Raw genomic sequence first — 104599 nt, forward strand, 5'->3', positions numbered from 1 at the left:
GCTGAGAGGAAGTCCAGTCAATCCTGATCTTTTTCCCCATACAGGTGTGCAGTGCCATACCACTGTTCCCACATATGGGCACAAGGGTTCTGTGTTCAGCCAAGCAAAAATCCCTGCACATGGGCTGTGAAGTGACAAAACACCTGCTTTATAGCCACACATTCCACCTATACCACTAAAAAACCCCTCAGAAGTCACAGTTTAAAGGGCTGTCTATAATTTTTGTTGGCAGCCTGAAGTTCTTACCTGACGTAGTTGCAACAAGTCCAGTTGTTTTGCACGCAGCAATGCTCTAATGTTCTTCCCAGCTGGTGGGATGCCACGATGCTTTCCTGGCAGGGATTGCTGCAGAAGACCACTCAGCAAATTGTTGTGGTTTTATTTCATATCCCCTACACATTCATCTTAGCCCTTCCAGGTTAATTAGTGTTGAGAAAAACTGCAAATAGTAGGGCCTGCAAGAGTTCTAAGGTGAACACATAACCACCTTAAACACAAGTATTTAATGCATGCACACAATGCCTGAACGCCCCAGTCACTGCAAAGGTTTTTCCCGTGGTCGTTATTAAATAAATGATTTAATATTAAGAATCTCCGAGTCTGCTGGGCGTTGCACTCTGCTCGGGGCACATGATTTTACACATGGATTCAGTGGAAGGCTTTGCGGGCTGAGAGAGGCCGGCGGGGCGGGTACAGGTGCGGGAGCTCAGCGGGCGCGGGAGGCCGGTGCACGCCCCGAGCGGCCGCCGGCGGCGGGCGCCAAACGGAGCCCGCACCGTGCCCCGCGGCACTACCGGCAGCACCACCCGCCGCCGTTCGGCTCGGGGCGGCTCCCGCACGGCCCCGCGCCTGCGCCCCGCCCGCGCCGCTGCCGGAGCCGGAGCCGGAGCCGGAGCCGCCGCCGCAGCCGGAACCGGAGCCGCGCAGGGCGGGCGGGGCAGGGCAGGGGCGGCTCCGGGCCGGGAGGCGGTGGCTCCGCGCGGCTCAGGCGGCCGAGCCGCGCGTGCCCAGCCCGGCGGGCGCAGCGCAGGCGCCCGGGGCCGCCGGCGGTGGCGGCCATGGAGCGGAAAGGTGAGCGCGGCGCGGCCTCCATCGCCCCGCGGGGCCCCCGCAGGGCCCGCCGCCCTTCACGCCTCTCTCTCCTTCTCTCCCTCAGTGCTGGCGCTGCAGGCCCGGAAGAAGCGGACCAAAGCCAAGAAGGACAAGGCCCAGAGGAAGTGAGTGCGGCCGCGGCTCCCTTGGGGCGGCATCTCCCGCCGGCACCGCCGCCTCTTTGTTCCCCCGGGCCTCCCCGCGGGGAAGGGGCTGCCGGGCCCGGCGGTGCGGAGGGCGCTCGGGGCAGAGGAACGTGCGAGCCCCCGGGGCCGGGCGGGTTTTTAACCGGAGTTAACCGAGCGCACGTTTCGGGAGCGGAGCCGGCGCGGCGCGTGGCCCGGGGCGGCCGTTTTGCCGCCCAGCTCTGGCGGCTGCTCTCGCCGGCTCCTCTCCTTGGCTGGACGGGGAACGGGAGGCTCTGCCTTGCCTGCTTCTCCCCGAAACCCGGCCGTGGAGTTGCGGTGGTGCTCAGGGACGGAGCTGCGGGTGGTGGGCTGCCCTTGCCGGCTCCGCTTGGCCGCGGGCTGTACCTCGGACGGAGTTGCCAGCGTCCCCTCTCTGCAGTCCCCGGGGCACTTCAGCAACTGCCGCCTTCAGGAGCCAACTTCTCTCCACTCTCTCCCCCCTCTTGATTCTCTTTCCCCCTGAGATTTCTTTTTTCTTGCCGAAAGAATGCCGTGGTGTGTTGTTTACTTCGTTCTCTAACTTTGATGCTGTCGTGTGGCTTCTCTCTTACCGCAGGAATGTCACGAGTCTTTATGTGTGGGGAACTTTTGGAGGCTGATGTAGGAATTAGAAGAACTCGAGTAAATACTAAACAATGGCTTTTAGCAGGCTGCACTTACGCTGTGTTCAGTGCTGCTCATGGATTCCTTTCTACAGAAAGGTGATGTCAGTCCTAGAGCGGCTTCTGTATACTCCATAAAATGCTGCTTATGTCTGTAAAATCTCTGGTGACTCAGGATGATTTTACTTGAAGGTGCCTAGGACCAAACGTAGTGAGGCTGAGGCTTTGGGAGTGAGAGTTGGAGTGTTTTTTCTTTAGGCCTAGAGTAATGATTTCTCAGACACATCACAGGGATTTAAAATATTTTTTTCTTGTTGCCTTCAGCCAAGAGTCAGTGGTTTTGAGATGGAGCTTTTGAAGAGTGAGGAGCCTTAACCAAAGTATTTGAGAGACATGCATTATGGTTCCATGCTATTCTGTACGTGTTCCTGGTATTCCTTGAAGGTGGCATTAGGACAAATTTTGAAATGCTCTCCTCCTTCTCTAATTTCTGTATGAATAATCCGTTGTCTAATTCTATACATGTTACTTTTTTTTTTTTTCTCTAGCTGCAGACCAGCAATACTGCCTCTGCCAACAGAGTTCACAGTGCAGCTGGGAAGGTTAATTTCTGTATAGATTTTGAGGTTGCTGAATGATAACTTTCAGAGCTGGCATGTTACGGGTTTTTAATGAATCTTTTTTTAACCACATATTCAGGACAGGTTAAATGCACTGCTGGTTAGCTCTTGATTTTGCCACTAACCTTGTTTTGAGTGCAGAGCCATGTTATTTGTCAAATGCTGTGTTTATATTCTTACACTTCATGCTTCAACTCTTTTCTCTGCTACCATAAGTTTATTTGATTGTATCTCAGAAATGAAAGAAATTTGCATGTGCTTTATGCTGTGCAATTAAATGAACTCAGTGTCAGCCTCTAACTTTAGGTACAGTTCCACAACATTTATTCTATTTAAATACAAAGCTGCTCTAGTTAAATCTTCTAAAATAGGCTTAACTGGGTTGTTTCATGACTTTCCATAAAATCTATACTTGAAACCACATGCAATGTGCTTTTAATATCTAATGTTCCATGATAGTTTCGATTACACATTCAGTTTTTTCTGTAATACATTTTTTCTTCATATTTGCAGTAAATAGCATGAAATAACGATTCTAAAAGGTTGAGTTTAGTATTTAGAATTATTATATAAAATTGCAGAGAATGTTCTGAAGGGAGTAAAAACAGTTCAAAATATCCTTCATTTTACAAATGAACTACAGCTGCTTTAAGTTTACCTATAAACTTAATATAATTAAAAACAGAACAAAAAAACCTCTTGGAAAGGTTAAAAGAAACTGGAAAGTTACTTATTTTTTCATCATCCAGTAGTTAATATTGCTGTTTGCTTGGTTTAGACGAAACCAGTCTAAACTGATGCTTTACAGAAACACCTTGTAAATACTAATTCTGATTCTGTGTATAAGCTTTTTTTTATAGGAAATGAATATATATTTTTATAGGAACCTGAACCACGTTCTTAATTCTCTGCAAATTCAGGATTATCCTATTTCTTTCACTCCTTCCTGTCTTAAAAGTTTCATTTTATATCAGTGGAGTGGAGCATGCATTTATCCTAACACTGCTGTACAAAGAGAGCAGGCAGAGTTTCTTGGAACTCTGAAGGTGACACCTGTAATTTCCATTGCCCTCGTATTTTTTCATTCAAATACAGAAGTGATTATCAAACCATGACAGGACACAACTGAAATTTGCTGGTTTCCATAGAAATCCCTTGGTTTGTGATAGTGGGACTAGCAGACAGTTCTACAAACAGCTTGTTAAGTGCTTGTGTGGGGGAGTGGGGATGGGAAGAAAGAAACTTGATTGCCTGTTATTTGTGTTTTATTACCTTTCTTATGGGAAAGCCAGTACTTATCTTCAAACTGAGCTCCCACAGATCTGCTCATCAAAAATATGTCTTGGTGCCTCTGAGTACTGGTATTTAAAAGCTAATGTTTGACCATCTTCAGTCTTCTTTTAAGTTCTTGACAATTGTATTACTGTAGCTCTGGGATGGGTGCTCTCTAGCAGCAAGGATTGTGGATCTGCCTTGCTGCCAGAAAAGAGCAGTTATTTACTTAGAAAAATAGGGATGCAACAGTGAATGAGTTGCAGTAATCACAAAATAACATGGATTGTACACTCATAGGCCCCCCACCATCAATGATTTATAATTCTCCCCAAAACAGTTGGAATTTCTTGGGCAGAAAGGCTGCATCCAAGCAGGAAAACACTTTGATCATTTCAGAGCTGGATTCATGCTGGAAGTTGTGTGTAGTCAGTTTCCATATTCATTGAGCATGAGGTTTGCCAGCAGATCTGCGTGTGAGTGTTCATTCTCACTAGATGTGCCTTAACATGAAATTACAGGCACACTAAGAAATAGTAATGAGCTGCAGCCTGCAAGCATTCTTCCTTAAAGAGACATTGTCTCCATGCACAATGTGGAAATGGGAGAGGGATTTTAAATCCTGGCTTTTCACCATGCCATATGGAGCTTCTTCTCAAATGAAAACCCGGAATCCTTAAGTGAGATCTTGCTGGATTGGGTGTGGAGCCCAGCAAACCACTGGCTGGATGGTTGAGGTGGAAAGAAGTCGTGGGGTGTGTTTGCAGTGCCTTTATCTGGTGCCTGCAGTGGGAGCTGGGTTTGTCATTCCTCCTGCGTCCACTGAACTGAGTTTTGCTTGGGGGCGTTTCATGGGTGCAATTTGAGCTCACCAATAAGGGGTGACACTGCTTATAAAGCCTGTGTTGTAGGCTACTTAAAATTAGGGAAGCATTTCCCTTCAGTTTCCTGCAGATGGGCGTCATCTTTGCAAATTTCAAGGGAGAGGCAGACATAGAGAGGAGTAAGGAGAGTATCTTTTCCTCTTGGTATGTATTTAAGGATGATGGGTGTGACTAAAGTGATTCGGTTTAAATGTACCTTGACTTCCTTGCTTGAGGGTGCAAGGAGTCTGCCTTTGTATCTCTTCAAGGCAAGCAATTAGGTAGTATGGACAGTATTTCTGCTGTTTCAGGGACAAGGAGGAATCTTTTCTGTCCAAAACCGAGTTTTGAAGTCACTCTTAATGCTCTTGAATAGGAAAACCAAAGACCTTCTTTCAAGTGGGTTTTGGTTTTTTAATGTAAGTTGTTGGAGCAGAGAGAACACATTGAGAGTTTGATGGTGAAGCTGAGTGTGGAGACTTGGCTGTGTGACTGGTAATTTATAGAGGGTACCCTTCCTTCTCTGCAAATCTGTAAGAACCCACATTGTGTGGCTGAGATTTCTTAATCATTATTTGCCTTCCTTTTTGTGTGTGGACCAGATAAGTGATTCCACTGAAAACTGGCAAGAAAATTCCACAGTGTTTTTCCACATTGCTTTAACACCTTCTGTAAGGAGCAAGTGAGTGACTCAAATCTTAGCTCCTGCAAATAACTCTTCACCATCCCTGCTGTGCATTGCAGGGGTTGGGTGATATCTTCAGTGAACATGGAGCAAAATTTTGTCTACAGTGGAAAATTTTGAATGTTTTTAATTCCTTTTCTAATATGCACAGGTTTGGCTGAACTAATGCTGAACTATTACAAGCATATTCAGCCTTCTGTGAGCTTTGGTGAAAATATTTTAGGTAAAAATATTGTAGACATACAAGTGGATGAAGACAATTCTTTAAACCTCTTGCTTTAAAAATGCAGGGGCAGCATCATTGTGTCTTTCACTAATGAAGTCCTCCTAGGAGAGAAATCTCTAAATTGTTACTTGCTATGTCACATTGTGGCTTGTTTCCCCTATCACTTACATAAACCAGCAGGATAAACAGGCACAGGAAATGACTGGGAATTGTGCATTGTTGGATGATGTTAAGTACCCGCTGCTGTGAAAAATACTCAGTCCAACTTTTTGAAGAAGATTTGACTCCTCCTGCTTGTTTTCTCATTTTAAGCATAAAGGATAAGTTTTTCTTGTAACTCTGGAAGGGGAGGTGTGGAATTACATCAGAAAATTTATTTTTCCTTTGAACACTCTTTCCCTGCTGAGTGATTGTGCTGGAATTCCTCTATCAAAAGGGTTGCTCTGTCGACAATTACCATGATCCTTGTCTTCATCCCAGCTTTGAATCCACCGGGCTATTGAATAGGCAAATAAAACCGGCTGGTTCAGGAAGATGAAACAAAGTATCTGCCTGAATTTCTAATTTCATTAGAGGGAAGAAGAGACACGTAGACATCAAGAGGAGGGGATGAATCTTTATGCTCACCCCCCTGACATGACTGAATTTGCAGGAAGATCAGCTGAGAGCAAGCCCCAGCCTTGCTGCACGGCCCTTCACCTGCAATGCAGTGCTGGGCAGCTGCAGCTGGGTGCTGGAGGCAAATCCCTCTTCTCCTTCACTCTTGCACAAAGCTTTGCTGCATTTGAGGAGAGCCAGCCCCTCTGCCTGCTGCTGATGTCCCCCTCCTTCCCCAGCACTGTGGTGTCTGACTTTTGATGGCTTTTTCGAAAACTATTGGGCTGTCTTCAGGAATACCTTTATCCATGGGAGGCCGTGCTTCTTGCAGGTAGGTTCCCCTCTCTAATTTTGCCTTGAGAATTTGCAGCTCTTCAGGGAACAAGGACTTTGGGGAGGGTCTCTCTCGATGTGGATTCACACGAATTCCATAGAAGACTTAGCATTTTGCCTTAGCTTTTCTGTTCCACGTTGTTTTTCTTAAGTAAAATATTGCTATGTAGTTGTAGAGAGACCCTGCAGATCCAGTTCAATCTGATGATTAATTAGCACAATGAGAGAGCAAAAGGAAAAGGTGATCACGGTGTTCTTCTGTAGATCAGAGGTGGCTGTAAAAGAAAAAAGGTACCCTAGAACACTTGGTTTTTAATGTGTAAACAATCATTTAGTATAGGATTTTTATATACTTTATCTGCATTTTGCAATTTTGACAACAGCTCTTTCAGCTGTTATCTCTAAATACTGGGCATGGATTTTTCTGCCGTCTTTAACAGCCTTTTGTGCCTCTTTGAGTACTGTCTTTGTGAGCAAAGCAGACAGATGAGGCTTGTGCTTTAGTATATAATTTTTTGTTATGTATTAATACATGTTCTGCACTGATTGATTCTCTCTTAATCTCTATCTTGGGCTGACATGGTCGTTTCAGGGGAAGAACAGGGTGGTGTGTAATAACATCAAACAAATTTTCACAGGAAGGCAGAAGAATGAGGTGTATTTTGGAGGTGATTTAATAAAGGAAATAGCACTGTAGAAATGTGTGTGACCTGAATTCGGCTTTCTTACATTAGTTGGTATCATAGACTCTAATGTATAGAAGTGAAATGCTTTTGGAGCCCCATGAAAGACTCGGCTGCAGACTCCAGGGTGTGTCGTGTGTGAGACTGCCAGCAGCAGGATTAGTCAGCCCCTTAGGAGGGGCACAGAAAGCTGCCAGGAGAATGGGCTTTAGTGCTTCCAGTAACTTCTTCCTCGATGCATGGAATTGCTGTTATTGAGAAGCACTGGGACTGCAGAATGGTGTGATGTGTCTGTCTGCATCACTGCTACTTCAGGGCAATTTTCTTTTGAGTCTTTTTTAATCCCTTACATCCTGTGCAGTTAAAAAAGTGAAAATCCCGAAGCAGCACTGGGGAGAATTACTCTTTTCTACTCACGCTATGTGTGAGGTTCCTAGCTTAGAAATCTTTCTGTCCAGCTCCTGTTCTCTTTACCCTGTCTATAGGATTTGTTGTCTGTGAGCATCTAATCTCCCCTTCAACCATTCTGTCTGTGACCATTTCTTGCCTTTGCTGCTTGCTCTTAATTTGGGGATAATGTGTGACTTTATTTGTATCTCAGTTGTCCCCAGAGAAATGCAGCGATTTTAAAGAAGCTTTTTGACCTCTAAGACTTTCTGCACCCCCTTCTGCAGGTTTCCTTCTTCCTACCCCTGGCTTATAATTCAGTGACTAAAAAGTCTAAATACGAAATATCTCAGGGCTGGATCAAGCTGCAGGGTTCTTAATAGAAGTCTGATTAGCTTGGCAGTCTTTGGTTTATGGTTTGAGACCACTAAGCTGTTCCTGAATTTAAAAAAAACAGCAGGACTTACTGACAGCAGACTGAAAGTAAATGTCTGGTGGTGGGTTGTGCCTGGAAATGACCTTTGTAGGTCCTCCTTGTTTAAATGAACTTGAGTTGTGGCTTCTAAGTGATTGTGAATTTAGTCATCATCAGGTTGGAACACAAGATTTCTCCCTTTTTATGATGTTTAACATGGCTGTAGTTTGAATGTGCTAGCAGTGTGTTTAATGTGTGAAGTCTTGGCATGTGTAATAGGTCAGTGCTGAACATTCATTCTATTGTACAACTGTTCCAAATGAAAATATTAAATTTTTCTTGTGGATTAAGATGAGTTAGTACAGCCCTGATATGATGTGCAGGAGTCCAGCTCAGGACTAAGTTGTGAAAACTGCATCTGAGGGCCTGCCTGTATTGCTGGCATAGCCACTGGGTGGGCAGTTCTTCCTTCTTGCAGCAAAATGAGCTGAATTTGAAAGAGAGTGCTGAAGGCACTGCTGTTATCTGCTGCTTCCCTGCAACAATAGTTTCAATACAAGAAACTTCCGCTAATTCAGTGCTGGGAACTCTCTGTGAAGAATGTTATCTGAGCTTGTGTGTCACTGCTCTAATGAGGTTTGCTGCCCACTTCTTTGGACAACTCCAGCTTTTTTTAATATCTCCTGCTTCTGAGGAAAGGAAACTTAATGTTGATATCTTGCAGTACTTTGCCCTTAAATGCTGCCAAAGCAAGTGGTCTGTAGGCATTGTTTTCATTACAAATGTTTGCTTTGTACAGGGGTATCTTGAATCTTTGTAGGCATTTCATTGTTCCCTGTAATGCTTTGTAAAGTAAATAAATTACCTGATTTTGGTATTAGCCTTTCATGAGCTGTTTGGCTGTGATCAGTGTGATGCCATGAAAGAGCTGAGGTATGGGAGATGTTTGATTTGGGGAGCACAGGCTGTGTGTTAGAGCGTGGAGGTGGCCTTTGCTGACATGGCCTTCACAAGCAAGAACTCAGAGTAGCACATTTCATGGAAAGTTAAACATAAAATGAACATAATATTTATGATTGTGGGAGTGAAAAACCTCCACCACCTTAGTGCCTGATTCCAATCCCTCTGCAATCACAAGCTCTCAGGAGGGTTTACTGAACATCTGCTCTGCGTCCTCCCACTCTCCCTAGTTCAGACAACTGTAATAAACTTTGGATCTCGAGTGAAGAGATGAGCTAAAAATGCAGCCTGCCCCTTGAGAACAGGAGAAATAAATGTCAAGATAAGGGGCTCTAGAGTTCTAAAGTGTTAGAAGCAGAAGGACTGTTAAATATTCATTTGACCTTGAATATCAAAGGAACAAAGGGCCACAAGTTCTAAAACACTGGTTAACTTTTTTTTTCCCAAAAGAGAGTAAAAACTAATTGATGTTAGTCTTTAAAATAAAATTAATCAATATTTAAATTTTCAAGTTTTACCTAGGATAAAAAAATATAAATTTGCTTTAGAGAAAGGCAGAGAAGGGGTTCAGAGGCTAATGTTTTGGTGGGATCACTAAGCTTTTGAATCTGTCTTCTTTGGACTTTGCTTGGTTCCACTATGAAAGTGGATCTAGGGCATTAAGGTGCTTTTCTCACTAGTATGCAAAAAATTATTTCTATTTTTAGGTTGGGAATAAAAGCACTGCTGTGTGTTCTGTGTGTGAGAGATGTGCAGGGTGATCTCTGGGTGTGACAGGCAGGGTGAGCAGTGTGATCTCTGTGTGTGTGACATGTGTGACATGCAGTGTGATCTCTTTCAGACCTGACACCCAGCACCGGAGCCTTGCTGCTCAATCCGAGAGTGATCTTCCAGAGCAAGAGGAGGAAATCCTGGGATCAGATGATGATGAGCAAGAGGATCCAAATGATTACTGTAAAGGTGAGCACTTGCCTGTTGAAGATACTTGATTTTCAGTGCAATCTAGGAATCCCCTCCATTTCCCATTTGCTGTAGAGAATGAAAATAGACTCCCTCGTACATTACAAGTACTTTGAAACTGCATGATGATAATAACATTTTTCAAGCCAACAGGAAATGGAGAATGTGGTCTCCAAGTTTCCCTCTGTTATCAGTCAGGATTTGAGTTGCAGAACTGTTTTAATGCATAATTTTAAAACTGTGAACTTTTTCTCTCTGCCAGGGGGCTTTCAATATTGATAAAAGCAAGTAGGCATTTAATTCTTTTTTTTACTTCATTGTAAAAGAGACACTTTCAAATCCTTTTCATATTCTTCAGTTTTCTTTTGAAGATCAGATCATTATCTTGATATCCATTCTTCAGAATAATTTGTTTCTGCAAATAGCCTTCCCCTGTTTCTCTGAGCAGAAACAAAATACAGAGCAAATGAAAACACCAAATCACAGCTTCTTCTCTTTGTTCTGTTTTCTGCCAGTTCCATCTTTGGCTTTTCATGTTTTTGCTTCTGTGAGGGAATCCCCCTGTATAGTCAGTAGCTTGAGAGATATGAAGGGTGCAGAGGAAACTTTCCTCTTTTGAGTGGCAGAGTGCCTTCCAGTCCGTAAAATTGCAAGGAGAGCTGTTTAGATCTTGGCTGCAGTTCCAAGTTCCAGTTCTAGATCTTGGTTACCTCTTTCACATTCTAGGATCAGAGCATACAAAAGCAATGCTGATATTTAGCTGCAAGATTCTGTTCCCATCACAACCTGTGTTTTCCAAAGGTGGCCAGCCAGCAGACTGCAGGTGTTTTCACTGGGGAAACATTTTGTGGTGCTGCAGTGATTGTGATGCTTGTTCCTCACACCTGCTCTCTGGTTCCTGTGTTTTTCCAGGGGGTTACCACCTTGTGAAAATAGGAGATCTCTTCAATGGACGCTACCACGTGATTAGGAAGCTTGGATGGGGTCACTTCTCCACCGTGTGGCTGGCTTGGGACATCCAGTAAGTGCTCCTGTTCTAGCTGCTGTTCCTGCCAGGCAGGCACAAACCTGAGCAGAGAACATCCTTTTATTTTTAGATAAAAACACAAGGCATAAGCTGTCCACATCCTAGAACAGGAGTTTCTTCTGATATTGTGCTTGCAAGTGTGTGGGAGGGACTTAACAGGACAAACCATATCTGTGGGAAGACTTGTGTTCAGTCTCTGACCTATTTTCCATATTTTGAGAAATGACTAACACGAATCTTTTGTTAAAAAACGACTCAAAGGCAGTCTTTGAGTGTTTAAACCTTATTTTTCCATGATGTGTGAAATAAACTATCTTGCATGCAAAAGAATTGGGATAATCCTGGAAAATAAGTTCTTTGTATGAGCATTAACAGTTCCCAATTTACTTGCCATGTGTGCACAGAGGGAGGAAATTTGTGGCAATGAAGGTGGTGAAGAGTGCAGAGCACTACACAGAAACAGCACTGGATGAAATCAAATTGCTGAAGTCGGTGAGTGCCTGCATTGGGCTCAATTTTATTTTACTCTTTTTTTTTTTTTCCATTTTGGGGAGTTTTCATTTGTCACATGCTTGATATTTCCAGATCATCAAGAATTTGTGTAGGAACCAAACAGTGCAGTGGATCTGACATCACAATCACCTCTTTCTCTGCAGGTCCGCAACAGTGATCCAAATGATCCAAGCAAAGAGAGAGTTGTTCAGTTGTTAGATGACTTCAAGATTTCAGGAGTGAATGGTTCCCGTATCCTTTTGTGGAATAAAAGCCAAGAATTGAAAAGATGGGAGTTTCTTGGGCAGCTGCCCTGCTTTGGCAAGCAAAGCCCAGGCATCCCTTTCCCTGCCCAAGGAAACCTGTAGGAAGATCTGCCTCCAAACTGCCTGCTGAGCTCACATCCAGAGTGATGATTCAGTCTGGTGTCATTTGTGTCAGCACTGCCTGGTTGTGCTTTTAATGTTCTGCCACCAATTTGTGAATCAGGACTGAGTGGCTGTGTCAGAGGTACCTCTGAGGTAGGAGAGCCCATCTACCTCAACCCCTCAATTTTGCAAGCAGCCTGTTAAGAACCTGTTATTTCAGTACAGCTTGTTAAAATCAGTAGCTGAAAATAGCAGATGAGCCATCTATAACTTGAAAATAAGCTTGGTTATCTAGTTATGGAAACATCTTACTTTGTAATTTATCAGCATTGTTAGGATGTTTGCAGTGTATTGCTTTGACAGTGGCCTGTAGTTCTGGGAACAGCCCTCTCACAGGCAGTGATTTGTAGCAAGTGGTAATAATGGATGCTCAAAGTTTGAAAGCTGGATTTTTATGCATTGTTTTCACTTTGAGATAAGTTACATTTTATTTCAGTGAGAATTGCTGGACTGCTTGAGAGAATTGAGCTGCAGATTATGAAAAGTAGACCCATCATGCATTTTCTCTAACTTTTTTCTGAGTAAATGTTGATTTGAGCTTATATTTCTTCCACTCTTGTGAAATGTATGCCAGTGTGGATGAAAAGCAGCCTGATAAACTCATAGAAGTTTGGCTTTATTGTACTGAATATGTCACTGGAGTGACTGTAGCTGTTGAGATCTTAGAGCTCAAAAGCAGATCATAAAAATATAGTTGAAATCCAGGCTTGTCAAAAGTTTGTTTTGCTGGTAAAGAGGCAAAGGAGGGCAAAGAAAGTGACTTTATTGGTCTGAAGATTACTTATGAAATGGAGATTTTATTATCTTTTCAGGTAATGCTGGTACAGAGAGATCTGGCATCAAGTTTTGCCGGGGGCAGAAGTGTAGGCTATTCCAAAACATACAGTAAATAATAATGTACATTAAATAACTGCTGTTCCAAAACATACAGTAAATAATAATGTACAACTGGCTCCCACTCAAAGGAGGAGGTTGCTACTGCTGCAGTGGGACCTTTGTGCAGCTCCTTCCCTCTGTATTTTATTTTATGTTAGGTAATGGCACTGTTGTGTTGCATAGAATGGTGCTGTTGAGGAAGGCAGATTTCCCAGCTCTGTCAGAAGGATGAGGGTTCTTTAACACAAGGTGCCCAACTGGTTTGGATTTCTTTTCATCCTCAGTCCTGGGAATTTGGGGCTCCTTAGGTCTGGATGTCCGGGTTTTTCCTTGATTCAGTTCCAGATATCTGTATGGTGTTTGAAGTTCTAGGGCATCATCTCCTGAAGTGGATCATCAAGTCAAATTATCAGGGTCTTCCTCTCCCTTGTGTCAAAAAAATCATCAAACAGGTAAGTTCCAGTTCTGAGTGCACTCTTCCTCTTGACCCAGTTAAAAATCTTTCACTGCTCTTTCTCAAATCCAAGGAAACAAAACTTAAAAATCCGTGGTATCTCCTTCATGCAACAAAACATTCTTGGGTTAGTACTTTTCTCTACTGCAAGCCTTTTCTGCTGCAGCTAGTTGTTTTCTGACACTTAAACTGTGATGGTTTCTGCTTTTAACCTCTTCTCACCTCAGTCATTCCTCATAAGTGAAGTATTTTTTAAGCTGTCACAGTAACATGCATGGTGCTTAATGATGGGAAGAGCAGGAGAAACTGGTTCTCCTACTGGGTGGTAGCCTAAGAAGAAACACCTTTCTACATGGGAGGTGCAGGGGAGGAGGAAAGTGTGATTTTATTGTAGAGTATTCAAATTAGTTTTTCACCTGTGGTAAGTTAAGCTATGAGGGTAAATAGAGTATCTTTAAATGGTAGCTGAAATCTGTATGCAAATCTGTCATTGTGGAACTGGGTTGTAACCACTGAGCACCCCAGCTCTAACCTGGAGCGTTCTCAAACACACAAACCCTTTCATTGGCCATCCCAGGCACTTTTGCATTTTCACTTTGCTCCCAATTAGATTGTCTAATGGCTGACTTCCTTCTCCCTTGCCTGCAGGTTCTTCAGGGTCTGGATTACTTGCATACAAAATGTAGAATCATCCACACAGATATAAAGCCTGAGAACATCCTGCTGTGTGTGAATGACCAGTACATTCGCAGGCTGGCTGCAGAGGCAACAGAGTGGCAGAGATCTGGGGCTCCCCCACCATCTGGCTCTGCAGGTGATTTTTATTTTCTTTTTTTTTTTTCCCTGAAAATTGATGCTGTTTCTCCCACATACCCCCAAATCATCACTAAGGAAAACTTCCTGAGTATGGTAGAACAATAATGCAAATAACCTTTGAAAACCTGAGTGTAAATTGGGGAATTAGTCATAAATTGTAACTCAGTTTGTGTCAGAAAACAAGAGGGAGGATAAATGCTCACTGGAGCCTGCTTTTAACAACAGCTATTAGAGAATTCTGTAAGCTGGCACTGGTAAAGTCAGTCTTGTGTAGCACAATGTTGATGCACTCAATATGGAACTGGTGTAAAAATGTGGCAAAATTCTCACATTTCTTTCAAAAGTTTATTACCTTTCATTGCATGATGCTGGAAATGCATTTGATGAGAGTTTCAACAAGATGAGTTACCTGATGTCAGTTTGCAGAAGTCTGGAAAACTGCAACAAAACCAGCTGCCTTGACATGCAAACATCCTTAAAGGTCTGAGGGCAAATTCTCTTGTGTTCCTCCTCAGAATATCCATCTGCAGCTGAGTGTACTTTTCAAAAATCATTGCAGTGTGTATTGGAAGGCTCTGTCAGTCATAATCTTACAGCACCAACATTGAGCTGAACTAATCACAGCATATCTTAGCTGAAGGAAGCTCCCTGAAGTTTGGTATTTTAATGCTTTGATTTGCATTTTCATTTGGGTAGGATGCATAATACATGCAGTAAATGAAGCTACGTGGCAGGAAGCCTTTGATATCAGTCAAGCAAGTCTCCTGTCTGAAACTTGAATTATGCATTTGCTCATTTGATGTTTTTATCATTTTTTATTGTTGTGTTTTTGTAGAGAAATGAGCCTTCAAAATCACATTTGCTGATACCATTAAAATGTTATCAGACCACATAGGAAAAATGTACCTTAACATCAGGATGCAGTTGCAGTTTTTGAGTATAGCCAGACTGATTTACTGATCTTCCTTTCCCTTTCAGTGAGCACTGCACCACAGCCTAAACCAGTAAGTGTAACAGCTTTCACCTGTAAGTATGCATCTACTGATAGTGTCTCCTGCACTGTTTGATAATCCAGCATTGAGAGAGAGCAGTCTCATATCAGAAGGAAAAACTGTGATTTGTGTTTGGCATAGGCATCAGGTTCAATGCTGTCTTGGACTTGTAAATGGTACTAGTTCATTTATCACCAGAACAAGGAATTCTTGTGGTGATCTCAAGGTCTGTTGGGAAAGTGACTGTTCTGTAGAGTCTGAGATCTCCCTCCCTTGGAGAATAATGTAGGTTTTTCAGGTCAGGGCAAAAATGCACTGGTAAGAGCCATAGACAAGTAGTTCAAAACCCAGAATAGCTGCTTTTTATCTGGGAGAGGAGCTGTCTCCAGCATTTTCATCATAGACTGTTTCCTCAGCTCTAAGATAAATTAAACCTTGGTGCATTTTAAATTTATTGAAGTATAAAATGTTAAGTCCAATTTCTCTGGTTGCTTCTGCGTAGGCTGACAAAATGTCAAAGAATAAGAAAAAGAAGTTGAAAAAGAAGCAGAAAAGACAGGCTGAGTTGTTGGAGAAACGAATGCAGGAGATAGAGGAAATGGAGAAGGAAGCAAACCCTGAGCAGACACAGCCTGAAGAGGAGGAAGAAGCTCAGACCCCTGTGGAAATGCTCATCAAAGTCAGTCCATCAGAGGAAAGTATCAACAAAAAGCCAGGTATGGACCTAAAGCATTGCCAAGATGGCATGGACAGCGTTGTCTCGTGGGTGTGAGGAGGGGGGGTACCTTTAGCAGAGGTGGCTGTTGTCATTTCCCCTGTTTGCTTTGGGGAAATCTCCTGTGACCATCTGAGTGAATGGCAGTGCTCAGTTACACTTACAGTACTGCCTCCCTCTCAGGGCACCCTCGAACATCTTCCAGCTTTTTATTAAGTTCTATTCTGCTACATTCTCATTTTCCCCTCTTGCAGCAGAAACCCTTGGACAGGAAGGATCTAATCTCATGGAAAGCAACGTGGAAAAAGCTGCACCAGAGATCAACTGCAACGGAGTGATCCCCATGACAGACTTGACAGACTCTGGGAACGAGGGCTCCGTGCGCCTCGAGGACGACCTGCACAACGCCAATGACTGTGACAACCCCCCTGACACACAGCAGAATGAGGACTTGCACAGCTCTAATTACACTCAGCACAACAATGACTCAGAGGTCACTGGCCAAGAAGCAGTGTTGGACTTGTATGTGCCCTTGGTCCCAGAGGATTCCATGGTGTGCCAGCCCGTCCCCAGCCAGGAGCAGGTGTTGAACGAGCAGGGGATCAACAATTTTCAGGAAAGCATCAGGACAGAGATCCCTTCAGAGGATGAGAATGAGGCTAACAGCCCGACAGACAACAAAGGTATAAGAGGAGCCTTGTCAGAAAGGGCTCCTTGCTGTGGGAGATTTCTTTACAACACTTCATCATATGAACAGAAATGTGCATTTTGTAGGCTGAAGGGATCAGAACCAACTGTTTGAGAGTTTTCCTGCCAGGAGTAATTAACCTGGCAATCATACTCCAAGTTTTTGCTGTTTGTAGGTGCTGGTTGTAGTTGTGCCTCAGTTTTGACTTTTGAGTGCATAAATATTCCTACTTTTTAAAACCACCTATGCCTTTGGTTTTCAGTGGAGGAACATTTCCTCCCTTAAGTCAGGTGCTGCTTATATGATTTTCATGAAGCTTACAGATTGTCCCTTGCTGTTAAATTAAGGGATAGGTATGATCAGTGTCTTCTGACAATTTGGCTCTTAATATGGAGCAAAGGTAACTTCTCTCCATTACTCAAGATGGGTAAATGTTTTCCCATTTAAAAACAAAGCTTATACAGTGTTGGGAAAGAAACCAAACTTTTAAAATGCTTTTATTTAAATATGATTTTCTTCAGAGTGGAAAAAATGTGTCTTCTAAGCTTGGGAGAAAATAAGGCATGAAATAGTGTACAGCAATTTAAACATGTTCCAGGTGTGTTTGTGTTAAAAATATGAATTGGTAAAACTGTCTATTTTTGCATCTTTGTGTCCTTGCCAGGTGATATATATTTGCTTGGAGAAGGAGGGTAAAACTACCATTTGTACTTACTAAAAAAAAAATTCTAGCATTTTCTTGCCCACAGTGCCACTAGGGGAGTTATATGGATGAAAAGTAACAAGAGAAATTTGGTTTTTGAAACTTGAACTGCACTTTGCAGGGTGCCTCTGCTAGATTACTGACATCTTTTGCTTCTCACAGCCCTCTCCCAAATTTACAGCTTCAAACTCTCCCAAATTTTTGGTTCAGAGGTACAGCTGGATGTCATTTAGTGACTTAATGCTTTTGTTCTCCTTTGTGTCATTCAATTTTCCCAGTACTTCCTTTAGCTCTTGTGATTGTGTTGCAGCAGTGAGTGACGGGTATGTCAGAAAGATGCTGTAACTTGGGGACTCTTCCTTCAAAGATTTAGGAAGGCTTAAGGGGGGTTGTGAAGTTTGTTTTGTTTCTGGCAATGCCTTTATTTCAACAAGGTTTGGTTTTGGGTTTTTTTTTTTTTTTTTTAATATAGACAGGCTGTGCAAAAAATGCTGGGAAATAGTCACTGTTGCATATGCTCATTTATCCTTCTGCTTGATGACACCAGTGTTAATGATGTTGTTGATAGTGCAGAGTGATGCTCGTTTTTATACCCAAGCATCAGGGAGGGAACAGTTCTGATCCATCAGGAAAATTTCCTGGCTGGGGAGAGGTTGATGGGATTTGGGTGACAGATGGTGACACTGCCTATGAAGCTTTAATCAGCTGTTGTACACATTGCCTCTAGGAAAATCAGCTGCTGGGAATTTCCTTCTTAATCCTCTTGAGCCCAAGAATGCAGATAAGCTCAAAGTGAAGATAGCTGACCTAGGAAATGCCTGCTGGGTGGTAAGTTTGGTCTTTTCACATTGACTTTTTAAAGCTGCAGATTCAGTCAGTTTGCCAAGATGGAAAATAATCTGTAAAACGCATCCTTAGACCTGGCTGTGAAAGCAGTGACAGTTTGAAACTATGACAGGGAAGAAAGAGGGGAAGCAGAGACACAAAGAAAGAAATGGTTCTGTAAACACAAGATTTCAGGCCATGCTTTGGGTGCCTCACTGGCATTTGGTTACTTCTTACAGGTCTGTGAGCTGTGTGACACACAGAGTGTAGAAATCTGCTGTGTGACATTGCTGAAGGAGTTTCTCAGTCTCCAGGAGAGCCTCCAAAGTTGCAAACAATTGCTCTGATGTGCTGGTTGTGTAGCCTGTCAGACCATTGCAGTGCCTTCACAAGCACATGAAAGAGACTCACACAATAAAACTCCCAAGTTTTATTCTTTGATGGTTGTGCTTGCTGCTTTCAAATGTTTGACATTTCAAATAGAAGAAATATCTCTTTTTACTTGGCTTCTAAAATGGCAAATTACTTCAGATCTGTTGGGAGAGATGAGTCTCAGCTCAATCAGGCTGGCAGTGCCTGGCAAGGTGCTTTCTCACCTTGGTGTTGCTTATCTGCTCTAAGGCAGCAGGACCATGGCCTGTCTGCCAGGACTGGCTAGGAGATGCTGCAGACTCTTCCTTTATTCTGCTTTTGTGGCTTGCTTTCCTCTGAATTGCTGGACTGTTTCACTTGGAGGAGGAATATCTCATGTACAGCATTTAAACAGCACTTAGAGAATATAAGGAAACAGTTCATGAGGATGCAAAATGCAGCTGGAATGTAATGGTAATGAGCTGTGATCTACTCTAACCTTCCAGGTTGTTGATTCTTCTCTTCTAAGCAGTCTTGAGCTGTTAATAAAACATTTCTTCTCTTTAGCACAAGCATTTCACTGAAGACATCCAGACAAGGCAGTACAGGTCCCTGGAGGTGCTGATAGGGTCAGGGTACAACACCCCTGCAGACATCTGGAGCACAGCCTGCATGGTGAGTTCTGCCAGCTGGGGATGTTTCTGCCCTCTGAGCTGCTGAGGGACTGGCAAAAACCCCTTACAAGTGTTCAGTCAGCTTCCAGATTTGTTGAGTAATAGGTTTCCACACCAGAGCTGGTTTGTAAGTTTATCTTTTTTTCTCCACATGTGGCTTTCCTTTTGAAAGTTTTGTTGTCCAGCATCAGCAGATTTCAAATATGATTGTAGCTTGCCATCATGCTTTCTGGAAAAACAGGACAACCAGGCAATTCTGAACACAATGTCTTTTTATATACAAAAAAACCCTTTCTGCTGCATCTAGCACTGTTTCACAGTGCCTTCAGTAGCATTTCTAATTTTAATCATCCTCTGCAGGTTTGGAATCGATGTTTACTCTGAGTAATGCTGAGATGAGGAAGAAGCTGTTCCTTTAACAGCTGCCAAATGTTGAATATGACAATGAAAAAAATCAGTCAAGCCAGTTACTGCATGTGCCTCTTCAGTGTCTCCACTCTGTCTCTTCTACAAATCAAAGCTTGGGTTTTATAATTTAAGCTTGGAAAAATAGACATTTTTGCTGTCTTGGAAAACAAGCTGGGATTTTGATGAATGTGGTGAAAGAAAATGCAGAATGATTTCTCTGCAGAGCATGTGGCCAGAATTACACAGTGTGCCTGAGTCCATTGTTTGGCACCAGCAGTTCTTAAAGAAAATTGGGAATTAAAGAAGGTCAGGGGTAGTACAAGTTCAGTTGTACTGAAGGTCAGTTCTGAGTACAAGTGAACACATAAGGGGTGAATGTTACAGAATTTAGGAGTGGTGAGCTGAAATGAGTGCAGATGTTTTTCTCATTTCAAATGTGTTTTCATCTCTGCAGACAGATGTTCAGAGATTAACTGTTTGAAAAACATGGGAAGACTGGGGAGAGGGAAGAATCCCAGAAAACCCCAAGCAAAACAAAACAAAACAACCAACCCCAGAAACTGTAGTTTGGACATGGTGGTATTTTTGCAAAACTCTGAAGAGGAAAGGCTTAGCATGTGAAATACCTTAACTTTGTGGTTAACTGGCAGCCCTGCACCCAAAATTCATCCCAGGTGTGCCTATGATGCTTTCAGTGCAGTTTTTAAAGCATTGCAAAGTCACTGCAGACTTGAGGCTGTAATGGAATATTTAGGATTATAGCTGTTTACTGTAGTTTTGCAGATTGTTCTTGCCCACAGCTTTGCTTCTGGCCCACAGAGATTTGCAGAGTCAACCTGCAGCACACCTTAGAGTGTTTTGAAGTGATTTAATGTGCTCATTTCTGTTTGTTTAGGCCTTTGAGTTGGCAACAGGGGACTATCTGTTCGAGCCTCACTCTGGGGAAGATTACTCACGAGATGAAGGTTTGTTTGTCTCAGGTTTTCCTTTTTAAAGCAGGACTTGAAATCCAATGGTTGCCTCTTCAAAATGAGCCTTGTCTTACAAATCAGTAATGCAAAAGCTCCTTGCAAAAAGATTATTTACCCAAATCAGCTCAAGCCTTTGCAGTAAAACACTGTGCAATGAAGTCCATGCTCTTGTTCTGGTGTTTTGCATTCCTCTTGCTGCTGGATTCTCTACCTTGTGTTTCAAACTGATTGTGCCTCAAATTGCCCATATTTGTTTTCCCCTTGCTCCTTGTCTTTGTTGTTGCTTAGTGTAACCTGGTTTCAGGTGGGTCTCCAAAGTAATTTTTAAGGGATAGTTCTTTATATCCCAGAGCATGAAACTAGCATAGAGAGTTTTTATGTGGATGAATCTCATTGTCTTTTTTGTTTTTTCATTTTTCACATGCAGATCATATTGCATTGATCATAGAACTTCTGGGGAAAATACCTCGCAAGCTCATTTTGGCAGGAAAATATTCCAAGGAGTTTTTCACCAAAAAAGGTAAAAGGAAACAAAGCAAATATCACTTTATCCCCTCATCCCTTGCCCAAATACACAGGAGTGTCTTGCTGGAAATGCCTGTTAGAAATTGCCAGCAAAGATGGCATCTTTAAGTCTTTCCTTTGTTTTATGAAATGCTTTATCAGTAAAACTGCAGCTAAGTGTAAGGCACCTTAAATAGTGCCTGGCATCATGAGCCATTGTTGCTCAGAGCACAGAACATTATCATGAAGTTCTGAGTACCCCAGAAATGCACTGGAGTCAAAAAATTAGGTTTTGACCTAGTTTAATAACTCTGTTTATAAAAACAAGCCCTTCTTTATTAGCAGTGTGTTGCTTTCTCAAACAGTGCTCCATGCACTGCAGGTATCCCAGAGTCAGTGGCACAGTTTATCTGTCATGTCAAGCAGCATAATTGTTGATTTAATGAAGTTAATATTTGCTGATAGGGGGTCTGAAATAGCAGGAGGTGAAAAAGAGCCCTTTGAGGAAGTACATTTCTACAACAGGCTTCTAAAGCAGATAGAAAAGGGGGTTTAACATAATTGACTTCCCCCTTCAGCATGCCCTAGCAGTGTGTATTCCCTTAGGACAGTCTCTGAGCTCACTCTGTCATGTTTAGCTGTTTAGCCAATTTTACTGAGCTGCTCTGTTCCTTTATCTTACACTTAAACCATTTGTCTTGGGTTTTCAGGTGATCTGAAGCACATCACCAAACTGAAGCCCTGGGGCCTTTTTGAAGTGTTGGTGGAAAAATACGAGTGGGCCCAAGATGAGGCAGCTGGATTCACAGACTTCTTACTCCCTATGCTGGAGCTGATCCCAGAGAAACGAGCTACAGCAGCAGAATGTCTCAGGCACCCCTGGCTTAACTCCTAGAAGCTTCCAAGCAATGCCACAACGTTAAACTCTGGTTTACAGCATAGCCTACACACCCAGCTGCCCTTTCCCAGATCCATTTTTCTCCTTGTTCACTTTCAGTGTGGAGTTCTTCCTTCAAGGCTTCCAAGATTTTAGATAAATCTAACCTGTTCTGCTGAGTTTGTTTGTGTGACTTAATGGGGACTCTCCTCAGCCAGTGGGCATCATCTGTGTTTCTGCCTTGATTGGGCTTCACCAAAGACTAATTGACTAGAATAAGAGATTTTTCCTCAGTCTCCTCACTGTAAAGCACCATGTGTGACAGATGTGAGCTCACCCGTGCTTGGATATCTCCCTTAGCTAAATTCCAACTCTCCTTTCTTCCCGTGAAGATCTCACTGACTCAGGAGTCAATTTTCCCACTGTTGATCCAGTAGCTACTGATGGGGTGAGAAGTAACAGTTGGCATCAAGGTGCTGCCAGATCCTTGGCAGAGCAAAGACCTTGAAATCCTCCATCACTCTCTACTGTATTCTTTGCTTTCCAGTCAGAAATGTTTATTTAGTTCTAGCTGCTTTTGGAAGAGCTTTTTAAACCTAGGTTTTAGTAGGCTTTATTTCTTCCTCCAAAGTGCTCTGTCCATTTACTTTTTCTCCTTCCCCATGCCCTTGATAGTCAGAATAGTTTCTGGATTTGGTGATGTTTTCTACTTCAACACCTGTGACTAAAAGGTGACAGCAAAATCAGCAGAAGCTGGACCTGACTCAACGCACAACCCTCAGCAGACAGATGGGTGCACCCTCAGCCTGCAGAGAGAGCCTTATTGCAGGCACCTCTTAACTCTTAATTATAGTGAGCCATACATTTTGGGGGGTTTTTATCCCTTACTGGCACTTTTTTTGCCTTGCTCGAGGTGGTATTCATGAGAGATTGGCTTTCACTGATGCAGTCTGCTCTGACTTTTCATTTTTGATCATTCACTTTTTTTTCCAAGGGAAGGGTTGCAGTGCCTGTATCACAGCCATGCTGCAGCCCTGCACTTTGAAAATCAACACTTGAAATTCCAGTGTAAAGATTTCTTTTAATTTGCTTCAGGTGCAGGCCTTCAGAAATAATAACTTCCCAGGATGGGACTGCCTTTTATTTTCTGGGCCATTAGCACAAGAAGAGAGCTAGCAGAAGTGGAAGAGAAGTGACTTTTCCACGTAGATACTGGATTAGAAGCTGTTTCTAGAGTTACCCCGAGTAAGAAATGTTCTATGGGGTTTCTGTGTAATTCTCAGAGGGGGTTTGGATATAATGGGTTAAATGAATTAATTTTAATTAAAAGTTAAATGACTGTGGCATTTGATAGTTCTGTGATGGCTTCTTCTAGACTTGCCCATCCTGTTACAGATTCAGTGCATCCCACTCTTCTCTGAGCAAGATTTGGCAGCATTGAGACTTCAGAGTCACTTCCTTACTCTGGACCAAACAGGCCTTTGGATTTGTGGTGGCTTGCAGAGGACAGAAGTTGCTGGAGACCATGCAGATGCTCTCCAAGACCAGTTCCAGTGCCAAGCTGCCACTGTTATGTGTCACTTCTGTGTGTGTGTTTGGGAATTGTGGTTCATAGGATCATTCACTCACAAACCAGGTCATTTAATCCACTTGAACAGAGTTTCTCCAGTTCAGAGCCTGATTTGGCTTATTTATGCAAATCATGCTGCATGTTCCTTTAGTGGTTAGATCAGGTTCTCTATGCATATAATAAAAAAAAGGCAGGTAACAAACCAAAAAGTGTTTTAAACTGCTGAGTTAACCTTTTCTTTTGTTGTGTTTGGTTTTTTTTTTTCCTTTTATCTGGCATTTTGCAGTTGTGGGTCACTTCTGTATCTGTTATAGGAAGACTGCAGACAGTGCTGGGTTCCAGCTGAGTGAAGATAACATTGGCAGGGCAAATGATCCCTGTGGTCCTGAAAGCTCACCCAGTGCTGCCTGCTTGAGACTGGCTGATGAAGGAACATTTCCCACAAGGGGTCTGCACTCCTTGACTGTTGACAGCCCCTGCCCATCCTTCCTTCCCTTCCCTCTGCCAGCCCTGACTGGAGGAGGGGTTTTTTTACCATGATAGTCAAGGCTAGAGCCAGTTTGTGAGTGGAAGCCCTGCAGAAGCAGCTGTCATGATTCAGTCTTGTACTGTCTGTTCACTTGGGGTCTGTTCATTTCCAAACTGCTGTGACATGCTCACGCTAAAGGATTTGTACTTGCTGTGTCAGTCTAAAACCTGAAGGAAAATACATTTTTATTCTTTCTACTTGGGTGCTTTGTCTTTTTTTTTTTTTTTCTCCTTTGTGAAAGCCCTGCAATAAACAGATTATTTAATAACTGAGCCCTAGTCTTCATACATTCCCCTTGTAATTCTGTTCTGAGTCAGGGGCTCAGGGATGGAATTTGCTTCACTAGTGAACACTCAGTTTTGATTTCCAGAATGAGATAGGTAAAGATTTTGTTGCTGGTGTTGTGATCCATTTTAAAAAGGGGAGAAGAGTAAAAAATAGGACAACTCTGCAGGAATTTTTCCATTCTAAAATACATTTTTCTTCAAGTCTGTCATCTTTCTGCTTATCTAGCCAAAAGTCTCAATAAAACCTTCCCACTTTTTTAGAGGGAAGCATAAAACTGGAAGGTATTTGTTAGAACTGAACTGAATTGAATGCTGCAGGAACCAGCAATTTACAGCAAGTAGAGATGAAAATAATAATGCAGGGTGATTTGGGGCTCTGACCAGGTAATAGCTGCTTTGTCTTCTGCAGAAATGGGCTGTGCCAAGGGCTGCCGTGGCTGGGTGTTGGATGGATGGGAAATGATGGTTTAATCAGATTAATTGGGAGGTGCAGGGAGCTGATGCTGACTGGCACCATCTGCTGTGCTCTGCAGGTGCTGGCCCAGCCCAGCACGGTGGCTTTTGGTTTTGCTGTCTGGTTTTTTTTTGGTTTTTTTTCCCAGGAAAGTGCCCTTTTCCAGAGGTGGTGTTTGATGATTGTTGCTCAGAGCAGGAAACTGATTCAAGGCTCAGCTTGGAATTGGCCTGTCATGGTATTTTTCCAGTAAAAGGGCAACCTGGAATATGGCAGAGGGTTTCCTCTGCCCTCAGGAGAAAAGCACAAAACCCAAAACACTGATATTTTGGTGGTGGTTTTTTTTTCTTTTTAATTCATAAGTAATTTCCTTGAAAGAAGGTGTACAAACCCCCCAAAAAGCAGCAAATTGCCATCCTTGCCCTCTTGTCCCTCCTGCTGATGGACTCAGGAAAAGCTCTTATGTCCATTTTGGGCTCTTTCCACCAAATAAGCTCCACAAGAGCTGTGAGCCAAGAGCAGCCCCATGGGTGAAGAAAACAGCTGTAGAAAATCCACAGAATTTGGTAAGTTTAAGCTTCCTAGAAGAGTTGCTTCAAAGAAAAGGGCTGATGGAAGAAGAGCTCTGGATGTCCCTGGGAACAGAAAGAGTAAGGCAGCTGTTGGGAAACGTAGTTTGACTTCAAATTTTATGCTTCTTTTATTTTGCACTTGGCAAAGGTTTGTGCTTTACCAGCTTTGGGAGGCAAAGCCAAGACAATTTCTTTAACCACAAATAAAATCAATGTGGCCACAGCACCAAAATCAGCTGTCAGTGCTTTGGTAATCAGAACACACCAGAGACATTGTGGATGCTGGGAATATTAAAAATCTGTGTGGGTTATCACTTACATGGTGATCAGCTCTGTCAGTCATTTCCCTCTTCTGCAAAACAAAAAGAGAATTGCAGAGTTAGTGTGTAAAAGTGAAAGGATGAGTGTGTTTTGTTTTCAAAAAGGAAGATGTTTAAAACAAGATGAGAAGAAAGCCCCAGAGGTCTGGGAAATGTAATCTGGGTGATTTTGGGCTCGGAAATGTAATCTGGGTGAGTTTGGGCTCCTGCCTTGTTCTCCATCAGCTTTCTGCCTGCTGCTGGCTCTCTCCCCCTGCAGAGCAGTGTGTGACTGTGGCAGGGATGGAGCCACCCACCATCCACCCAAGCAGCAGCAATGACCTCGATGCCTTAAGGTTTAGCTTTCATATTTTCCAAATTCTGCTCTGCATTGGTATTTAACCCTGAACTTCATATAAAGCATTAGCAGGTTCTCCTCACAGCTCAGTCCCACACAAATCCTTTTCCAGCCCCAGAACCAAGGACTCCGCTGCAGCTGCAGCCCAAAAAGTGCAAACAGCAGGGGATGGAGGAGAGCAACCTGGGAGGGTGGGACTGCATCCCCTGGGGCTGGAACTGGACAATGAACCCCAACGTGGAAATGCACCAAAACTTATCAAAGTGTGAGAACTCCTGACTCTGAGTCCATCTGGGGTGGAGCCATGGCCAAGCTTTGCACTGCCCAAGGTGCATCCTTTGAAGACCTTTTATTAAATCTGCTTTATTCCTTTAACTCTGTGAACGGCTGTGCAGGAGCCTTCAGGAGCAATCCCACCACACCCACCTTTATTCTCCACTTTGAAATCCGAGGGGAGGAGGTTGTCCTGCCTGTTGCCCAGCACGAAGGCCAGGAAGGAGAGGATGAGGGCGTCCAGGATGCCGATGATGCACAGGATGTAAGCCCAGCGCACGGTGCAGGCGCCCAGGGTGTATTTGTCAGTTTTGTCCCCGCACATTCTCCTCACCTCGCTCGAGTCCCAGCCATCAGGGTAGATCAGGCAGCCAATCATCAGCCCTGTAGCTGCAGGGACAGGGGGACACTGAGCTCCTGAGCTGATGATGATGCCCAAGATTTTTAGCTTTTTATGTTTTACGGAAATTTGTAGCTTTGTAGATTGCTGTAGCTTCTAGTATTTTTCTAATCTTTCTTCTCTACCTTTAGGAATAGGAAGCTAACCTTAAAAGCACATTCCTAAATATTGTTTAGTCTTATTCCAAGAAGAGAGCTAACTTTAAACCTTCTCTTTTCCAACCAGAATCTGGACCAGACACAATAAAAATGGGGCAGAAGAAACCCCTGGACTGCTTCCAGAGGGTCAGAGTCCCAGGAATTATTACCTAACCAAGGAACCTTTTGACTGGACAGTGGTGATAAGTGCACTAATCTCCTAACCTTATGAAAATTGTAGAATTACTGTACCACATGTACTTTTCACCATGTTATTCACCTGAAAGCTTTCAGCTAAAGGTTTGTTTTTATACTCACCCCAGTTGGAAAGATGCATTCTATTTTCCAGGCACCAATACTGAAGTGGAGAGAGCAGCTGGAGGAGCAAACATCCTGCTGCAAACACATCAGGGGCTACAGAGCTGTCCCTTAAAGGCTGCTCATCCCCGTGGGCTGTGCTGTGCTGCACAGGCAGGGAGGAGCAGGATCTGCTGTGCTGCCTCCCCACGAGCCAAGGACGTGCAGCACCAACATCTCCTGTCCCAGCGTTGCCCAGGCAACGTCCCTGCTCCCTCTGCACAGATCCCTGGCCCTGGCACTCCTAGGAAATATCAAAACAAATCTGGAATGGCTTCAGTCTGTGTGGGTGGAAACCCTGGCCTAGCACCTTGCAGCTGATTCCAGCTCAGGGTTTGCTAAGGTGGAGCTGCTGTCAGCAGCAGCCTTGTGGGCAGATTAATTCTGCTTGTTCAGCTGCGGTGGTTCCAGCAGCAGCTCCTGCTGTGCCTGCTCAGAGCTCACACACAGCCTTGGGAGCTGCTCCAGCCTGGTCATGGGGTCCCCAGCACCTCAGCTCACCTCTGCCATGGCAGCTGCACCATCCCCGCTGCCAGCAGGTCACTGAAGGGCAGCTCACGCCCCAAAATCTCAGAAGTGCCTTTTTCCCCTGCTCAGAGAAATTTTATTTACTGGACAAGAACAATGCCCAGGCTTGGGGTGAGTTCATATGCAAGGTTTTGGGACATGATTAACAGAGGCCCTTCACATGCTCCATTCCTATGCTGTAAGTAACTGCTGCAGATGTGACTCCTGTGAGAGGAGTGAGAGGAGTCCCTGACTCCTCTCAGACAAGAAACCAGCCTGTGGCAGACAAGCAGGTGTTTGTCCCTGCCCCTCATGGACATCTGCAGCCTCCTGAAATGCACCTTGTCCCACACCTGCGCTCCTCCTCTTCCACCAGCTGCTCAGAAACCAGAACCCCCTTCTGGGGCTGTGGCCTTGTCCTTTGCCAATGTTTGCTTTTCCCTTGGCTTGGGGACAAGCCAGCAGCAAGGTGAGCAGGCAGCTTCCTTGGGCTGCAGGGAGGATTTCCCTTCATGGAAAAGCAGTTGGGTACCTGCATACAGAATAAATCTTGCCTGTAACTAAGAGAGAAATGGGGAAAGTGGGAAAGAAATAATTTCTGTGAAAGTGTGCCCTGGTTCAGAGCAAAGGCCAGGAAATCGATCCTCTCTTAGCCAGCCTACTCTGTAAAATAATTCCTAAAATGCAGCAGTACCTGTCCATCTGGCAGAACTGCCTGTGACAATTTTCTCTTCCCCCATTCAGAACAGCAACAACAAAAAATGGAAAAACCCCAACTCCCACAGCAAAGCCTGTCTCTGCTCCTGCTCCCCAGGAGGCTGAGCTGCCCCAAGCTTCTTATCTAAATCTTTGCTTGAGCTTGATTCTTGAGCTGGGAACTGAAGGAACCGCGCTGCCCCCTCCCACGGGGGCCATCGGGGCTGTGCTCCCGGCTCGCATCAATCATTCAGGAGCAGCACAGGCTCGGGTTCCAGCAGGAGTTGGGTTACCAGGTGTCTCAAGTGCCTCGGGGAGAGATGGGGAAGGCTTGAGAACCGCGGGGATGAGCAGCAAAGGGAGAAAATGCGAGCGGTGGTGCCGAATCAGCCAGCCAGTCCCCTCCTCGTGCTGCATCCTCCCCGTGCGTTAATCCCTGAGCTCGGGGAGTCACTGCAAGGGGCCAGCGAGCTGTGACAGCTGTCACCGCTGTCCGCCCGCTCCGCTCCGCAGCATCCCAGACCCCGGAGAGCGCTCTGTGCCCTGGGGGGGTTTGGTGCTCTGGAACTGATCCTCTGAAGCCTCCCTGCGGCTGAGCAGGAGCAGTGGCGCTGGGAGAAGCTGCCCCAGGCGAGTTTTGGCAGCCACAAGGTTTGGCAGCGGCTCCCCGGGAAGCATCACCCGGCATGCGGCGAGTCCGCTGCGCCTCAGCTGCTCTGGAAGGAGTTTTTTACTAAAAACTCCCCACCGGTAACCAGTAAGGGGGAGCAAATGGCATGGAGGTGACACTGGGGTCTCTTAACCGGCCAAACCCCCATCCCCGGCAGAGTGGAGGGCAGAAAGGGAAAAGGGGCGGCCCGTGGCGGCCCCCCCGCTCCCCGCGCATCCCCCCAGCCCCGCTCACCCGCTGCCAGCTGCATCCAGGCACAGACTTTGTACACGGTGGCTGCGTTGCAGAAGAAGAAGAGGCTGAAGCAGAGGATGGTGCCGATGATGAGGAAGGTGGAGATGCCTACGAAGAACATGGCAGTTTTGAAGGCACTGGAGGGGATGGTGCCGAAGTCCAGCGGGCTGCCCTTGCAGATGAGCTCACCGGTGAGCGCGTTGCCGATGCAGTAGGAGAAGAGGCCGAAGTAGCCGGCCTGCGGCGTGTCGATGCTGTCGCCGATCCAGTAGGGCTGGATGAAGGTCACCACCATCAGGATGGAGAAGCAGAGCGTGAAGAGAGCCCAGAGCACCCCCATGGCCCGCGCATTCCGCACATAGTTGGTGTGGTAGATCCGGGCCGCCTCCTGCGCCGGCAGCAGCTTGGACATGGCGGGGGAGCGGCCCCGGCCCCGCTCCGGCCCCGCTCCGGCCCCGGGGCTCCCGCTCCCGGCCCCGGCCCCGCTCCGGCCCCGCCCGGCGGCAGCGGGGGCGGCGGGAGGCTCCGGCGGCGGCGGGACCGCCCCGGGGGGCGGCGGCGAGACCTCCTCCCACCCGCACCGAGCCGGGGGGGACTCGGGAGGAGCCGGAGCGACCCCGCTCCCGCAGCCGGAGGGGGCGGGCGGTGCCTTTCGGGACGCGCTCCCGGGATGCTCCCTCCCGAGGATGTGCCGTGCGTGCGGGGGATGCTCCCTCGGGATGCGCCCTTCGCCTCCTCCGTGTGCCCTGAGATGCACCCTGGGGTAACCCAGATATCCCCAGTGTGCACCCCACCGTCTGTCCTGGGGTGCACCCTGTGCCCCTGGGCTGTGCCCTGCAATGCCCGCAGGGGTGTCCTCTGCCCCCCTGTGCCCCTGGGCTGTGCCCTGCAATGCCCTCAGGGGTGCCCTCTGTCCCCCTGTGCCCCTGAGCTGTGCCCTGCAATGCCCACAGGGGTGCCCTCTGTCCCCCGTGTGCCCCTGTGCCGTGCCCTGCAATGCCCGCAGGGGTGCCCTCTGTCCCCCTGTGCCCCTGGGCTGTGCCCTGCAATGCCCACAGGGGTGTCCTCTGCCCCCCTGTGCCCCCAGTAAGGCCCTGGGCTGTGCCCTGCACCCTACATCCTGAGTGACCACACAAGTCCAGCTCCTGTCATGGGCACTGCAGCCAGTGCCAGCCCCAGCATCACCCCTGTGGCTGTCCCAGTCCAGGGCTTTGTGGCCATTAATCATGCCCAAGAGCAGCCAAGCCACTGTGGGCATGAAAACCTGTGCTGTTCTCAGGGTTGTTTTCCTTCCATCAGCCCCACTCCCCCCCCAAGCACTGAAACAGAGCAAATATTTGGCAGGGCAGGCCCAAGTGGTGGCCCTTGGGCTGGGGACCTTGGTGGGCTCTGGATCCTTGCAGGGGGCTGTGCTTTCCTGCACGACACGAACCTCCTCCAGCAGGTTCCTTGGGGCCTGTGGCTCCATGTGAGAGGTGGAGGATCTGGTGGCTTTCCCAGAGCTCCTGCTGTGGCAACCAGCCCTCGCTTTGCCCAGGAGCCACCAGCAGCACCCAGCAAGGAGGGCACCCCAGAGAGCTCCAGCTCCAGGGATCCTGCTGCCAGCAGGGAGCAGAGGAGGAAGAAGCAGCACAGGAGTGAAGCTGTCCATTAGGGCCCCTAGGCTGTGTGTTCCCTGCTAGCACCAGGCAGGCAAGGAGACTCCAAGAGGCTCCTGAGGGTGCTGATTAGGTGAGGGTTAATTGGGGGTCCCAGCCCCAGGAGCAGTCGGGTTTCTGGGGGAGAAGGGGGGAAAGGGAAGGGAGGGGGAGGGAGGGAGAGCCTGGGGGGAAAGGGGACAAGAGAGAGCATCTGGTCTGCCTCCCACAGCTTAACAGGGAGATTCAAAGTGGGCGTGGAACAAGACTTGGGTCAATGGGATTACAGATCCATGATAGTGCAGGTGAGGGTCACAGGCTTAGAATAAACCCCACATTTTGGGGGGGGGGGAGGAGGGAGACAGAGCAAGCCACTGAACTAAAATGTAACACCACACAGAAGGGCCATTGTTTTGTGTTCCCTTTGGCCAAAGGAGCTACTAGAGGGCAGGTTGTCATGGCCAGTGGGGACAGTCACCTGGGAACAGGACTTGGGAGCCCTGGCTGCCCAGACATCGCTGGGCCCTTGCCCTGGGCAGTGCAGCAGTGTCCCAATGCCACGAGTTGAGGTGTGATAGGAGCAGCCACATCAGCAGATAGAGATTGTGGCTGGCTATAAAACACCTGCTGGCCCTGTGGCAGGCCCACATCAAGCCCACCATGGCCAAAGTGCTGCCTGCCTGCCTGCTCCTGGCCCTGCTGCTCCTGGCCCCAGCCCTGCTGGCACAGGAGGAGCGAGGGCTCGTCATCAACTTGGTAAGGGGAGACCAGCCCTGTGCTTGGCAGGAGGGTCCCACTGCTGCAAGGGACACACACGGAGGGTTGGAGGTGTCTGTGGGGTTTTCTGGCGTTGTGAGGGAGCTTGGAGCCTGGGAAATCAGCTCTGTAAAGGGATAGGGAACACAGAAAGGGGATCAGACAAGCTCTCAGCTGCTTGAGCCAGCCAGGACCACCAGCCTGGATGGTTCAAAGGGGCTGGGGAGGGAAAATGCTTTCCCTGTGGTGTCTCAGCCCTCCTGTGAGTCCACTGGGTGATATTTTGGGCCAGACTGAGGAAATGCTGCAGAGTGGGAGGTTGGGGCATGGGGATAGCAGTGCTGAGCCTCAGCACCCCCCCAAACCCCGTGGGCTCACAGCTAGGGTGAGAATAAAGGGGAGCAGAGAGGGGCCTGCTGCTCAGGCCCTGCCTTGTGCTGCAGGACACCGGGGAGCTGTGCCTGCAGAGTGCCCAGTGCAAGAGCGGCTGCTGCCACCGGGTCGACGGCCTCAGCCTGGCCCGCTGCGCCCCGAAGGCAGCCGAGTCCCAGGAGTGCTCCCCAAAGGTAGGTGCTGCCCTGCTCCCGGGGCTGGGCGGGCGTGGGGCACATCCCCCACGCTGCACTGAGCCCTCCTTCCCTGCAGAGCATCTATGGGGTCTACTACAAGTGTCCCTGCGAGAGCGGCCTGACCTGTGACGCCGATAAAAGCATCGTGGGCTCCATCACCAACAGCAACTTCGGCGTCTGCAAGGACCGCCGCGAGTCCCGCAGGCGGTGAAGACCCTGTGCCCCTCCATGCTGTCCCTGCCACCCTGCCTTTCCCCCTCTCCTGGGCCTAGCTGTGGGAGAATTTGAATAAAGACCAGCTTCTGCCGAGTTGCAAGGTGGCATTTTCACTCAAGCCAGCTCCCTGTCACAGGGACAGCAGGGCCAGACAGTCCCTGAAGAAGCCACCTGGACACGATGGCTTTACCTGTGTGTGTGTGCAATCATCCAACAATCTGGGCTAGGCCAGCAGCAAGCTGTGGGCTGAGCTCTGCCCGAGGTGAGTTTTAAAGAGGGGAGGCAGAGAAGGGGAAGGTGCAGCAGCCCCAGGATCTGAGGGAGCTGCTTGGGTTGTGCTGGCCTGGGTTTATTTCCTGCTGTGGCACAGATGTACCACAGCAGGCTGAGGAAGAGGAGGCACCTGTCTGGCAGAGCTGGAGATGAGGGGATCATCAGAGAGGGTGTTCTTGGCTTCTCCAGCGCAAACTTCACCCCGTGTTTTTCTGCCCCTGGGGATCACAAGAACCAGGCACCCACAGTGCCACTCCCCACTGCCCCGAGGGCTCTGCACCAGATGGGGAGGCCACAAAGGCTGGGGGCAACCCCTGGCAGCTGAGGAGGTGCTGCAGGAAAGTTTATTTCCAGGACAAGGGTGACTGGCAGCTTGAGGATCTGCACCTGCAGAAACACCAGGGACACATCTGGGAGGGTGGCACAGCGTGGGGGAGTCCCCATTGTTGAAGGGGACATGAGGGGCAATATGGGGACCTGCTGGCCCCTGCCAGTCTGGCTCAGAGGGGCTGCAAGAGGAGAAAATTCTGAGCTGGATTTTAAACTTGCGGCGGGTGGTTAAAATCTGGAGGGTCTTGTTCTCTTTGTCGTGGTGGTCCTGGCAGGAGGCCACCAGATCACTGGGGCAGGGTGAGGTGTGGGACAAGGGATAGCTGGGGACAGGGATGGGGACAGCAGCCCCTGTCCTGCAGCAGCCAGCCAGCCCCAGGGGACCCGGCACACGGGGTGTCTCCCTGGATCCCCATCTCTGCGGGGTCCCCAAGCAGTGGAAACACCTCGGAGGGGCTGGGACACCCCCGGGGAGCCCTGCCCGCCCCGGCCGGGCTCTGCGCTCCCGGCAGGGGCAGGATGTGAGCGAGCAACGCCCGGCACCGGCAGAGGGCAGCGGCACCGTGCCCACGGCCCGGCAGGGACCCCGGCCCGGCAGGGACCCCCAGCCCAGGGCAGGGCAGCCTTGGGGGTCCCTGGAATGTCCCCCCAGCTCTGCCACCCCTCGAGCGCTGCGCTGGGCGGGAAGGGGGGGCGGTGATGTTTGGGGCAGGGCTGAACTCTGGGGAGCTGGACGGGGGTTTTGTGGTGTCCCCGTTTTTGTGGTGTCCCCACGCTGGCAGAAGGACGATGGGGGCACCAGAGAGGTGCGAAGAGGGGGGTTGTGCTGAGGTGGGGTTCGCATAAATCCCCTTCCTCCCGCCCCATCTCAGCCCTATATTTACTGGTGAAGCCGCAGCTTTGTTTTGGCAGCTCTCGGCTGGTAAATATTGGCTAGAACCGAAAAGCAGACGCCTGACTCACGGCGTCTTAACAAACACAGGAAGGGGCCCCTGGCGCGTGTGGGGTGCTGGCAGCTCGGGGGACAGGGGGACCCCGGCAGGGTGGGGACAGCCTCAGGGCAAAGCCCGGGCTGAGCGGGGCATCCTTGAGCAGGAGGGCTCTGCTGCAGCCAGGGTCCCTGTGGGGGACCTGGGGGGGAAGGAGGGGTACGAGCTTTGGGGTGCCCCTTCCTCCTCCCCTGCCCTGCACAGGGTAAAAAGCAGCGGGGAACATGAGACTGAAGGGAGCGAGGGCAGCCCGAGAGCCTCCCCCCGCAGCAGGATTGCCCCCACATTGTCCAAGCCCATCCCCTCCGGCTCACCCCAGGGGTGCCCCACTTCCCAGGGAGGTGTGTGGCACATCCCCCCGCCCCGCTGCCCCCTCACCCGCCCTGCCCGCTGTTACCGAGGGTACAGGATGTTCTCACCCAGCCCAGCTCCCCAACCTCTCCCCGCCTCTCCCCCCCTTCCGCCAGCCCTCGGCCTTCACCTCTCCTCCTCTGCACTGCTTTAACCCTTTTTTTTCACCCCCAGACATCGCCTTTTCCTCTTCTTCTTTTTCTCCTTCTTGATTTCTTTTTAATTTCTGTGCAGATGCATTGAAACTCCCTCTCTGCCCGTTCCGGGGGATCCCTGCACCCCCAGCTCGCTGCAGCTGCAGTGGGGTGCCCACCCAATTCCCAGCTTTGCAGACCCCCCCAGAAAAGTCCCCCCCACTGCCGGCTTTGCGAAACACTCCAAGGAAAACGTGTGCGTGTGTGTCTGTGGGTGTTTGCTCCTGCACCCTCCCCCTGGGGCACCGAGGCTGCCAGTCCCTGCCCCAGGAGGGGGAAATGTGGTTTTTTTGGGGGGCTGAGCAGCCCCTGCCCCCCCCCCCGGTGGAAGGGACAGGCAGCAGCCCTGCAGCTCCAGCTTAGGACCGTGATTTCAGCGGGGGAACACCCCCGACACAGCCTAATTAATTCCATGTCCCCACGCACAGTTTGGGGACAGTTTGCTGCTCCAGTTTGCTGCAGCCTGGGGTGAGGATGGGCCTGATCCTGCAGCAGGGTCAGAGGCACTCCTGGGCTTTGGGTTGGGGGGCCCAGGGGGGGCTTTGGGGCAGTTCAGGGCAGTTTGTGCCTGAGGGGCTGCCCAGAGCCGTCTGGAGTGCACAGAGGTGTTTGGGGGTGCACGGAGGCACCCGGGGCTCCCTGGCTGCTCTTGGCTCTGGGTTTGTCCCCCCCATGAGCCTTTACCCCTGGTGGTGCCCAGGACATGGCTGGGGGTGGCTGGGCCAGCCCGAGCCCCTCTCAGGGTGTCCCTTGACCACAGCAGGATCCAGAGGGATGAAACACATCCCTGCAGGGTGTGGGACACCCCAGGCAGCACCGGGGATTTGGGGAATCCCAAATCCTCTGGGAGATGCCCCAGTGTGCCCCCACCACCCTCTGCTGGCCTGGCACACCTCAAGCTGTGCCTGCAGCAGCCAAACCTCTGTGGCAGCTCCAGTCGTGGGGCACAGTGGGGTGCAGACCCCAGCTGCAGACCCCAGGGATGCGGGGGCCTGATCCTGTGACTTAGGGTTTTCCTAAATCTGGGCCAGGTTTTCACTGTCCCAGGGAGATGGCTTTGGGATGGTGCTGGCGAGAAGCCATCCTTCAAGCTCTCTCTGGAAGAAAAGCAACCTTTCTAGCAAAAAGAAAAAAAAAAAAATTCATGGAAAGCTCTGGTTTGCCTCCCCTTGCCAAAACCAATTGTTGATGATTTTTCACGGCTGCTTTGGCTTTGCCTTTGCCTGTGACAGAGGGAACAATGTCAGACATGCTCCTGTTTTCCCACTCTGATTTTTTTCCCCTGAAGCTGGAAGAGGGGAAGGATTAGACTGAAGGACAGGGACCTATCCCAGGCAAATATCAGCCCCAGGGGCTCCCAAACCTGGCACGAGGACCTCAGCCTTTCCTCCACCCTCAGGGTTGGCCTTGGGGCTGCAAGTGGGGTCTCTTGAAGATGTCCCCCCAGAGCTGCTGAGGGCTGAGGACTGCCCAGCTCAGGGCACTAGTGGAGGCTGCAAGTGGGACATGGGGATGCAGAAATGGCCCTGGGAGGACATCCAGGCACCCACACACCTCTAGAACCCCCCTGATGCTGTTCACCAGGGCACGAGTGGAAAAAATCCTCATCCTGAATGATTTGTGCTGCTGGAAGCAGAGCACTGCAGGGAGGTGGGGAGGGCAAGGAGGGGATTTTGGGCTGCACCAGTCCGGGGAGATCTCGAGGCTGGGTGCCCTGCAACAGCCAGCTTGGGGGAAGTGCTCCCTGCAGCTGGGTTCCCCTCAGTGGGTATTTTTAGCCTTAAATTCCCTGAAGTGCTGGTGAGCTGGGCTGGGGGAGCAGACCGAGGTTGAGGAGGGGAGGATTTTGGGGAGGGGAGCACCTCCGTGACATTGCTGGGGATTCACTCTTGGGGGGTGCTAAAGGGTGTTGGGGGGATGCTGGGGGGATGCAGGGGGTGAGGGGGGATATTGGCAGGGATGTCGGGGTGGACATGGGGGGAACAGGGAGGGGATACTGGAGGGGGATATTGAAAGGGATGATTTGGGGGGGGGGGGGGTCCTGGGAGGTGCTGAGGGAATTTTGGGGGGGATGCCAGGGGGTTCCTGGGGGTTCCTGGGGGTTGCCGGGCGGTGGTGCTGGGGGCCACCCCGGACCCCCCCAGGCTGGAGCCCCGAGCGGGCCGGGCCCAGCCGCCCGGCGGGCCCCGGGTGGCCCTGGCCGGGTGCCCCCCCGCCGGCCCGGCGCTGAGTCAGGCTGTTCCCGGCGCTCCCGGTACATCGCGTCCCCACGCCGGGCGCCTGGCACGGCGCCCGCCCGGTGCGGCTCCCGGCAGGGGCACGGCCCGCTCCGGCCCCGCCGGCTCCTCCGGCCTCCCGGGCTGCGGCTCCCGGCACGGAGAGCCTGAGACCGGCCCCGAAGCCCCGGGAGCTGCCGGCGGAGCTCCGGGGGGCGCCGGCCCCGGTCCGCTCTGTGCCCAGCCCTGCCGCCTGTGCCCCCAGCCCGCGGCTCTCCGGGCGCCCCGCAAGCGCTGGGGCACCTGCGGGCGATCTCCGGGGGTTCTTGGGTCTCGGATCCGTCTGGCAGGAGCATCTCCATGGCGGGGCACAGCCGAGGGTCCCGGGGGGGATCCATCCCCCCGTCAGCCCTGCCCCAGCCCCGGGCAGAGGCGCCAGCTCGCACCCCCGCCCGGCAGCCCCAGGCACCCCCAGGCATCCGCCCTCCCCGGCGGAGGCTGGTACAGTTCGTTACGTCCAGACCGGAATGTACTTTGTGTTAGAAGTGGCCACAAGCCAGGAAGGCAAAGCCGGACTTTATTTATCCTCCCTGCTCCGGCCCCGCTGCTGCATCCTGCCCTTACTCGTGTGGGGCTGGATCTCCGGCAGGGCTGGGGGAGCCCTGGGCTCTGTCCGCCTCTCTGCTGCTCATTGCCAGCCGGGGAAGGCAGCGATTTTCCCCTTTTCCTCAGAAGGGAAATAATCTGGGAAAATATTTGCGTCCTTTCGTCGGGTAAAAGCTGTCCCGGTGTCTGGAAGGAAGCGCCGTGAGGAAGATGGGAGCTCAGGGATGGATCTAGGATCAGGGGAGCCTCTGAGGGAGGTGCCCCTGTCTGCTGGCTTGGGGGCTTTTTGCAACAAGGGCCAGGATTTGGGCCACAATCTGGTAATTTATGGATTAGGAATAAATGCACCTGGAAAGAACCACTGCAGGGCAGGGCAGGATCAGGCCCGTGACAGAGCAGGGACTTCCCTGGGGGTCCCCACGTGTGAGGGGGATGTGTTGGCCCCTCGGCTGTTAAAAAGCCGTGGTGGGAGCCGTGAGTCCAGGCAGAGAGGGGGAGCCTCGGGAGGGATCAGAGGGGTTGCCCCTGTGTCTGGGGGCTGGCCGATCATTCCGCACCCGGGGGAGCATCCCCCCCTCCGGCCTTCCCGCAGGGACATCGGAGGGGAATGTCCTATCTCACACAGAAAGCGGCTTCCCAGCTGCTCTGCATCCCCGGCCTCCGCAGTCCTCATGCCAAGCAGGTGGTCCTGCCCTGCTGCCCCATCCCCCCTTGTCCCCACGTCCCCGTGTCCGTCCATTCCTGGAGCTCGGCTGCACCCACAGCCCGTGGCAAGGACACGGTGTTCCGCTGTTCCCTGCCGCCTGTTGTGCAAGCCCTGGCTGCACCTCCCATAAACACCCAGCTCCCCACCGCCACGGCTCCTGCCCCGCTGCCCCCCGGTGCCCGCGGCAAACGGGGCACCCGAGGGGTGCACACACCGCGGGTGAGGGGAGGTGAAGCCACGGCACCCAAAAAAGCTGCTTTGATCCCCAAAATGGGCAATGGTGGGCTGGGTTCTGGGGGTAGGGTGGGTTTGATCCCCCTGCCCCGGGACCAGCGGTTTGTGCTGCTACACGCGAAAGGAAATGGAGAGAAAAGAGAAAAGCCACATCCTCCACTCTCGAGAGACTCACTGATGTGGCTCTTCACAAGGTGGAGGGACTCCTCTCCTCCCCACGCTCTCCAGGCAGATTAACGCCGGTTATTTTTAGCAGAAGACAAGGATGAATAAAAATATCCCCTGCTTTATTTTAATTATTTTTTTTCTCTCTCACCTCGCACGAGCAGCTCGGGAGCCAGCAGGGCAGGTGCCTTGGCTTTGCTCCCTGCTTCCAGACTTTCCCCAAGACTCCCTGTCCTTTCGGAGCTGGGCTCGGGGCTGGGGCAGGACATGTGTGGCCAGCTGGAGGGCGAGGGGGAACAAGCAGTACCCCTGGCAGGCGTCACAAAGCCACACGGGATTATTTATGGAACAGATTTCCTCCAGGTTGTGTTACAGGGGTGGGGGTGAACGGGGCAGACCCCAGCACCGGGCGAGTGGAGGGTTTAGGACATCTCCCCACCCAGGAAAGCAGAGTGAGCTGAGGGGTCTGGCCCTGGCAGAGCAGTGATTTGGAAGATGTCTTTTATTTTCTAAAAAGCCAACTCTGATCTTTATTCCCATGCATTTTTCTGGGGGTGCTTTCTATGCAAACAAACCAATTTATCATTTTTGTAGAACAAGGACCGACCAGGCTGACCCCCCTCGTTGCTGCCATTGGTCCTGTGAGGTTTTTCAGGGTTTTGGTGTTATCTCAGGGGCCTGATGGAATTATGCTGTGGGTTTTCCTGGTATTGCAAACCCACAGTATCTCAATTTTGTTTTTTAAATGAATATGTAAAGCTCTTGGAAATTTAAAGCCGGGAGGGAAATGTTTGAAACCAGATGCAAGATTCACCCGGGTTATTTTAGAGGGGGATAAATTAAATGTCATTAAAACAATTTTTTTTTTTTCTTTTCTAAAGTGGGCTTTAATTTTCACTCTATTTCTGATGAGTGACACCAATGTCTAAATTACAGCTGGGGCAATGAAACTCAGCATATAGAGCAGACCTGTGAGAAAGCACCCACCAATGCAGCGCTGCCTTCAGCCTGGCCCTGAAGGTTTTATTGGATCAGCCTGTGGGAACGAGGGCGCAGGTTGGGAGCTGTGGGCACTCAGTACAACACAAACCTGCTAAAAAAAATGACCACTTTATAAAAACACTCAGAGATGTCCCAATTTAAATCTGCCCCCAAATTTTGTTGCCCCCATTGGCTCAGGCGCTGCAGCAATGAGCAGGGATGAGATGTTTAATCACAAAAGCCCTGATTTCTAATCTCGGGGCGGGGGGGGTATTCTTGAGGCAGCTCTTGACAAAAATCTTAATTCTTTTATCCCGAACTGGAACATTTCTCCGTGTTCCAGCAGCCGCTCTGTCCGCCAAACCCGCAGCTCTGTCCCCAGCTATGAGGCAATTTTCACTCTCCAGCGCGGTGCTTCCTGTACCTCCCGGAGGAGCTGCGAGGGACTGGGCTGCCCCTGGGCAGCTGGGGGGAACGAAGGCACCTCCGGGGCACCTCGGGGACACCTGCGGGACTGGGCTGTCCTTGCGGGGTTGGGACAGCCCGGGGGCGAGGAGCGCTGCGCTGCATGGAGCTGAGCCCCGGGGCATGGCAGGGGGTCAAGCAGCCCGGGGCCCTTCCCGGGGCGGGCTGTCCCTGTCGCTGTCCCTGTCGCTGTCGCTGTCGCTGTCCCTGTCGCTGTCGCTGTCGCTGTCCCTGTCCCTGTCCCTGTCGCTGTCCCTGTCCCTGTCGCTGTCCCTGTCGCTGTCCCTGCCCCTGTCGCTGTCCCTGTCCCTGTCCCTGTCCCTGTCCCTGTCCCTGTCGCTGTCGCTGTCCCTGTCCCTGTCCCTGTCCCTGTCCCTGTCCCTCTCCCTGTCCCCGTCCCCGCTCCCGCCGGTGCCACCCGGGGGAACGCGCGGGCACAACGCTCTGATTTGCATACCGCCTCCGCCGCAGCCAATGGCAAGGTGGGACTTGGAGACGGGCAGGCAGTACAGCCAATGAGACGCGAGCAGGGCGGGGCGCGGGGCGCGGGGCGGGGCGGCCCGGCCGGGCGGGCGCGCGGGGCTGTCGGAGCCGGGCGGCGGCGACAGCGGCGACAGCGGCGACAGCCCCGGCGACAGCCCCGGCGACAGCCCCGGCGACAGGTGGGACCCGCGGGCCGGGGAGCCCCGCGAGCGGCTCTGCGCTGCCGCCACACCCCGCGTGGGGCTGCGGGACTGCCCGGGATCGGGCGGTGCGTGAGCGAGCGGCAGCGCGGGGCTGGGGACCCCGCTGGGGACACGCGGGGGACAGCGGCCACCCGAGTGGGGAAGGGGCGCTGGGGATGGGGATGGGGATGGGGATGGGGATGGTGGCGTCCGCGGGGGTTGGTGCCCCGTGGAGCTCCCGAGGTGCCGGCAGGAGTTCCCGTGGGGATGCTCCGGTACATCCCGGGCTGCCGCCGCCGCCGCCGCTGCCCGGGCGGATTCCGCTTCTCCCGGCCCCAGGCGGGGCTCCCGGAGCGCTTCTTCTGTCAGCCCCGAGCGGAGAGACCCCGCGGGGTGTGTGCATCACTGCGCACAGCCCTTGGCAGCAGGTAGAAGTGGCTGCACGAGGTAAATGTGATTTTTTCAAAAAGTTTCTGCGATTTTTCCCCTCCTCTCCGGGCATAAAAACTCTTGCAGAACTTCTGTTTTTAAAAGGCACGTTCGAGTGAGCTTGCTCTTCCCAGGAAACTGAGTTTTACACAATGGGCTGTAGGAACTCGTAGGAGATGTGTCTGACATCGGTGTGTCCCCAGGCTGCAGCTTCCAGCCGAGCCTCCAAAGCTGCACCGAATTTCTGCCCCCACCGGTGCAAATAAAAGTACCCTTAAAAACAAAAGTACCCTTTAAAAAAACAAAAAAGCCAGGAGCTGATACTTTGTGTTTTTAAAGACAGAGTTTAAACAGTGTCTCACCCTAAGGAGCTGTTAAACTTCAGGTGGGTTTGGGGACATCACTGGGATATCAAAGCCAGCCTGGGAACCGGCATTAAAAGTTAAAAAAAAGTTGAAAGCACAAATTGCTGCTTCCTTTAAAACATGAGCAAGCTGCCTCCCTCCTGCCTCCTCCCCTGTCTTGAAGGGCTGGAGAGAAGAAAATCATTAAATACGTCTGGCAGAGCCTGTATCTGGCTTTTTAATTTTTTTTTTAAATAAATGCAAATAACCTCATCTTCCCAAGGCTGTGTTTGCCCAGCACACACTTCAGTCATGATGAGGTCCTTTCCCAGCACTGTTAGAGCACCTTCCTTCCTGCTAGGATGAACCAAAAAATAAGGACAATTCCTGAGTAAAAAGCATCCCTCAGGAACATCACTGCTGTGTAGTTATGTATGTTTTAATTAATTACCTGCTTGCAGAAGGAGAAAGTTTGCTGGAAGGTTTGAGATGCTTGGCACCAAGACCTCCTCGGGCTGGCTGCAGCTCCCAGACTAGCTCAGGGGAAAAATATTTTGTAAATAGTTTAAAAAATAGTTTGTCCTCAGATACTTCTCATTTTATACTATTTTATATCAATTTTATTTTATAGTCTCTCTCGGTTACATGAATTTATATAAAGTTGTTGCAGCCCCTTGAGGGAGCTGTGAAGCTCCTCCTGATCCTGTGCACATTACAGGGAAATAGATATTACTTAGTGAGGATTTTTTTATTATTTTAGTGCTCTGTGCTTGTGGGTGTATAGAAGTGGCCACGAGTGCTCCAACGTACAAGTTGTTCATGTAACTTGTTTTTCATGGAGCTGACAGGCTTTTTCCATAACTAGTAATTGTGATTAGTAAGGATTTCTGATTTTGCAAGAGAGTGCATTGGAAAATAAGGAAAATAATAGGAAAGTGACTGTCAGAAAAGAAGAGTCAGGACTGTGGGGGACTGCAGTTAAATCATCCTCTACCTGCAGTGTCCCATCTTTGTAAATAGCAGTATTCCTCCTAGATGGAAAAATACTCTCATTGCAAGTACTTTTTGATTTACATTGAATTTAACCGCTGACTAAAACGAGCCTGGCAAAGAGCATCGTTCCTGGGATGTGCCACAGTCCCAAAAAGGAGCCCAGGTGGGATGCAGCCTCCCTCCCCAGCCCAGGGGATGCCCTCCAGTGTGTGTGTCAGAGCCTGTCCTCACCCCTGTGCTGCCAGGGGCTGCAGCATTGTCCCCAAACCCCTGGTCTGCCCCTCGCAGCGTCTCCAGCCGTGGCAGTGCCACCCCAGTCCCCTCCTGCAGTTTGTCCTCTTGTGATGCTTCTCCAAGAAATCCTCCCTTGGCACCAGAGCAGGCTGCTTGCGCTGGGAATTGCTGTTTGCCCAAAATAATTTGGCATTTATAGGCCCCTGGTGCAGATGGTCTTGGGTGCTGGGTTATTTCTGGGTGCCAGAGCTGCTGCTGGCAGGGCTGGATGCTGAGCTGGGGATTCCCCCCTGGGGATGCTCCAGGTGCTGCTGAGCCCTCATTTCTGGGGATAAATCATCAAACCCAGCGTTCCCCCTGCCAGGGGTCACCTGGCTGCAAATTCCTTGGAGAAAACCCCAAATCCGAGCAGTGAGATGTTTTTAGAAACAAACAACAAAAAATTATATAAATCCAAGTTTAATTGCCACATCTATACTGGAGGAAAGGCTAAATTAAAACAGAATTGGCAAACAAGGAGTTTCTTGTTTATTTCTGTTTTGTGTTTATTTTAGTCCCCCCCAAACTGTCACTTGAAATTCAATTTGCTCAGCACTGGTGTAGCTGCTGCCAGGAGGCTGCTCTGAGTCGCCTGTGGAGGGCTTGGACTTCACTTGGTGTGCTGTATGGGGAGGGAAACTTCCCATTTAACAGCCAGAGGTGGAATGTTTAATTCCAAAAGCCCAGCTGGTCTGTCGTCCCTGCTTGTTTTGACCAGAGGAGAAAACACAACTGCAAGGACCTCGCTCATTTTTGGTGGCAGAAAACCCAGTGAGAGGGTGCCAAGGAGTGGGTAGTGGGATGTCAAGTACTTTCTCACATTTTACAGATGGTTTATATAACCTGCTTGGCTATATTATTATTTTCTTTCCCTGTCCAGTTACATAATCCCAATTTATGAAGGAGGAGGTTGCATTCCCCACTGTTTCATGTCTATATATTACAGCCTCTGAGCTTGTTGGGGTGCTTGGCCTCCCTGCCAGGCATCTCCCAGGAAGCTCAGGTGTGGAACAGCTCTTGACACCCTCATTATTACTATATTTCCTGGATTATGTTGTTTTAGCCCCTCAGGAGAGGATAGGTGCAGGCTGCTGCCTCTCCCTGCTGATGCAGAGCAGAGACTGTGGGCATTCCTGGTTTTTCCAGTGTTTTGAGGGTCTGTTCCTGTGGCAGAGGCTTGCTGTGATTTTTCTGGTGGAAGCAGCTGAAATCCTTGCTAGGGGCAGGTGGGAAAGGAGCTGCAGAGCATCTCTGTGCAGAATCCTCAGCCTCAGGCTGCCCCTGGCACCTTCTCCCCTGGGGACAGCAGCCACCCATCCCTGTCTGTGGATTTTGTTTTCCCTGGTGTGAGTTTATCCTTCAAAATAAGGGAGGAGAAAAGAAAATGCTGCCTTTTTTCTTAATTCCCTTTGAGATGGAAGTGGAGGGTGTTGTGTCTGTGGGTACCCACTCTGGAGGAGATGGACCACAGGCTGCTCACAAGAGAGCTCAGAGCAGCTTTATCCCTCTGATTTTATTTATTTTTTTTTATTTTGAAGTGACCTGGGAAAGCCAAGCAAGCATTTCCTTGCTAGAAAACCAGCAGAAGGGCCAGATTCTTTTTAATGGGTTTATATTGTGAACTGGGGGGATAAAACCACTCCTCTCTGAAAGTCTTTTGTGTGTTGCTGGCATGGGCCTGTTCACCTCACCCCAGGGGATGCAGAGACACTGAACCCATCTTGCTTTTGCCTGAGATATTTATTCTGGCAAGGTTAGTGACCCATCCTGCTCACTTGTTCCTCTCACTGCAGCTGAGGAACAGCCTCTTATCCCACTTTTTTTTTTTTTAATCAATTAGTTATGACTTGAACCTTAAATAAAACCATTTCAGAAGCTTAAAAGCATTAGCTAGGCAGAATGATGCAGTCAATGTGATGGGAGCATCCACTGCTCTATTTAGGTGAGCTGCACTCAGTTTTCTTTTTCACTTTGTTATCCTCTTAATTGTTTTAAAACCTTCCCCTGATGGTGCTTTTCTGCTCATAGGCAGATACCTGGTGGTCCTTGGGAGGTGTCTGGGACTGCATCCCTCTCTGAAGTGTCCCTCAGGGTGCTGGGCAATCCAAGCAGCTCTGTTTGCATTTTGGTTTTTTGCTGGAACAGGAGCTGCTGTGCCTGGCCTGCCGGGGTGTTGGCTGCTTGCACAACGTGCAGGCTAGGAAGTAAATTGATCCATGGGAGCTCTTAGCTGGTGAACAATAGTTTCAATTTTATGGCTTCCCTGTTTATTTTGAAGGAGGTGGAGAAAGTCAGGTGGCCAGGATTTAAAAAAACGAAAAAAAATTAATTAACTGTGTGAGACATGGCACTCAATGTCTAGGTGTGTTGGGATGCAGCTGAGGATTATGTGGAGCTGCTTGTCCACCTTAGGAAGGTCATATTTTGTTAGAAATCCCAATTTTAACTCATTACCATCACCTTCCTTGGTCTCTGCTCAGCAGGCTGGCCCTGAGGTGTCTTAAAGCATCCAGGAGAAATCACTGCTCTGCTCTTCCCTCTGCTGCTGCACAGGCACAGCTTGCTCAGCAAGAAGGGATTTTATTAGAAAAAACCAGTTTGTGATGGAAGGGGAAGCAGTCCACTGTGGGACAGTGGAGAGAGTCAGCTGCTGCACTAATTGGGTTATTCTTCATGATCAGTCTGTGCTGGGGCTGGGGGATGCATGTGCAGCCCTGTGGGGTTGGGGTTTTCCAAGGGGCTGGGATCTGGGATCTGGGGTGATGATCACCAGGATCCAGGGCCCCACATCCCCCTGCTGTGCGTTCAGATTTGTTTTTTTCAAGCCTGACCTTTGCATTTTCAAGAAACTCCCTCCTGTGTTGCAATCTGAAGCTTTTAGGGCTGTTGTGGTGCTGTGGAAGTGAAAGTGCTTTGTGCTAAGCGGGTCTTAAAAAACAAACCCCAGAGCAGCCAACTCTTATTTTTTCGTCCTGTTAATTTTCATCCCAGTGAAACAGTTGGACAGGATATAGCCTTGGTTTGTTTTTTGTAAAGCTGATGGTAAGATGCTGTTTTGTGGAAACAGCAAGTCAAAACAGGTTTTGGCCATAGTCTTCATCACCCATTTCTGATCATGGTGGAGCAAGATCTGTGGCTCAAAACTGCTCTGTTCCCCCTTCTTCTTCTGAAATCTTATTTTAGAATTAAAAAAGCCTGTGTGGTTTTTTCATCCTTTTTTCTTTTTTCCCCCCTCTCTTCTTACCAGGTATTTCCCCGCTGTGTCTCGGGACCTGGACTCTCCCTGCACCTTCAAACCTTCTCCAAGGATTGCATGGTGGCAAGGTGAGACGCCTCAAAACCCTGCCCAGCCTTGCTGCTCCCCATCCCTTTCCCCTCCTGGGAGCCTCTGGGAGGGATCTGCAACATGAAGTTTCCATTTGGAGCTGGCAAATTCCCGGTATGCCGATTTCTAGGAAAACGGGGCTGGGGATCCTGTGGTTGGTGAAACCCTAGCATGTGTGATACCTGTCTGTCCTCAGCCCAGGGTCAAACATCTGCATCCCATTCTCCCCTCTGAATTTTCACCTATTCCTCAGTGTTGGGAGACAGCAAGACCTGTGTGGAGAGGGAATTGTTAAATTAAAAGGCTTGTTTTTATTTATTTCTGTGCTTCTGCGACCCATCCATGTTTGTATCCCAGGGAAATGAGCAGTGTGGATGTTCAGAGGAGAGAGGATGGTTTGTCCTGGCTTCATTTACAGACTTGCAACATTAATCCTGTGGGTAGTAGCAGCAATGGGAAAGCAGGATCTGCTTGGGGTGTCAGAAACACCCGGGGGCTTTTGCACAGAGTAATTAATTAATGCCCTCCCTGTATCCAGAGTGTACAAACAAGAAGATTCAGGCTCTGACACCAGCAGCAAGCTTGCTGTGCTCGGTGACATCCCTGCCTGCTCTCTATTTAAACCTCAGGGAGTAGCAGATTTTTTTTTTTTTGCCCTACAACTGTTTGTTTCAAATTAATTGGGATTTTGGCCCCTGGCCAGCCTCCTCCTGTCGCTCCAAATGGGAGATAAGTGGGAGCAGTGCACTCTTTTCTCTAACCTACTTGGAGCCGTCTGTGCTGGCCGGGGGAGCCGGGAGCTCTTTCCTAACGTGGGCCACATCTCCAGGGCTGGCTCCTGCGGCTCCTTCCCTCCCAGGGCTGCTGACGCAGAGCTCTCCCCTCCCGCCCGCCTTGGCCAGCTTCCCTGGATGACTCCTCTAATTGCTTACGTAGAAAAATAATGAGAAGGATGCGTGGGGTGTATTTTTAGATGTCTCTTGGTGGGATTTAGCGAGCGGCAAGCCGGAGCCAGCACCTCCCTGTCCGTCTCCTGCATCCCAGCCCTGGCTGCTGGGTGGAGCTGGGGAGGTTCTGTCCCCTCAAGGTGGTGATGCTTGGGCAAGCTTTGCTGCTCCTCGGGCTTCTCCTGGTCCTTATGGGTGGGTGATGGATGATGTGTCCCTGGTGCTGCACAGGATCTGTGCTGGGAGGTCCTGAGCTGATGCCGTGCCCGTGCTGGGATGGGCATCACCTCCTCCTCACTCCTCTCTGAGAGGAAGGCTGTGGTGGCTTGGAGACCATCCCAGCACCCAAATCATTGAATCATGGAAAGGTTTGCATTGGAAGGAAACTTTAAAGGCCATCTAGTCCAGCCAGGTTGCTCAGGGCTCTGTCCAAACTCACCCAAATGTTCCCAGGAATTGGACATCCATTACCCTTTTGGGTAACCGGTGCTTCACCACCCACATCATCAAACATTTCTTCCAAAGTAGCCCATGGCACGTTTTCCTATCAATACCTGTGAGGTAATGGCTCTCACCACGTGTTGCTTTGCTTTTTAATGCTTTTTTTAAAAGATGTTCCCATCTGAAACCCCAGCAGCGCAGAGCAAAGGGAGCAGGATCCCATTAAATATCACCCAAAAGACTGTGATAATTGAGCTTTGCAACAAGTAGTTCCCTTATTTTTCTCTTTGCTTCTTCCATTTCAGGGCTCTTTGTGTCTCAGTGGCTTCCTGTGCTGGGGGGGCCAGGCTCCAGTCCTTCCCTTTCCACCCGGGTGCGAGGAAAGCAATTCTTCTTGCAGCACGACTTATCTCTCCTTGGAGCTGAAAACATCCTTTCTTTGCTCTTTTTGAATCCCCCAAATGAATGATTTCTCCTGCTGGTTAACATCAGCTTCCACGCTGAAGACTGTGGGAAAGTTTCACAATTACAGTGGCTTTAATAGATCTGGTTTATGTCTTAAAAATCCCATCGCTTTCTAATTCTCCGTCACATGTTTCCTTGATGATGTGTCGCCCAGCAGTGCAGCTACCAAAATAGCCCCATGGTCTGAAGGAAATCATCAGGAAATATGTTTTTGAAACTGTAGGCAATTCTTTTTTTCACCAGGAACCATTGGAAAAAGTCTGTGTTCAATGGAAAACGTGGCTTTTCTGGCACCTTGGCTGCTTATGTGGTGACATTTGGGAGCACAGAGTCCTCCAGCAGTTTGCCCAAAAACCCCTCAGCTCCTCAGATTGTTGCTATGAATTTTCTCTTTATCCACCCAAATAGCTGGGATTTTTTTTGGTGTTGGGTTTGCTTTAATTTTGGGGGAAAATGCTTGCTTGTGCACTGTGTTCCCATGCAGGGTGACAAACCCTTTCCTTTCCACGGCCTCCCGTGGTCCTGCCAGGCTGACAGGGTGTGTGCTGTGTCCCCCCAGGTCCAGGGAGACCATGACCACTGATGAGGCCACCAAGAGTGAAGGGGAGGTGCAGGCAGCAGCTCTGGCTGAGCGTGGGGAGGACATCACACCATCCAAGGACCGAGGGGTTCTGAAGGTGAGGGGGATCTGCCAAGAGTGTCCTGCCTTCCTGCACTCTGGGGTGCACAGTCACCTCCCTGGGCTGCATCCCAGCCCCCAGGGTCACAGCTCCAGGGCTGTAGGATTGATTCTTTCATTTCCAAGGCAAAGAGGATGAGCATTGCTTGGAGTAAAGGAGAATGCCGTGGTGGTTGAGGCTGGTGGGCCCAGGCTGCTCCATGAATTTCACTGCTATTGTGTTCCTAATCAGATTATTAGCTGTAAATCCACAAAGCATTTCTGTGTGTGACTCACAAACATTAGAAAGAGCACATTACTGAGGTCATCCAGTCTGCTCCACAGCCCCTTTTTCATATTCAGGGCCATTTCTGGATAGTTCTGCTCCTCAGCACTTACACTTCTCCACTTGAATAGGACCTTTCCTCCAAGAATAGCATCCTCCCCTGCTCCATCCTCAGCTCGAGAACTGCTTGTTCCCGGCTGCAGCCTTCAGAAAAAAGTGTTGACAAGGAGTGAGTAGTGAACTGACACACCCCTGTGAGTAAAATGTGTACGGACAGCGAGCGAGTGGAGCTGCCCTCGCCGCGGCTTTGGAGCCCTGGTGTTTATCCTCCCAGCGTGGACTGGTCTCTGCTCCCAGCCCAGGCCAGCTCCACTGCTGTGGCTCCACTTTGAGATTTGTTTTTCGGAGCTGATGATGGGCAAATTTAGGGGCAGACTGAATAGCTCCTTCCTGTTACTCAGGGCAGCACTGGGGTGTACGTGCATATGTATAAATGTATTTATGTAAATGCCAGTGCGTGCTTATCTCCCTCCCCTTCCACATTCATCCATGGCCCCAGCTCACGTTTGGTTTCTCTCTCTCAGATCATTAAGAGACCTGGGAGTGGGGGTGAGTGTCCCATGATTGGAGACAAGGTTTATGTGCACTACAAAGGCAAACTGGCCAACGGGAAGAAGTTTGACTCCAGCCGCGATCGGAACGAGCCCTTCATCTTCAGCCTGGGCAAGGGTGAGCTGGCCCAGGGGTCCATCCTGGGATAGTGGAGGGTGGGATCCCCCTGGAGTCACCCCTGATCCTGCTGCAGGAGGGCTGGACAGCGTCAGCCCTGCCTTAAGGCACTGGTGAATGTGGGGTTGTTTTGGGTGCCTTCTTGCTGCGCCAGCTTTGTTCCTGGGCTGCTGCTTTCTCCCTCCTGCCTGACACCTGCCTTTCTCCTAGGTCAGGTAATCAAGGCATGGGACATTGGGGTGGCCACCATGAAGAAGGGAGAGATCTGCTACTTGCTCTGCAAACCCGAGTACGCCTACGGCTCTGCTGGCAGTGCCCCCAAAATCCCCTCCAATGCCACCCTCTTTTTTGAGGCAAGTAATGCTGGTGAGCTGGTGTGTGGATGAGCAAGCTTGTTCCTTTCTGCCTTGCCTGCCATCTCAGAAATAAAAATTTTTTAATTATTATTAATAATAATGAAAAGACAAAGCCCAAACAACAAAAAAATCCACAACAACAACAAAAAAACCATCCCAACTTGGATTCCTGAAACGTGTCCCTCTGCTCCAGGAACTGCTGCCAGGGCTTTCTCAGAAATGTGTGTCTGAGCTGGAAGGCTGGGACTGAAACTCCAGTTTAGCAGAGTCCTGGTGCTGGGGCGGGGAGTGGGCAGATTCCTGGTTTCTACATGCACATGGGAAGGAGAAAGCAGCTGGGGAATGCCTCCAGGTGCTAAAAAACCATTCGTGCTGAGGGCTGGTAGGAAAGTTAAGTTTTGGGCACAGAGGGCTCCCTGGGCAGGGCTCACTGGGACATGGAAGGAGGGGGGAGTCTGTCCTAAATTAAGGCTCAGGCCCTCCAAGTCAAGTGTGGACTAAGCTGAGGGTCAGAGCTGGTCCCGCCAGAGGATGAAGGGGAAGCTCCTGCCCACACTGGGGGACTTTGAAAGCATCTTGCAGCAGCAGCTGTGTTGTACCCTGACAGGTTCAATAAACTTATTTTTGCTGTTGCTTTGTGTTATGCTTCAGGTACTGGATGTGTCCCAGTTTCTAATAAATCCTGTGTATTTTGCTGTGGTCTGGATCTGGGTTTTATGGGCAACTTCTCGTCAGCTGAAAGGAGAATGATCTGGCTTGCTTCTGCAGCCAGGGGATGAACTGCTGCTCTCTGTTGTTTTTCTCTTCTCCCTTCCCCTTCCCTACTCTCTGCCCACTCTTCCTTTATTATTTTTTAGGTCGAGCTGCTTGACTTCAAAGGCGAGGACTTGTTTGAGGATGGAGGAATAATCCGGAGGATCAAGAGGAAGGGGGAAGGTTACTCCAACCCCAACGAAGGCGCTACCGTGGAGAGTGAGTGCTGGTCCCTGGTGGGACGAGCAGGGCTCAGTCCTGAGCTGATCCCTGTCCTGAGCTGATCCCTGGCAGTGCTGCTGGCAGGGCACAGGCTGAAGGTGGCTGTGCATGCTGGTGGGATGCAGTGATGCCCATCCAGGGGCCAGGTGGGCTGGAGAGCAGCTGGGGATGCTCCTCTGAGCTCTTGCTAAGTGCTTTGGAGGCTCAGCAGTTTCTTTGGCCTCCTCATTCCAATGCTGGTGGTATTTTTGGGGGGGTCTCATCACATTTCTTACAGAATGGGGCTCTTTCCTTCCCTTATGGCCACAGGGCTGCTGATGGCAGGGGACTGAGGCTGAGGTGGTCTCAGCTGGCACGGGAGGATGAGGAGCTCACAGCCCACTGGGCTCTGCCTCTTCTGGTCCCATTTCTGGAGCAGACATTTCATGGGGCTGGGCAGGGGAGGGCAGAGGGGTTTGGGGTTTTTGTCTTTCTAAGATATGCTCAGACACACACACAGGGCTCGCTCCATATGGGACAGGTTTACTTTCATTTCTTAATTCCAGAGCTCCTGTTCACAACGATCCTAAAGTCCCTTTATCAACTGAGAAATTGAATCTGAGTTCTGAGAGTTTACCAAGCTTAATTGACTGGTTCTTCTAACAGGACTTTCTTTTAGGGAAAAATGAGATTTTGAATCAAATTCCACTGTCTGGGCAGTGGTCACTGTGCTGGGGGTGGCACAGCAGTCCACCCTGGGGCAGGGCTGTGATGGTTTACCTCAGCTGTGTAGTTTGGGGGGTGCTGGAATTAGGCTGGAATAAATCACTCTTCCAGGAACAAGTACCTCCGGGTTTTTAGAGGCTTTAAGTTTTACAGACCCTAAATCCCAGCTCTGGTCCCTAAAACCTGTGCTGCAGTTGAAATCTGGCATTCCAGCTTTTGTTACATCCTTTCCCCCCACCCCCCTCCTCCTTCTCCGTTTTTAATCTGAGTACAAATTGCTGTCAGCACATCAAGTTCGTGTGCCAGCCGCACTCAGTACACTCTGTTCTCAGCTCTTCAAAAACAAAATCGCTGCAGGCACTGAGAGAACAATAAGTCAGAGCTGCAACCGGAGTGATGTTCCTTCAGTGACTTTTTTTTCTCTGTAATCCAAGAGCGGCTGAACCAGCTGATCCACTCCTGGAAACCCGAGCTGAGATTTTCCCCTCTGTGCTCGGTGTATTTTCTGTGCAATTAAAACGGAGCAGAACTCTCCTTGGAAGGAAGGATCACAACATCCCCTTGTGCATCCTGTTTCAAAGTGGATCCTCCCATCACCAGCACATCCCACAGGGGATGTGGGGGAGCTGCAGTGCTGTTTTTGGGGTCGGGGATTAGGGATCTGTGCTGGCCAGGAACGTGCAGGGAGATGCACAGGGCTGTGGGGTGGCTGGCTTACCTGTATTTTAGGCAGGATTTTCCACATTTTCTGTGCCTAAAAAGCCAGCCAGCTTGGTTTTTGAGTAGTGCAAAAGCAGAGGTTGTCACTGGTGGAGCTGGATTTGCTTTTTGTCCTCATCCCAAGCTGGGTGGGCTCACAGCAGCCTGACTGCTGTGGTCACTGTGCACCAGTGATGGATGCAGGATGTGTCCCAGGGAGTTGGCAAGCACCTGAGCATCCTCTGCTTGAGTCCCAGCATGGCTTTGGTGGCAAGAGAGGATTGACAAGGCAGAGCCTGGCATCCTGCCCCATCCTTGGGTTCTCTTATGCCAGCTGGACCCGCCCTTGCAGTGGGGGCTGCCAGGTCTGGCTTGGTCTGTGCCTCTCATCCTAAGGGACTTCTGAGGGTCCCAGGGCAGGGGATGGACACGAATTTCCTTCAGCCCAGGCTGCAGCTCTCCTGTGCAGAGCCCAGACCCTCATGGGTGTTTCTGGGACCCCGCTTGTCCTGCCCCTCACCTGCCACCACAGCAGGATGCTCAGTGCCCTGCAGCATCTCAGGTTGTGTTCCCCTCAAACAAAGGTAAAGCTCATGTCTTTGCAGGCTGCAAAACCTTTAAGAACAGTTGGGAATTTTTCCACTTACAAAGCTTTTTTTGTTGTTGTTGTTTGTTTTAGCTTTTTTTTTTTCCCCAACAATACGTAGGAGTTCCTTGTGAAATTGCTTTTACTTGATGCCTGCCTCCTTGTGTGTGTATGCCTTTTACCCTGCAAGCAGAATGCAAAGGTTGTAAAAGCGTCCCCAAAGCCTGGAACGTCTTCAGGTTTGAATAAATAAAGAATAATCTTGCTGTGGAAAGCCAGCCAGGAGAGCCAGGTGCTGAATGTGCCAGGTACCCAGTGTCCGCTCTGCCTGCGCTTCTGCCAGCCTCTGGGGCTGGAACAGCACGGCTCCTGGTTGAAGATTAAAAATAAAAAAGTTTATCTTGTACTTTGAGTTCTCAGAGTCAGGAGAACGTGGCCTTGTTTTGGAGGCAGGAGTCAAGGCAGTATAGCACAGTATAGAAGATTTGTAATCACCGTGATAAACTCTGCCTGGCGCCGTGCCAGGAGCAATATCCAGTTCCAGTAAGACTTGACTCGTGCACTTGAGTACGAGGGGAACATATTAGTCACGATGTTTTTCTGTTGTTTGGTCCCTGCTTAGACAAGATATGCCTGCCTTGCTTTTCAGCAAAGTTCCCAAGCCCTCCCCATCCCTCTTCTCCAGGCTGCCCCCAGCCCTGGGTATTCCCTCTTCCAGGCTCTGCTGAGTTTTGGGAGAGATGCTTTATAAAATGCTTTCTAAGACACTTTGGAGCCCACCTTTGGGTGATTCTGGGTGCCATCCTGGCCCTCTTTCCCCTCTGCAGTTCACCTGGAGGGATTCTGTGGCGGCCGCAGGTTCGACTGCAAGGACGTGAAATTCGTCGTGGGCGAAGGGGAGGACCACGACATCCCCATTGGCATTGACAAGGCCCTGGAGAAGATGCAGAGGGGAGAGCACTGCATCCTCTACCTCAGCCCACGGTGAGGAGCATCTCCACAGCGATGCTGAGCGGGTCTCAGCTTCCAGCCCATGTGGGAGAGGGTGATCCTGAAAATAGAATTCCCTGGGAGAGTCTCAGAGGACACCAGCAGGAGCAGCAGGGGTGACCAGTGGCATGTAAACAGGAATATGGAGATGCTTTAAAAAAAAACAGGTTGAAGGGCTTTAGCCAAGTCCAGTGTCTGAGATGGAAATGTCTCCCTGGAAATGACCAGGCTGTGTAAAAAGATGGCTTTGATGCAGCCAGGAGGGATGATTCCCAATATATGCACTGACTGCATATCCACAGGGACCTTTGCTCGTGGAGAGTAACATCACCCTGTCCCCAAAATGTTAGAAAGCCTTGGGTGGCAATCTGGGTGTGCCTTTATGGGTGAGCTCTGCTGAAAACAAGGTTTTCCCCCTTCTCTGAGAGCCTCCCCCTGCCCTGCAGGTACGGCTTTGGCGAGGCTGGGAAGCCAAAATTCGGCATCCAGGGGAACGCGGAGCTGGTCTACGAGGTGACCCTGAAGAGCTTTGAGAAGGTGAGGGCAGAGGTGCTCCTGTCCCTCCCTGGGCTGCAGGAATGTCAGGGCCTGTGTAGCCTCCAGCCTTTGTCCCTGGCGTGGCTGCAGCCCAACCCCTGCAGAAGTGGACACGTCACCGAGGAGCTTCGTGTTCTCAATTTGTTCTTCTCTGTTGGTTTGTTTTATTCTTGTGGCTGAGGTCCAAGGCTGGGTGTCTTATTTGTTCCTAACCTTGTCCTTTTGTACTTTCTTTTTATTTTAATATTATTTTTTCGTCTTCTTTTTTTTTCCCGTCTTCTTTTTCTTTTTTTTCCTCCTCCTTTTTTCTCCTTTTTTTCCTCCCTTTTTCTCTTCTTTTCTCCTCTTTTCTCCTCATTTTTCCTTTTTTCTATTTTTTTTCTTTTTCTAATTTTTCTGCTTTTTCTCTCCTTTTTTTCTCCATTTTTTTCTCTTTTCCTTTTAGTTTTTTTTTCCCCATTTTTTCCTCTTTTTTTTTTCCCCCCCCTGGACTGCACAGATAAAAGCTGGCCCATGCTGCCAGCCCTTGGCTGTGCCCGTGAGGAGGCTGGGGATGGGGTGCAGGAGAAGCCCATGGGATTTGCACATCCCTGGATGGGTCCCCTGCCTGTGCCATCACTCTGGCCAAAGCAGGGGCAGGACCTGTCCCCAGGCTCTGTGGTACAGCCCTGCTGAGCCCTGAGTGTCACCACGCTGGCCCAGAGAGTGGCACGGTCCTGCCGGGGCAGGGGAGGCTGCTCTGCTCCACTGGGAGTGCTCCAAGTGTTCCTTTGCAGGCCAAGGAGTCGTGGGAGATGGACACCAAGGAGAAGCTGGAGCAGGCGGCCGTGGTCAAGGAGAAGGGCACGATGTACTTCAAGGTTTGTGAGCTTGGGGGTGGCAGAGGGGAGCTGGGGCTGAATTTGGCAGCCATCAGTGTCAGAGAAGCCAGACAGGGCTGGGGAAGGTGAGTCCTGCCCTCACTCTGCCTTTTTCTCACTCCTTGATGCTCCCTGAGGTATCTCATCCCTTTCCAGCATTGCCTTGGCTCTGTGTGCTCCCTGCACAGCAGGGCAGCAGATCAAACCCTTCCCAGGCCAACGCTGAGGGGCTTTGCATTCCCTTTCCCAGCTGGGGCATCCCAGCTCCCCACTGTTCTGGCTCAGCTTTCCCCAAACCTGCTGCTTCTGTAGGAGTTGGGATCCTCCTCCTTCCCTGTATTTATGGAACACCCCACATGGCACTTGTCACCTGCTCACGGGACACTCCAGGGGCACACTGAGCCTCTGTTTTTGCTCCTTTCAGGAAGGCAAGTACCTGCAGGCAGTGATCCAGTATGGGAAGATTGTGTCCTGGCTGGAGATGGAGTATGGCTTGTCTGAAAAGGAGTCTAAAGCCTCTGACTCCTTCCTGCTGGCTGCCTTCCTCAACCTGGCCATGTGCTACCTGAAGCTGCGGGAGTACGCCAAGGCTGTCGAGTGCTGTGACAAGGTAGGGGTGCCCTGGTGCCATCCCTGGCTCACCAGAAACTGATGCCTTTATAGGCTACCTAAACACAGAGGCCAGACAAAATTAAGGGAATAAAAAGCATTTATATTTATTGAAGGGCCTTGAGGGACATTTAGGGGCTACACCCAAAAAAATGGACAATGGGTCACGAGTTTACACTCGGCCATTTTCATATTGGGGGTTGATCTTCCACTTACAGCTTCAGGTAATGAAGTAATTTACCCCAAGTTTTCTCCCCCACAACTCCCTTTTGTTTCCATCTCTTGGGGCCTGAGGCAGTGAGGTGTCCTTGATTCCAGGCCTGGAGAGGAATTGTTGTGTCTGACCAAAATGGGAGAACAGCAGTTGACACTGTGCATGGAGTTTAGAGTTATACACTAAAGAATTACAGGATTACAAATATATGAAAATTATAAAAGCTAAAGTCCTGAGGCATCAGCATGAGCCTGGAGGATGAAGCATCCTCTTGTCCTGCATGTTCTCATTGAGAGTTTGGTGGAGTTTTTTAAAATTTCTTTTCGTGTCAGAAGGAATACCTCTGCCACACTCAGGGGTACTTTAAGAAGAGATAATAAAACTATATTAATGATCTCTCAGCTGCTGATGGAGATGAGGCCATTTTTGTCGAGCAAGATGCAAGTGCTCTGGAGATTTGAAGCCACCTTGTCCTAATTTTGACAGATTTATTGAGGCTTCAGCTGTAGGGGATCTCTTGGGAGGGCTCAGAGATGTTAACAGACCTGTGTGTGTTCCCAGGCTCTGGGGTTGGACCAGGACAACGAGAAAGGCTTGTACAGGAGGGGTGAAGCCAGGTTATTGATGAACGAGTTCGAGCTGGCCAAATGTGACTTTCAAAAAGTGCTGGAAGTGAACCCCCAGAACAAAGCAGCGAAATCCCAGATCTCTGTGTGCCAGAAGAAAACCAAGGAGCACAACGAGAGGGACCGGAGGATCTATGCCAACATGTTCACAAAGTTTGCAGAGAGGGATGCAAAGGTGAGTGTTGCTCGTTTCTGGCCACCCAGGGTTCTGCTGAGGGATGCTCCACAGGTTTGTGATGAGAAGAGATGGATTAAACCAAATTAAATTAGAGATCAGGATGGAGGATGGGGCCTGGATAGATTAAATTATAGGTCAGGATGGGATAGAGCCTGCTGAAGTGGGAAGAAGTGTTTTACTTCTTGGTCTCTCTTATGCAGAGGGTGCCATCAGGTGCTCAGTTATCAATAAAAGCATTTGCAGTGTGAGTTCACAGGGGCTGATAACAGGGCTGGCATTAGTACTTCAGTTGGCTGCTCCCAGCTAGTGACTGTTGATCTCCTGTGGCCAGTAAAATGAAGTATCATTCCATCTCTGGCAGGAGTATTTTGAGACATGATAGTGTGGATTTCCTGAAGCTGGTAAGGCAATACCTGCTCCTGTGCTTGGGTGGAGAGATCGCTGTCTCAGAACAGGCTCTCATCCAAAATTCCACTGAACAAAACCCGCTGTACTGTAACGAGAGAGGACACAGCTTTGCAAGCCATCTGCATGGGTCATTTTTAGTATCACCTCTTCTGGAGCAGTGTCTGGAGGTTGAGGCTGTGGATTAAGTGACTGGTGCAGCCCCTGGGGAGCAGCATGCTGGGGCAACTGGCTCGGGCAAGGATCAGAGCCAGCCTGGGCAGCTGCTGGCACTGTGCTTGGCTTGTGTGGCCAGCTGTGACGGGCACAGTCACTGCTGGAGCTGGCATAAGGCGTCCCTGTGCCTGAGTGCTCCTCTCCTGCACCCTCTTGATGGGCTGCACCCATGGCTCAGTCCTGTATCTCCACCCTGGCACTGCTGCCTTACCTCCTCATCCCTCTCTTCCCTTTCCATCCATCCATCCATCCATCCATCCATCCATCCATCCATCCATCCATCCATCCATCCATCCAGGCTCACTCTGTGTCAGTGCCCTGCTTCTGGTCAGGTGGGTCACATCATTCCCAGGGCTCCCACACCAAAAGCTTTAACCTCTCCCAGCCACTGAGTCAAGGAAGCAGAACCCACCAGCGGGAGCTGCGCTGCTCGATGGGCACGGGGGAGTTGTGGGGGGCAATTTTACCTCTCCACTTCCAGGCTGGACTGCCTGAGCCTATTCCCAGCATCCCTGTCTCTTGCCTGCCCCTTCCCTCTCCCCTCTCCAACTCAGTGTGTTTTATTTGCTGTCTGGCAGGAAGCAGCCAGCAAAACTGGTGCGGAAAAAGCAGCGGAGAAGGCGGCGTGCGGAAAAGGACCGAAAACTCCTGGTGCTGAAGGTGAAGAGGCTGAAGGACACGTATGATGGAGGAGGAGGGGATGGGATAGCCTCCTGCCCTCGGCCCACACTGAGAAAGGTTGCTGCCAAACCTTGGGACTTGCCAGTGTTTTCTTGTAAAGCTTGTTACAGTTTGTGTGATCGTGGAAGCCAAAAGCGCCTCGCAAAGAAAAGCGACCCCGTCCCACCGCCCTGGGTGCACTGGGGGCAGAGCAGGAGTGGCAGGACACCGTGGGACCACTGCACGTGGAACAAACACCCTTTAAACAGCAGGGAAAAGAAAAGAAGTTATTATGATGATAAATTAAAACGCCTGGCTCCTGGGAGGTTTCCGTAGACAGCTCGTTCCAGCTCCCTGGGCTTTGTGTCCGCTCTCAGCACGGCATCCTCTGAAAGGAGCTGGGATGTGAGATGTGCTCCTTGTACCCTGCAGTGCTGCCTCTGGCTGTCCCAGCACAGCCTCGGGGGCAGGGATTGGCTTTGTCCCCTGCTGATTCCTTGCCTGTGGCCAAAGGTTGCTGGGCAGAGCCAGGATGAGAACACACACGGCCTCTGCTGCAGCCCCTGGGTGCAGGGATATCTTTAGTCTTTAAAGCACTGTTTGGGGAGGGGGAGCACACACAGATTTTACCTTCTGAAGGAGCTGGTTCCTGTTTCTTTAGAGGGCAAAAATGCCTGTCCAGCTTTGCAGGCGCTCAACCCACAGCCTGCACCCCATCCCTCGGCTCCCAGCTTTAAATGGGAGTTTTATTGCTTTTATTGGGATCTGCAAGTGGGGAAATAAAGGAGCAGGTGGACATGTGGTTCAGAAAGCCAGTGGCTGGGACTGAGCTGGTGCCATGGGTTTGTCACTGAGCAGCTTTCCCATGGTGAGGGGGTCCTGGGTGCATGGTGTCCCTGCACCAGAGCTGCTGCTGCCTCCTCAGCCATCAGCCCTGTCCATCCTGAAGGGGCACTGTCTCTACCCCATGAGAACAGCTTTCCAGTTGTTATTTTTCCTGTCTCTATAATAATACCCCTTTTGGAGCTTGAAAATAAACAACTGAAAGAAAAAAAGGAAAAAAAGAAACAGTACTCTTTCTCTGGATGCTGCTCAGCAGACGGGGTGGCTGTGGGGAGGATGGGTGGGTGCTCCTCGGGGGGGAGATGCCCCAGCAGTTGAGGAATTATTGGTGTCTCCAAGAGCTGCTGCTGCCCCTTTTTCTCAGTGCCATTGTTCTCTGGGAGCCAGTGAAGGTCCAGCAATCCCTGCTTTGGAAATGCCTGGCTGGGGGATGCTCCTTGGGGGTCTCAGTTGTTTTTCCAGCCTGGGAGGTTCATCCTTATGCTTTTTTCTCCTGCCCTCCAGTGTATTTTCTGGGAGGGGTTTTCCTGAGGGTCACTGAGTGGGTGGAGGGGTCATTTGTGCCCCTTGAGTGGGGAGAGAACAGAAAGCTGAGCCAGTGGGGTATTAGGACTGCCCATCCTTCTTTTATACCCCCCTCCACAATCTTGGCAGACTAAGCCAGATTTGGTTAAAACTCCTCTTCTCCAGTCCCAACAGGTGGTACCTGAAGCATCAATTCTCAAGCCTGTCTGTTTTCCCACCTGCAGCAGTGGCACAGCATCCACGTGGCTGCTCCAGCTGCTCATCCATTTCAGCAGCAGGAATTTTCTACCACCATGGGATGCACCTCCCTGGAAGCTGCTGTGAGACCCAGAGCCTCTGCAAAACGTGGGCTCTTCATTTTTTCCTTGCAGGGCAAAAAAGCCCTTTGGGGGCAGCCCAAGCCACATTTTCCATAGGAAACAATCTCAACAGGGGAAAACAAAAAAAAATCAACTTGCTTTGCAGTTTTCGGGCTTGCTCCCCGTTTTTAAGCAGGTTTTTGGTTTATTTTGGCTTGGTGCTTTTCTGTCCCTTGGAAGAGAAATTGAACTCGTGTGGGTGATGAGGTTTAGAGATGAAAGGGAAACAGGAGGGTTTTGCAAGGAGGATTAAGAAGCTCCCGGTGCCGGTGGGTGTGCAGTGCTCAAATGCCATCTAGTGGCACCAAGCACGGGCTGGGGGTTTGGGGGACACCGTGGTGGGCTGGGCAAGGCCAAGGGTCCGGTGGGGACACTGGGGACACTTGGCTTGTCTGGCTTTGCAACCCAACACCATCCATGGGGGCTTCTGAGGAGGAATACCAAGAGTTAAATGTTAAGTGGTGTAATGAGGAGGTGAGGCACGAACAGGAGGTTATGAAACACATCCAAAGAGACCTCGGGACACGGACAGGGGTCAGGGCAGAGCAGTGCTCAGCACAGAAACCCTTAGCACGGCCCAGAGCTGGGATGCTGCCTTCCCCTGAACGGGGTCTCCATGCACTGCTCACACAGAACAGCCCAAATCCTGCTCTTCACTCACCAAGGAGACATTTCTGGGTGAAAAACAAAATACCCAGGGAGGATAACCCTAAAGCCACTCCTCTGCCCACTGGCTGTGCTGTGCCAGGGACCCCAACCAGCCAGGGGGAACCTGTGCACCCCAAAAGGGTCTGGGGGTGGCTGACCCCCTGCACTCCTGCAGAGCCCCCTTTTCCTGTGATTACTCCCTGCCAGCTGCTCTCCCTGGCTGCCAGCCCCTGAAATCCTATTAACCGAGTTTCAGGAGAAATAAAGTTAATCACCTCCTCCACCTGCTCTTCCTCCTTTCCCTTCTCCTCCTCCCAGCGCAGAGATTGCGGAGGCGGCCGAGCCGATGCTGCGAGGCCGCTTCGGCTCCTGTGGCTGGGACTGACCCGGTGGCCCTGGGCTGCGAGGGGCTGCAGGGCAGGGCGGGACCGAGCCGAGCCGAGCCGAGCCGGGAGCGATGCCGCTGCAGACGGAGATCCTGCGGGAGGTCTGGGCTGCCGACAGGTCGGTGCCGGGGACAGGGTGGGATCTGTGGGGTGGGATCTGCTGCGTGGGATCTGTGAGATGGGATCCACTGGGTGGGATCAGCAGGGTGGGTGATGTGGGATGGGATCTGCAGGATGGGATCTGTGAGATGGGATCCACTGGGTGGGATCTGCAGTGTGGGATCCATGGTGTGCTCCCCCAGCACACTCCTCTCTCCTCCCTTCTTTTCTCCTGTTTTTCAATTTCAGCACAGTTTAGTGAGCAGTTTTATCACAGTGTTGTTTCTTTGGGAGTTGATGGGATGATGCTCGTTGATTTACAAAGAGGAAAAGTTTGTTTGATGAGGATCCCCAAATTAAGCTCCTTGCTGTCCCCCCCCCAGCCAAAGCAGAGCCTGTCCTGGGCTCCTGGTTAGGAAGGATGCTGTCAGGCAAGCTCGACCCAGTCAAGACAGGAACCAAATGAAAGAGTGACCTTTCCCCCCTTACCAAAACTCGGGGCAATCCCGTGCCCCCAGGCTCTGTGGAGGGCTGAAAGCCCTCACCCTTCTGGTTTCTGTGCCCCACAGCCCCAGTGAAGAGCCGGGGAGCCCTCAGCAGCACAAGCCCAAACAGGTGAGAAAAAATCCTTCCCTCCATCCCATGTGCCACCATCCCCTGCTGTGGGCTGTCCACGAGGGCTGGGGACATCAGAGACCCTCAAACCCCAGAGTCCTTGCAAGGGCAACTTGGCATGGCTCTACTGGGGTGCTGCAGCCTGTGAGGGCATGAGATTTTTGGGAACCCCTTCCAGAGCAGGTGGGTGGAGACAATTCCGCAGCCCTCCCTTCTTTGTGCGCCCTTCTGAATCCCCCCTTCCACCACTTCGAAGCAGCCCATGAGGAGGGTTCCTAGTTCTTAGATAACAGTTTAATTAAGCCCCTCAGTTAAGCTGTAAACTGTGACTCACTTTCCCCAGGCCATGATCCTGAAAGTCAGTCCCCCCTTCCCTGAATTTCAGAACAGCCCCCAGGTGCCCCCCAGCCTTGGAAGGGTGTCAGGAGTAATTTCATCCACCACCCAATTTAATTTTTAATCAGCAGCTCCTCCTTGAAGGGCTTTGTTAAGTAAGGGAGTGGTTGCCCACCCTGCAGCTGCTTAAGGGATTAGGGGGTGCAAAGGAGATTTTCTGTGTGAGCTCATGACACGGAAGAAAGCAGCCAGTTTCTACCTTCACCATGGAGCCCCCAGCTCCCCCTCCCCAAATTCACAGTCCTGGGATCCCACTGGGATCCATCAGCATCCCACTTTTTGCAAAACACCTTCACACACTGCCCTGGAGCACAAGGGAGAAGTGCTGCAAGGGGAAGATGCTCTGTTGGGCAGTGGAAGCCTCGGTGCAGCTGGATTTGCTGAGATCACTTTCTGAGAGCCCTGAGCTGACACCCACTCCCCAAATACCTCCTGCCCAGAGCCTGGTGCTGACCCACATGCTCTGTATTTGGTAAATCGGGGTTATTTATAGCCCCAGCTCACCAGGATTAGGTATGCTGTGCCTAATCCTCCTGCTTCCCTGCTCCTGCTGACCTCCTTGCCATCCACAGGAGCCTCTTGGGGGTGTGAGGGCAGATGGAGGTGAGAGTCCAGGCTGTCTGCCCCTCTCTATGCCCCTGTCCCAGCTCAGGTACCCAGCGTGGCCACCAGTGCCCAGAGGGCTCCCAGCCAGGGTCCCCATGGCCACAGTGAGATTTGTCCCTCTGTGCTGGCACGGTGTCACAGCAGCACCATCATCACCTCCCTCATCTCCAGGGCTGTCCCAGGGCAGATGTTCTGAGTGTCTGCTAACAGACCTTTCTGTTTTCCTCCCTCTGCTTCCTCGGGGGGCTGCCCATGGTAAGTCACACTTTGGAAGGTGTCAGTGTGTCCCTGTTCCAGAACGTGTCCCCTGCTCCCATGTTAGGCCAGGGAAAAGCCCGGCTGTATTTCTGAAAGGGACCCAGTGCTGCATGAGCAGGGGTTCCCTGCAAAGGGAAAAGGTGTTTAAGGCTGGCACCACCTCTGCAGCACCGTCCATGAGGGCAGAAGCTGAAGAAGAAGAGGCAGGAGCCCGGGCTGGAGCCCGAGGCCAAACCACGGCGGCCGCGGGTGAAGAAGCCGAGTGAGGGAGGGGCTGCAGAGGAGGCTCCAGCCCCGGCACAGGGTGAGCACAGACCCCCACAGCCCACGGAAATGGGGGGAAATCCCCCACCCTGCACCTGAGGCACTCTCCATCGTGGGCATCTCTTGAAATACACAGGGGTGAAGAAGGTGAGGAAGAAGAAGGAGGAGAAGGGGGAGGAGGAGAGCGACAAGGACCCCTCCTCCAAATTCACCAAGGAGCCTCGCAAGAAGAAGGAAAGCCTGGCTCCCCGCTCCCAAGTGCCCAAGGGCTCCAAGAAGCCACAAGGTGCGGGAGTAGCACCCATCCCTCGGCAGGCACTTGCTTGTGTCACCTCGCGTCCCCTCGTGTGCCCCTGTACCAGGTCCTGATAACCTCCGCCGCTGCTCCCAGTGCCCGCTGGGGCTCTCCTGGAGCTCTGCACATCCCCGGCAGAGTTTCCTGCCTAAAACCCAGCTGCGGAGCTGGGAGAAATGGGGATGCGGCAGCGGAGCTGCGCTCATTGCCCTGCTCGGGGAGTTGATATCGAGGGGCAGAGTGGGCAGAGGGGGGTGACACACTCCCTGGGCGGGTGGCACTGAGCTCCCCGGACACTTCTCGGCAGCGAAAAGCGGCTCGGCTGGGCTGGGCTGGGCTGGGCTGCGGCCGCGAGAGAGCGCTGTGGCTGCAGCCGCGCTGCCCGCGCCGGACACGGCCCCAGCCCCGCCGGACCCCCGGCACCACCCCGGGGACAGCAGGAGGGACGGTGTGTTGGCTGATGCTGTGGTCACTTCTGGGCAGAGCCGGCTGAGGATGAGGATGATGAGGAAGAGGAAGAAGAGGTGGAGAATAAAAACCCGCCAAAAAAGCTCAAGAAGAAGGTTCCCAAAGAGCCCCTCTCAGGCGGGGGGGAGAAGAAGCTGAAGCCGAAGGGTGAGTGCCCAGGGGACAGGGATGGCTTAGCCCAGCTCTGGGATCTGTCCTTGCTGGGATGAGGGAAGTGCCTTCACTGCCCCGGGAGGCTCAGGGGGCTGCAGAGCCATCGCCCCCTCCCCAGGCGATCTCCCCCCAGCTCAGCCCTTTCTGTTGCTCCGACCCTGTCCCCTCCTTGTCCCCATCACTGCCCATTCCCATCCCCCTGGCTGGCTGGTCATCAGCTCCTCTGTCCCAGCAGAAGACAAGAGTGACCCTGACAGCAAAGCCAAATCTGCCAAAAGCACCAAGAAGGAGCCGATGTCCGTGTTCCAGGTGAAGAAGGAGAAGAAAAGCAAGAAGAAAGGTATAGGATGAGCTGGAGGAGGTGGCAGCCAGTCCTGCTGCCTGGCATCTCCCTGAGCCCACAGCCCCCAGTGTTGTGTGACCATGTCCCCCATGTCCCTCACAGCTGCCACCAGCAGTGATGAAGAGGATGATTCCGACTCCAGCACCAAACCCATTAGGTCAGAGAAGAAAAACCCAGCATCCCTCTTTCAGACTGGTGGGGATCCCCCAAAAGAGAAAAAATCCAAAAAGAAAGGTGAGAGCCTGGCGCTGGAGGGTGGTGGGTTCTGGTGGAGCTTCTGGGGGTGCAGGGAGCTTGGCCATGGAGAGGGGGCTACAATCACTGATGTTGGCACGGGTCTGTGCTGAGCTTCATTTTGGGGCTCAGTAGAGTCAGGATCTTCTCCCTTCTGTGTCCCTCCTTGTTCCTGCCAGCAGTTCCTCCCAAAGGGGCTGAGAGTGAGGAGGAGACCCCAGAGACCCTGCAGAAAAACTCCAACAAGAAGGGGAAAGCAAAGAAATCAAAGAAGGTACAAAAGACCCCTCAGAGCCGTGGGGAACCCCTCAGGATGGGGGAAGAGCAGCTCTTCCCCTCAGGGCAGGTCAGGAGCTTTGCAGCATCCCCCAGTGAGAGCCACCAGAGTGTCCCCAAAGCCACCAGCTGCAGAGCCCAGGGGGGATGGACAGCAAGGAGCAATGAGCTGGGGAGGAAGGGAGGGGGGCTCTGGGCTCACCATCCCCTCTCACGCTGCAGCAGAAGGAGGAGAGGCCCCCGTCCCCTGTCATCGAGGTGGAAAACCTGGAGGAGTTCGTGCTGCAGCCGGCACCGCAGGGCGTGACCGTCAAGTGCCGGGTGACGCGGGACAAGAAGGGCATGGACAGGGGGCTGTACCCCACCTACTACCTTCACTTGGACAATGACAAGAAGGTGATTTGGGGTGGGGGCACGGACGCCCCTGGGGCTCTGCAGCCATCCCAGAGAGCACCCTCAGGGTTTGGGGGGATGCTCGCCTCACCCCGCTGGGCTGGTGCGTCCTGAGTGAGGCTGCTCCCCTCTCCTGCAGTTCCTGTGGGTGGTGCCTGGGAGGATGAGCTAACAGTGGCTGGAGAGCCACTAAAGCTGGGCTGGGCTCAGCCCCTCCTGCCCTGTAATGCAGACAGTATTTTGGGGATCATCTTCGTGACTTGCTCAAGGTCATGGCAGTGACGTGTTGGGGGACAGCAGTGATGATGGCAGTGACAATGTCCCATTCCCACATGGTCCCATTGCTCTACCAGGTGTTCCTCCTTGCTGGGAGGAAGCGTAAGAAGAGCAAAACCTCCAACTACCTCATCTCCATCGACCCCACTGACCTGTCACGGGGTGGAGAGAACTTCATTGGGAAGCTGAGGTAGGAGCAGAGCTGGCACCTCAGTTTGGTGGCACCCCATTTCTGCAGCACCCTCTTCCCACTCCATGGCTTACAGGCTGTCCCAGGCTATGGCTGGCGCAGACAGGAGCTTAAATTCAGCATTTCCCACTGCCGTGTCTGACCTGAGGAGTGGTGGGGGGCTGAGAGGGGAAAACAAGCTTGGCCGGTTCCTCCCAGCAGACAGGTCATGGCTAGCAAAGGCACCTGGCAAGTCCCAGCCTGCACTGCCAGCAGCCACACAGCAATGCTGGGGGTCCCCGTGGTGGCAGCACCCTATCACACCCCGATTTAGGGGACCCTTTAACCCAAGAAAATCACTGCAGAGTGGGAAGGTCGGCATTGGTGGGGAGCAGCAGCGGGGGTTTGCGGCCAGACCAAAACCAAGGCTGTGCCTGGAGAGAGGTCACGGAGGGGGCAGAGGGGACTCAGTGGCCTCAGCCACGGCCATGTCCCACCCTTGGCTGCAGATCCAACCTGATGGGAACGAGGTTCACCGTGTTCGACAACGGCGCCAACCCCGACAGGGCCAACGCTGACTGGTCCAACGTGCGGCAGGAGCTCTCGGCCGTGGTCTACGTAAGAGCAGCACACAGGGAGCCCCTTCCCGCCTCTCCCGGGCAGGGACAGAGGGGTTCCCACCCTGCACCCCTGCACTGGGGCTTGCAGACACGTGGGGTGGGCTGGAGCCACCCCCGAGCCCTCGTTCAGCCCCCATGAGAGGCTGTAACCTGTGGTGGTTGCTGGGTTTAGGGACTGGGTTTCTCTTGCAGGAGACCAACGTTTTAGGGTTCAAAGGCCCCCGGAAGATGACTGTCATCATCCCTGGGATGAATGCTGACTGTGAGAGGGTGCCCATCCGGCCCCGGAACGTAAGTCAGGGGCCAGACTGGGAGAAACTCCTTGGGAGCTGGGTTTGCTGGGAACCACCTTGGATTTTACCCATCTTGGGGCATGGAGAGGCTTTCAGGTGTCCCTGAAATTCAAGGTGTCCCTGGGAGGTGGGAGACATGGTGTCTGGTTTTTTCCCAATGATAGATCCCATTTCCAGCCGGATATTGTTACAGAGCATCCCCCAGGATGCCACAGGAGGTGGCAGGGCTCTGGAGGGATCACCCCAACTCTGCTCCCCTCCCTCTTTCCCCTCCCCAGGATAACGACGGCCTCCTGATGCGATGGCAGAACAGGAACATGGACAACGTGATCGAGCTGCACAACAAAGCCCCGGTGTGGAACGACGAGACCCAGTCCTACGTCCTCAATTTCCACGGCCGGGTCACCCACGCCTCCGTCAAAAATTTCCAGATCGTGCACAGCAGTGACCGTAAGCTGGGACAGGGGATAGGGTGGAGGAGCACGCCTCATGAGCTGGCCCCAGCACCCACTGTTTTTGTTGAAGTTCAGTTTTTTCATGCTCTGGAGTCCTGCCTGCCTTTGCTGGAGCTGGGATGAAGCCAGACAGGACTTCCCCAGAAAGACCTGCCCTTAGGCCCTGGTGCTGGCAGGGGCAGCGTGTGGGGCTCCTGTTGCCAGCCAGATTTAGGGCAAGGACAGATCCTGTGGGGTGCTGAGCCCCCATCACACTGCAGCCACCCCCTCAGCCCAGAGCATTGTCCCCAGCACACAGCCCACGCTGCTGGCAGGCTCACCCTGGGGCGCACTGTGCCTGGGGGACAGTCCCTCAGGGGTGGCAGCAGCCCTGCCTGGATGCGGCTGCTCGTCACCTGTCCGCGCAGTCAGAAGCCCTTGGCCTCCGGGGTGTTGGGTTACGGGACAGAAAAAGCCTCTTGAGGGCCCCTGGTTATTTTTACAGATTTCCTGTCACCCGCCCTCCAGCAGCAGCAATCCCACGGTCAGGGGGGTGGGGTGAGTGGGGTCCCTGTCCCTTGGGGGGCTGTGGCACCCAGGGAGAGAGAGGAGTGCTGGAGGGACCAGAGAAAACGATGCTTTTTGGTGATCTGTGCTGCAGCACAGCACAGGAATCACAGGCTGAGTTCGGGTGGGGGTGCGTGGGCAGTTTCTTTGGGCCTCTGCAGCGTGGGCTGGCTGGGGAGCGGCAGGCTGGGTGCACAGGTGACAGCCCGGTGGCTCCCCTCTCTCTCTCGCAGCTGACTACATCGTGATGCAGTTTGGGCGTGTGGCAGATGACGCCTTCACCATGGACTACAACTACCCCCTGTGCGCCGTGCAGGCCTTTGCCATCGCCCTCTCCAGCTTCGACGGGAAGCTGGCCTGCGAGTAGCATCTGCCCCAGGACCACCAGGGCCACCAGGGCTGCCAGGATCACTGGGACCACCGGGGCTGCCAGGACCACCAGGGCCACCAGGAAACCGGGGCCACCAGGGCTGCTGCCAGTGTCCGGAGGATGCTCCTGCATCCCTGTCCTGCTCTGGTCCCTGCATTTCCACCTTCTTGCAGTTTCGGCTCTTCCTGGGGAGGTGCGAGGCACCTGGTGCCCACTGAGTGCTGTGGGATGCTCACCCAGCTGCAGCCACCCTGCCTCTCCAGGCAAATTCGGGGCAAATCGCTGGGCTGGGGTGATGGCAGAGCCGGGCTGGAGGTAAATTCGTATTCAGCAGATGAGGCTGACTGCAGTCCCTGTCTCATCCCTTTGGACTCAGATCCTGGAAACTCATCTGCCCTCCCCCCTGCTTTTTTTTTTGTTGGATTTTTTTGGTTTTTTGTTTGTTTGTTTTTGGGGGTTGTTTGTTTGTTATGGTTTATGCTCAGTCTCCCAGTGAGAAGGGGGTAGGTGGTCTCCTCATTTTGTGTTTCCTCATCCCTGCCCACATGCAGGTGGGCTCTGCCTAAGCTCCCAGCTAAAGCCCCCAACCCAGCTTGTTGCCTACCAGGCACAAAACCCCTCTTTTGCCCCATTTTACCCTGGTGTGAGCGGATGGCTGGTGCCCGTGGTGTGTTTGTACCCACTGGGTCTCGCCTCACTGCCCAGAAATTGCTTTTTAGGGATTTGGGTCCCTAAGAAGCAGCCTGGCACCGGCAGCACACAGGCACGTGCCGAGGGGTGACAGTGCCAGCAGAGGAGGGCTGGCAGGCACGTGAGGCAGAGCTTGCATTGCTGGCAGGTGGCCCAGCTGGGTCAGTGCAGCCAGGAGAGACCTGGAAGAGAAAACTCAGGGTGCACCAGGAAGCAGTGAGTGACTCATGAGGTGTGGCACGGTGCTGAGTCACGCTCAGCACCCAGACGGGCCCTGCTGAGCTCCCCGTGCCCTCAACCCTCGCTACCCCTTCACTCTGTGGTGCCCCCCGAGACCTCACGTGCCCCAGGTGTCCCCACAGCTGCCTCACTGGTGCTCTCTGTTCATGAGAGCTGGTGGACAGAAGGTGCCCTGTCTCAGATTGATGGGGAGATGCTGAAGAGAGGCAGCTCACTGGGAGCAGGACAGCTCATGCCCCCAGTTTCACCAGTTATGGGGTGAGGATTTGGCTGCACGAAGAAATCTGATTAATTCAGTGGTGAGAAAAATGGGAACATGCCAAGGAGCCCTGAAATGCCATCCTCAGCTCTCTGGCACTGTTTCACTCCTGCTCAGCTCACACACTGACTCCAGAACCATGTGGGATTCCCTTCCCAGGGCCCAAAGGAGTTTTTCCCCCATTCTGGGGGTGATATGAGCCCCCCAAGTCAATGTAGCTGAGAGGCAGCTGCAGCAGAAAGGCTGAGGAGCAGACAGATGAGATGGATGGGGTTGTGCAAGAGGGATGCTCATCCTCTCTGGGCAGTGTTGCAACATCACCATGGGCTGAGCGAGGAGCTGAGGACAGATGACAGTGACAGGGGCACCATGAGCTGCTGGACCACTGGTGAACATCTGCCCCAGTGGCTTTGCAGATGGGAGTGGAGCTCTTCCCCAGCTGTATGAATCTGGGCTCCATGATTCTTGGGCAGATGCTCATGGTGGGGCAGGCAGAGGTGGACAGCTTGGGGACAAGCCAGCCCGCGTGGGACATCATCCATCAGCCACACAGCGAGCTCAGAGAACATCTTGTGAGCTAAAGGGAGAACCAGCCACAGCAGTTCAGGGCCGGCATCCCTGATGAGGTATGGCCAGCAAATGTGGGGAAAGCAAGAGCTTTCTGCCCAAATCCAGCCACAAACCCAACATCTGTTTGAAATCGGGACGAGCTCAGCTGACGGTTGAGCCAATGCTTGTCCCCATTTCCTCCAGGGCAAGGAGAAAATAAGTGGCCGGGTGAGAGAGAGGGATTTGGGCTCCCCACACTCTCTGCTGTTATCCCAGCTGCTCCCCAGGTTGATTCTCCCTCCCCTCACCCAAAAAGTTTCTATTTTCCATTTTCCCACTGTTGCTTGCAAACCCTTCAGCTTTCCCTGGCTTGTCACCCGTGGCAGAGCAGAACCCCTGTCAGGGGTGTCCCTTGGAGCGTCACCCAAAGTCAGAGCAGCCGCTGCATCAGGCGCCCACCCGAAATCCCTTTTACAAACCCTCTAACGCAAACCAACTGCGGCAGAAGAAACAAACGAAAACAATTTAATGGGGCGATGGATGTTCGGGCCCTTTGTTTGCGCTGGCTGTTAACACCAGAGGAGATGAGGGATGGAAGCAGTTGAAATGTGGATCTGCTCTGGCCGGCGGAAAGTGTGACGGATGCGCCGGCAGACCAATGGCTGAGGATGCCGGGGTGTGCGTGGGTGTGAAAGGAATGCTTGCTGCAAGAAAAGATAAAAAAAAAAAGAAGAAGAAGAAAGAGCCTTATCAATGGTGTTTGAGTCCAAAGCGTGTGTATTCCTTAGAGAAAGGGTTTCCTCAATCCCCAGGGATGATGTTTTCCCTGCAGTGTGGGACTTTGGGGTTTCTGAAGCTTTTTAAGGGTGCTGGCTTTGGGCTGGTGCTGTAGGTGTGGATTTAACCCTTCAAAGTGTTCATGCAGGGGCACAAGCGTGGCCAGTGGCCAGAGGCGACTGTCGTCAGCTCCTCAAGGGAACCTCCTGGGAAATGAGTTTTATTTTTGCAGAGGTGCTTATAAGGCAAAGGGGAGGAAAAAGAAAAGGCCCCACCTCTCTGCTGAGCAGCACATCCCAGCCAGGACCAGTGTCACTGCAGTGCTGGTGGCTCTCTGTGGTTCATCCTCATCCTGTCCTGATGAGTGGAAAGATGCTGGTCCAGAGCTGAGCAGGAAGGTGGATGTGGGGGCTCTTCTCCAACCACTGGCTTCTCCCTCTTCCGCAGACCCCTAGGATTTGGGGGGCTCCATACACCCAGCTCTGAGCCCTGTTCTCTTGTGGGGGCTGACAGATATTCTGTGGGTTCCAAATGCCCCACTGGGAAGGCAGCCTGAGGAGGGAAGGGCTGCTACATCCTGGGGGTGTGGGAGGGGAGACCAGCCCTGGGAAACTCCTCGTCCAGCAATGGAAGGGCTGGAGATGCTTGGTTCCCAGCAAGCTGCCATGGCCTCAGCCCTGGGGGATCTCTCTCCAGCTTTGAAGTGGCAAAACTTTAATTAATTGAAGAAGTGATTGCCATGAGGTGTTCTCTCTTCCCTCTCTTCCCTCCCCCTCCCCTCTATTTATTTGGTAACATTTTTTAGAGAGAAAGGCAGACTGATTGGTTGGCTCAGCTGTGGTTTTGCAGGATGGGCTCCTCGATGCAGCAAGCGACAGGCGGCAGTGGGAACGCCAGTATTTTTCAACTGCTTTTTAAAAGGAGTAATTTTTAAATTAGTGAATCCATTCTGGAGAAGTGTTGGAGTTTTACAATGTTGTAGCTGTTCTTGGTGTGTTGCCTAGACTTGGATGTTCTGGCCATAAGAAAATATTATTTATGGTGTTGCAGCTTGCAGCTCTTTTATATTATAATTTGAGAAAGGAAGTTGCTGTTCCCACCAGTGGACAAAAAAAATAGCAGAAACAAGGACTATGGACTTCTGAAGGAGGAAAATAAATAAAAGCTAAGAGGCAGAATAGAAACAAACCACTGAGCCAGCCCTGAAGATCTTTGCACTCCTGAACAAGCTCATCCCAGCATCACCATCAGTTGTGCTGGATGCTGTAGCCAGACCCCTGCCCAAATGGCAAGGCCAGAGCAGCAGGGACCCCCTCAGCACTCCCCTGCTCAGTGTTACATGTGTTCCTAAACATTTGTGGATCAGGCTTTTTATTCATGGGCTAATGCACACTTGTTTGCTCATGCCTTACTCAGCCTAAACTCCTATTGAACTCAATTAAGGCTGTCATCTCCAGGAGCACTCAATGTCATTTTTGCCCAAGTAAGGGATGAGTAACGAGGCTCTGAACAGCCCTTGGAGAATAGCAGCCATTTTGTTGCAGTTTTTGGTCCAGATTTCTTACAAGTTAGCAGCAGGCCAAGGGTGGAAGAATGCGATATGGCTTTATGAATCACACACAATTGCTGAATGCGCTGGATGCTTCAGAGCCTGTCACTTCACGGACTGAAGCATTGGCTGTCTTGTCCCAAAACGCATGAATACAACCAAGCTCATGATGAAAATTAGAAAAATATGTTTCTAGAAGGAATGGGATGCAAAGAACATCCCTTCTCCCAGCAGGGCGCTGGGAGGATTCCTCACCCTGATTTATCTCTGGGGGTTTTGGGTACTGTGGCCCAGCCCTGTGGAGTCCCAGGGGGACTGGGGCTCTTGCCCCTTTTGGGGCTGCAGCTCCTGATGGTCAGGCTGGGTCATGGCCAGGGATTTGTATGTGATCAGCTTGCTGTGGCTTAGCACATTACCACCCATCAGCTCACTCAGAGGAAGTGACCATGGCGTGGATCCTGGCTGAATTCCCTTGAGAAATCCCAACAGCGTGGGCTGAATTCCCACCCTGGGCACCATGGAGTGTGTGTCTGCGAGAAATGGGGCATCTGCAGATGGGTGGGATGCAGGGGACTGAGAGAGTGTGTGTGTGTGAGGATGAGGAGAGGGATGAGGGCATTTGGAGGGAGATGAAGATGTCAGGATGGGAAGGAAGAGGAGGATGAAGGTGTGTGGCAGGGCATTACAGTGTGCAGAGGACAATGAAAATGTACAGAAGGGGATGGAGGTGAGCACAGGGACGCCAGTGAGTGAAGGGGGGTGGGACTGAAGAGTGGGCACAGAAGGTGATGAAGATGTGCAGAAGGGGATGAAGGTGTGCAGGAGTGACCCTGGCTGGCTGCGGACGGGACAGGACAAGACGGAACAGCAGCACCTTCACGCCCTGGCCCAAGGCCGCATCCCAGGCCCGCATCCCGGGAATGCCGGAGGGAGAAGGAGGAAGAGGAGGAAGATGAGGAAGGCTCATAGAGGGCGCTCCCATAACCCGGGCCGAGCCGAACTCCAGGGCTGCCCTTTCCCAAAAAATAAACCTCCCTGCGTAAGGGAAGTCCCGCGTCCCCGCTGCCTGCTGCCCCGACGGGGAGGCCGGGAGGGTCGGGCGGGAGGAAGGGCCGGGAAGAGGAGGAGGAGGAGGAGGAGGAGGTGGAGAAGGAGGTTAGGGGAGGAGGAGGAGGCCCGGCCCGGCCCCGCCGCCTCCTGATTGACTCCCAACTTTCCGCTCCTCCCTCGCATAAACTTTCCCGTCCCTGCGCCTGGCTCCGTGCGCGGACCCGGGAGCCCGCCGCGCTCCCCGCATTCCTGCCGCCCGCCCCGGCCCGGCCCGGCCCCGGCCCCGCTCCGGCCCCGGCCCCGCTCCCGGCACCCGCGGCCGGCCCAGCCCCTCCGGAGCACGGAGCAGGTAAGCGCTCGCCGGGAAGAGACTCCCAACCCCCCTTCCTCCGCCTCCTCCTCCTCCAGCCCCTCCTTCCTCCCGGCCCGCAGCCCTCCGCCTGCACCGAGCCCCGGCGGATGGCGGGGGGCGGCGGGGTCGCTCCAGCCCTGCTCGCCCCCCAGCCGGAGCTCGGTGCCTCCCCCCGGGGCTCCCCACAAGGGGTGTGTGCCTGGGGGGCACAGTCGGGCTGTTTTCACTCCCCCCCGTCGGGTCCCCGGGCTCCCGCCCCGTCGGGGCTGCGCTGCCCCCGCACCGGTCCCCGCCGAGTCCCCCCGCGGCGCATCCCCGGGGTGACAAAGGGGCCTTGTGCCCGCACGTCGGGAGCGTTCGGGGCGGGCGCCGGACGCTGCGGACGGGGATTGCCCGCCCCGGCCGAAGCCCCCCGGGGAAGCGGCGCGGGAGGGTCGCGGGTGAGGTGCGGGGTCACCCGCGTGTCACGCTACATGTGTGTCACACGCATGTAGGGGATGACCATGCACTGACTGTATGCTAAACACTTTGTGCCTCGTCATAGAGGTGCTTTGCTAACAAGGCGGCAATTAGATGTATAATTTTCAGCAGTGTGTCATCTTTATTATTATTATTATTATTTTATTTTTACACCCTCCTTGGGTTTGGTGTTGTTTTTTTTCCCCTTAACCCCCTTGGAAGGAAAATACGGCCAAGCCCTCGCAGAGCCACCCACCTCCAACCCCCCGAAACCGCTCAGGCCCGATACAGCACATTTGGCTTCTACTGACTGAGAAAAAACCAGTTTGGGGAGAAACCAGCTGGAAATGATACCGGCGGCCCGGCTGGTGTGGCGGGCACCCTGCAGCTGCTCACTGCTGTTGGGTGGTTGGCATGGGGTGGCAGGGGGAAAGGTGAAGGCTGAGATTTTGGGGGGTTTTGGTGCTTTGCAGGGAGCCGGGACAAGCCGGGCTGGGCGATGGTCCCATCAGCGAAGCGATAATCTCCTGTGTCAGGCACGCCAGGGTATTTTGGGCTCCGGCATCCTCTCTCCCCTCCTATCGCTTTACCCCGCGCGGGTACGTGCGTGTCGTGAGTCAGGGCATTGGCAGTGCCCGGCCACCCTGGGGGGCCCTGCCAGCCCGGCTGCCAGCCTCCCCTTGGCCTTAGGGTGCTCGTGATGCTGAGTGGAGAATTGGGGTTTGCCAGGCTGATGCACCCCCTGGAGCTGGGGCTTCTGTGGCCTCACAGCCCTCAGCCCTTGGGGGTCATTTCCCCCAAGACTGGGAGAAAAAGGGTCCCCAAAGCGGGTGAGCGGTGATGGCTTGCTGAGGTCACTCAGTGGTGAAGCTGGAAGAGAAATGGGTAAGGGGGCTGGGAGCCTGGTGGCAGGGCAGGTGACGGTCACTGTGGCAGTGCCCTAGCACTGCCCCACAAGAGATGATGAGCATGACTGTCCCGTGGGGAGAAGGCGCTGGATTTGCCCCTGCTTGGCTGTTACAGGGTCAGCATTCCCATGGGAAGAGTCTGCAGACAGATGGCTGTGGGGTGAGCTACTCCTGACAGCTGGGTGGCACAGGGGGACATTGCCATCCCCAGGGACCTCGAGCTCCCGGCTACCTCCCCACTGTGGGCCTGTGGCTGGCACCACACTGGATTTTCTGACAGGAATAACCCTTTGAAAGCAGCGGGTCCAGCCACCTTCTATAAATGGCACCCAGGTACTTCAAGGAGCCTTGTCCTGCCCGTGGTGGCTGAAACTTTGGGGGGAGTGGAGGGATGTTTCAACCAGGGCATTTTGGACAGCATAACCCTCCAGCAGTTGTCCCACATCTAAAATCCCTTTCCTCCAAAGCAGAATCCTCCAGCTCCATCAAGAAAAGGGACTTGCATCCATTTGCCATGACAAGCGGTGGCTGTTTATCATGATATCAGAAACAGCATCTCCTTTTAATCACCATTTAATCCCCATCTTGCCACCACCAAGTGGGTTGGGAGGCGAGTCCCGGTGGCCCTGGCACTGTGCCCTAGGAAGGAGCCTTTTCCTGGCGGTGTGTGAGCAGGTCATGGCACTGAGGAGGTGGGGGTGGCAGTGGTAATCAGCTATAATTAATGTATTAAAAAGCAAGTAACCGCGCAGCTCCCATCAAACACACAGAGAGCACGAGGCTGGTGGCAGGTGAGCTTGGTGGTGAGGCTGGATGCAGCCAGAAAGGGCAAAACTTGGCAAATTTGGGCTGTTTTTGGGGAGGGAAATTGTGTTTTCCTGCGTTCGTACCTCTTCTTCTGTCTGTGGGAGTGGAAAATGGGAGGGAATAGGCGAGAAGGGGTAGGAAAACCCTAACCAGGGGTGCTGCTGGGATTTGTGTGGCAAGAGCCATCCTGAGGCTCTTCGTAGGTTGGAATCTCTCCATCCATCACAGAACTGGACGGATGCTTTGTAAAAACTATCCCATCTCTGGGAGCTTCCCTCTCTCATTAAATCCTTGATGGCTGTGGCAAGGGGCTGGCGGGACAGCCACAGTGTTTACATCACCCTAAGCGCCACTGATGGATGGGATAGCACCAACCACCCTTGACTTTGGGAGTTTCCATCCACGGGGGATTTGCCGAGCGGCCAGGCCGTGCCCTGACCTTCTCGGCTGTTTGTCCAAGGTGTGATTTGGGGTGGGGGCCAGGCCGGGAGCCGCGGCGGCCGAGCCCAGGCACCTGCGTGTTGTGGTTGGGGCAGGCACCTGAAGCGCATGGGCGTTCGCTATTGCCACCGTCACGTGGCGACTTATGAAATGTTTTTTTGGAGGGAGGGAGGGAAGGTAATGATGGGGTGAGCCGGCGGGGCCATGCCCCGCACCAGCCTGCAGCGGGCACGCGGCAGGAGCGGCCCCCCCTGCGCGATAACGCACGTCCGGATCCTGCTGCGGGTCTGGGCATGCTGCTGCAGCTCCCGCTGCTTCAGCTTTCCCCGCCTGTGAAATGGGAGCGAGGGGCCCCGGGAAAGCTCCTCGTGGTGTCGGTCAGCCGCTGGCCTGGCCGTGGTGGTGGGAGCAGGGGTCGTGTGGTGCTGGTGCTCCTTTTGGGCTCCCCGTGCAGCTCGTGGCAGGGTTTCCTGATGAGCCCATGAGGCTGAGCCCTTTGGAGGTGACGGGCCATGAACCCCACGGTCTCGTTCTTGGGGTTGGCAGATGGTGGCCTTGTGGTGACAGTGTTCACACAGGGCTCTACGCTGGCGCAGCTGTACCTGTGGGCAAAGGATTTGGGGAAATACGGATGGCACGAGGCGCGTCCCTTCCTGGCAACACAAATCCCGATGGAACTCCTTCCCCCATCCTGTCCCAAACAGATGTGATGCTCCAACACCCCCAGCGTCCCCCATTATGCTGCCATGAGACAACGGCAGCACCGAACCCCAGCGTGCCCACCGCTGGCTGCGGGGCGCTGGGTGTGTCAGAGGCTGTGCTGGGTCCCTGCTCCATAAAGCCGACCCAGAGCTCACCCTCGGGCACACTCCTGCGAGCCGGAGGCGCTGCGGTGGCTGCGGGACTGCGCTGCTCCCGGGGAGCGCTGGCTGCCGGGCGGCAGGCGAGGTGTGAGTGATGGAGGAGGCTGCTCGGTCCCCTTCCCCCTTTGCTGCCGGGGGATCGGGACGGACCCGGAGCGTGTGCTGGCAGAGCTCCCCGGGCTGCGGGGGGTGGCCGGGGAGGGGACAGCAGGGCTGCAGCTAATTTTAGGAGGTGGGCAGAGCCTCAGGGGAAGCAGCCGGCTGGAGGGAGGTGTCGCACTCGCACCGCGGTGCCCACGAGCGTCGAGAGTGAGCGCGGGGTGACCCTGGCTCTGGAGATGCTGCCGTGGGCTGGCAGGGGGGCCCCGCGCTGGCAGCCCAGCTTGGTGCTCTGAGGAAGAGCCGTGCCCGTGCGGATGTCCCGGCTGCTGGGGGGGCGGTGGGTCCGGGGAAACACCCCAGGGCAAAGCCCCGCATTCTCGGTTCGCCTTATCCAGGAGGCGGGCGAGCCCCGCGCTGCTCCGTGCCTCAGTTTCGCCGTGACCGTCTCGCCAGCGCTCCCCCGGCGGAGTGCGGTGGAGGCAGGAAGGCTGGCCGGGCTCGGGGATCCTCGCCTGTGAGCGCCAAGCCTTATTATTTCCCCACAACTGTCTCCTCCTCGCTCCTCGTAAAATTAGATCCAGCTGTTCACAATAGCCACTAACTTCTCTCCGGAAGATGTTCAAAGTTTACAGACGCGGGTGCGTGGAGGATGGGCTGCCGTTCCCATGCCAGCTCCTCGCCGCCCGCCCTTCCCCCAGAGGCAGCCAGCTCCTGCCTCCCCCCCGCCGGCTTAGGCAATTCGGGTTTAGGAAGAAGCACACCCGCACGCAGGCATGCGAGCTCCCGACCCAACCGAGCGTCGGGTTTTTATTAGCAGGAAGATCTGGGAGCTTCACAGTCCGGGAGAGAAGGTCTGGTCCAAGACCCTGCTTTTCCCTGCCCGGCTTTGTGCCGGCGCGCTCGGCGGATGAGTTGGGCAGGGTTCTGCTTTCCGTGCTTGCCAGCACCTGTGCCCAGCTATGGCACGAGTTTGGGCTCCAGCTCTTGCATGGGGTGGCTGCTGTGTCCCCTTGCAGCCTTGCCGGGGTGGCAGTGCAAAGTTGTCAGGGTCCAGCTGTGGTGTTTGGACATCAGCATGCGGGGCAGGGGTCTAACACACAGTGCTGGGCTCTCTGGCACTCCTGGGCCATGCTCCTCGCTGGAGCTCCTTCTTTTACCAAGAATACTGCCTTCATGTATTTTTAGCAGTTTTCCTCCCCAAGGATTCCAGAGCAATTTTTCAATCTGCGGGAGCTGGAGCCGCTGTGCCCGTCTGCAGCTCTGGGCTCGGGCAGGGGCAGGAGATGCTGGGAGAAGGCGATGAGCTGCCACGGGCTCCCAGCACGCTCCTGGCACGCACGAGGATTTGGGACTGTCTGGGGTGGTGGCAGCAAAATGGTGCTAAATCAAAATATCCCTTTCTGGGGAAAAGGCACTGAGGGGGTTTGTGCAGGGCAGCCTGTACCCGCTATTGCAGCTCCAGGAGGACCTCAGCTGCACACTGCTTCGAGCAGGAGGGCAGGGAAGCGTGCCCCCCCCAGGGGTGACAGTGGCCGGGTGACAGTGCAGTGTCACATTCTGTGTCAGACTGGCAGCCAGGGACATCTCCGTGTCTCAGCTGGGGTGCTGATGCCTGACAGCCACTCTGCCCGGTGTGTCAGGAGCTGATCCCCCCAGTCAGCTCTCACACCCCCATCCCACAGGGTTTTTCTGGCTGGGAGCTGAGCGTGGCAGTTGGTGCTAAGCCTGGGCTCCAGCGGGTGCCACAGTGCAGGCAGTGGGTACAGCTGCTGCCTGGGCAGGCTTGGGTTTCACGGGGGCGGAGGCGGCTGGGGGCAGGTGTGAAATTCATTGCAGCCTTCCTCCTCCTTCTCCTCCTCCTCCTTGCCTGGTAGTGTCCCCTGGGAGATGTTTTCCCTGGCTCTGCTGCAATGGCATAAAATGGGGTCAGCAGCACCTGGAGCTCTTCTGTGGAGGCATTTCTCCTCCTAGGAGCAGGACAGAGGGTTGGTGGGGTCGCTGGGATGCCTGGCAGTCCCCAGAGGTAGGGCACTGTCCCACTGCAGGCACAGAACTGCCTGACCCAGGCCTCATTAATGCTCCCCTGACACCAGAGACTCTTGTTTTCCTCTTGGGACAAGCTGAGAGTCCCCAAGGACTTGGGACTTGTTGATCACCCAGAGCTCATCTGCAGGTGATGTTGAGGAGAAGACATCCTGGAATGGATATATTTTGGCAAATTCAGCCATCCCCAATGTGGCTGTGTCCAGCACTGGCTGTGCCATGGGCTACCAGCACTGGGGGTGTCACGGGACAACATGGGGGTGGCCCATCCCCAGCAGGCAACTCCAACCCTGTTGTTTCCATCCTGCTCGTTTCATAACAGAGAGAGCAATTAATGCTCTAAAAGCTTTCTATTTATGCGCTGCTGGGTGAAACGCCCCGTCCTGGCTGGGCAGGGCAGCGTAATTGGGCCAGGGAGGCACGCCGGGTTACAGTGTCCGTCTGTCCTCTGCCCTCAGGTCCTGAGCCTGAAGACTCGAGCAAAACCGGCTCAGGTCCTGCAGAAGGCGAAACCCAGCTGTGCCACCCTGCCAGGACTGGGGAAAAGGAGGGGATGGAGAGGTTGGTTTGGATGCCCGTGATTCTGCCATTAGGAGGGAGCTGTGCCCAGGGTTTGCCTCATCCCCTTCCTCCTCTCTACCCCAAATATTTTGGGAGCAAATCCATTTTCTCTTTGTTCATCCACAGCTCCCTGGGATGAGGGGTCTGAGCATCCCTCAACCTCGCATGGCTGAGCAGGGACCAGCCACGTTCCTGCCAGCTCAGGGCTTTGCTGGGAGCTGAGGGACCCTTTGGCTGTTGGGGTCCAGCTGGAGCTGGGGGGCATGGGGAGCCTGGGGCAGCCCTGGCAGTTCTCCTGACCCTGGTGGGATGCTGCCACGTGGCTTCCTGCGGTTTCCTCACTCCGATTGCTTCCTGAGCCGCCCGCCAAGCCGGAAGGGACAGGAAGTGATAGAGGGGAGGAAATTACTTGGGCTGTCTCATGGGGAGCTGGCCTGGTGCACTGGGGGCTCTGCCACCGTCCGGGTCCCCAGACTGTGCCAGAGGACCCTTCAGAGAGGACGTGGCCAGTTAGGAGGGGCAAACCTGGGTGGGAGAGAGCGGGGTGGCCACTGCTCCCTCCCCGAGCCAGGGAATCCCTCGCCGCAGCCTGAGCTGTTTGGAAGAGGAGCACAATGTAAACAAACCTCCTTTCACCGCCCTCGTGCCGCGCCACCCGCCCCGGTGAGCCCTGGCTGTCCCTGGGACAGCCGTGTGCCAGCCAGGATGGTGTTTCCCTGCAGGAATGGGGCACGGTGTTCCCAAAGGGTCCCTGGGCAAGGTGCCAGGGATGTGGGGCTCCTGTGAAGAGCTGCAGGGTCATCCTTGGCAGAGCCAAGAGCATCCCGCTCTGGGCACTGCGCTGGACGCGGCAGCATCTTCTCTGCTGTGTTGGGGTCTTGCCGGTGTCCCCCAGGAGCTCCACAGCTTTTGGGTTTCCTTCCAGGGGGCTCTGCAGAGCTGTGACCGTGTGGGCAGCATTCCTCCTGGCCGTGTCACCAGGTGGGGAGAGGCAGGAGCAGGGACACGGCTCCAGCCAGCGCTCCCCTGCCTGAAATGAGGGGCACGGTAGTGAAAGCCTCTACCTGCCTACAAATCAGTGCCAGCTGTGCCCTCACTGAGCCCCAGTGTGCCAGGACAGGAGGAGCTGGGGTGCCCTAGAGCCCCAGCTTTGAGGTCTCACAGAGCAGTCCCTGGCAGGGGCTGCACACTCAGCACCAGGAAGGATGGGGCCTCGTGTCCCCCTCACCTCCAGAGTGTGGGTGCCATCAGTCACAGTGACAGGGAGGGGGTGACAGCAGCCTCGTGTTCCCCCACGGGGCTGATGCAGGCGGCACTGGGCCCATGCACGGCTGAGCTGCTCGGTGCTGATCCTGCCCAGGCTTGTCATGAACTTTTATCCTTTTGCCGTGGGGTCTGGGTGCAGGGGGGAGGGAGAAGGGCTGGCTGCCCTGGGCCCCCTGCATGGGGAGGCAGGATGGAGGCAGGTGTCCCCAGTACCTTTGCAGAGTCTTTTTGTCCCAGTGTCCCCTGCCACCTGGGCAGCCCCAGGTAAGAAGGGGTCCTCGGGGCTGCTCTGCCCCACACCTTGTCCCTCTGGACAGTGCCAGCTGGGGACGTGCTGTGCTGCAATCCCCCTGCTGGAGCGAGTGCTGGTGACCGTGCCCTCCAATCCAGGTGGTTTGAGGAGAAGCTGTGACAACAGCCACCACCCCTGTCCCAGTTTGGGCGGGACACAAGGGTTTGGGGCAGTGCAAGGGCTGCTGGGAGCGTGCCTCATGGTGCACCAGATGGAATGATGCTTTTGGGGCTGACCATGCTGGGGAAGAGGAATATGCTGTCCCCAGCTAGGCAGTGTGGGTCAAGGATAAGGTCTGGGTTCATGGGGGCAGTGTGGGAGTGGCGGGCACCTCTGCCCATGTCACAATGTCCCCGTGCTGCCAGCCCCAGGTGCTGTCCCCTGTGCCACCCTGCACGTCCCTGACCCGATCCCTATCGCAGCTGGTTGTGCTGGATCCAGCAGCGCCTTGCTCCTGACTTTTGACACTCACAGCGTGCCCATGGTGCTTCTCTGACTACAGATGCTGCATCCAAAGTATTTCCTTCCCTCACCCACCACAAACCACCCATTTCTCAGGTGCTCTTCCCTCTTGGCATCCCCCTTAGCTTTTTCAGGGTTTTAGGAGGTTCCCTGTAGCTCTAGCAGCGTCCCCAGCCCCAAGCAGCTCTCCCAACAGGGTGGCTGCCTGCTGCCTGCTCAAGCCCCAGGTTTCCCTCACATCCCCTGCCCCTGGTGCTGGGGCCAAGCCCTGGGAGCCATGGGAACACTGTCCCAATCTCCTGGGCAGCCTTGACCTCGAAGGGAGATAAGGGCTGCCCTGGAGGCATCCTGCCCTGGAGGCATCCTCCCCTTCCTGCTCCGGGCACCACATCCACTGGGGGACCTCGCAAGGGTGCAGCCCCCTCCGTCACCCTATAAAGCCGTGGGCTGGAGCTTGTGCCCCCCACAAATTCAGGGTGTGAGGGGCGAGTGAGCTGGAAGTGGGGACACCCTCCTCGGCTGGGTGCCAGTGACCATCCCCACTTATGAGTGATGAGCATCCTCAGAGCGGGCAAGCATCCCCTGGGGATGTGGGTCAGTGGTCCTGGGATGCCCAAACCCTGTGGAGGTGCCCGTGCTCTGGGAGGGGTGGTCTCCCTGCCCTGCTCCCTGGGGAGCAGCTGCGAGGCAGGAGCCGGTGACATTATTTTCTGGCAGGTCCGGTCCCCTTGCCTGTGCTGAGCAGGTCTGGCCGCGGTCTCCGCGGGCCGTCCAGCCGTGCCGGTTCCCTAATTGCTGCTGTTGTTGGTGTTTTGTAAGGGCAGGGTGGAGCGGCACTCGGCCGTGCCTTGCGTCAGCGCGGTGCATGCACCCTCCCTCCAGGAAATCCAATGTCTTCGCCTGGCCAGAAGCAGGTTCGGTGGAGGAGGAGAAGGAGGAGGAGCTGCTTCCTCGCACCTTGGCCGGGGCCCCAGCATCACCCTCCCTCCTCTCCCAGCTTCCCTGAAAAGGCTGGGCTGGGATTTCCCTGCTGGAGGGGGAGTGGGGTGGGAGGGGGCTGGGGACCTCCAAGGGAGGGGGACACGTGTGTCACAGGCAGGGTGTGGGGTCAGCTGTCACCCTGCCTGTGCAGGCAGTGCCTGGCACGGTGACCCAGGGCACTGGGCACTCTGCCTGCAGGGGTGCAGCCAGCCCCTGGTGGTTTTGCTCCCAGCCCTACAGCTTTTCCCTTGGCCCCCAAAACACCCATCAGCTGGGGAGGGCAGGGGCTCTGCTGAGTCCCTGTAAAGTCACCCTCTGGCACCGGCTCTTGGGGCTTTCTCCCGTTAGGGTGAGCTGATGGCAGCCCTGTGGAGCTCTGTGGGTGCTGCTGGGTCCCTGGCACTGAGATTTTGTGACTCTGGGGGCTCCTGAGCTGCCACAGTGCTGAGGGGTGTGGGTTTGCCACGGGGCTGCTGTAGGGTCTGAGGCCTTTGGAGGCTGCTGCAGAAGCTGAGGAGTCTCAGGTTCCCCCATGTCTGGGGGTCCTGGGGGCTCAGCACCGAGGCAGTCGCACCCCACTCGACAGAGCCCTGATGCTCTGGGCTGTAATGGGGAGTGAGGGTCCCCCTGGGCCTGTCCCTATATGCCACACTCTCCATCCCTGTGTCCCCTGCCCTCCCATCCCCAAAACCCTGCGGGGTTTGGGCCCTGCACCGCTGCCCCACGGAGCCGGCAGCAGCAGGCACGGCCGGGGTGCCTCTGGCCCGTCCGGCAGCGCTGCCGCCATCCCTGCCTTGGCCGGCTGGCTCGATCCTACAATCCAGTTCTCCTTATTTGGCCACAGTGCTCAGCAAGAGGGGGAGCGGCGGCGGGGGGGACGGGCGGCGGGACCGGAGGGGCTGACATCACATCGCGACGAGGGAGAGAGGAGGGATGGGGGGGCTAAGTTTCTTTTTTTATAAAAGGAAAAAAAAAAAAAAAAAAGGCAGCGAGCAAGGCCTCGCAGCGCACTTGAGCCAGCGGGCTCAGCAGTTCCTTTAAAAGGAGATGTCTGTGCCGGAGACCTTTGTACACTCCCAGCCCGTCCGGGAAGCGCGGCGGCGCAGGAGACACCTCTCCGCTCCCACCGCCGGCAGCTGCCGCCAAACATGTTATTGCAAAACACTGAAACGCTGCGCTGGGAGCTGGGCAGGAGGAGGAGGAAGAGGAGGAGGATTGAAGGCTCCCCAGCATCACCCACCAGCTGGGGAGGGCCCGGGGCCCTAGCTGAGCATCCTCAGGGTGGGGGGCCTCTCCTGGTATCAGGGGAAGGGCTGCTGGATGGCTCTGGCCACCTGGTTCCCATTAGTGGGGTCTGGCTTGGAGCTGCTCAGCATCGCCCTTCAAATCCCAGCTCTGCCTTTGCCAGGCATGGTGGAGCTGGGATTTTGGGGCCTAGGGGTGTTTTTTGGGCCAGCTTGCCCAAAGAGACTGGTGTTTGGCAGTGGGTACTGGAGCAGGGTCAGGGTTCACAGGCTGTGGGGCTGCTGCCACCCTGTCCCGAGGTGTCAGCCATAAACACCATGTGCCCAAGTTCCTTGTATGGGTAATACAGTAGCTGGGGGCAGTTTCCTTCCCAGACTTTTTTTGAGTGGATCCTGGGTGGTCACTTGTGGCTTGGGTTTGGGGGTACTCATAGAAATCATGCTCTGCCCCCAAGGAAAGCCTGTTTGTGTGTCTGATGCCTTACAATGAATTGCTGCTCTGAGTGACAGTGAGAACAGAGCAAGGGCCAGGACCAGACCTGGCACCTTGCTGTCACTGCACCCCATGCCCCAGCAAGGCTTCCTGGCTCTGACAGGTGTCCCCTGTGTCCCAGCAGGTTGTCCCATATCCGTGGGGGCTCAGGGTCGGAGCCCAGAGCAGCCAGCACCATAGCGTCCAACAGCTGGAACGCCAGCGGCAGCCCTGGGGAGGGGCGGGAAGATGGCCAGGACGGCATGGACAAGAGTCTGGACAATGATGCCGAGGGTGTGTGGAGTCCAGACATCGAGCAGAGCTTCCAGGAGGCGCTGGCGATCTACCCACCCTGCGGCCGGAGGAAAATCATCCTCTCAGATGAGGGCAAGATGTACGGTGAGTGCTGGGGCAGGGAGGAAGCAGTGAGTGGGACAGGGTGGCATGGCTGAACTGAAAAACCTCCTGGCCCAAACCCATGCTGGGGTATGGCCCTCGAGCATCCCCCAACCCCGAAAGCAGCTGGCTCGGGTTCATCCTGGGGCTGGGCTGGGCTGGGGAGGTGGCGGTGACCTGTGTCCCTCCCTCGGCACTGGCTCTCCCTCCCGCTCCCGCCCTCTCTCGGCCCTGCCGGACTGACTGGTTTGGTGAAGCCGTGGGGCAGGGAGCGGGCACGGGACTGCAGGGCCAGGGCAGCCCCAGCCCTCCTGCTCCCCTGTGCCTCCACAAACCTCCCCTAACCGGACCTGGTGGCCAGAGCACCCTGTGGCAAGGGTCACTCACCCACCCCGAGCCACCCGCACCCAGCTCAGCTTTTGGTGATTTTGTTGGTCAGCCCCACTGGGGGGATGATTTTGGAGTGTCAGCCTCATTTTTGGCATCTTCCCAAACTCGCTATCCCTGCCAGGGGAGGGACTGGTACCTCCTGCCCTGCACATCCCGTGATGTCACCCCCAAAGGCCAGTGGCCGTCAGGAGCAGGCTGCAGTATTACCAGCAGCCCACGGTGACAGCAGGACCAGGGCTGGCATCTCTATCCCCAGCCTCCAAAATTCACCTGCCCAGATGCTGCTGTCACAGCAATGGCTCCCCCAGTGCCGCTAGAGAGGGGCAAAAGGCACGAGGCTGGCTGGAGAGCACTATGCCACTGTCCCCACACCCGTGCCAGCTACCTGTGCCACCCCATTTGCCAGGGCCCCCACCCACGGCATGGGGGCTGCTGGAGGAGCGGGCCGAGGGGGAGGCGGGGGAGCACAGGGCTTCCCAAGCCTATGCATTTTTTGGATTTCTCTGGGAATAGCTGAAGTGCCGCCGGGAGCCTGGCCCTTCGAAGCACGCCCCAACCGGTTTTTCCAGCCTTTCAGAGACATCTGGCAGCCGCTTAAAGAGGCAGCAGCCCCTGCTGGCCTTTCATCTCCCCCCACCTTCCCCAGCACCTCCCAACTGGGACCCCCAGGACCCCTGGCTGGCATTACCAAGAGTACCAGGGGCACTGGCGGCACAGGCAATGCCAGCATGTGGCATTATGGTGTGCCAGTGCCCCTGCTCTCCTTCCCCACCCCTCTTTTTGGGGGTTCCATGGGTGCCCAGGGTGGTGCCAGCTCCTGCCATGCTGGTGTCAGCACTGTGGGGGTGGCAAAGCAAGGTGGGAGCCGGGGAGCCAGGACCCAGCACGGGCACACTGGGCCTTGCTACACACTCGGTTATTTTTAACCCAGCCTGTCCAACTGGTTCACGTGGTGGTGTCAGGGGAGAGGAATTTGGGGAATGTGGTAATTTGGAGGAGGACGTGCCCTCTCGGAGGGAATGGCACGGTCCAGATGAATCACAGGGAAAGGGACAAGGGACAGGGCACGTGGGCACAGGGATGGCTGCGAGGGGGCAGCCTTGGGCACGGTGTGTGGCAGGATGGGTGCAGGAGGTGCTGGCCCTGGATGCTGGGCACGAGGGCTGGCACTGGCTCACTGAGTCCCCAAAGGCCCCACATTTCTCTCCTGTATTTTTTCCCCATATTTCATTCCTACGGGCAGGGTGTGGGGGCAGAGGATGGGATTCAGGAGCAGGGCTCGCAAGGGGGGGGTTTGAAGGTGTACCCCCAAAGTGGGGCTCAGCAGCAGCGTCCCTGCTGCAGGTGTCATCTCACCTGGGCTTGAAGGACACCCTTGCAGACCTGGCCCCTGCTAGGTGCTAAGGAGGGGTCGAGCTGTGCCTCAGGGTGACACCAGGGTGCCATGCCGGCTGTGCCAGGGGTACCCCCTTTGTCACCCACCCACCAGCTCCTGCCTGGCGTGGGCACCCCAAGGGGCAGCTGTCTCTGCGTGCCACCTGGCCCTGTCTGTCCCCATGTGTGTACCCCCAGGAGGGCCCAGTTGCTGTGGGGCTGGGAGGGGGCCAATCGGGGTGGAAGGGAGGGGGGGGGTGTATTTTTTTTTTAAGGGATTTTTTTTTATTTTTTACTTTTAAAGCCGAAACCCGCTCCAAGGGCATTTCGACAAGTTCCAACCGCGACCATCTGGTCCATTAAAATAAATCTGGCGTGCCTGGCTGCCCCCGTGCGCGGGGGGGCGGCGGCGGGGGCCGGGGGGGCCGGGGCCGGGAGAAGAAAGCTCCCAGCTGCTCTGACGTTTGAACGTAGATTGGCCACAGCTGGCCCCTGAAATGTGGCGCAAAAGCAACTTCTGCTTCGAATTAGACCAGGACGTTAGGAAATACTGGTGGAAAGGCCAGCACGGCTTGTGAACGGGAAGCGGGGTGCCGGGATGGGGGGGCCAGCCCGGGACCCCTGCGGGCACGGCTGCCCGGGGTGGGCTCGCTGGCTCTGCTGGGGGCTGCCATGGGCTTTGAGGGGCTCTGTGGTTTGTGGCGGGGGTCCTGGTGGCTGTCACCTCGCTCTGAGCCCCGGGGCTGGGGAGGCAGCGGGGTGGGAGCCACCAGCGGGGGGGATGTCCTGGCGTGGCCACCTCCGTGTCCCCGAGGTCGCCCCGACGCTGTCGCGGCAGCGCCACCTCCTGGCAGCGCCTCCCTCGCCGGCCCGGGGGGCGCGGGGCCGGGGCTGCGACCCCCCCGAGTGCCGGGGCTGAGACCCCCCCCGAGTGCCGGGGCTGATGCCCCCGGAGTGCGGGGCTGGTACCCCCCAAGTGCCGGGGCGATGCCCCCCGTGTGCCAGGGCTGACCCCAGGCTCTGCCCGCAGGTCGTAACGAGCTGATCGCCCGCTACATCAAGCTGCGAACGGGGAAGACACGGACGAGGAAGCAGGTGAGGCGTTGCTCTGCTTTTTCTCCTGGGGTGGGTTCGGGGTGGGGTGGGAGGCGGTGCCAGGTAAGCCCGAAGGGGAGCAGATGTCCCACTGTCATCTGTGTCCCTTCCTCCAGCCACTGCTGCTGCCAGCAGGTCCCCCATCCTCTGCGAGGAGCTTCATCTGTGAGCACAAAACCCCTGGGGTTTCCTCAGTCCCAGGATGCCTTGAAACGGGGGGTGTGGGGACATGCAGCCCCCCACCTGGCTGGGGTGGCCCTGTGGCTGGCAGGAGCCCCCAGACTCTCTCTGGGCAGTGTGTGTGTGTCTGTGTGCCTGCATGGGTCTCTCTGCTGCGCCTTCTGGGTCTGGGAACCGTTCCTATCTCTGCCCCTTGCCAGGCTTTATGCCACCTGTGCCAGGTGCCCCAGCAAAGGCACCCCAAACCCCATGGGCTGAGAGCAAGGCACCCCCATGCCAGCCAGGGATCCAGGGACGGGCTGTGTGGAGCTGTGGTGCTGGTCCTGGTGGGGCTGGAGGTACCACGGAGCCCTTGCCCTGCTCTCACTGCCCTGCCTGGTTGGATGCTGGGGCAGGCAGGGATGCAGGCACACAGGGCAGGAGCACACAGCCCTTGCTTCACCAAACCTGTCTGAGGAGTTGGGAGCCAGGCCACCCATCCCAACAGAGCCCATGGCCTTGGATGCTTGGGAGCATCCCCCACCACAGGGAGATGGTTGGGTTTGGGACACTGATTCTGGGACAGTCCCATGCCACAAGTCCCCGCAAGAGAGGGACGCTGGTCCCTAGCACGGCAGAGGTCATTCCTCCAGGACTTATGCTGGAAAGGAGAGGGACCAGGGTCTGGCTGCTGGTTTTGTGTTCAGACCAGTGCCAAGCAGCACTTCATTTCTGGATTAAAGACTTAACTGGGCCCCCCCTCCAAGGGGGAAGGATGCTCTGGGGGGACTCGGGAAAGGCATGGGAGAGAGAACCCACAGCATTGATCTCTCTGTGCAGTCGTCTCCTGGGCAGCCTGGTGTCTCCTCCTGGACAGCCTGGCACTGGTGGGAGCAGGTTTTTGCCAAAATCAGCCCTCAAGCCCTGTGGGTGCATGGACACCCACCCTTCCTGTGGCTGGGCCCCCAGCCATGCTGTGCCTTTACTGCCTGGACATCAGCCCCTTTTCTTTAGATCTTGCTCTTACAGGAGCCTGGACACAAAACCCCAACTTTCTCACCTTTCCCACATGCAAAACCAGCAGGAGCCCTGGGGCAATGTCCCAGTCCCTCCTGGACCCACAGGCCCCACCGAGTAACCCGAAGCACCTCAAACCTGCCAGGCTTATGATGCTGGCAGGGTCTGTCTGTCCATCCCCAAGAGGTGCTAAATGGGGACCCCCCTCAACTGCAGCAGCTCTACACCAAGGAGCTCCACCCCATCCTGGGGTGGGCACAAACCAGCATCGGCCAGCACCAGGGTGCCCCACCGCTTTCCTTCCTGCAGCTCCTGGCGGGCGCAGCACCCTCAGCGTCTCGGGGAGCAGCCACAGCGCTGCCCCTCTCCTGCACTCCCTGCCCCGGGGACAGAGCCTGCCCTGCAGGATCTTCACTCTCTCTGTGTTTTCCTTTTGAACGGCGTGGCGGGCCCTAGGTGTCCAGCCACATACAGGTTCTAGCTCGGAAGAAGGTGCGGGAGTACCAGGTTGGCATCAAGGTACGTTGGCGCCCTTGCCCAGGTGTCCGCGGCGGTGTCTCTGTGAGCATGGGCAGCCCCTCTCCTTCCTCCTCCTTTCCTCTGGTTGACGGCTCTGCTGTTCCCCCTCTCCTTCTGCTCTCTCTCTGCAGGTCTCTAGCCACTTGCAGGTTCTTGCCCGACGGAAATCTCGTGAGATTCAGTCCAAGCTGAAGGTACGCCCTGCCTCGCCTGGCCCCCGCCCGCTGGCCACTAACGCACTCGGCTCTGCGGTGTGCTGCTTGCTTTCCTGTTTTACCTCTCTTTTTTTGGTGTTTTTTTTTCTTCCCCCTCACTTGGCTCCTTGGGTCAGATGGTTTTTACAGGCATCGTTGTGGGGTGCCCAGAGAGAAGTGCAAGAAGGGGCAGCAGAGCTCTGCTCGTTCCTCCAGGAGGGTGAATGTGGTGCCAGATCCCCTCCTTGCATCCAGGCAAGGACTCTGCCATGGGGAGATGTGGGTTTAAACCCTCCTCTGGTGATGTATGAGGGCTGCCCCCTCTTTTGGGCCATCAGGGGTTCTCCCACAGGCAGAAAGGCTCCCCAGGGCAGGCAGTGAGGCAAAGTGAGGTTCAAGCAAGGTGTGCCAAGGCCCGCTCCCCTCCACAGCTGAGCTGACCCAGCTCAGAGCAGGTGCTGGTGCGATGTGGGCAGAAGCAGGAGGGCCCCAGGGGTCCCTGCAGGTGCCAGCCCAGTGGCTTGTGATGCACCAGGGTGTGAGCACTGCCAGGGGTGTGAGTGGCAGCAGGTCCAGCTGGGGCCATGCTGCTGGGAGGGAGGGCACAGTGCCAGGAGCCAAGGGAGCCAAGTGAGAAAAAAATGGATCATTCTCTCTCTCTTTTCTGGTTGGCTTTTCTTTTCTTTTCTTCCTTCCTTCTTTCCTTCCTCCTAACTGGAGCCCAACTAACCTTTCCATAACTGTTCCCGCCAAACTTTGTGGTGGCAGTGGGGAGGGTGATGATGGGGGGGGCATGGCCAGGACAGGGCATCACCAAAGGACCAAGCCCTGCTTGGGTTGGACCCACATGATGCGAGGTGGGGGACAGAGAGGTCCTCAGTGCACAGCCACCCACTGGGGACAGCCAGCTCCTGCCGTGTGCCTCAGTTATCTCTGCACTGTCACGCCAGGGAGCAGCTCCTTGGGTAGCCCCAGGGGTGATTTGCTGCCTTGCTGTGTGAGTGGGAGCCCAGGAAATCTTTCAGCCTGCTGACCTTGAGGTCCCAAAGGCATCACCAGCTCTCCCTCTCCTGGGTGCTGTGTCCATCTCCAGCATTGAGGCTGGCAGTGCAGGCCCCTGTCAGAGTTGGCAGCGAGGGGCATTGTCAGAGCTGGAGCATTTTCATCCTCAAGGCTTTAATAAACTCCAGCTCATGCTGCCTGGGAGCCCACCAAGATGTGCCCCCCAAAGTCCTTCAGCAGGGACCCCAGTGCCCCATGAGAGGGATGCCAGGAGGGCTCCCATGGCCAGACCAGGGTTTGGTCTGCTAGGACAAACCAGGGAGAGCATCTGAAACTTATTTTGGGATGCTCCTTTGGGCTTCTATGCCTTAAACCCAGTCTCCAGCCCCAAGAGGAGCAGTCACAGAAGCGAGGGGGCAGGAAGCAGGGTGAACAGCAGCAGAAGCCTTTACAAAAGTAAAATAAAATCTTCCCTTGCCACATGGCACAGTGCAGAACAAGGGGAAGTTGGAGGCAGGAGTGACCCCAGGGGTCCATGGCTGTGCTCTCCATCCCCAGCCATGCTCCCTGAAGGATTCTGGCATGGAGCAGCCAGGGCAGAGATCCCACTGAACAATACTTGGAGGACACAGAACATCCCTTCTCCAGATCAGTGCAGGCAGCCCCCTGCCCTCAGCCAGCACTGTGGGGTGACCCATGTCCTGTGGGATGAAGACATTTCCACGAGCAGGATCTGTGGTTTTGAGCTGCAGCCACGAGCAGGATCTGTGTTTTTGAGCTGCAGTCAGGTGTGTGTTCGTGCTCCCGGCATGTGGCTGCACGCCCGCCCTCTGCCCTGCCCCAGGTGAAAATAAATGAAGCATTGATCCCTGGGGAAGGTTCAGAGGGAAAGCAGAGGGTGTGCTCTGGGACCAGCATGAACGTGTCCCAGCAATGCAGGTGGAGGAGCAGCCCTGCTCCGGGCAAGACCTGGGAGCCCTGGAGCTCCTGCCCAGCAGTGCTGTGACTTTTGGAGCAGAAGGAAAAACAATTGGTCTCCTCTGTCAGTGCACACACAGCACAGGGGGTGAGCTCAGGGTTTTCCTTGCAGTGCCTGTGGGGGAATTGGTGCCCAAGTCCCAGGGCATCCCAGCAGCTCTTCATCTTTGTGCCCCAAGCACAAGCACTGGAGGCTTCTGAGGAGGCTGTAGAGGATATTAAAAAGCCAAGAAAGGCACAGGCCTGGCTCACCACAGTGACCTCTTAAAAGAGTGGGTGGGGGACTTCAGCCTCCTATTCCTGGTGGGATTAAGCCTGGGCATCAGTGTGCATCCCCTGACCAGCCAGGTCAAGGGCTTCACTCCCCAGGCTGGGCTGTGGTGATGAGCCAGGGTCGGGGTGGTGATGACCCAGTTGTGCTGGTTTCAGCTGGGGTAGAGTTAATTCTCTTCACCCCCATGCCTGTGCTGTGGAGAAAATTAACTCTGCCCCAGCTGACACCTGCACTGACTTAGGGGAGGTGTACAGAGTACCCAAAGGTTCCCATGTCACTCTAACCTTTTTTTTTCCTTTCTTTTGCGGACAGGCCATGAACTTGGTAAGTTGATCTTGAGTCTGAAATTCCTTTTGTTCCCCATTGCATTATGCCCTCTCCAGTGGAGGGGCTCAAAACCCTTCACATCCCCAAGGGGGGAGGGCCACCAGCAGCAGTGGGAGGGGGCATTTTCCAGACCCATCATCTTTTGCCCAGAGGATATTGGCAAGCTTCAGATGTTAATTAATGTTTGAGAGGGGGTGGGGGGATCCCTCTGCACCGGTCCCTGGCTGGGCTGTGGGATTGGCTGCTACTTTACAAAACCTGTCAGGCACGCTGGGACGAGGGAGCTCACTCTGCCCCTGTAAGCCCACTTCCCCCCTGTCCCCCCTTTTCCCCTCAGGACCAGGTCTCGAAGGATAAGGCTCTGCAGAGCATGGCTTCCATGTCCTCGGCGCAGATCGTGTCCGCCAGCGTCCTGCAGAACAAGCTCAGCCCCCCCCCTCCTCTTCCTCAGGCCGTCTTCTCTGCTGCCCCCAGGGTGAGGACAGCCCCACGCTCCCCCATGGGGACATCCCAGGCTGGGGGGGGACGCCAGGGCTGCACACGGGGCAGGGGGATGTTCCACTGCCATTCTCAGCCGCGGTGGCAGTGCAGGGCTCCCTGCTGCTGTTTGCAGCAGGTGAGGAGGGAAATGCTGGCAGTGGGGACAGTCAGAAGCCACTGACTCTTCCCTGTGCTGTTTTCCCAGTTTTGGAGTGGGCCTATCCCAGGACAGCCTGGACCCTCTCAGGAGTAAGTACAGACCCCTCCACACCTGGCACCAGCTGGACCCCACCTTGGCAAGGGGCTGGGGCATCCCAGGCTTGGTAACCTGATGATTCTTTTTCCTTTCCAGCATTAAACCGTTTGCACAACCAGCTTACCCCATCCAGCCACCCATGCCTCCATCACTAGCCAGTAAGTCATGTCCTTACCCCCTTGGAGGGAACCCAGGGTCCCTGCCAGAGTTTGTCCTCTGTCCCCTCCCACGCATGGTGCCACCCACCTGTGTCTCCTCCCCAGCTCTACTGGGGGAAAAGCCTGGGTTGAAATCCAGCAAAAAGCTCCACAGTGAGCACGACCCTCCAGTCCCTTCCCACCCAGTAATCCCCAAGTTTTATCCACCCTGTGCTGGGTGGGAGGTGGATGTGGGAGGTGAGGGATGCAGTGGGGACAGCAGCATTGCAAGGGGGGCTCACCCCCATGTTTTATCCACCCTGTGCTGGGTGGGAGGTGGATATGGGAGGTGGGGGATGCAGCAGCATTGCAGGGGGGGCTCACCCCCATGTTTCAGCCACCCTGTGCTGGGTGGGAGGTGGATATGGGAGATGGGGGATGCAGCAGCATTGCAGGGGGGGCTCACCCCCATGTCTCAGCCACCCTGTGCTGGGTGGGAGGTGGATATGGGAGGTGGGGGACGCAGCAGCATTGCACGGGGGGCTCACCCCGGTTCCTGGCTGCCCCTCCACCCCCGTGCCCCTCCCCCTGCCCCAGGTTACGAGCCCTTGGCTCCGCTCCCGCCAGCTGCCTCGGCCGTGCCGGTCTGGCAGGACCGCACCATCGCCTCCTCCAAGCTGCGGCTCCTCGAGTACTCCGCCTTCATGGAGGTGCCCCGGGACGCCGAAACGGTAACGGTCCCCTCTGTCCCCTCCCTGTGCCACCGCCCGCCCGGGATGGTGCTCATCCATCCCCGTGCCTGGTGGCATCTTGCTCCTGCCTGACCTGTGCTGCTGCTGTCCCCACCCCGCTCCCTACAGTACAGCAAACACCTCTTCGTGCACATCGGCCAGACGAACCCCTCGTACAGCGACCCGCTGCTGGAGGCCGTGGACATCCGCCAGATCTACGACAAGTTCCCCGAGAAGAAAGGCGGCCTCAAGGAGCTCTATGAGCGTGGGCCCCAGAACTCCTTCTTTCTCGTCAAGTTTTGGGTATGCTGCTGGGAGGGTTGGGTGGGGAGGGTTGTGCTCGAGCTACAGGCTCGTTGTGGCAGAGCTGGAGCACCCTGGGCAGCTCTGAAGGCTGGTGTCCCTTGTCCCTCGAGAGCTGGGTGTGGTGGTGCCCCATGGGAGCCTCTGTCCCTCTCCTCTCTTCAGGCGGATCTGAACAGCACGATCCAGGACGGGCCAGGGACCTTCTATGGTGTCAGCAGCCAGTACAGCAGTGCAGAGAACATGACCATCACAGTCTCCACCAAGGTGTGCTCCTTTGGGAAGCAGGTCGTGGAGAAGGTGGAGGTGAGTTCCGTGTCCCACTGCATCGGGAAGGGGTCGGAGTTGGTCCGGGGCAGGTCCCGGGATGGAGAAAATCCCAGAGCTGGGTGAAGGACAGATGGGTGCCTGTACCATGTTTATGGGTGGAGGGGAGAGGACATTGCCACGTCCCACCAGCAGCCGTGGGACAGCTGCTCACCCTGGCTGTCCCCTGCAGACGGAGTACGCGCGGCTGGAGAACGGCCGGTTCGTCTACCGCATCCACCGCTCTCCCATGTGCGAGTACATGATCAACTTCATCCACAAACTCAAGCACCTCCCAGAGAAGTACATGATGAACAGTGTCCTGGAGAATTTCACCATCCTGCAGGTACCTCCCCTCCTTTTCCAGGGGGTGTGTCCCACCAGGAGTGTGGAGCCCGCACTTGCATCGACCCTGCTGGCCCCGCATAGACCTGGCTGTGCCTGGGCCCACACAGACCCTGAATTCCAGGGAGCAGATCTTGGTGGTGCAAACAAAGTGGCTGTGCCCAAGGCTGGACAAGTCTTCTACATAATAGGGAGCAAAATTTTCATGGTGCAATTAAATTGGCTGTGCCTGAGTTTGTTTGACTTCACCAAATAATCTGTAGCAGTTTTTGGTGGTGCAAATGCAGCGGCTTGGCCTGAGCCAATGCAACCTCCCCCAGACAAATTTTTGGTGGTAGAGTTTGGGCTGTTCTTGAGCCTGTGCAGCATCCCCAAAACTGGGTAGTAAATCTTGATGGTGCAATTAAATTGGCTGTGCTACTGCCTGTGTGACCCCACAAATAATGGGTGGCAAATCTTTTCATGGTGCAAGGTGGCTTTGCCTAAGCCCATGCAGCCCCCCAGATAACAGCATCTGCCCACGGGCACAGCACTCCCCTGACACACTCTGCTCTGCTGCAGGTTGTTACCAACAGGGATACCCAGGAAACCCTGCTCTGCATTGCCTTCGTTTTCGAGGTCTCCACCAGCGAGCACGGCGCCCAGCACCACGTGTACAAGTTGGTCAAGGACTAGGGGCCCTTGGGACAGGCAGGGGCACGAGGGGCGTGCAGGGGAGGGAGGGGGCCCTGCAGAAAAGCCACCCTTTGTGCCTGTTGCCTTGTGAGAAGTCATTTGAAGACGAGAGGAGGAAGGAGGAGGAAGAAAAACAAAAACAATAGCCAAAAAAGACTGACTTGTGATCGCAGATGTTTTCTACTTAGGAACAGTTTCTTTTTTTTTTTTTTTTAATAAATAAATAAAATTACCAAAAAAAAAAAAAAAAAAGAAAAAAAAAGAAAAAGAAGAGAAGAATGGGAAAGGAAGTGTAGGGAGAAAGGAAACCCACATCTGGTGCTGGAGAGGGAGAGAGCAGCCCTCGGTGTTGCTGATGAAGGCCAGGATCCCACCGTGCCACCAGCAGCAGCAGCAGGACGTGGGAGCAGAGAAGGACCCCTCCTTTCACCCCAGCCTCGCTCAGAAGTGGCCCCAGCCCTGAGTGGAGAGGAGAGCAGCGAGCACTGATGGCCAGGAGGATGCAGCACCATGCCAGGTCTGAAACTGACTGGCATGGCAGCAACAGTGGCACTGGCACCGCGTGGCACAGCCTGGGGGACATGGGGACGGACGTGCAGGGCCGAGTGGAGGAGGGGGACGCTGCCACCCCCCAGGGATGCCCCTTCTCCATGCCCAGCTGGGGCACTGGGAGCCAGTGGCAGTAGGGCATGAGGGCATTGACAATGCAAACCAGGGGGGGTTTATGGCTCCTTTTTTTCCTTTTTTTTTTTTTTTTTTCCCAAATGAAAGTGCTTTTTAATACTTTTTAAAAAGACACCCTGCTTGTAATCAGGCTGATGGCCCTCTGCAGTGCCCAGGTGCTCCCTCCCACCCTGCATGGAAGTGTCTTGTTTAGGGAAAGGTTTGGGATGCCTCCATCTCTCGCTGGGATTTGTGGGGGATTCCTTGTGCTGTGTTCAGGAATTGCACTTGGGGTGGGTGGCTCAGGCTCAGTGTCCCCACTGTGGTCACTTGCTGAGGAGTCATGAGTAGAGAGCAGTGAGGGCAGGTTGCCTGATTTATTTTGTATATGTACATTTTCCTTGTTTCAGGTTTTTTTGGATTTTTTTTTTTTGTTCGTTCACCTTTTTTTGCCTTTTTTCTGCAATGACTGTTCCAAACTGCTCCATCCACTCTCCTGCATCCTGTGGGAAGTGGCCAGGGAGGTGCAGGGAAAAACAAATTGAGCAGTGCAGGGCCAAGCTGTCAGTGGGCAGAGTTTGGGACAGAAAGGACAGGGACAGAGAGGGGACAGAGAACAGGAGGAGTGCCAGGATAAGGGACTGGGTCAGCTTGGAGGTATTTTTGTGGCTGCAGCCCAAAGTAAGCCAAGGCAGAGTGCCCAGTCCTGAGGCTGCAACTGCAAGGGCAAAGTCTAGGGAAAGCAACCTCAGAGTGCAGGAGGGTCACAGAGGGACAGAGGTGGCAGGAAGCAGGGTGGCAGGAGGCTGGCAGGGGGACAGAGAGCCTGAGGTGGCCAGGTCTGGATGGGTTTCTCATGTTGGCAGGGGAGTGAAGGCAGTGGGAAGGAGGGCAGGAGTGTTTTGAGGGGCACTGCAGCTGCTTTGGGAGGGGGACTGGGCAGATTTAGGCTCTGTGCTGCCAGTGCAAGGAGCAGGAACAGCCCCAGAGCTCAGGAAAGCACCTTGGCTGCTGCATTGATTCCACATGTCCTGTGAAGCACAGGGACCTCAACCTCTTGTTGCTGGGAAAAGCCACCCATCCCTGTGGGATGGAGCAGAGCTGTCCCTGCCCCGTGCCAGGCCAAGGGCTCAGTGGTGGGACTGGACTGAGGTGGCTGCTGTGAGCAGGGCAGACAGAGCAGGGAGGGAAAGAGAGAGGGAAAAAGCCAAGGCCAGGCACTGGGAAACCATGCCAGGGCTGTGCTGGGCCAAGTTCTCATATGTAGCATGTTTGTTGTTTTGTAGGTTTTTGGTTTGGTTTTTTTTTTTTTTTTCCTTCTGTTTCACTCACTGATCTAAAACTCTGGGAATGAAAACTCAAAACTCCCCCACCATAAAACACAGGCATGTCCACTCCCAGCCCTGATGGGGGATGAAGCTCTTTGTTAACTGGACAGGTTTGTGCCTCCATCCATCCCTGCTGCCTGCACCGAGCCCAGGGCTCACACTGCACCCCACGCACACAGACTGGTGCCCCCAGCAGCCCTGGCTGGGGTTTAGTCATGATCCCAGAGACACTTTCTCAACTCCCCCAGCCCCTCCGTTCGCCTCCAGTGTATTTATGAATTTCACATGAAGTACTGTTTTATTTTTTTAAAGACTTTGTAAAGCTTACCAGGGTTACAATCACCATTTTTAGAGCTGCGTCAGTCCACAATGTTAAAAATCCATTTTTTTATGTATTATATTTTTTTGTGTATTTTTTTTAATCCAGCTGTGATGGGTTGTATCATATATTTGTTGTGTTTACTGTATCTGTTCAACTTCAAAGAGAGGAGACTGTGGAGCTCCGAGAAAACTACAGTCTGCTGAAAAAAACCATTAAAATTATTTGTTCATGGGTTGGCTCAAGCAGTTCTGAGGTTCATATTTTATTTCTTGGGATTTCCAGCCAGAACTATGAGAGCTGCCGTGTCCCCTGTAACCCCTTGTCTGGGTAACGCTGGGTACCCCAATTCTGGGTACCAGGATGCCGCATCCCGCTGTGTTTTGCTCTAGTTTGCATCACTGCTGCAGGGTTTGCTTGGGAAAAGTTGGGTTGGCCGTGGCAGAACCTTCCCTGTGTTTCCCCGCAGCACCCCCGGGTTCAGGAACACTTTTAGGGGGTGGCATCCTCAACCACAGGGTGACAGAGGGGTTGGTGTGTCACCACCACCCCTCCAAACGCTGCTCGCGGTGTCCCAGCTGTCGGTACCCACACCCCATCCTACACTCAGGGACACACAGGCGTTCCACCACCGCCCGCACCCCGCCATCCCTCCCGCACCCCCGGCGCGCCCCGTTACACCCATCACACCCCGTCACACCCACCACACCCGCCCGGGCTCCCTCCGCCCCTCCCGGCCCCATTCACCCCCCCACGGCCCCGGCTCCGGCCGCGATCCCGGTCCTGCCCCTTCCGCCCCGCTCCGCTGCCTGCCGGGACGCGTAGTCCCGCGGCCCCGCGCCGCTCCCGGCCCGCCGCAGGTCCGCTCCCGTCCCCGCCGATCGCTGCGCGCCCCGCCGCTCCCGGCCCCGCCGCTCCCGGTCCCGCTTCCCCCGGCCCCACTTCCCCCGGCCCCTCTGCTCCCGGCCCCGCTGCTCCCGGTCCCGCTCCCCCCGGTCCCGCTACTCCCGTCCCCGCTGCTCTCGGCCCCGCCGTTCCCGGCCCCGCCGCTCCCGGTCCCGCCGCTCCCCCCGGCCCCGCTCCGCCTGTTGCTCCGCTGCTCCCGGCCCCGCTCCTCCTGCAGCTCCGATCCTCCCCTTGCTCCGCGCCTCCGGTTACCCCGCTGCCGCCCCCGCTCGTCCTGCGGCTCCGCTCCTCCTCCTGCTCCTCTCCCCCGTTCCCGTCCCCGCTCTCCTGTTTCCCGCTCCCCCCGCTCCTGTCCCCGCTCCCCCGCTTGCCCCGCTCCGGTCCCCGCTCCACCTGTTGCCGCTGTCCCGCTCCCGTCCCCGCCGCATCTCGCGGGGAGCGCCCCTGGGGGCTCAGGCTCGGTGGAAGCCGCCGGCATTAATTAGCGCGGCTCAGGAACGGGGTGAGCCGGCCGGGTAATCCCGCCGGGGCAGGCAGAGCCTGGCTGCCCGCACCGGCATCCTGGAGCTCCGGGGCTGCTCTTTTTAGCTTCTAAACCGGAAATTGGGACAATCGCGCGGGGTGAGGCAGAGGGGAAGCGGAGCTGGCGGAGAGCTCGGGGTGCTCCGGAGCTGCTGGCTCCTCCGGGGTTTGGGGTCCCAAAAAGGATCCGTGGGCTTCCCGAGTGGGGAGGTATGTGACAGTGTCCCATCCCAGTGCCTCGCAGATCCATTTGAAACCAGGATGCAAGTCCAGGATCACAACGCGCTGACAGGCAGAGGGGTTGAGCCCTGTAGCCCATCCCTGGCCCACCAGTGTCCCCAGCCACTGCGTGTAGGGTGACGTGGGTGGTTTGAGTACATGGATCCCTGTACGGGGGCACTTTAGGGTTTGGGGTGGTCCTTGTGTGCAGGAAAGGAGGTGAATGGCCTGGAGCACCCCGAGCCCTTTTCCTTCCTTCCTGGCCTTTGCCTCGGCTCAGCCCTTCCGCCTTCCCAGCCTGGCTCCTTGGCTCTGTGCTGCAGCTTGCACCGGCTCCCGGGGGCTGCCACTCCTGCCCGCTCCCCGCAGGTGCCCCCTGTGCCCGGCGCTGCCCGCTGACCCCACAGAGCCCCGACAAGCCATGGAGGGAGAGCCCACCCTGCGCCTCCGGATCTTCAACCTCAACTGCTGGTGAGTCCAGACTTCACCAGGTCTGTGCCAGGCTGTGTGGGGGAGATGGGGGCACCACACCGGGGAGGGGGTCCCACCTTGGGGTCACCTTTGTGTCCCCTTCATTTTGGGGTCACGCCACTCTCCGCTCCCCAGAGGGTCATGAGGTGCTTGGCTGGGTAGTGCCTCCTGTCCCTTCCGTGCTTGTTAGCCCCAGAAAAAACCCCATTTGCACCCCAAGCAAGGATGAGCTGCCTCATTCTGCAGGCAGGAGAAGCTGTCCCCAAACAGCCTCCCTGCATTTTGGGCCCATGTCCTCGCATGGCCCTTCCATCTTTCCCGTGTGCATTCTGCTTCTGCTGGTACTGGAGCCCTCTTTCTCTCCCTCGTTTTGGGTCACAATGGCCCCAGGAGCCCCATGACCCTGTCCCCACCAGGCTTTGACTGTCACCCCTCTCTGGCAGGGCCATCCGCTACCTGAGCAAGCGGCGGCAGCAGCGCGTCCGGCTCATCGGGGACACGCTGCGCCAGGAGGGCTTTGACCTGGTGCTGCTGCAGGAGGTGAGGGCGGTTTGTGAGCTGAGTGCACCCATTCCCAGCCTGGGAGATGGACTTGACCATTCTCAGCCTGTCCCTCTGTCCTCCAGGTGTGGAGTGAGCAGGACTACAGTGAGCTGAAGGTGAAACTAGCAGGCTGTTATCCCTTCTCCCATTACTTCCGCAGGTGAGAAGGGCAAGCTCAGCCTCCTGGGGCTGTCTGTGGGGCAGTGCCAGGGCTGTGCCATGTCCTTGGGGTAAGCTCAGCCTCCTGGGGCTGTCTGTGGGGCAGTGCCAGGGCTGTGCCATGTCCTTGGGGTAAGCTCAGCCTCCTGGGGCTGTCTGTGGGGCAGTGCCAGGGCTGTGCCATGTCCTCGGGGTTTGCCACTTGCAGAGACCACTGCAGGTCCTTTAGGTCACCTCTGTTGCTGTGGGAGACCCCATGCCTGGACAGTGGGGTGATCTCAGGAGCGCACTGGGATCCAGGCACCCCGGGAGTCCTCCTGGCCCAGGGCTAGGGTGAGGCAGAGGTTTTGGGAACCACGTGTCCTCACTGTGCTTCCTCCTTCCCACAGTGGGGTGATCGGCAGTGGCCTCTGCGTCTTCTCCAGGTTCCCCATTCTGGACATGCTCCTCTACCAGTACTCACTGAACGGGTACCCCTACATGGTAGGTGGGGTGGGGGGCATGTGGCACCATGGTGTCCATCCCCACAGAGCCTCAGTAGCCCTGACCCGCCCTTCCTCCCCTTGGGCAGCTCCAGCACGGCGACTGGTTCTGCGGCAAGTCCGTCGGTCTCGTCGTTATGAAGATCTCAGGGATCATCTTCAACGTCTACGTCACCCACGTGAGGAACCCAGGGAAAAACCCAATGGGGAGGGGGAAAATGAGTGGCCATACCCCTGTTTTACTGTTCCCTTGCTTTAACCCTGCTCTCCACCCTCTGCCCTGGACTATGCACTGATTTAATAAAATATTGCTCGGGGCAGGGACCCATAACCTGGTTGTGCAGTGGGATGAGCATCCCAGGCTCTCCCCCGTGGGGGTGACATAAAGACAGAGGTGTTGGCAGGGATTGTTTGGAGGGGTTGGGTGGGTTTGAAGGGAGCCTGGGAGCAGGGCAGGAGTCACAGCCCCTTTGCTTTCCCTCTCTCACCAGCTGCACGCTGAGTACTGCCGGGACAAGGACGCCTACCTGCCCCACCGCCTGGTGCAGGCCTGGGAGCTGGCACAGTTCATCAGGTGAGCAGCCCTGGGGTGTCCCCCTGCAGGCCCCCAGGACACGTGTGGTCACCCCTGCCCCTGGGGCTTGCACTGCAAAGAGCTCCCATTTGCACCAGTCCCAGTCAGGAATAAGGTGGAGGAGCACTGGGCAGGTCCCAGTCACTCCAGTCAGGTGCCAGGCAGGGCAGGGAAGGACAGCCACCCCTGTCCCCACAGACACACCTCAAAGGCAGCAGATGTGGTGCTGCTGGGAGGGGACCTGAATATGCACCCTGAAGATGTGGGCATCCGGCTGCTGCGTGGCTGGACAGGGCTGCAGGACGCCTTTGCTGAGGCCGTGCACTTTGAGGTGAGCTGAGGGGCTGAGGGGCGTCCCTGGGCACACCAAGAGCCCCCAACTCACCCAGGCTCTTGTCTCAGGGCTGTAAGAACGGCTGCACCCTTGTCCCTGACAACTGCTTCACTGACAAGTCCGAGCTGCTGCCCTTCCCGCTGGGCATCCGCATTGACTACATCCTCTACAAGGTAACAGGGATGTCTGCTCACCAGCTGTGAGTGGTGGGGGTGAGGCATGCTGTGACCCCCTTGTCCCCTCACCCAGGCCATCTCCAGCTTCACAGTGAAGTGTGAAGAGCTGAAGACCACCACGGGGCGAGCCCCAGGCATGGACATCCCCTTCTCAGACCATGAAGCTGTGATGGCAACACTGCACATCCAGAGGCAGGGACAGCCTGCAGGTGCCACCCTTGGCACAGCTGGTACGTTGGGGGGCTGCTGCCAGCATCCATTATGTGCTGGGGGGCTGGTGGATGGACTGGTGGGGTTGGATGGAGCTCTTTGGGGATGTTTCCCCTTTTTGTGCTGCTTGAGGAGGGCTGCAGAGCGGTGGGCATGGGGAGAAGGCTGTTGGGGTGGTATGGGGGGGTATGGGGATGGTATATGGGGGTCCCACCCTGCTGAGGACCCCTGTCCCCACAGACCCAGCACTGGCAGACGTGGTGACAGAGGCACGGACGGAGGTGGGCGTGGGGCTGCGGGCGGCGCGGCGGCAGCGCTACTCCTCGGGCAGGATGGCCGTGCTGGCCCTGCTGCTGCTGCTGCTCCAGGCTGCGGCTGCACTGGCCACGCTGGCTGGACTGGGCGCAGAGCAGCCCTTCCCCAAGCTCTCCTTCTGCCTGCTGGCCTTCCTCGCCCTCGGCGTCCTCATCCTCGCCACCGGGCTCCACCTGTTTCACACCATGGAGGTGAAGATGCTGCACGGCACCGAGGACCAGATGTGGATGGTGCTGAGGGCCCTGCAGGAGCGTCCCAGCGAAGGCTGAGCTGAGGCTCTGGCTGCCCCACAATGTCCCCCTTGGCCACACCACGTCCCCTTTTTCATCCTTGTTTTTAGCTGACTTCGGGTCTTAGGCGAGCAGCACTGCAGCCAATGCAGTAGTGCAGGTTTGGCAGCTGCCTCTGGGTGAAATTAAGGTTTTTGGGGTAGATTTATTGCACTGACCCCTGTGAGAGCCACAATGGAGGCAGATTTTTATTGCTGTCTTTTTAAATACACTATTTTGTACACGGAGGGACCCACTGGGCTGGCTGGAAGGCTTGAGACACTAAGGCTCCTCTTGCTTGGGGTGGCCTCAAAGTTTACCCTGGTGGCTGTTCTGGCAACCAGTCCTGACTGATGGAAAATAAAGGCAATATTTTAACCTTTGGCACTGGGTATGGGGGGGCTTTATTTGAAGGGAGGGGGTTTGCAGCAGGATTGTAGGGCTGGTACAAACACAGGGAGGGATGGAAGAGGTGCTGAGGGGAATGGCAGGATGAGGGCTGAGCACAGGGTGGTGCTGCTAAGAGAGGAACCTATGCCTGGGACCCCCATCCCAACACATCTGGGCTGCCATGAGCACCATTTGGCCACAGAGGCAACAGCCAGGGACGCCAGGGGCATCTGAGGTCTGTGCAAAGGCCAGTGTGGCATTGCCAAGCAGAAGAAATCCCAAAGGGGCAAGGAGGGCACAGCCACTGGTGTCCCTTGTCCTCGGTGTTAGAGTGTTGGCCCTGAGCACAATTCCCTGAGGAGCTCCAGGACAAAAAGCCCTTCCCTGGCCCAGGGGACTCATGGCAGGGTTCTGACCCTGGTTTCCTGCAGCAGCTGGGGACAGCGTGGACGTGGCATCCAAAAGCAGTGGTGCAGAGCAGCTGGACCAGCCCAGTCTGTCACTGGCCCCACCTTGTACAGGCAGATGTCCCTTGAGGTGGACAGTCCAGACTGGATGCCCTCAGCTGGGAAGGATGTCCCAGGGTGGCTTTGAGGGACCATTCCTGAAGGTGCCCCTGCACATATGACATCTGCCCTGTGGCCTGTCTCTGGTGGCCAGTCACCTCCTTGCTGCTGGGAGCCACCACAGCCCCCTTTTGCAGTCCCCTGTGAGTTTTCCAGCCAGCACAAGGCAAAGGCACTGCAGCCACGCACAGGAATGCCCTCTCAGCCCCCCAAGGCTGAGTGCTGCTCGGTGTCTCCTCACATGGGCATCCACCAGCGGCTCTGGTCCCTCCGTGACAGACTTTGGCAAGCAGGGAGCTGGAATTGCTGTGGCAGCTGCTGGCACCTCGGGCATCGCCACTTCCAGAGGTAGCTCAGGGTGGTGCTCAGCCCAGGACTCACTCACACACACTCTGCTGGTCCCCCAGGGAGGACTGGTGGCCCCAGGGCTGTGCAGATCAAGCCTGGAGCTCACTGAGCCGCTTCTCCTCCTGCAACTGGATGAGGATGTTCCGCTTATTCACCACCTCCACCAGCTGCTTCAGGATCTCCTGCTCAGCCTTCTCATCCTCAGGTGTCTTCAGGGCATCTGTGGGTACAGGGGGCCAGAGTAGAGCTGGGAAAGCCACAAGCCCTGACCTGCTCCCTGCACCGTGCAAAGGGATCCTCTCCCAGGCATGTGCTGGCACTCACCCTCCTTGTTCATGTAACTCCGGAGCTTCTCGTCGAGCTGACACTGCTGCTCCTCCAGCTTCAGTTCCTGCACCCTATGGGGAGGAAAAGGGTGTGCTGGGCACTGGCCTGGCAGGGGACTGGGGTGAGCTGAGCCCCCACACCGAGCAGGGAGCATCCCCCCAAGCCTCACGCGATCATGAGGTCCGACTCCTCGCTCATCAGATTGTTCTTCTTCTGCACCAGGTACAGCAGCTGGTTTGTCCACTGTGTGTGCTGGTCAGCCAGGCTCTCTGCACGGACAGAGGAATGGTCAGCAGGGTGCAGACCCCCACTGCAGGGTCACAGTGCTCTGTCCACCCTGCTTTACCATTCTCTTCCCGGAGTAATTTCTCCAGCTT

At 54.2% G+C, this 104599-nt stretch overlaps 8 protein-coding genes across 17 annotated transcripts in view; 6 read left to right on the plus strand and 2 right to left on the minus strand.

Moving 5' to 3' along the window:
- Nucleotides 1–962: 962 nt before the first annotated feature.
- Nucleotides 963–23980, plus strand: SRPK1 (SRSF protein kinase 1). Of its 3 annotated transcripts, none has more exons than XM_084220870.1 (16): nucleotides 963–1071; nucleotides 1157–1217; nucleotides 9765–9883; nucleotides 10796–10904; nucleotides 11315–11402; nucleotides 11567–11654; nucleotides 13052–13158; nucleotides 13809–13974; nucleotides 14955–14980; nucleotides 15471–15684; nucleotides 15941–16366; nucleotides 17802–17902; nucleotides 18818–18925; nucleotides 20228–20297; nucleotides 20731–20823; nucleotides 21518–23980. In XM_084220870.1, exons 1-16 carry the CDS (start codon nucleotides 1059–1061, stop codon nucleotides 21700–21702), a joined length of 1974 nt encoding a protein of 657 aa, XP_084076996.1. In that variant the 5' UTR covers nucleotides 963–1058; the 3' UTR covers nucleotides 21703–23980. The 3 variants fall into 3 exon arrangements, with proteins under 3 accessions (XP_084076996.1, XP_084076994.1, XP_084076995.1); XM_084220868.1 differs by having other exon boundaries at nucleotides 965–1071; nucleotides 15938–16366; XM_084220869.1 differs by lacking the exons at nucleotides 963–1071; nucleotides 1157–1217 and adding an exon at nucleotides 5804–6476 and having other exon boundaries at nucleotides 15938–16366.
- A 544-nt stretch (nucleotides 23981–24524) lies between these two features.
- Nucleotides 24525–29628, minus strand: LHFPL5 (LHFPL tetraspan subfamily member 5). Of its 2 annotated transcripts, XM_084220707.1 has the most exons (5): nucleotides 29217–29626; nucleotides 29028–29135; nucleotides 26180–26416; nucleotides 25416–25448; nucleotides 24525–25159 (listed from the first exon to the last, which is right to left on the minus strand). In XM_084220707.1, the coding sequence occupies exons 1-4, from the start codon at nucleotides 29437–29439 to the stop codon at nucleotides 25432–25434; spliced, it is 585 nt and encodes a 194-aa protein (XP_084076833.1). In that variant the 5' UTR covers nucleotides 29440–29626; the 3' UTR covers nucleotides 24525–25159; nucleotides 25416–25431. The 2 variants fall into 2 exon arrangements, with proteins under 2 accessions (XP_084076833.1, XP_084076832.1); XM_084220706.1 differs by having other exon boundaries at nucleotides 29028–29628.
- Nucleotides 29629–31324: 1696 nt separating this feature from the next.
- CLPS (colipase) lies at nucleotides 31325–32356 on the plus strand (the record flags this gene model as incomplete). The annotated part of the gene is made up of 3 exons (XM_084220514.1): nucleotides 31325–31420; nucleotides 31864–31986; nucleotides 32066–32356. 3 exons carry the CDS (start codon nucleotides 31325–31327, stop codon nucleotides 32198–32200), a joined length of 354 nt encoding a protein of 117 aa, XP_084076640.1. The 3' UTR covers nucleotides 32201–32356.
- Nucleotides 32357–40215: 7859 nt separating this feature from the next.
- On the plus strand, nucleotides 40216–58048 carry FKBP5 (FKBP prolyl isomerase 5). Its single transcript, XM_084220554.1, has 12 exons — nucleotides 40216–40377; nucleotides 45667–45743; nucleotides 48157–48274; nucleotides 49126–49270; nucleotides 49481–49623; nucleotides 50484–50598; nucleotides 53419–53575; nucleotides 54028–54118; nucleotides 54895–54978; nucleotides 55403–55588; nucleotides 56363–56602; nucleotides 57805–58048. The coding sequence occupies exons 1-12, from the start codon at nucleotides 40231–40233 to the stop codon at nucleotides 57910–57912; spliced, it is 1611 nt and encodes a 536-aa protein (XP_084076680.1). The 5' UTR covers nucleotides 40216–40230; the 3' UTR covers nucleotides 57913–58048.
- Nucleotides 58049–60718: 2670 nt separating this feature from the next.
- Nucleotides 60719–67773, plus strand: TULP1 (TUB like protein 1; the record flags this gene model as incomplete). Its single annotated transcript, XM_084220751.1, is given in 15 exon segments — nucleotides 60719–60765; nucleotides 61316–61361; nucleotides 62790–62798; nucleotides 62802–62925; nucleotides 63022–63171; nucleotides 63664–63795; nucleotides 63935–64141; nucleotides 64247–64378; nucleotides 64561–64652; nucleotides 64877–65050; nucleotides 65401–65513; nucleotides 66002–66110; nucleotides 66305–66403; nucleotides 66684–66855; nucleotides 67640–67773. Coding segments are annotated over 15 exon segments (1740 nt in total).
- Nucleotides 67774–73084: 5311 nt separating this feature from the next.
- Nucleotides 73085–97659, plus strand: TEAD3 (TEA domain transcription factor 3). Of its 4 annotated transcripts, none has more exons than XM_084220466.1 (14): nucleotides 73085–73239; nucleotides 84286–84542; nucleotides 87334–87398; nucleotides 89031–89093; nucleotides 89225–89287; nucleotides 91854–91865; nucleotides 92206–92343; nucleotides 92554–92597; nucleotides 92701–92762; nucleotides 93339–93472; nucleotides 93602–93775; nucleotides 93941–94081; nucleotides 94275–94427; nucleotides 94988–97659. In XM_084220466.1, exons 2-14 carry the CDS (start codon nucleotides 84407–84409, stop codon nucleotides 95099–95101), a joined length of 1299 nt encoding a protein of 432 aa, XP_084076592.1. In that variant the 5' UTR covers nucleotides 73085–73239; nucleotides 84286–84406; the 3' UTR covers nucleotides 95102–97659. The 4 variants fall into 4 exon arrangements, with proteins under 4 accessions (XP_084076592.1, XP_084076593.1, XP_084076594.1 ...); XM_084220467.1 differs by having other exon boundaries at nucleotides 84289–84542; XM_084220465.1 differs by having other exon boundaries at nucleotides 73117–73239; nucleotides 93369–93472.
- A 561-nt stretch (nucleotides 97660–98220) lies between these two features.
- On the plus strand, nucleotides 98221–102978 carry SMPD2 (sphingomyelin phosphodiesterase 2). 4 transcript variants are annotated; one of them, XM_084220594.1, is made up of 11 exons: nucleotides 98221–98271; nucleotides 99428–99529; nucleotides 99973–100069; nucleotides 100156–100232; nucleotides 100621–100714; nucleotides 100803–100892; nucleotides 101205–101287; nucleotides 101486–101618; nucleotides 101690–101794; nucleotides 101871–102027; nucleotides 102248–102978. In XM_084220594.1, the coding sequence occupies exons 2-11, from the start codon at nucleotides 99480–99482 to the stop codon at nucleotides 102589–102591; spliced, it is 1230 nt and encodes a 409-aa protein (XP_084076720.1). In that variant the 5' UTR covers nucleotides 98221–98271; nucleotides 99428–99479; the 3' UTR covers nucleotides 102592–102978. The 4 variants fall into 4 exon arrangements, with proteins under 4 accessions (XP_084076720.1, XP_084076719.1, XP_084076717.1 ...); XM_084220593.1 differs by having other exon boundaries at nucleotides 98247–98271; nucleotides 99382–99529; XM_084220592.1 differs by lacking the exon at nucleotides 98221–98271 and adding an exon at nucleotides 98437–98938 and having other exon boundaries at nucleotides 99356–99529.
- Nucleotides 102979–103037: 59 nt separating this feature from the next.
- Nucleotides 103038–104599, minus strand: part of LOC311162481 (F-actin-monooxygenase MICAL1-like) — a 6728-nt gene continuing 5166 nt past the window's right edge. The window contains exons 15-18 of the mRNA XM_084220851.1: nucleotides 104569–104596; nucleotides 104392–104491; nucleotides 104220–104293; nucleotides 103038–104115 (exon numbers count right to left, since the gene is read on the minus strand). Coding sequence (XP_084076977.1) covers nucleotides 103985–104115; nucleotides 104220–104293; nucleotides 104392–104491; nucleotides 104569–104596 — 333 coding nt within the window. The 3' untranslated portion in view covers nucleotides 103038–103984. The remainder of the gene's footprint in view (nucleotides 104116–104219; nucleotides 104294–104391; nucleotides 104492–104568; nucleotides 104597–104599) is intronic.

This window comes from Fringilla coelebs (genome assembly GCF_963513975.1).
Source record: "Fringilla coelebs genome assembly, chromosome: 23".
Taxonomy (NCBI): Eukaryota; Metazoa; Chordata; class Aves; order Passeriformes; family Fringillidae; genus Fringilla; species Fringilla coelebs.

What these genes read in the sequence shown, in the direction of transcription:
- SMPD2 (XM_084220591.1), top strand. Translation starts at nt 99,282, where the DNA reads ATGGCCTGGAGCACCCCGAGCCCTTTTCCTTCCTTCCTGGCCTTTGCC. An exon ending in ATCTTCAACCTCAACTGCTG is followed by an intron (nt 99,530 to 99,972) that starts GTGAGTCCAGAC and finishes CCTCTCTGGCAG; the next exon opens with GGCCATCCGCTACCTGAGCA. An exon ending in TTGACTACATCCTCTACAAG is followed by an intron (nt 101,795 to 101,870) that starts GTAACAGGGATG and finishes CCCCTCACCCAG; the next exon opens with GCCATCTCCAGCTTCACAGT.
- LHFPL5 (XM_084220706.1), bottom strand. Translation starts at nt 29,439, where the DNA reads ATGTCCAAGCTGCTGCCGGCGCAGGAGGCGGCCCGGATCTACCACACC. An exon ending in CTGGATGCAGCTGGCAGCGG is followed by an intron (nt 26,417 to 29,027) that starts GTGAGCGGGGCT and finishes CTGTCCCTGCAG; the next exon opens with CTACAGGGCTGATGATTGGC.
- FKBP5 (XM_084220554.1), top strand. Translation starts at nt 40,231, where the DNA reads ATGAGACGCGAGCAGGGCGGGGCGCGGGGCGCGGGGCGGGGCGGCCCG. An exon ending in AGGACCGAGGGGTTCTGAAG is followed by an intron (nt 48,275 to 49,125) that starts GTGAGGGGGATC and finishes TCTCTCTCTCAG; the next exon opens with ATCATTAAGAGACCTGGGAG. An exon ending in CGAAGGCGCTACCGTGGAGA is followed by an intron (nt 50,599 to 53,418) that starts GTGAGTGCTGGT and finishes TCCCCTCTGCAG; the next exon opens with TTCACCTGGAGGGATTCTGT.
- TEAD3 (XM_084220466.1), top strand. Translation starts at nt 84,407, where the DNA reads ATGGACAAGAGTCTGGACAATGATGCCGAGGGTGTGTGGAGTCCAGAC. An exon ending in AGTACCAGGTTGGCATCAAG is followed by an intron (nt 89,094 to 89,224) that starts GTACGTTGGCGC and finishes CTCTCTCTGCAG; the next exon opens with GTCTCTAGCCACTTGCAGGT. An exon ending in TCTTCTCTGCTGCCCCCAGG is followed by an intron (nt 92,344 to 92,553) that starts GTGAGGACAGCC and finishes CTGTTTTCCCAG; the next exon opens with TTTTGGAGTGGGCCTATCCC.
- SRPK1 (XM_084220868.1), top strand. An exon ending in AAGGACAAGGCCCAGAGGAA is followed by an intron (nt 1,218 to 9,764) that starts GTGAGTGCGGCC and finishes GATCTCTTTCAG; the next exon opens with ACCTGACACCCAGCACCGGA. An exon ending in TAGGAAATGCCTGCTGGGTG is followed by an intron (nt 17,903 to 18,817) that starts GTAAGTTTGGTC and finishes TCTTCTCTTTAG; the next exon opens with CACAAGCATTTCACTGAAGA.